The sequence below is a fragment of the Natator depressus genome, chromosome 5, assembly GCF_965152275.1.
Source record: "Natator depressus isolate rNatDep1 chromosome 5, rNatDep2.hap1, whole genome shotgun sequence".
Classification (NCBI taxonomy): domain Eukaryota; kingdom Metazoa; phylum Chordata; order Testudines; family Cheloniidae; genus Natator; species Natator depressus.
Window position 1 is genome coordinate 92,434,082 of NC_134238.1, and position 144,179 is coordinate 92,578,260.

The following is a 144,179-nucleotide window of genomic DNA, read 5'->3' on the forward strand; positions in this document are numbered from 1 at the left end:
AAGAAGAGCTGTCTGGCCTTAGGATTGTGGAAGACATGAAGATGGCCTAAAGCCATTTTCACCCCTTCACCTATAGTTTTTCTTTTTTTGCTAAATGAAGCTCAGCTAGACCAAATGATCTTCATCCCTGATCACAAAAGGTGGTAGAACTCCATATTTTTCCTTCCTTTGTGGCTCGGTGACCCACCTCAGAACCAATGGGCTAGGACCAATTGTGCCCCACCTACAGGCCAGGTGCATAAACTTACAGATACCCCTTATATTCTCTAAGACATTACAATTTACTAGTAGCTGAAAGCCTGTACTATCACATGGGTGTAGTTCATGGAGTAGGGAAATGGTTTGGGGGTAAGTATGAGTGAGGATGGGCAAGTATGTGTGTCGTGCTATGTCACAGTGCGTGACTCACCCCTGCGGTGCCTCCTGCTGGTCTCTCAGGGAATTAGCTCTTCCAGCCTCCAGAGCGCCCTCTGAAGGCTGGTGTCCCCCTTGCCGCTGGCCCCCGTATCCCCCCTGGACCCTGGTGCCCCTTTTACCCAGGGTGTTGCCCCCTGGCAGTACTCCCCCCAGTCTCTGGGACCCCTCTCCCCGGGGAACCCCCACTCACTATTCCCACCTGGCCTCAGTCTTTGGTACTGCCAGTCACCATTGAGCCCCCACACACTAGAGCGGACTGCAGCATATAAGCCAATCTTTACAGGCAAGGAGGGTTTGGACCTGCTGCCTCTGCCTACCCAATTGGGCCCTGATTGGGGCATGGCCACAGATGAGCCCACTTCCCCCAATCAGCCTGGGAACTGCTTGTTCCCAGCCACAGCCCTCTCCTGGGCTGTTTTAAGCCCTTTAAGGCCAGAGCAGGTGACCACCCTGCTACACCGCCCCCCAAAAATCCCCACCCCTGGGGATTGGGGGGGGGGCTCCCCAAAAAGTTAGCCCTCAAGGGTCAGTCCTCCAGGCTTGCACACTTCCTCTCGGCAGCCTCCCAGCTTTGGGCCACCTCCCGTAACTGGGCATCTGCCTTCCGATGGGCCAGTTCCACGGCCTCCAGCCGCACCCGTAGGTCAGCATCTTCTGGACCCCCACCTTGCAGGGTCTGGGTCCACTTGGTGGCCTGTTCCTGGACCACCTGGGCCCCAGCCTCTTGCTAGCCCCACCCAGTCTAGGTTTTCCCTTCAGCAACAGGCTTAACAATGGTCTGGGTCCCAGCCTCCTGCTGCATCCCCGCCGTCCCAGTCACAACTGCCTTCTCCAGTTCCGGCCCTCCCAGGCCTACAGGCACTTCCTCTGACCACTGCTCAGGGGTGAGTCTCACACCATGACATCATGGTGGAGAATGCGGGCATAGGTAGTCTGCCCCGATACAAGGAGCAGGGCAAGGATGGCAGACTATTGCCCGGACTTGAAAGGAAAAGTCTCTGGGTCTCCCCTCCCTGGGGAAACCCCACCCACTATTCCCACCTTGCTTCAGTCTTTGGCTACTGCCAGTCACCATTGAGCCCCCACATACTAGGGCGGACTGCAGCATATAAGCCAATCATTACAGACAAGGGGGGTTTGGACCTGCTGCCCCTGCCTACCCATGGGCTGCCCTGTTGCAATCCCAGTACCCTGTCTTAGGCCATCTGCCAGGCCTGCTGCCTGGGACTTTTCCAGTCTGGAGTCTCCCAGCACCTCTAGCCTTCCCCAGCCCTGCTTCATCTCAGGTACCCTGGTATACTCCCCAGCAGCCAGGTCCATCTCCCTCCACAGCTAGAGAAGACTCTCTGCTCCTGGCCCACTGCCCTCTTTTAAGGGCCAGCTGATCCCTGATTGGGGCATGGCCACAGCTGAACCTGCTTCCTCCAATCAGCATGGGAACTGCTTGCTCCCAGCCACAGCCCTCTCCTAGGCTGTTTTAAGCCCTTTAAAGCCAGAGCAGGTGACCACCCCACTACATGCTAGTAGATTTTTGTTGATTTGTGTGTGGCAGATTGGATGCGTGTTGTGGTGAGGGGCTATGTTTACTTATTGTATTGATTTGTGTGGGTGGCAAATGAGGGGCATGTGTTTTAGTGTAGTATGTTTGGGGTGATTGTGAATGCTGGTTGTGTCTGGGGAGATGGTGCTGGGAGGCTAATGTTGTGTCTACAGATTGGTGCAGGGAGATTTTGTGTGTAAGCTGTAGTTGGGGACTTTGAGTTATTTGGGTGGGTGGCAAAAGAGGAGTGTATGCTGGGAGTGGCTAATAGCTGTGTGTGCTTGGCATTCTTGTATATGCTTGTTGTTTTGCTTTGTGTTTATGGGACTGTGTTCTGTGTTATTCTGTATTTAGTTGTTTGGGTTGCATTGGGGAGTCTGTGTTGAATTGTGCATGTTGCAAATCAACCTTTGAAGAACTATGGCAGTTGGGCCACCTAATTCCCTGAAAAAGGTTGAGCTCACCTATTTGAGCATCCCCACGGGACAGTCCTGCCATTCTCTTCAGCACCCAGCACTAGCTGTAGGCTATCCACCTGCTTCTATGAGTCTTCTGGAGCTCAGCCTTTTGGCCAGGTCACACAGTCCAAACCTCTTTCAGGGTACAACTTAAACAGAAGCAGTTCCTTACCCTTCAGGGCAAATTATAAAGAAGACTGTTTCTTACCTATTTGGGCTAAGTTCTCTCTTGGAATCAAATCTGCAAGGCTCCTTCCAAACTCCTGCTATTGACTGAGGCCAGTACCAGCCCCTACCCTAGCCTAATTTCTTTGGCTGTGGTCTAGGGAGCAACCCTCCTTGCTCTGTTAGCTCTAGCCAGGAACTGCCCTAGCTAGCAGCAGACAACTCCTTTTATTTCAGCTTGCTGGGCCTTGATTGGCTTTTGCATGTCTCCAGCCCTTCTCACTGTTGGAAGACCAGATCTCAGAGGTTCCCCCAAAATGGCTGCTCCTGGAATGGCTCTCCTGAAGGTCTACATTAATATTTGGTGCTCTTTTCCCTTCAGAGAGCAGTTTCCTGGGGCAGAGTGTAGCAAAGTAAGGGGGCCTAGAAGCAGTGGTCCACAAAGGCCTGGTACATTCATGATCTGTGCAGTCTCACTCATATCCCTGATTCATACAATCAGTGGAATTATTGTGTGCAAGTCACACATAGAGTAAAGGTAGAGACTGGTTGAGTTACCTTTGATTTCATAATCTAGGACTCTTAGCCTGGCATAGACAAACCCCATATGTCGTACAGGTATAATTCGTAAAGTCAAAATGGCTGTGAGCTTAAAAATTGGATGGTAGCAGACCACGAATCTCAGGGATGATTGAACCTGGTGATGTTCTAAACAAAAATAGTTCTTAGCCCTGCTTATAGCTGTTTCCATTGCTTCACATTGACTGTACAGACATTGTAGGCTTCAGAGTGACAATCCTGGAATCTTATATAGATAAGTACAGGAAATCATGGACCAACAGATAAAGATAAGCAACATTTTATTCCCGGAACAAATAAGGGAAAATTAAAAGAATGGAAAGGCAACAGACTAAGGGATTCAAGGAAATGAGTAACCAACCAATCCCCCTGCAACAAATACTATATGCCCCCACACTAAGCAAAAGTAACAAGAATACCCCACAAAGCTCACCATTGGCCAAACCTGATTTAGTGGAGTAGGAGCTCAATGAAAAAGGCTAGAGGTATCCATTGCTAGGAAGCTGGCAGCTCTCCCCTTCAGCTAGAGTTGATCCCTGGTTACCTCAGTCCCTAGGCATCCCCTTGTGCATGGGAGATCTAGTGGGCACACCTAGCAGTGGGGTGCTTAGTGTCTCCTTTGCAGAGCTGGGGGATCTGGGTCAGCCTTAGGCCTTCTGGCTGAGAGAGACAAAATGGTGTCTCCCTTTCTAATTCAGGGAGCAACTCTGGGGCTGCTTCATCCTCCATTTGCTGTTACCTGACTCCCTATGGCAAGCTCTCTCCCATAAACACTGCCTGGGTGCAGCACATGTATCTGGGCAAGGCCTACCCAGGCTCTCTGGGGCCTGCAGTTGGCTGCCCTGTCATGCCAGAATCTGGTCTGGTAACCCCTCCACCCTCTTCCTCCTAAACGATACAACATATCTGGGCTGTCCCTCACCATGTGCAGGCTATCCAGGACCTGCAGCTGGTTGCCTGACTTGTCCATCAGGCTTGAGACAGCTCCAGCAAGTGGTTTGTAGCTCTCAAGTATTAAGCAAGCAGTCTCAGGCTATGTCTATGCTACAGCAGCATACTACAGTGCTGCAGATGTGCTGCTATAGTGTAGACACTTCCTACATCGACAGAAGGGGTGATTCCATCCATGTAGGTAATCCACCTCTCCAAGAGGCAGTAGTTAGGTCAACAGAAGAATTCTTCCTGGGTCTACAATGGGGGTTAGGTCAAGCTACCTACATCACACGGGGATAAATTTTTCACTGTCCTGAGCGATGTAGCAAGGCCGATCTAATATTTCAGCGTAGACCAGGCCTCAATTTCAATTCCCCCAGCCTCTGTGCTGATGGCTGTGGGAGTTGCTTTTCTCAAGCAAGAGGGCTACATATATATATGAAATGGGCATTCACCAATCATTACAGAGGCTGCGGAGCACCATTTAAAGTAGCAGGGCCATGTGGACAGGGCAAGCCATGTCCTGCCCTGGAGGGTGGGGGATGAGAGGTCACAGGGGGCGGAGGGAAATCAGGTCTAGAAGGGTGGGAGACTCTGGGGTGCAGAGGCAGCTTGGACAGCAAGCCTGCCCTGCACTCAACCCACAGTGGCTCCCATCCCTCAGGGCAGACCCACCTCCCTACTCCAGCCTCTTGGCTCTCACTACAACATGCAGGTGGGACCTGCACCCCAACCTGACCCCCTCCCTTCCTGGCTCTGGCATTACAGGCTTGCCTGCCCTGAGATGGCATGTGGGGGGCCAAAAAGTAGTCAGGCCACAGCCTGGGGGGCCCTTCCCCCAGTTCCAGAGCCAATCATTATACATAGTTACATTATACATATACATAACTGTAAGCCCCTCACCTTATACATAGTATTGTTCAGGTATTTTGATTTTTAATTGAATTGGAAATAAATTAATATATAATCTTACTTCTGACTTACAGTCTCCCACTGGTGGTGGTGGAGTCATTTTAATTTACATTAACATAAGGACAAAACTAAACAGAAGACCAAGAGAGAGTGAGACTTACTAAAAATAAGAGAATAAATACGAAAGCCTCGCACTAGCACGATAGTCCAAAAGAAAACAGGCAGAATGCAGAGAAATACCTTTGACCAGTCATTAAAAAAATTGGTTTTGATTACATATAGTTGAAAAATAAAAACCTATTGTGGCAAAAATTTCACAATTTTGATGTTATTCAAAACTTGACATTTTTCTCTTTTAAAAAATGTTTCACAATGTTTAATCAACTTTTTAAATTTACACCAGTAAACAAAAAAAAATAACCATTTTACTTTCATTTTAAAAAAAATTCAAAAAGCATGCAGTTAAAAACATGGAAAAACTTCATTTATTGGACAAAATATTTCATTTAAAAAAAAAGTCAACTTGAGACACCATATCCTGCAAACTGGGGCAACCACAGTTTCTTGCAAGAGAAATAAATTTGAAAGAGAAGTGGTTGAGAAATCAGGAACAAAAATTAAAGTCCTGGGAGAGCCTTCTAGAGAAAGAGAGATTGAGACTGTCTAGTTTAGAGAACAGATGAATAAGAGGAGAATGATATACAGATGGTAAATCATTGACTCCTATTTATCCTTTCAAATAATATGAAAACAAGAGGACATCCAAACCAACACATTTCAAGCTGACAAAAGAAAGTACTTTTGTGCATAATTAACTTGTGGAACTCATTACCACAATATCTTATTGAGGTCAAGAGCTTAACAGGATCCAGAAAATGATTAGACATTTATAGTGAGAATATCCACAAATTACATTAGATAGGATGTAAAAATAGTTTTTATAAAGGGATATAAAACAACCACTAACTGGTTGGATTAGGAAGAAAATTTTCTTATAGACAGGTTATTTAATAATTTTCCAATACAGGGTTTGTGGCAAATTTCTTAAAATATCTGGCCGCTGTAAAAAAAGGTAATAGACTAGATGGACCAGTGGTTTGATCCCATATGGTAATTCCTATCCTGATTCCGGGCCTCTGTGGAAGCCTTGTACCAGAGTCATAGTAAATTTTATTACTTCATCCAAATTAGCTTTTATAAGAGCCAAATGACTGTATTAATCCTGGATCACATTGGGAGTATAAAAGATCTGAACAACATATTTGTTGGCTAATGAGACTGTGCCAGTGTAAAACAACTACAGTGGCCACCATTAAAAAGTCATCAGGAACCAAGGGGACAATTACCAGATTTTTTACTCTATTCTGGGTGTAAGGGCAAACTATGCACTCTCACTCTCCACTGTGTGGTGACTGTCTGATGAACAGCAATCCCTGAACAATGAGAATGGGAGGGTTCATAACTGACAGAAATGGAAAAGTGATCCTTCAAAGTTTTACAGCTTCTTTAGAAAGTATTTTAAATATACCAAGGAATCCAAAACATTTTGGGCTTGATTTTCTGAGTTGCGGAGCCACCGCCACTCCCTCTAATGATGAGAGCTGAGGGCTCTCAGTGTATGTGAAAAATCAGGCCCTTTGGCTTGGTTTATCCTTTATGCAAAGGAGCAGAAGAGACATTCAAATCTCTCTGGTTTTATCCTTTTTTGGCTTTGGACACACTTCAAAGGAGAGTTGTAGGGTTGGCCTCATTTCCAAAAGGATGCCTCTCCTTCCCCCTCCCCACATCCAGTGATGATTTTGAAGTCAATTAAGAGAAAGCGGTTGCTAATTTTGAAGTCCTATCCATTTCTCTTCATGTAGCGAAGGCTGTTTACAGCTGACATGGCTGTACACACAACTGCTGGCTGAGGCACGCTGTTGTTGTCTTTGCTGTGCTGCTGCCGTGAGGGAGAGGGCAGTAATCTCCTCTGACTGGCCCTGTACCCTTTCCCTCCCGCTCATTCTCACTAAGCCTCCAGCAGACTGTCTTTTGTCATTCCTGCCACTGGCGTTTTCAAAGGCAAGAGTCTAATTTCCATTGGCTACTCTGCGAGCATGTCCAGTTTATTTGATGTTTGGACACCAAACAAATGCTTGTGCTCACAATGCAGAAATAATCCCAGACAAAAGAAGATGGTGGCTGTGCTGAGAATATCAAGAGGCAAAAGACAGTCTGAGCATTACTTAAAAACAAAACCCAGGAGTCCATTCAAAAAAATAAAATGCTCTAGCTGGGGCATTCGGTCATACAAAACACAGCAGGCTTTTCCGCTCTTACTTGATTTTCCCTTCCTTTTGAGCTGTACCAGGAAGAGGGGAGGGAAGCAGTTTCTGATTTTCTAGAAAGTTGTCAGCACTCCCATCACATAAACACACAGACAAAACCACCCAAGATGGTCTCTTAAAGTGCACTAATTTAACAGCAACAGTATTTACCATAAACCTAAATGTAAAGGCAAAAAACACAAACAAGCAGACCTAATTACAGTTTTTTAATATGGAAAGACAGTAAGGATCAGGTCACACAATGCCTGGAGGATTACAGCTCACTTATTCAGTGGCAGTCTTTTCCCTGGTTTATGCTTTCTTTATTAGTATTATTTTAACAACAGATGGGAACAGCAGCTTAAAAGAATCAGCCTTTCTCCTTTATTTTGTTGCTTGAGGCCCAATCTGACAGCTGAAAAATGGCATGGCAAGAGTTAAGGGTAAAATCAAAAGCAAAGGAGGAACAGAGGGGAGGATAGGCAGACCACACAAATCAAAAGGAACTTGTATCAGCAAAGAACTATTTGCAGGACCCAGCCATGCTCACAATAGTCTTCATTCAAGTTCACCTTGTGTGAGAGAGAAAAGAGGTGCCTGATGGCCCCAGAGGAAGGGGCGGGGAGAGGGGGGCGAGTGCAAATCCGAATGTCGATTTGTAGACATAGTGAGGAGAGCCTGCTGGCTGACAGGCTGATTTATTGGATTCTTCCAGTTAATCACTGCCGGCCTGTGGCCAAACGGATCTCCAGCAAAGCTGAAAGGCAGCCGAGGGAAACAGGCTTATAAGCATAAAGCCGCATAATGGTGTTCAATGAAGTGTGAGACTTTTAGTTCAGTCTCACTGAGCCGGCCGCACCGCCGGAATGTCAAAGAGGGATTGTGGGTGGAAAAATTATGGATTTAAACTGCTAGCTGTAAATGAGGTCAATATGTCTGGTTCATAAACAGTCCGAGCCTATTCCAAGAATGCAGTGAGGGGGAAAATTAGCGTGAAGCCAACACTGTAGACAAACCTCATTGAGATATAATTGCAGCTATAAATACAAGCGAAAAGCTTACCGAGTGCAATAAAATACAGACACGCTTTTTTATCTCTCCCCCCCACATATTTCCTTCTTTGAATCTATGCATTTGTTAAGTGTTGTGCATCTATAATGTCTCCCCCTTCCTCCCTCTCCTTCTTCTTGTGACACCCAGTGTTGAAATTAATTGAGTGTTCTTGATCTCCCATTCCATTTTATTCAGGCAAGATTGGAAAAAATCAAAAGAGCACATCTAAAGCATTTTCTTCCCTTTTGCTTTTCTATTTGAATCAGGTTGAAATGTGTTAAAAAAAGGCATTGCATCTTTTTTATATATTAAAAAAAAAGCCTACAGTAAAAAGCCTTTTTAAACTAATACATCTGTTAGATCATTTGAATCTCAATTTAATGAGGTGACATCAAAGGAAAGTATTGGGTTCTATGGAGAGACCCTTTTGTGAGATACCTGGTCTTTGCTCACAAAACCTTGATTTTAAATTAACATAATGGTTCCTTCCCCCCCCCCACCTTTCTCAAACCACTGGATTTTGAGGTGGGAGCTCAAAAGTTCAGAGGGACAGATGCTAAGTAACGCGCTTCACCCAGTTTAAAATGTGATACAATAATAAATTGAAGTCTAATAGCTATGGTCAGGCTGTCTTTCCTCCTAAGACAATTGATTTAAATAGCAGTAATTTGGCTAGTGAGGCTAGTCCTGTTTAAATTAAACCCATTAATATAATAGCACCAGTCTTGAATGAAATCCATCTGAGACAGAGCCTCCACTGGTCAGTGGTTTAATAACTGGCCAGGGATATCCTGAAAACACCCACATTCATACAAACAGGAATTACTGATTATAGTCAGGATCCCCAAGCCCTCCTGCCCCAGTGAGGGGAAGAGGGAAAAAGAGATACTGTCAGACAAAGATGGAAATTAACATTTTTCTTTCCAGGAGGATAGGCCTGTAAATCACTAATGGAAGTAGAAGGCTGTTATAAAGAAATATAATGAATGGGGAAAAAAGTCACAGAACTTTTATCCTTGTCCAAAAGGCGCCATATACGACTTCCTTCTCCCACCTCCAACCGCACCCTTACACCCCCTGACACTCTCCACTCCACACATACACATCCCTTATACTTTCCTGGCCTGGTAATTTTCATTTAAGTATCATTGGCAAGACAAGCTATACAAATGCTGGCAAGTGTCAAAAATACAGAGACCTAAGGTCTCTGTCAGATAAATCTATATCAAGCACCTGCCCGTGTGTGTCTAGGGGGTTAATATTCAAAACATGAAACATCTGCACAGCACAGGGCTTCACAATATGCTTAGCGTTAATTCCATGTGTCCATTCACCATTGGTGTTCATTCCAGATATGCTGTTAGCCCAGGTTGCTATTATTATGATGCCCTCTCTTTCGCTTCTCCTAGGGTTATGCATGGTTTTTCTTCACAGCTTTTTAATGGGCAGCTCTGATTATGAGAATTAGAGGAGACACATCTTGCACTTTGGACATCAAAGTAAGTGTCTCTCTCTCTGTTTCAGTCTCTGCTTTGTCAGATTAGCTGCACGTTGTAGTGACTTAGAAGGTAATTTTACTTCACTATACAGCATCAGTGAGATTGATACTAGAATATGGTGTCCAGTTCTGGTGTCCACATTTTAAAAGGGATATTGAAATATTGGAGAGGGGGTAACAAAGAGCCGCAAAACTGATCTAAGGAACTGGAAAAAAATCCCATATAGTGAGAGAATTAAAGAGCTCACTCTGTTTATCTTATCAAAAAGACAATTGAGAGGTGGCTTGATTACAGTGTCTGAGTGCCTTATAGGGAAAAAATATCAGGCATAACAAGAATCAATGGGTGGAAGCAAATTCAAATAGGAAATTAGGCACACATTTTTAAGTGAGGGTGATTAACCACTGGAAGAACACTATGAAGGGAAATGGTGGATTCTCATCCTTTGATGACTTTCAATCAAAACTGGATGCCTTTCTGGAAGATATGCTTTAGTCAAACACAAGTTATGGGGCTCAATACATGGTACTTGGGTGACCTTTAATAGCCTGTGATATACAGAAGGTTAGACTAGAAGATGATCTAATGGTCCCTCTGACCTTGAACTCTAAAGACTTTTTATAAGGTTGATTAACATTCTTGTTGTTAATAGGAGTAAAAAATAGAGATCATATTGAGTTAGTATTTTTGGTTTAGCATTCTTTAGCAATGTATATACACATTAGTATTGTATCCCCTAACATATATGAATCAAAACCTTACTTTACTTACGTGTAGAATGGAAAAATAACCCTTGTGTTTTCTGCCAAATTTACTCCCTCTGCAAAAGATCAAAAGAGGACAGTCTCACTGGCACAAACCCATATCCAAAGCCCAATTGTCAAACCATTATTACCCCCACATTAAATAGTTAAGAAATCATGCAGGATCATAGTCTGCCAAATAATTTGTGTGGTAAAGAATGGCGAGGTTGGAGCTATTTCCCTGTTCCAGGTCAATTTTACTCTTTCAGAGCATACTTTATGCACTTTTACTAGCTTAGTGTCCAATTCTGCAAAAAGACTTGGGCCCTATTTCAGCAAAGCATTTAAGTACATGCTTAAGACCTTTGACAAATGTTTTACTGAATAAGGGTGGCCTTAAACATATGGTTAAAATTAAGTACATGCTTAAGAGCTTTGTTGAACTAGGGCCTCAATTCCTGCAACTTTTTTTTACAGGTAGTCCCATTGAAGCCAATGGGATTACTCACATGAGTAAATTTATTCATGCACAGAATCAAGCTTTTAAATAGTACTGTGTCTTTAAGGCCTTTTCTACACTATGGGGGCGGGAAGTGTACGGGGGGGAGACCGATCTAATTTATAGAACTTCAGCTACGTGAATAACATAGCTGAAGTCGATGTACTTAGATCTACTTACCACAGGGTCCACACTATGCTATGTTGATGGGAGACGCTCTCCCGTTGACTCCCCTTACACTGCTCGTTCAGGTGGAGTAGAGGAGTCGACGCGAGAGCGATCGGCGGTCAATTGCCGATGCATTGATCACCGCTCGGCAATCCCCCGGTAAGTGTAGACAAGCCCTAAATGTCATTCAGAGGCATGTAGATTAGGCTGCTGTTTTAAAGAAAGAATCTAGATAAATTAGAGAAAAATTGTTAAATATAATATGCGAGTAACATAATCTTATCCTACAGCTGACTGCATTTCACACACACTTTACAAATACCTTACAAATACCCACCAGCTTCACAAATCCCAACATTGGGTTCTCCATTCAGTTCTGAAGTTTATTGTACCTTGTGAGTCAAGAGGGTGCACATAAATTATCTAGAGAAATGGCTAAGTGTGACTCTCTTTTCAACTGTGTTTCAAACAAGAAGTCAATGTAAGAAAGAAGGTTTCTTGCAGGGTCCTTTCAGAAAGGAGTGTATGTACATGTATGAGAGAGAAAGGTACAAACTGGAAACAATCATAGCAGATTAGTGGGAAGGATCTTCTACACTTTATCACTGGAACCTCTCATAACAACAGCTCTAAAGTGCTAAGAGCCAGATCCTCAACTTGTGGAAATTGTGATAGCTTAGTTGAAGGCTATGGAGTTATGACAATTCATACCAGCTAAGGATCTGGATGTAGGTCTCATTTCATAGGGCAATTTGTGGGATTCTGCAAAGTTGTGCACAGTTTTTGCTGGATTTCTGGTGAAGGTACCTAAAGGTCTTCAGATCTTTCCTGCAAAGTCACACAGATCATCCATGATGTTGCTGTTAATAAGGCAGTTGTAACTACAGGGGAGGGATAGCTCAGTGGTTTCAGCATTGGCCTGCTAAACCCCGGGTTGTGAGTTCAATCCTTGAGGGGGCCATTTGGGGCAAAAATTGGGGACTGGTCCTGTTTTAAGCAGGGGGTTGGACTAGATGACCTCCTGAGGTCCCTTCCAACCCTGATATTCTATGATGCAGCTCCATCTGTAACTTTAAGGTTTTCTATATGTTCTATTTACATAGAATATATAGGGATATATTCTTAGCTGATATAAGTTGTCTTAGCTCCACTATGGAGCTGACATGCCTCATCTCATGGCAGAGTTTTTATCTTGGAAGTTTTTTTGCTGGGGAGGGAGGGGAAAATCAGAAAAAAATAGTTGTAAAAGTTATGCTGTTTAAGAAATGTCATTCTCATTGACATTTTGAAAAAAATCCTAACTTTTTCTAGCTAAACAGAGTTCCAAAATGGCTTGGTCCACAAAACTCCAAACAAGTTTTGTCAGCCTTTCTGAATAGAAGTGCCTTTGGGTTTCTCAGGGTATGTCTATACTATATGCCAGATTGACAGGCAGCAATCGATCCAGTAGGGGTCGATTTATCGCATCTAGTCTAGACACGATAAATCGACCCCCGAGCGCTCTCCTATTGACTCCTGTACTCCACCGCCGCGAGAGGCACAAGCGGAGTCGACAGGGGAGCAGCAGCAGGCGACTCACCGCAGTTAAGACACCGCGGTGAGTAGGTCTAAGTATGTTGACTTTAGCTACGTTATTCACGTAGATGAAGTTGCGCAACTTAGATCGATCCTCTCCCTAGTGTAGACCAGGCCTTAGAGGGCTAATGTGGGAATACAAAGGTAAATGACATAAAGAGCTTGTGATATGGTGATCATACTCCAAACTAAAGAAGACACGGAAGGAATTAACTAGAGGCTCACTAGGAGCATGGATATGAAGAGAAACCAGACTCTGTCTTCCTCTTCACCTATTCCCTCCTCCCACTTTCCCTGATCAGAGACCCAAGCAGCAAGGAGGAATGGGAAATGTTTGTCTTACTGTACTGTTTACAAGAGACCTTGCAAGTTAAGAAGTATTTTCCCCTTCAGTTGAAGCAAGCCATCCTTTATTTACCATTTTTTTTCAAACAGGCTGTTTCAAGCCCTTTTGTCTACACTGCAATTAAATAGTCCCTTAGCCTGAGCCCTGTGAACCCAAGTCAGCTGGCATTAGGTTGAAGTTATTCTGGAAGATTTTTTTCCACGCATGACAATGTCATTTTCTTAAAATATCCTATTAAAATCTCCTGGTTTGCTTTCAGTAGTCACTGGGAGATGGATGCTGATTCTGGGAGATTCCAGGCCAATCCTGGAGGGTTGACAACCCTACCTGGCATGGGCTAGATGCAGGTTTTTAATTGCAGTGTAGACATACATTTAATCTCTTTAGGGAAGGCACCATGGGTAATTCCCAAGAACTTATTTCTTTGAGGTGAATTTAGTGCATGTGAAAGGTACCAGACTAGTATCGAATAATTGTATGTTTGTTTTAAAAAATTGTGTTTGGACTTAGAAAACCTCCTGTTTCATGGTGTATTAATTCACAAGCAATTACAAAGGGGGGAAGTTTATTGCATTTTTGCAAATGTTTGCCAAGAGATATTTTTTAAAATTGCAAAGGAACTGATGCTTGCATTGCCAGTGTATTTTTGCCTTCTGAATTTGTCAGAGATTGTATCTTGAAATGATAAAACAAGTGATAACTTATTTGTTATTATGACTTTGTGCGTCATTTACATTATGCAACATTCAGAACTTTTCATTTCTTCTGGTTAGAACATACATTGGCAAATACCTCCTGGCTAAGTCTGTAATAAAAACACCTCTTTTGGCATGTCTCCAATTAAAATTACTTTTTTGTTCACAATTCAGTAACCACTTTTACCTCAGTATCTGTGTGTTCTTATACATGCTTTCAGGTATATCAGTGGATGTGCAGTAGAACTTGCATGTATCTTTGCATATGTAAACTAATACTATATGCATTAATATATTCTTCACTGTGTGAGTTCATAAATATAGGCTTTGTGATGGTGGGAAGGATAGCATACTTTATTTTCATGAGTTAGGAATGACTTCATAACTCACAAGTGGCAGAGCAAAGCTAGGCCACTAATGGATTGTGTACAGTCATCCCTACTGGATGAAAATAAAAATCCATTATACTGCCCACCATCACCTATTATAGTTCTACCATACCAGAGGGGTATGTCTTCAGAGTAACTAAATTTTTTATTATACCTCGCTGAAAAAATTAATATCATTGAAGAAATAAAAAGATGTATTGTTGTTTTTTTATTTCCCACTGGCCAGGTCTAAATCTGTATTTCATGCAGTAAACACACATACACACACATTAATAAAGTGGTGTTTTTCTGAGCCCTTTTCTGAGAACCACCTAGAATGAATTCATCTATCCCGTGGATATGATGGAATTTTGGTTTCTGAGATTTATAAGTCAGTGTTTTTGTAATCCTTCCATTCCTCAGACTCAATTCTGGTCTCACTCCAGTAAAGGCAACATGTAAAATCAGTTTAAATGAGATCAGAATTGGATCTTTATCCCTAAATTCAGCAATAAAGTCTCTCTCTCTCTCTCTCTCTCTCTCTCTCTGATGGTTCTTGTTGTATGTTTGGTTACTGCCCTTTACTAATGGAAAGTATTTTTTCCACATGTGGGATGCTAACAGGGAGTAACAGTAATTAAGCTGTACCGTAGATGAGTTAACTGGAGTCATATATATGTCAGTATGACAAGGTAATTAGGACAATACAGTGACAGACAGTTGGCAAAAATCATCTGCGAAGCATACATTTGAATCAGGCAAGCAGCTTGCAAAAAGGGATATTTAAAATAAATTATGCTACGCCACTCACTGCGAAAATGATTTTTCAAGTCATTGTTTGTGGTTTCCTTTTTGATTTGACTCCCTTACTCATTACAGTTGTACTACAGTGCAGAAATTCCCTACCCCTTTCTAAGTGTCTACAACACATACCTGCCTGTGTTGTGACAACCCAGAGTGGTTTTCTCAGATTAGACATAGTGCTTAATTTTCCTTTTGAGCTAGTAACCATTTCATACATGCCAGAAAGTGAGATTAGTTTGACTAAGTAGATTTTCTGTTAGAGGACCAAGCTTTCAGATCAGTTTTACATTGGTAAAGGAGCATGGTGATAGGAAATCAGGTGGGACAAAAACACCGGGGGGAAATGGCTTTCTGAGATTCAATTCGTCTGCTATATCTTATAAAGGATTTTTTCCAACTTAAGGTATTATATTAGAGACACCAAAGAGCAAATCCAGCCCTAGAACCAATCACTATTATGGTGGGATGATAGTGGGAAACAAGCCAAGCAACCAGGATATGAGAGATCCTGCCAGCACAGGCCATCTCACAATGACCAGCACAACATGTGACATGAAGTAACATGCTCCTTTAATGGTTGCCTGCTTGCATTAGCTGTGTATTTCTAGCTGGTTGAGGAGCTGTACAGGCCCCTCTTTGTGCAGATCAACTGGGAACAGATTTTGATTCCCCTCACATGGCGCATTTCCCTTAATGGTACTGACTTCAGTGAAATTACTCTGTATTTACATCATTGTAAAAGAGACTTGCTCAGGGTTGCGTGACCCACTGCAGCAGATATGCGTGGTTCCCAGAAAACTGCTGGGCAACAGGGATGAATCCTCCTTTCACACTTGCACACAGAGGAAAGAGGCTGTTTTCACCCTGTTTGCTACTTTGTGCACCAGAACAATACATGACAGGATTTAGCCCGAATGGTGGCATCTTCTCTTTAACTTTCTTGAGTCAAGGAGTCAGTCTAGGGGGGGAAAACGGTTACCTACCTTTCGTAACTGTTGTTCTTCAAGATGCGTTGCACATGTCCATTCTGATTTAGGTGTTTGAGCGCCCTGAGTACAGCTGTCAGAGATTCCCGCCCCCCCCCGCCCCCACCCCCAGTGGTATCCGTAGGCTTGCCCCCATGGTGTTGCGTGCTTCTAGCGCCAGTATAAGGGACTCCCGCTGAGCCCAGGCTCCTCAGTTTCTTCTTGCCGGCCTCTCCGAGAGAGGGGCCGGTGGGCGGGTCTTGGAATGGACATGTGCAACACATCTCGAAGAACAACAGTTATGAAAGGTAGGTAACCGTTTTTTCTTCTTTGAGTGATTGCACATGTCCATGCTGATTTAGGTGACTAGTGAGCAGTAGATCTGGAGGTGGGCTTGGAGATTAAGTACAAGCTGACTGTAGGACCACTCGTCCAAAGAAGGCATCATCTCTCACCAGCTGCATGATGGCATACTGTGTTGTAAAGGTATGCACCGAGGACCATGTCGCTGATCTGCAGGTTCCAATCCAGGACATATGCGCTCAGCAGGCTGCTGAAAAGGCTTGGGACCTCGTCAAGTGGGCCGTTAAGTTCGATGGAGGGGGAGCGCCTGTGAGGTCGTAGCATGTTCATATACAGGATGTGATCCAAGATGAGATCCTCTGGAAGGAGACCGGAAGCACTTTCATTCTGTCAGCCATAGCCACAAAGAGCTGGGGCGACCTGCAAAACAATTTGGTTCTTTTTCAATATAAAAAGCCAGAGCACGTCTAAAGTCCAGGGAGTTCAGTTGTTGCTCTTGCCTGTTCACCTAAGGCTTAGGGTATAAGACCAGTAGAAAGATAGGCTGGTTGTAGTGGAATTGGGACACGACTTTTGGGAGGAATTTCAGGTGTGGCCACAGCTGTACTTTATCTTTAAAAGAAAATTGTGTACGGTGGCTCTGCTGTGAGGGCTCAGATCTCCGAAATGCCTCCTTGCTGAAGTAATCGCCACCAGGAAGGCCGTCTTGCATGAAAGGTGAAGAAAAGAGCATGTTGCCAGCAGTTCAAAGGGTGGTTCCGTCAACTTTGAGAGTACCAGATTCAAGTCCCATGGAGGGGAGGCTCTCTTATCTGTGGAAATGTTCTCTCCAGACCTGTGAGGAAGTGAATTACCATCTCATGAGAAAGAAATGACTTATTGTCAATCTTTGGGTGGAATACTGAAATGGCTGCCAGGTGGACTGTCAGCAAGGCAAGGGCTAGGCCTTGCTCCTTTAATGACAAGAGATAGTCCAAAATAAGATGGATTGAAACTTGCATGGGCATAACTCCCTTAGATGCAGACCAGAGAGAGAATTGCTTCCACTTTGCACAGTATATCAACCTCGTGGAGGGCTTTCTGCTGTGCAAGAGAATCCTACTGACCTGCTCTGAACAAGCCTGCTCATCAGGGTTCAGCCACGCAGATTCCAGGCCGTTAAATGCAGGGTGCTGAGGTTCGGGTGCAGAAGCTGACTGTGGTCTTGTGAGATCTGGTCCGGGCACAGAAGAAGCTTGATCAGAGCCACGAGGGAGAGCTGAACAAGGGTGGTGTACCACTGTTGCCTGGGCCATGCTGGAGCTATCAGGATGACCCGAGCCCGGTCATGTTTGATTTTTGTGGATTAACAGAACGGGCGGAAAGGCATAGAACAGGTGATGTGAACATTTGAGTAGGAAAGCATCTGTCATGCAGCCTGGGCTGTTACCCCTCAGGAAGCAGAACTGATGGCACTTCCTTTAGGACCATGTAGCGAACAGGTCTATGAGGGGAAAGCCTCACCGGAGGAAGATGCTCATTGTGATATCTCGGCGCAGACTCCACTCATGATACATTGAAAAACATTTGCTGAGCCTGTCCGCAAGCTGGTTCTATACCCCAGCAGGTAAAAAGCCTCAATCTCGATCAAGTGAATAATGCAGAACTCCCATAGATGGACTGCTTCTCGATACAGGGAAGAAGAGCGAGCACCTCCTTGCCTGTTGATGTAATATATGGTTGATGAATTGTCCATGAGGATCGAGACTGTTCTGTTCGTGATGTGCGGTCAGAATGCCTGGCACACCAGAAGGACTCCCCTGAGCTCCCTGACCTTGATATGGAGTAGTAGGTCCTCCACTGACCAACGACCCTGGGTCTTGAGCGACCCTAGGTGGGTTCCCCAGCCCAGATACAAGGCATCGGGGACTAGGAATACTTATGGCTGAGGCTTTGTGAAGGGAATCCCCTCGCAGACTACTCAGCAATCCAACACAATAGGAAGCCAAGGATGTGAGCGGGCACAGTGACCGCCCTGTCCAGGTGGTGTCCTGCAGAATGTCCAGGAACCCATCGGAAGGTTCTTTGACGACCTCCTTGCGGTCCAAGATTACAGGCCACTCTCTTTAACAAGTTTTGGTGGGCCCTTAAGTCATCCCGTGGTGGGGAAGACCTTTTGAGCATGAGCTCGTCCTCTAGAGACGATGAGGAAGAGGCATGCTCTGTCATCGCATCCCCTGACGCCTCTTCCCTAGGTCCACTGACTTGGGTACTGGTATTGATTCCAGTACCGGTCTCGGTACCAGGGAGTGTCCCTGCTTCGGCGCCGGCAACAGTGCTGAGATCTGCTCTGGCACCCGTCCCGGTACCGGGGATCGGCTCTGGGGTATCTGTGTGTGCCCCCTGGTGCTGCTATAGTCTCCGAGCGCACTGAGTAGGAGTAGCATGAGCCAGTCCCTTGGCCTGGGGGAAGCCCCCACGGGTTCCAAAAAGGCCATTGCAGGGGCGCTGGACAGCATGGGCCCCTAGGCCAGGTCCCTTGGGTCATTCCTGATCCCAGCATTGGTGTCTCTGCCAGCTGTTGTTGCGGTGCCGGGGAGGGAGAGCAGCCTGGCATGAGTCTCGCTCTGTCCCGCTGTGCTCGCTTGTCTGCCTTTGGTGCCGGCCAGCGAGTCTTCTCCCAGTGGCCCCAGTGCTTCTTCTTCGGCACCGGTGAGGAGGACCCGTGACAAGAGTCCCTAGCTGCTGGTGGCACACGTTGCACTGACGCTGAAGTACTTGGGGCCAAGTCCAATCTCGGCTCCGAGGCAGGTCTCAGTGCCACCTCCCCATAAGTAGGACTTTCAGCCTCGCTGCTCTGTCCTTCTGTGCATGGGGCTTAAATTCCCAACAGATGCTGCAGCACTGTTTTCTATAATCCTCTCCCAAACACTTGAGACAACTCAATTAAGGGTCACTGGTAGGCACAGGCTTGCCACACGAAGAGCACTGTTTAAATCCTGGCGCCCAAGGCATGCCCTGGTACCGGGGAAGGGACAGACCACCTCTCTGAGTATGGAGAGGAGTCACAGTCCTAACCTATAACTCACTAAACTAAATTACTAGAACTACTACCCTATGAAACTAACTATTTACACTGAAGGAACAGTGGAGACCACTAAATGCACTTTGCTCAAGGCAAAGGGGGAAAGTTCCAACAGCCGCATGGGCAGTAAGAAGGAACCGAGGAGCATGGGCTCGGCAGAAGCCTCTTATACCGGCGCTACGAGAGCACAGTACCGGGGGGCGCCGGCGCCAAGCCTGCGGATACCACTGGGGGGAAATTTCCAACAGCTGTGCTCGGGGTGCTCGCACACCTAAATCAGAATGGACACGTGCAATCACGTGAAGAAGAATATAGCCATTCATCCTACCAGAGTGCCACACACCCTTTTTTTTTTTTTTACTTGCTCGCTTCAAACTAATGTATGGCATTACAAGAGAGGGGGGAAAATTGTCAAATGGAAGGTCTGTGCACCAGCACCTCCCACACAGAGCCTCCAGCTCAAATGTGCTGGGATCCCATAGTAGAGCTGTTAGTGGTCAAGATCCCACAGGGGTTGGAGAAAAATATGCAGGGTAACAATGCAGCTCAAAAAGTTCTAGTGTCAGCATTTGCCTGGGTCCTGCACGGATGCAATGAGGTGGAAAAATTGGTTCCCTAAAACTTTCTCCTCCCCTAGCAAATCCATAAAGAACAAGAGAGATGATCAGCTTGGACACTTAAGAAAATTAGTGAAAAGAAATAAAATTTGGAACTATAGAAATAAAATCTGATCATTGGTATAATTTCTGCATCAGCCTCTTCCCACCTCCTTTTCTTTTTGTCAAGAAACTATCTGGTTTGCAGAAATAGGCTGGTTTAATAACATTGGCCTTCTTCCTTCTACTAAAAGTTTACCTGTGAGAGCCCCAAACATAATAAAATCAGATTATGGAAGCAATCATATTTACTTGTAATAAATCAAATCTTGCAGACATCAGTTAAGTCTCCCTTACTGCACTGGGACAATATCACACGTGCATACATCAATACTTGATGTGTCAGAAATATATTTCATAAGTTCAGAAAAATTGCACATACACTTGCAGCACCATTATGAGCAGTGAATTTGTAATGTGAACATTATGATGTATAAAGTGGCTTTGTTCCTACATTTAATAAGCACCACATGTCAAGCCCATGAACGTAATGGAATTTGCTGGTGATTTCTTACCATTAAATGTAGGTTATTGTTTTTTTCTGGAAGAGAACTTCTCCATGCTTTATCAACAGTATCCAGTTTTCAGCAGCCATCCTCTTCCTCCCCTCCAAGGGCGACAGCTTTTTCAAATTTATTAAAAAAACAAAAAGACAATAGTTATTGGAACACTTAGTTTCTAGATAGATAGATAGATATAGTCCCAAGTCAAGTAAAGTGTTTGAGCTGTTACCGTAGACTATTTTTATTATTTGTATTCTGGTAGTGCCTAGGTTACCATAACATTTTTGTGAATAAGAGTATATGCATGGACTAGACAGGGTATTTTGAGATCTTATTAGACGTGATTTTACAGTCCATACTTAGAGAACACTCCCATCCAGTCAGTGGAAGTTCTGTATAGTAAGAACTGTAGGATCAGATGCACAAAGTTATTTTAAGTTATCTTATCCCACAGTGAGGTTCACTGTCACCTTCCAGGTATTTGTCTTCTTGTGGATAAACAAACACACAAAGCCTCAAAGGACAGCTTTATTTCTTTTCATCAAATAAATGGACAAAAGGAGAAATTGTAGCCTCAGAGCTATATTCACCGTGGGTCTACAAGCCATCAACCCTGGTTGAGGTCCTTAATGGTAGAACTACTGAGGCTCAGTTGTGGGAGGGAGACTTTAAGGGTACCACAGCAGCCGTTGCTGGAAAGGGGTGGAAGTGGCTAGTGTACCTCGATAGTCCACTGACTCAGCTGCTACCTGAAGAATCTCCTGTCAACAGACCTTCTACGGAATTGTAGCAGGGACCCCTCAGAGGGCTGCAATAGAGAAGCTACCTGCTGTCCATATGAGCAAATTTTCCCTGATGTGCAGAAGCATCACTAGCTTGAGAAGATGTCTCTAGAGCAGCTTTGTTGAATATGCCACATTCCTGTAACAAAAAGGAAAGTGCCATATGAGAACATTGGTACCGGTCAGTTGTCACTGGATGCACGTTTACTGAAATGTTGCCCCAATATTATTTTCCCCTGAAATAAATACAATAAAATCCAGATTGGAAACTCATTTGAAGACAATACTCTTGGTTTGTATTTCTCTCTGACATCATGAAGAAAGTGTAAACTTTTTAGAGCAAGAATTCTCTGGCTGTATTTATGCTAAATACAGCATAATTGGTCTCCACACAAAACAGGTCCACAGATTTCTGTGACAGAGGCTTCTAGGCATTGCAATTGAACAAATAGTAAACTAAAGGAATTGGGAATGACTTATAGAGAGAGACTGTCAAATCTTATATTTCACAATGGTTTTATTTTTCTTCATCTATGTCATACTTTTCACCTGAGGATCTCAAAGTGCTTAATAAACTACTATTGTTTATTAAGCCTTGCTACACCTGTAAATTCAGTAAGAAGAACTTTTATAACAATTTTCCAGGTGGGTAAACTGAGGCACAGGGTGACTTTCCTATTGTCATATAAGGAGTCAGCTGCAGAACCAGGAATAGAGGGCTGGAGTTCAGGCTACAAGGCACATGTTCTGACTACTAGACAACATTTCTATTAGACCCTGAAAGCTATACTCCTTTCAACTTAGTATTTTTATTTTAAATATCTTGCAGTCTTGAATAATTAAAAAAAATCAACCAAACAAAGCACTTATTATGGTAAGTCCTTCTATATATAAATAAATCTAGGACTTCAAACCTGAGTCTCTATTGCCCCATGCCTTGTGTAGTCAGTTATACCTGGGAAAAATGTAAAATGCCACTCTGGTTGGATAGTATTTTGCAGCCACTTTGTGCTCACTTTACACAAGAGAATAGGCTTACGCAAGGTTCAGGGCAATGGAGAACCAGGGCCCTAGAGTTGCAGTGATTCAGTGCTAAAAACAGAAGCATGGCTGTGGCAGTAGAAGTGGTGGGGCGGCTAGCCATTACACGTACAATCCTACTCGGGATCCTAGTACTTACTCAGATGGCTAGCCATGACCACACTTGAATTTTTAGCACACTAGCTTGACTGCAGCTAGCGTACATCTCCCTGAGCTGGAAATTACACCTCCATATTGAAATGTAGAGGTATCCTTGGAGAATAATCCCACACTCCTTACACAGGCAAAATTTTCATTGGCTTCAATTGGAACTGAGATTGGATGACTAAGAGAAGCAGAGAGAAAAAGAACACTATGATCCAAAAGTGTCATCCTTGTTTTAAGAGTTCCAACACATTCCACAGAAATTAGCTTGTCACACCTTACAAACAGAATTAATTGCTTTCTAATGCAGTTTAGATCCGGGAAAGGTCCTATTACACTGGAAAATTATGAACTCACATGTGGTGCATGAAATAAACATTCCCTGAAATGAGTTCCTTTTCTTAATTATAGGTAATATGGAGCCATTTATCTCATATTGGAGAAGAATAATTATCTCTTAATGGTACACTTCAATGCACTGTCAAACTGTGTTTTACTGTGCGGAGAAGATACCTTGTAATGCCTGAATATTGAGTTGATGGTCAATGTGAATATTAAATTGATGGTCAGCAGCTTCCTTGAACTATAAGGTATAAGGACTTTCATCTAAATTGCTTTAAATACTCATTTAAGTTCTGAACCTAGAAGGTGCCAAGCATTTTCAACTGCTATGAATGTCAACTGAAATTGAAGGCACTCAGCACTTCAAGATCAGGCCCTCCATTCCCACTGGTTTTATAACAGGACTTGATAGAGCAAGATGTATTCATTCATTCATGTATACATTCATATTCTCTACATCAAGGCATCGGTTTTATTGTAAACTTTGCTCAGCAGTCCTACTTATCCCCGAGTAAGTTTGTGTTCTAATGTGCTTGTGTTTCCCAGCAGAGCTTATAAGGTCAAATTTAATCAACAGAGGTTCACTTTGTCCATGGACTTCTTAGTTTTCCTTTTGTTTCTCTTCACCATATGAAATTGCCTGTGAGCATTGTGGCTCTATTCTGTTTCTATTTTTCAGTGACATTAAGCTAGTCAAGTTTTTTTTTTAATCTCTGTAAACTTTATTTCTAGTAAGGCCTTGTTGCATCCCTTTAACTAAAATCAGTTTAAATTAAATTTACTGATGTAAGCTACAGTCACATATGCTAGGGTGAGATATGATTAAGATTGTTCACACAAGAATTTATATTGATTTAGCTCAATTGATTTAAACATATATTTTTTAAATCAGTTGAGTTGTGTTAGACCAGGTCTATGTGGTATCCATTTTAACTGATTTATGGTATAGGTCCTCATAAGGAAAAACTAATAAGGAAAAGACAACATCTGCTAAAACAAACGATCCACAGGGAGTTCTATTTTATGCACAGAGAAGTTGAAATACTTGGTATTTAAAGAGATGAAAATGTACATACAAAATGAAAATTAAAGCTTAACAGCAACGTACATAGAAGGGTGGGGAGTAGGGAATATCCTAACTCTAAACTAATAATGTGCATTAAAAGAAACACATTGGGCCCAATCCATCCAAGTACTCCAATTCCAATGTGACTCAGCATTTGTGGGTTGGACGCTAAATTCTGCCCCTTAATTACACCCTTGTATTAGAAAACAGCAGTTATGTAAATCCTAGGGTGAATGGTCCTTTTACTTCTGGAGACCCGACTTCAAATCATGAATTAAGTTACTAATGAAAACGAGATTGGCAGTCTGATCTGAATTTCACATTTGTCCACAACACAAGATCATCCCTGCTCAAGAGAGACTTAGGACTGAATTAGGAGAGGTGTTCTACTAGTCAGATGGTTTACATATCAGAATTGAGGTTCATTAGCAGAGCTGTGTGAAGATGGTTGAGCACTGCTTTTCATGTAGTGCCTGAGAATTCTGTTACTGTATCTTTTTTATGAGCACTAAATCCACTCTAATGTATAAAAAAAACAGTAGGACCATTAAAAACAAATAATTAAGTGAAAACGATATGAAGTGAACTAAAATTCAGTTTCCTTTCTTTTTCATGTGCACCTTGATTTCAAGAAACTGTAGGAAAAAATAGCTTTTCCCCCCTGATCCTATGAATAAATAGACACCTAGTTGAGAACCATGTATTGAAGACTTATAGTCTCCTTAAGCTTTGGGGCATTTCATGATACTACTATTATTAAAAAGTTACATCCAAAAGAACTACATTAAAAGAAGGTTAAGGTTACAAACTCAAAATATAGAAACTGCCAGAATTAAAGTTGTCCTTAATTCACAACCCCTGTACATATGCATCGTGAGAGAGTCATGAATTACATGATCATATACTATTATTTACATGCTACTCCTGCTTCATTCAGTGTGCAGGACAGATGGTGCTCACTGTATGGGTAGCTATTTCATATTAATTTTTATCCTCGCCATTCAGTGTGTGGCCCCATAAAACCAAACCCTACACTGAATACAGAATTATTAATTTTCTCATGGCCTTTTCCGTGTTGCCCACCACGTAATATCTGAGGTCCAGATTTTTAAAGGTATTCAAACACCTCAAGATGCAGATAGGTGCCTAGTGGGATTTTCAAAAGTACCTAACTCCCACTGAGCATTTTAGTCTTGTGGACAGAGAATAGTACTGAGCCAAGAGATGTTATAAAGCAAGAAGCAGTGATTTGATCTTCATTTTGCTTTCAGACTTTGCATTAATTCAAACCCTAAAATATACTAAGAGTAGGTGTAAAATGTATTGTGGTTCAGCTCAGGTTTTAATAATGTTCAAACCATTCTCGTCACACTCACCTGTTAGGTAAGCAGCACACAGTTACTATATACATAAACAAAACCCAGAGGAAAATACATGTATTTAGCCTGGGAATAAAATGGGAACAGGGCATGCTTCTTTTTAGCTATAAAGAATTCTCCTTTGCAGTTTTTCCCCTGAAGAGGCCTTTGTCATTCTGAGAAGAAGCCATCCCTCTGCTCTGATAAGTAAAGAGTATCACCCATCCTGATTCAGTAAGGAACTCAGGCCTAGATCCAAAAAGGTACTTAAATACCTAAATCCCAGACGAAGGCAGCACTGCAATCCACAAATTCTATAAGTGCCTAGACTCACTCAGTGCCTAAGTTTTTGCAGGAAAAAGTTCTCTAGGTGCCTAAGTTTCTATCTTTGGGCATGCACATTGCTGCCTCACTCTAGGCATCCAGACAGCTACTCACTGGATGGTGGGATATTCTGATCTGGGCCTCCCTCAATCTCTCTTATTGAAGTTGTTCCACATTAATTAAATAAGAGAATAAATAAAAATTAGTTGGGGCAGAGAAAGTGGGAATTACTCTTGAGTCCAGTGAAGAGGGCACTCATCTGAGAGGTGGGAGACCCTGTTCAAATCCCTTCTCCTCATCAGGCAGAGGGAGGCTTGAATCAGTGGTCTCCCCCATTCCAAGTGAGTATCCTAAATACTGGGCTAAAGATTATAATGGAGGTCTTCCCCCTCCCCTGGCTGCTTTGTGTAGACATGCATAGCCTCAGCAGATCTACCAGATCAGGCCCTGCATAAGAGTTAGGCAGAGGAACGCCTATCTTCCCACAGTTCATGGATCGCTAGTTAGAGGTAGGCATTGCCCTGCAGCCTGGACTTAAGTGCTTATCTCTGTGAGAAGGATGGCACTTACCCTCCTCTCATCACATTCTGATGTGCCTCTCTCTCCCCGTTCATTGTATACAGAGCCTGGGTGCCTACTGCAGGCTTCGTGGATTGCAGATTCACAGTGTTTTTCCTGTGATTTTCTAGGTACCAAAAAGTTAGGCCTCTTTGTGGATCCAGGCCACAGCTGCTCTTCTTCATCTTCAGAGAACTGAGGGAGGCAGCCTGTCCAGCTCACTCTTTCAGAAGCTCCACTTCCATGTCAGATGAAGTTCTGAAGTGTGGAAATGTAATCCTCAATTCCATGGCTTCCCTGAGGGTACTAGTTGGTTCCTCACTTCACCTTTTGTGACCTGAACTTGTCTCTGTGCCCTCCACCTGTTTCTCCCAATGGAAAAATTCGGACATAAGAACGATGCCCCACAGGCATAATGTGAACTTCTGTTACAGCACAGAGCATAGCCTGAATTGTTTTGACATAAAATGTTTCAAAGCTACTGTAATATTAAATTTACCTGAAACCTTTTCAATTGTTTTCATAGCCATTGAAAATACTTTGGCTATACAGTGAACTGTGTTTTGCTCCCTTTCATGCTTACTTTCAGTTCTGCCTCTTGATAATTATTGATGGGGCAGACAAGGGAGGTGGAAGAAAGGGACTGAACTCTTGGCAGTCAAACAACCAGGGCTTTAGGTCTGGAAAATAAAAGCAGAGAGAAAAAAAATATTACTGAGAATCAAACTAAGATTCTTAACTGTGAGTATTATTTTTTGGAGTCTCTGTGTTTAGCAAATGTGCATGATTCAATTTTGGTTTTTACATCGAGGTTAGTGATAACTGTACTTTCATTTAGCCTACAGATTAAGTTGTTTGAGAATCAGTCTGTCTTGTACTTTACCTCAGCTTCTACAGAACAAAATAGCCTCAGTATTCTCATTACCTAATTTGCTTTGACCTTTCTCTTGCATCACACCCACACAACTTGGTCACTGCAATAAGGAACACCATTTAGCCAGCCCACTCTTATAGACTATTTCAGAAGTCAAGAACAAAAACACAAAGCTACTGAAGAACTGGAAATCACTAAAGTGAACAATAAGTCACAGTCAAATAGCCAAGCAAAGGTGACACTGGATATGTCTACACTGCAATAAAAGACCCTTGGCATGGCTGTAGCTGGCCCAGGTCTGCTGACTCACCCTCACAGGGCTCTGGAGGCGGAGCTAATAATTGTATAGATGTTTGGGCTCAAGCTGAAGCCCAGACTCGGAAACCCTGCAAAGATGGGGTGGGTCTCAGAGCCATCACTCCAGTCCAAGCCCAAACATCTACACTGCAATTATTAGCTGTGTGGCCTGAGCCCTGAAATCCTGAGTCAGTTGATATGGGCTGAGACTTGGTCCCCATAGGCACACAACAGCTTCATTAATGCTGCAAAGCCATGTGGTATTCAGCATGTCCACATGGCAATATTTGTCTACTCAACCACAGTAGATAGTCCACCTCAAGCTTCACAAATCATGCCTATAGCTGTGCATTCAAGGAATACTGGTCTGCTATCCCACAGTACCTAAGCTATTGCTGTTAGAAGAATGCTCAAATGCCCTGCACCCACATGATTTCTACCAATCAAGAAGATTTTATGATGGTCTAATTCTGTGTATGCTACAGGACCTTGTGGGTTTTTCCAATTCAAAAACTTGGTTAGCAGTCCATAGTGTTGTGTTTTATCTTTGTATATGAACTGCTTGATTGCTCTGAGAATCAAGAACAGAGAAGCTCTTGTAAAATGGAGTAATATGCAAAGACTCCTACCCTGGAGGCAGATCATGTTGGAGAATTTCCTCTTTATCTGCTAGGGCTGGTTGAAAATTTTTCATTACAATTGTTTTTCATGGAAAATTGGTTTTCGGCTAAACAATTTTTCAAAAAAAAAATCTGCTTTCCATGGAAATTGATTTTTTTATTAAAGAACTAAAAACCCCAAAACAAAGTTTCAGCCAAAATCCAAACAATTTTGGTTTGGAATACATGCCTCCACGCTCCTCTGAGAGTCAAGCTCTGCCGTTGGACTACATCTCCCTTGATGCATGATGGCCAGTAACTCCCATGATGCACTGTAGCAGCCTAGCAAGAGGGGAGCCCTGGTGCATCATGGAAGATGTAGTGTTGTCTCAGAGCCTGGCCCATACAGGAGAACTGGGGGCGTGAGGTACCCTAACTATAAGACCACAGTGTCTTTTCGAAATTAAAGTTTTCATCTGAAAGTTTCTGATTTTTCATCAAAAAGTTGATAAGATTTTTTTTTCCAATCCAGTTCTCGTGTCTACATTTCTAATTGTAACATTAGGAGGTGTATAGCAGAACCAAGATCTAGTCCATCCACTGCTTGAAGTGAGGTTGGGAGATGCTTGGACTGACGTTGAATGGCTGAATAACTTCCAGATGACCAAGGCTATTTTCAACTTTCCCTGTGCAGGATTTGGACTGATGTTACAGTAGCAGTTTATGTATATACAAGCTGCATACATAAGAAACAAGCATAGCTTTATGGTTGCTAGCTACCATTGTGTGTGCAGTCAGCAGGATCAGGGACTCATTGTATTAGGTGCCTTACCAACATATAGGCAGACAAAGTCACTGCCCCCTAAAGTTTACAGTCTAATCTGAAATGTGCAACAAGTGAATGTAACAAACAAGAGTTTGGGGGTAGAGGAGGGACAATAGGGAAGAGAATTGCTCCCTAGGATATTTATTGGGTACACATGAGTCTGAAGCTTATTTGTTCTGAAACTGTGCGTAGCAATAAACAAGATACCATATGTGGTTGCCATTAACAATATCTTTGTGGTAATGGATAATCTAAATATGAGTGGGGCCTTTCACCCCTACTGAGTAGGGAGAGAGTGACAAAATACTGTATGCTTTATCGTTATTTGTGCGTCTTTTAGTGTGTTACAGTCAAATGTTTTTCTCTGAGGTTGCACAGATCCTAACAAATCATCATCATTGTTTCACCTGGAAAAGAGACAGCAAAACTAGAAATTTTAAGAATTCCACTGTGTACTCTTGGGACAGAACGAGACACTTCCCACCTCACATCAGAGAAGTTAATGTGGTTGCAGTTTCTGCTGTGAACCATTGGTACCCTGGGTAATCAAACCATGCAGTGATTACTCCAACAGGAATGAGCAAGGCTTCATCTATTGTCTCAGCAAAAGCTGGATGGGGGTGGAATGTACTTTTGGAAGACTGAAAGGGAGGTGGAGATGTCATTATTGTTGTCCTTCAATAGACATTAAATACACTGGAAACGAATGTAACTACATTTCAGCCGCCTGGCATTCTTGCTGTGAGGATGCAGGCATCCGTGGCAGAAAATACTAAAAGAGCACCCCAACAGTACTTTGCCACTTCTGTGACAAGAGGAAAGGAAAACCTATACTGAAAATACCAATAAATGGAGTTACCATTTCCCTAACAACTTTTGCTATTGAGAGACAATAGAATAGCAAATGAATTTCAAATAATTCTCAATGATCTTACACTAATAATAAACTACATCTGATTTGTCAGTACTGTTGTCTTTAACTTAGCTGACATGAAACATCCATAGGATTAACTTCCCAATTAATTTTTAATAATTTTGTTTATTTTATATTTGTGTTACTATAAAATATCAAAGTTATGGCCTAGAGCCACCACTAATAAGCTCATAGTTTCACTGTGGAATTATTAATAGGGTATTTATAGTCCATGCCCTTAACAATTTTTCCTGTTGTGCTGGTGAATTCTATTATATAATGTCATTTCCCTGTAAGTGCAACAAATGTGCAAAACAGTTTCTTCCTGCTGACGTGGAGGAATTTTAAAGAGTCAAAACTATGAGCATAAGGAACCAAGTTTTTATTTAGCAAAGCACATACCTTTATCTATTAATATAATTAACATAGTCCAGAGCTGCAATATATAAAGTTGTGAGAAAAAGTGGTCCGAATCATTACAGCAACCTGGGTAAAAACATTGCATGGAAAGAGCGTTAGCTTCATACTCAGAGCTTTATCTTGATGGTATGTACAATGGCCTTGTGCCAAGGGGTGGGGTGAGATATGGGACAAGTTGGTGTAAATGGTACTATGAAATGACTCACTAGACTCGAGTGAGGGAGGGATAGTGCCCAACTCACTGTCAGAACTATACCTGGCAATATAAACCAAATCACTGCTTAAGCTTGGCAGCATTGCCCTGGGAGATGGCAGGCAGAGGAGTGGCATTGTGTGCTGTGAGGATCTAGATCAGTGGTTCTCAAACTTTTGTACTGGTGACTCCTTTCATATCGCAAGCTTCTGAGTGTGAGCCCCCCTTATAAATTAAAAACATTTTTTATATATTTAACACCATTATAAATCCTGGAGGACAAGCGGGGTTTGGGGTGGAGGCTGACAGCTTGCGACCCCCCATGTAATAACCTCTTAACCTCCTGAGGGGTCCCAACCCCCAGTTTGAGAACCCCTGATCTAGATACAGAGCACTTTGCGTGACAAATTCTGTGATATACTATGGGATTACTGCTCGTTATCAGAGCTGGGAGTTAGGAGGACTGGCTCACCTATGTACACTAAGGCCTCAATGCCCCTTCAAGTCAAGGACAAAGCTCCCACTGAATTCAATGGTGCAGGAGCAGGACCTTATATGGTTCTGTTTTCCCAACCACATGCTGGAAAATCCACACTAGATTCTGGTTATAGTCCATCAACTCTGTAAAACCTGTATTCTTGTCACTGTTGCAATATGGTTGCCACACAGTGTTTCAGGGATTGGAACTGTCCACTTCTGTGGTCACTAACACAACTAAATGCTGCTGAGTAGATAGGGATTAGATATTGACCCAAATCTCACCCATTCTCATGCTGAAACCATTCTTCTGAACAAATTTTATTCCATGATTAAGTGTCTTTTACCTACAGGACAGAAATTTGCTATCTGCAATAATCCATTAACACAAAACTTCACTCCCACAAGTATTCAATAATTTTAAAAGGGTGCAAACACCATCAAAGCAAAATTCTATTTAAAAGTTGCTGAAATTCTTTTGATTATTTGTCCAGCTTTAATAAAAGATGCCACTATTAATAGCCTTCTCTGTGTCCAATAGATGACTAAGTTCTCTGTTCTAAAACCTTGGACACATTTGTCTTGTCATACTGAAATACGTACCCTCCCCCCCCGCCCCCCACATACTTTACAGAGTTCAGCTTGTTGAACCTGGCCTTTGCTAAATCTGAACAAGAGAAAAAACTTTCTGCCACAGTTGGACAGGCAAAGTCTATGGATGGAGATTTGTATTCAGCCATTCTACTGTAAAGTTCCTCAGGGAACATATACAAAATCTGGTCCTGTTCCAGTGAAACTATTTGAAGTTTTGCCATTGACTTTAACAGAACCACGAACAGACTTGTTGTCTTTTATTTGAATGTGAAGTGATCATGCACATTCATGGTGCTTACTGAACATTGTCCACTAATTTCTTTATCTTTTGACCTGTTCCAGCTTAGTATCTCATGTATAAGTTGTCTTCAGAAGTGTGTTAATAGATTTTTTTCCTTGAACTCGGAAGATTGCAATTTTGGCCCTGTACCATCCTACCTGCTCATTTATTTTATTTCCATGGGTTAGATTTCAAAGGTCTCCTTCCTACTAAACAGGGTTGCTACTGGATTTTTGGTTTGTTTGTTTTTCCTTTCACCTCTCCCCTCTCTGAATCATCTTCCTTATTCTTTCATGCACATTTGGCATTAAAATCTGCTTCCCTGTTGCTCCTTATCATGGTTGCTAGAGTTACACCATCTCTATACATAAGAATCACGATTACCATAGATTAATGGAGTTTGATAGTTTGTTGTCTTGTGTTGCTGAAACAATTTTCTTAATCAGAAGTTATCAGAAGCCAAGTCTTACTGTTCTGTCTTGTTTCCACACACACATAGGATATACACTGTATATCATGCTTTAAAACACAAGTAATAAAAATGACAATTTTGGAGCACGTATTGCTTCTGAAGTATTCACATCAGACCATTATGAATGGATGAGGAGAATGAGAGGAATAAAGAAGTAGCTAAACATACTATGCAAAGGAGTGCAGTAAAAATGAGCAGTTAAAAATCCTACCTGTATTATAAACTCTCTAATGGACACGCCACTTAATCCATAAAATGAGCAAATACTGCAAGTGAGTGAGCAAGCAACACATGTTGTGCCACACAAGAAGTTGATTTGATATATATTAGCCACTAGTGTCCAATTTTTTTTTTGAAGTAGGAGCAGGGGTGAAACGACTGAAAGTTGCTGTCTATTATGAGAGAGACTAGTGCTAAAATCCGCACCCTGCAAGGTAATTCCTTGAGAAGCATAAGAGAAGAAATGATAGCTCAGTATACTCACCCTTAAAAAGCTATGACAAAATGGAGCTGCAGAGAAACACAGAATAACTGAGATGCAACGTCTTGATGCTGGTCTGCTGTATTTGGCTGGGAAGTTTCAATGGGATGACTCAGCAGCTTCCTACATTGATAAATTACAACAGAAATATGGTAAAACCATGCCAGGAAGTTACGTCAAGAAGTTACATTGCCTCTTTTTCTCCCTGCTGGTGTTCTCTTCTCTCCCAGCTGAGTGTGCACTGAGAGATGCATCTCCTTTCTATTACTATTTCTGTTCCCCCTTTACTGGCTGGGTGGAAGGGTTTTTGCACTACCATTGGAGGTTTGTAAGGAAGAACAGTCTGTTGGAACAGGGAGAGAAGTAGTTCCCAGCAGAATGTTAGTGGGAACTGATTAGCTGTGACCCCTAGCTGATGTGACAAGCCTTTGCTTTCTTGAGGAGCACAAAAACCCTTTGTTTGCTCCTTCCACGCAGTATTATAGAAACTCTTCCAGTTATTATTAGACACTGACATAACACTGTAAATGTACACAGCCGATGACACAACATAGAATAAGATTCTGCCCCTGACCCCAAAGGACTTGCAGTATTAGGGGCAGATCATGGCAGTGAGCATAAGGGCAAGTGAGACACCTCTCCCTACTATGCACAAATGTGGTCCCCCGTATCTTCTCAGTGCACACAGAAGAGAGCAGGGACTGTGTGCATGGTACTTCCTTCCTCCCTCTAGGGAGTAAACAGAAAAGGATGGGAAATGAGTAGACGCTTAGGTCTCCAATGCACTGGACAGAGCCTCACCTCTGGCATATGGGAGAGGGATTATTAATTTGCTACTGGTTAAGATCAGTAACAGACTGTACTTCCTTCCCAGGAGCAGACCATTCTCTCCCTGAGCTTCTTGTTGGGTGATGCAACTACGTGCTACTCCTCACACAGGGCTGCAAGTAAAAGGACAATGTAGCCCTTAGTTTAGAAAGAAGCTGTGATCTGTCTCTCACTTTTCCCTTGCTAAACCCAAGTCAGCCCTATATTATCAGTATCACAGCCAATCTCTTTATGCTCTCTATTTCATGTTCATGATAGATGCAAGTGGGCCAACAAAGAATGGGTCCTCTGAAGGGTGCCTGAGAGCCAAAGCATCTAGTCAGCTCTACTGAAATAATATGAATGATTTCTTTTACGTACTGTGTGCATTTGTATTTATCTAGTTGGCTTTTGAGCAGCAGGGACAGCTCAAGAAATACCAACTACAATTAGACCAGCCAGACACCCTTTTTACCTTCTAAAATGGTCAATTATGTATCAACTTCCCCCCCAAATCCCTCTTCTTTTCCAATATCTCAAACAACTTGCTTCCCCCTTCCACCTTTCTGCACATGGCCATCTGCTGCCTTATCACCAGGTAAATAAACAATGGACCATGCACTGAAATTTTTTTTTAATCTGAAAGATTCAGGAAGGCAAGGTCCCTTGTAGAATAGAGCAATTTCCTGCAGGAAATCAGGTAATTATTCACATGAAATTGGATTAAAAAAATCCCTTTCTGGCACTTCTGATATTTAAAATTTCTTGTTATGAGGTTGTCTGCTTGAAAAGATATGTCTGAATTCAATTGTGAATTATCTGAGATTGTCTATTAAACTAAACAATCTGGGTGATTTAGCCCCATCTTTTATGTGCAATTTATTTAGCAGCACAGAAATAACTATTTTAAATCACTTAAGATCTACATGGCTCTTCCTCTGCTGTTTATCCCTAGCTATGTTCACTGAATGTAAACACATACTGAACTTCACCCACACTGTTTCAACCAAATGTAGAAATGCAAAGAGTTATTCTGGTTTGCAAGAGGGTTTGCTAGAAAATCTGTTTCCTGCACTGAAAAGAAGCCAAAAAGGCAATTCCAGCTGCAAACACAGAATTGTTCAGCCAGCCTGGATCAGTGATATTTTAAAGAGACGAAATATAATTTTTTAAAAATGATTTCATATGAATCAGTTTCTATAAAGAAGCTTCTTTAAAAATTCAGCTTGCAGTACTGCTTTTTAGTGTTTCTGAGACACAGAAGATTTAGCAGCTGGAGTGACGTTTTTATTTCCACTGTTGCTCATAGGGATGGCATAGTACAATCCTGTTCTCATGAGAGATGAGCAGAAAATGGAACATGAGCTTTGAACAACCCTCTCTTCCTTCATCACCCCCCTCCCCCCCCAAATCTTCTGACTCTAGAGACATCAGGATCTGGAGCCAAAGCCAAATCTGAACTTCATATCTTCAGTCGAACAAAGACTCAAACAGAATCCCCTAATCCAATCATCCCCAATTTTTAGGGGGGAGAGGTGGCAGTTCAGTTTCATTCTAGATCCTCCCCCTACTGCTTTGCAAATATTTCAGAATGTTTATTCTGCTAGCTGGAGATGGCTGAATTATTCCCTGCAATTAGTAATCATTGCAAATTTAGCTCCTGTTTTCTGTTTTGTTTGATCATTCATGAATGGATGGTGGGAGTTCAGCCCCTCATCCGTGAGCTCAGGTATCTTGGAACAATATCAGCCCGCTAAGACTGGCCTTCTAGTTCAACTCCAGCAATCCTCAAATCCCTATGTCATATTCCTCCCCAGACCTAGTAGCAGGACCCTAGGGAGTCTAATTCTCCTCTAGCTTGCAGTGTATAGCAAAAGGGGTACCCACTTAGGCCCTTCACTTCTTCCCCCAACAGTCCTTAGTGGCTTCTGATACTGATCCTTAGCCAGCTTCTGTCAATCTACAGCAGCCACCCACAGCTGCCTGGGTTGCAGCTTCTTATCCCAGCTGTTGCTGGTCAATTAATTACCTGCAGCTAGTCAGGTAGCTACTCTGTACCTAACCCCTGAGAGACTGTGGGAGAATGGGGTTTACCTACCCCATCATAGAATACCAATTTCTCAGAATGTATTTTTAACTATTTGTTAATAGTCTGGATAAATATTAACCTTATGAGTTGTTCTCAGTCCATTCAATTCAATATTTACTATTTATTATTTGCTAGTGTGTATAATAGCTCACTTATTTCACGTGGCATTTTTTTCTTGTTCCTGGTTAGCGGACATACTTTGTCCTGAATACTAGCAAATAGTGAATGTCTTGAGCACATGTGAATAGGAGTGGTGGTACTAAAATCAGCCAGATATCTATGCAGGAAAACAATTTGTTCACACAAACATTTGTGAATAGCAAATAATGAGGCACCAACCATAGTCTAACTGAACAGCAGTTCAGAACTTTCACAAATGTTTGCAAGCACTCTTTTCCAGTATCCTAGGACTAGACTAGATTCTGAGTTGTGCCTCTCACAGGGGAAAAAAAGGCATCAAGGAGGAAGGTAGCACAGGTGATCCCTGGTGTAAGCTAAAGGAGCCCTGGGGAGGTTGGTCTAACTTATGGCTACAGTAAATGAGCACCTGATGGAGTCCTCTACAAACTGCAGCCCAGAATTTCAGGTGCACAGAGCACTCTAGCCACTATCCCTTCTGTCCCCAGTATGCCCCTATTCTGGGGCTGTAAGGGCAGGTGAGGCCACGTACACTGGTCCTATTCCACTCCTGCACTAAGGGAACTTCCCCAGTGGCCATTTTATACTCTTGCTGGCTCCTATGCGCTCCCTGGGTGGTGGAAAGATGTTATAACTGGGGCTGGAATCTGGCCCTTTATGTTTAAACTTGCCATTGCTGTAGAATGCTTTCGGATTTCCATGGCATAATAATATCCTTAAGCAATATCATAGATCCCTATCTTCATTTCAAGTAAGGCCCTTTTCACAGCTATTTTTCATCATTTTGTTGAGAATAATGAATTAAAGGGCAGGGAAGGGTTAGAAAAAATGAACTGACCCCCCCAGGCCTTAAATAAAATACTAGGGTTGGTAAATTAGACCAACCTCTATTTTGATTTGATGACAAATACACAGGGCGAACTGTCTTTGACCATGAAAGAATGATGGAGATAGTGTAGACAGTTAGACCAGATTTTCAAAAAGGCACTTAAATATGAACCAGATTTTCAAATAATCAGCACCAAGCACTCCCATTGTGACACCTATGGTCAAATTTTCAAAAGAACACATTATCAAGCACTTCTGAAAATCTGGCCACTTGTCTTAATACCTACACAGGAATTGTATTCTTTGGAAAGCTGAGCCCTTCTAAAAAACTCCATCCATAACGACAAGTATGAAAACACTCTTAATCCGTTTGAATGGATGGCTATTGCATATGAGAGATGGTAAAGTTTTTTGGTAGTATTTTCTGACTATCACAACATTCTGTACTTTGTATACAGTGGACAAGAAAATCCTGGAATTCTTTTCTGGCCTAAATCAGACAAACATATTCCAAATAAAAATGAGAAACTTTTGAAAACAAATAAGTAAAGAAATACATATTGTTTCTAAACTGCTTGGAGTACTCCCCGCAGAGAAACCAGTATGGGAACTCAAACCCTTGTCAATACAGTACAGAACACTTTCTGATGTGAAATGAAATGAAGTCAATTCTATTAAAGAGCTGTCAGTGTTCCTACTCATTTCTTCTCAATGTGGGGATGTTTAACTAATATTTATTGCCCATCTGTAGGGTCTCAGGAATCTGACAATGTTTTCACCTCCGCTGGGATAAATTATTAGGCTTTTCCTAAATCAAATTTTCACCTGTTTGGACCAGCACTGTGAAAGAATGGCATGTCCTGACCTAAAATGAACAGCAGACAGAGTGACTAGAAAGTGGTCTGTTTAGAGGGCCAGTGCTTGCAGTAGACAGCTGGAACTTTAGGGACCTTTATAATGACCGAGTTATCATTACTGGGTAATGTGTGCGATGGAGATTACTAGTTTATGGAATATAGAGATATATGTAAATGCATTTATCTCTTCTTTTAGGACTTCAGCAAAATGGTTCGTGGTCAATAAGAGGTTGATGAGTTTGCCTTCCTGAAATTCACAGCGAGGTTAGCTATGCAGCTGTAATATTTTCTCTGGTTTTGGTGAAAGAAATCTGAGTATAAATGCCTTTGGGGAGTTAATTCCTTCAGAATGACTTGGACATGGCTGAAGCAATTGAAATGATGGTCAAGTAAATGGGGGCAATGAGTTGTCATCTCCCCTACCTTCAGCACATTTTTAAACTGGATTTTTAAACTAAACACAATCATAAATTCCTTGCCAATACGTTACCTACTTTTATAGGTGACATAAAAAACGTGGTTCTGTATGTCTTAAAGGACTTCTCATATTATGTTCCACTCACCTGTCTTCAGCTCTATGAAAGCCTGAGTCCTGGATATTAAAAGCCCAAACATGTCACACAGTTTAGGCTCATGTTAACCTATCATAATGCATTACAGATTTGCAAATGGGTTTTCCTTCTTCCAAAATCACTGCAGGTTGAAATGGTCCTTCTTAAACTGAAGACAAAAAACCTTTCTCTTAGAAACTAGAGATGAAAATGACCTAATAGATCATACCATCCAGCTCCCTGGAAAGCATATTTTCCTTCTACAATGTGGCCAAGTTTCCCAAAAGTTTGAGAACCAGCAGCCCCCATTGAGACACATATAGCAAAGGTTTCCAAACAGATCAACACCCAACATGCATCCAATCTGCTGAGCTCTGGCCACTTAATTTGGTGCTTAAATGGTGCCATTTTGAAAATTTGTCACTAGTCGTGGCTGGTGACAGTTCTGACCTATACTCTCCAAGGCTCTGGCTCAAGCAGTGCAGATTCCATGACTACCGTTATTCGTTACTAGTCTTACACGTGCACCTCCCTTGTAGGGCTATTCCAGTCTACTAGACATCACTATTAGTTCTGGCTTCATCACTTCAGAATGTCTTTTTGCATCTGGAGAACATACAGAGTCACGCATCCCTCAGCAACTGGATGGGAAATATACTCCTTTAAGAAGAGTTACAGAACTGAATGACAAACATCAGCAAGTTGAGGTGGCATACAGTCCATTACTCAACTTTCCATGCACAATACTTTCTGCCTTACTCTGCGAGATAAAAAGGCTTCCTGAGAAAAATTTAAAAAAAAAATAAGAAAAAGAATTTTACAAATAAAAGTGAAGCTTGGTGCAGCAACAGCTGCTGCCTCAGAGGCTGCTATCAGTTGTTGTACAAACACCATATGGCGCTATATGTGTGTGTGTGTGTGTGTTTTATATTACATATATATTTTTAATCTTTCAATAAGTTCTCTGCCAAATCCCTTGACACTGTAATATGCTGGGAAATAAGTTTTTAAAATGTTTAACTTCCAAAATTACCTTCCTCTCTGAAATCTTCTTTAGGAAAAGCTACACTGATGCAATGAAACAACTTCATACATAGATAAGTATTTGCCCCTAAAAAAAATCCCTTTCTTACTCCAAAGAGGACAGAAGAAACTCCCTGTAATTTCTACATCTCAGTGCTTCTACATATTCTAATGAAACCCTCATGGTGCTGTCATGTACAATCAATTATTTGAATCCAACCTTTATATTAAAAAACCCCCCAAGAGATTATAAAATGGAATTTGACTGATTTCTGTGTAAGAAACCCTATGTCATAAAAATGTCCTTTCTCTAATCAAAATATCACCTGAATAAAGTCATCATGTTTAGCCTGATTGCATTTTTTCTCCATATATGTGCAGCTGCATTTGCCTCTCCATAAATGTCATTTGATTATGAAAAAATAAACAGGAAGGGACTCAAAGGGAATCAGTACAGGGCCTGCTTGTTTACCTGCTGCAGCTTTCTTAGCTGAAGAACAAATGTCATGCAAATGGTGCACCAGCAATGAGCTGCCAATCACAGAGGCTTGGCATTCATGATGATTTGCTAAATCATTTAAAGAGACATGCTTTACTAAATGAAAAAATATCAGCGGCAAGGGCCTGTGTTTAAACACAGGGCTGAGTTATTATCCCAGTAGGCTGGAATGAAATGAAGACATCTTCCAATTAAAGCTTGCAGATGAACCCAGACAAACCCCCCTTTTTTCATAAAGACAGCCAGATTATGATTGGGAGAGAACAGCGACAGAGGCTTTCATTACAAGCTGATTATGGTGATATAATTCCCAGCGCTGTGTGTCTGCAGGCCCAACTTCACATTTGAAGGTTTTTAATATAATTTCCTTAGGGTGAAATGCTGAAGATTTATTAAACTTTATGAAGGGCTTACAGATCCAATTTAAGAGGACATATCATAGGGCAAAACTGACAGACGATAAAATACATTCCAAGTTTAAAAAAAAAAAAAGGAAAGAAAGTTTAGAGTTTGAAACTGTTTTATAAAGGCTTTTATTTTATTTAGTTATTTGTTTATTTTTGATTTAAACACAATAAATCATTTCCCATAATTATACCAGATTAAGTTATGCTAGAGTTTGCTGTGTGCTAATTAAAAAAGTAAGTATTGGGGCCCAGAACAAATTTATTAAAAGGGGAGGGGGGTGGAAACAGTTTTAAAAAATCCCATAAAGCCATTGATTTCCCTTGTATATATCATGAAAAGCAGCTATATTTCTGGCTTTAGAAACTCTTCAGTGCTCTGCCTCTCTATAGCATATCATTAAGTTGTTGTACTGAGACGGATACAGGTAGGTACAATTACATAGACCTAAAACTAAAACTGGGCAAATAACAGATTTTTCCATTTACTGGCAGTTCCGAAAAACTGAGCAAATATTTTGTTAGAACCAAAAGCAATTTTTTTTCAAAATTTTGTCACATTCAAAAGTTGAAGAAAAAAATTGCTTCAGGTCAAATGATTGTGAAAATTTACATTTTTAATATTTGAATTAAAAAATTCAAAACAAAAAGTCATTTTGAATAAAATTTTAAAACCAACACAATTAGGTGAAACCAACATGAATTCACAAAATGTTTTGATGTTGCTGAGTCAGTATTTTCACTGAAAAATATGTCGGTCAAACCTTTTGCCCCGCTCTATAAACACACAGCCAGTCACCTAATAAACTCATGATAAAAACATAGCCCTGGGTCTGACTGTGCTGTATGTGTTGCTGTTTAAACAAATAAGAACACATTAAATAATAAATTGATGCAGTGACACCATGAAGATTGGAAGTAAAAAAATTTAACTAACACATTTCTGTTTAATACCAGGTTGCAAACTCCTGGACCTTTTTTGTGCTGTGGGTAGGTTGTTTATTTAATTTCAAAAACTAACTCTTGCATTTGTTGTAAGGGAATAACCCTCTTCCCCACAAAAAATAATGAATGTCAGCAGCCCAGCACTCCTGATAATCTTCAAAATAGCAAGCAAGCACTGCAATGGGGTAAAAGCGTATCAGCAAAAGAACCTGGTTTCTGAGGGTTTGAAACAGCTTTTTTGTTGAGAGGTTTTTTTCCTTTTACATTTTTTAGAGAGAAGTTTAGTGTTCACAAAAGGGAACAGCTATGATAATGGCTCTGACCTGAGCCAAGGATAGTGGAGGCTGCTGGTTTGTAAGCTTTCCTGAGCTGCCCTGCCAATGCAAATCAGGAAGGACCTACAAGACCCTTGCTATTCTAGTCCTGTCCTCTCTTCTTGAACAATGAGTGTCACTCATAGCACACAAATAGTGGTCTGATCCTGCAAGGTGCTGAGTGCTATTAGTGAAGTGTTCAGTGCTCTCAATTCTGGTTGATTTTGTTAGAAACAGAGGCTGCTCAGTAAATCACAGGAAGTGATAAGCACTTGAATGCTCTCAGTTCACATTGAAGTCACCTGACAGGATCAGACTCCAAGTTTGCCGACAAACTCACTTTAATTTCTGAGCTAAGCCAGTATTTTATCTCAGGTCTGCAGGGGTGACCTATAAGTATAATAAACACTATTCTGTCCTGTAATATATTATACATATTTCACTATTCCCTTCACAATTTAGTTTCCTACTTCCGAAGGGTTACTATAAAGACATGTAAGTAAAAACATACTTTAAAAATGAGAGACACATTCAGTAAAACTTCACTTTGACTCTTGTTCAGTGGAAGCCAAATGGCTGCAGAAAGAAAATCAGGCTTTTCTTACCCAGCCTCATGCTGTCTTCTATCTCAACGTATTTTGGATTGACTCTAGTTCACATAATTTGATAGGCATACATTCTTATTCCCAATAATCAATTAAACTCTTTCAAAAAAAGTTAGCGGCTTTATAGATTAAACCGAGCTGGTCACTGCCCAATTTTTTTAAAAAAGTCTTTTTAGATTTTAACTTCCTCATTTAAAACTTCCTTATTTATGTCTGTAGAATGCCTAGCAGCCCAATCTCAGTTGGGTCCACAGGCACTACAGAGACAACAATTAATAATAATGTGTTTGTCTAAAGCCTGGCACAATGAGGCCCCAACCACGGCTGGGACTTTTAGGTGCTCTTTGAATAAACACCAATACAGTCATGCACTTAATGTAATACGAGTCATATAAATATTAACATTGCCTCTCTGTGCTTCAGTTTCCGCCTCTGTAAAATTTAGATTATGAAACAAACTCCTTTTTAAAGTGCTTTGAAATCTATGGAAAAAAGTCCTGCTAAGTACTTTGATGATGATGATGCAGACAAAGAATAAGGGACTGAGCTCAAGTTTCATTCTAAGTCCCTGGAATGATAAGCCCCATTTTGATAGCTACCACAGGCCAGCCTTGGAGTTTCTGAAAAAAAAATATTTAAAATGGTCTTGCCTGGATATTGCATTGCACAGTTCCATGCTTGGATGAATAAGAACACAGGCAGCACTTCTCATCCTTGATTATCATGTGGAGGTGCTGACAACTCTTCCAGGATCCCACCGGCCAATTTGTCTGACATATGATAAGATTAACCCAAGGTCATACCACTGAAAGACATTTCACAAAAAATGTCAATAGGTAGTTAAAGCATACATATAGCATACCGGTAGATCCATATACTGATATATACTCACCATCACAGTACAGTAAACATTAGGCAACCCACTGCTCAGTTTTGTCAGGTCACCTTCTGTGCTTCAGCCACAGATGATATGGGTCTGTCATAATTTATAGCTGCAGAACCTAGAGACTAAAGTTTTTACTTTGATAGGTCCCCAATTCAATCCCTGGTGTTGACCAATATGGAGGTCACCACAATTGCACATGGACAAACTTTTATAATATTTTCTGAGAGTCTTCCCCCACCCTTCACAAATTCTAATAGCTTTATTTTGTAAAGTAGCAGGGGGTAGCCATCTTAGTCTGTATCCACAAAAACAACAAGGAGTCTGGTGGCACCTTAAAGACTAACAGATTTATTTGGGCACAAGCTTTCATGGGTAAAAAACCACTTCTTCAGATGCATGGAGTGAAAATTACAGATGCAGGCATTATATAATGACACATGAAGAGAAGGGAGTTACCTCACAAGTGGAGAACCAGTGTTCACAGGGCCAATTAGATCAGGGTGGATGTAGTCCACTCCCAATAATTGATGAGGAGGTGTCAATCCCAGGAGAGGCAAAGCTGCTTTTGTAATGAGCCAGCTACTCCCAGTCCCTATTCAGGCCCAAATTAATTATGTTAAATTTGCAAATGAATTTTAGTTCTGCAGTTTCTCTTTAAAGTCTGGTTCTGAAGGTTTTTTGTTCAAGTATAGCCACTTTTAAATCTGTTATAGAATGTCCAGGAATATTGAAATGTTCTCCTACTGGCTTTTGTATGTTACCGTTCCAGATGTCTGACTTGTGTCCATTTATTCTTTTATGTAGGGACTGTCCGGTTTGGCCAATGTATACGGCAGAAGGGCATTGCTGGCACATGATGGCATATATAACATTAGTAGATGTGCAGGTGAATGAGCCCTTGATGGTATGGCTGATGTGGTTGGGTCCTCTGATGGTGTCGCTAGAGTAGATACGAGGACAGAGTAGGCAACGAGGTTTGCTACAGGGATTGGTTCCTGGGTTAGTGTTTCTGTGGTGTGGTGTGTAGTTGCTGGTGAGTATTTGCTTCAGGTTGGGGGGCTGCCTGTAAGCGAGGGCTGGCCTACCTCCCAAGGTCTGTGAGAGTGAGGGATCGTTTTCCAGGATAGGTTGTAGATTGTTGATGATGTGCTGGAGAGGTTTTAGCTAGGGGCTGTACATGATGGCCAGTGGTGTTCTGTTATTTTTCTTGTTGAGCCTGTCATCTGTAGTAGGTGATTTCTGGATACCCATCTCACTCTGTCAATCTGTTTCCTCACTTCCCCAGGTGGGTATTGTAGTTTTAAGAATGCTTGATAAAGATCTTGTAGGTGTTTGTCTCTGTCTGAGGGATTGGATCAAATTCGGTTGTATCTTAGGGCTTGGCTGTAGACAATGGATCATGTGATGTGTCCTGGATGGAAGCTGGAGGCATGTAGGTAACTATAGCGGTCAGTTGGTTTCCGGTATAGGGTGGTGTTTATGTAACAATCACTTATTTGTACTGTAGTGTTCAGGAAGTGGATCTCTTGTGTGGACTGGTCCAAGCTGAGGTTGATGGTGGGGTGAAAATTGTTGAAATCCGGGGGGAATTCTTTGAAGGCCTCCTTCCCATGGGTCCATATGATGAAGATGTCATCAATGTAGCAAGTAGAGGAGGGGCGCTAGGGGACGAGAGCTGAGGAAGCGTTGTTCTAAGTCAGTCATAAAAATGTTAGCATACTGTGCGGCCATGCGGGTACCCATAGCAGTGCCACAGACTTGAAGGTATAAGTCGTTGCCATATCTGAAATGGTTGTGGGTGAGGACAAAGTCACAAAGCTCAGCCACCAGGTGTGCCGTGGCCTCATCAGGGATACTGTTCTTGATACAGCCTCATGTGGAATATTGGTGTAAAGAGCTTCTACATCCATGGTGGCCAGGATGGTGTTTTCAGGAAGATCACCAATGCATTGTAGTGTCCTCAGGAAGTCAGTGGTGTCTGGAAGATAGCTAGGAGTGCTGGTAGAGTAGCGTCTGAGGAGAGAGTCCAAATAGCCAGATAATCCTGCTGTAAGAATGCCGATGCCTGAGATGATGGGGCGTCCAGGGTTTCCAGGTTTATAGATCTTGGGTAACAGATAGAATACCCCTGGTCAGGGCTCTGGGGGTATGTCCGTGTAGATTTGTTCCCGTGCTGTAGCAAGGAGTTTCTTGAGCAGATGGTATAGTTTATTTTGGTACTCCTCAGTGGGATCAGAGGATAGTGGCTTGTAGAATGTGGTGTTGGAGAGTTGCCTGGCAGCTTCTTGTTCATAATCTGACCTGTTCATTATGACTACAGCACCTCCTTTGTCAGCCTCTTTGATTATAGTGTCAGAGTTGTTTCTGAGGCTGTGATATGGCTTTGCGTTCTGTATGGCTGAGGTTATGGGGCAAGTGATGCTGTTTGTTCACAATTTCAGCCTGTGCATGTCCGCAGAAGCACTCTATGTAGAAGTCCAGTCTGTCATTTCGACCGTCAGGAGGAGTCCATGCAGAATTCTTCTTTTTGTAGTGTGGTAGGAGGGTTCCTGTCGGTCAGTGCACTGTTCAGTGATGTGTTGAAAATATTCCTTAAGTCGGAGATGACGAAAGTAGACTTCCAGATCACCGCAGAACTGTATCATGTTTGTGGAGATGGTGGGGCAGAAAGAGAGTCCCCGAGATAGGACAGACTCTTCCACCAGGCTAAGTGTGTGGTTGGATAGATTAACAATATTGTTAGGTGAGTTGAGGGTACCACTATTGTAGCCCCCTGTGGCATATAGGAGTGTAGATAGTTTACTGTCCTTTTTCCTCCATAGAGAAGTGAAGTGTGCATTGTAAATGTCTTGTCTTGTTTTTGTAAAGTCCAGCCACGTGGACGTTTGTGTGGAAGGATGGTTTTGTATGGCAGTCTCCAGTTTTGAGAGCTCATTCTTGATCTTCTCCTGTCTGCTGTACAGGATGCTGATCAGGTGGTTCCTCAGTTTCTTTGAGAGTCTGTGGCACAGTCTATAGTCTGTGACTCACTATAGTCAGTGTAGTATGTCGATTGCAATTGATTTTTTACCTTCAGTCTGTTTGGTGTAATGTCCATCTGTTTGCACTTGAAGAGGAAGATGATGTCTGTCTGTATCTTTGAGAGTTTTTTGTTGAGGTTGATGGATTTCCACTCCATATGGCTAAATTTGGTGCCAAGTATCAGGGGGTAGCCGTATTAGTCTGTATCCATAAAAACACAAAAGCTACTTTTAAATCTATTATAGAATGTCCAGGAAGATTGAAGTGTTCTCCTACTGGCTTTTGTATGTTACATTCCTGATGTCTGATTTGTATCCATTTATTCTTTTAAGTAGGGACTGTCCTGTTTGGCCAATGTACATGGCAGAGAGGCATTGCTGGCATATATAACATTAGTCAACTTGCAGGTGAATGAGCCCTTGATGATGTGGCTGATGTGGTTGGGCCCTTTGATGTAGATATGAGTAGATATGCTAGAGTAGATATGTAGATATGTATATGTAGATATGCTAGAGTAGATATGGGGACAGAGTAGGCAACGAGGTTTGCTACAGGGATTGGTTCCTGGGTTAGTGTTTCTGTGGTGTGGTGTGTAGTTGCTGGTGAGTATTTGCTTCAGGTTGGGGGGCTGTCTGTAAGTGAGGACTGGCCTGCCTCCCAAGGTCTGTGAGAGTGAGGGATCGTTTTCCAGGATAGGTTGTAGATTGTTGATAATGTGCTGGAGAGGTTTTAGCTGGGGCTGTATGTGATGGCCAGTGGTGTTCTGTTATTTTCCTTGTTGGGCCTGTCCTGTAGCAGGTGATTTCTGGGTACCCGTCTAGGTAACCGTCTCTACAACAGATTTAAAAGTAGATATACTTGAACAAAAAACCTTCAGAAACAGACTTAAAAGAGAAACTGCAGAACTAAAATTCATTTGCACATTTAACATAATTAATTTGGGCTTGAACAGGGACTGGGAGTGGCTGGCTCATTACAAAAGCAGCTTTGCCTCTCCTGGAATTGACACCCCCTCATCAATTATTGGGAGTGTACTACATCCACCCTGATCGAATTGGCCCTGTAAACACTGGTTCTCCACTTGTGAGGTAACTTCCTTCTCTTCATGTGTCATTATATAATGCCTGCATCTGTAATTTTCACTCCATGCATCTGAAGAAGTGGTTTTTTACCCATGAAAGCTTATGCCCAAATAAATCTGTTGGTCTTTAAGGTGCCACCGGACTCCTTGTTGTTTTTATTTTGTAATGCACTCTCATCCCACAGAGTTTTCCTTGCTTTTAAGCCTGACTTTGTTAAGGAAATATTGGATTGTCTCTGCTTGTTGAGCAGTTTAGCTCTGAGAAGGTCAAACTATTCTTGTTGGAGCTGGCTGAACAAATTTTGAACCCTAAATTGATTTTAGCCCTAAAATGAAATCCTTGAGGGCTGCAAGTTTGGTTCAGCTAACATACGAGTACTTGCTTTCAGGATGTGATGTTTTTACCATGGAGTTACATCATCATGCAAATGTAACATGCTATAAGAGGAGCACTGAATTACCTTTGGCTAACCCAGAAATGGTTTTACTCTGAGACCCCTTGCCTGGACTGCACATAGGAGAATATCAGGGCTACACGGTTTGATGTTCAACCATCACACATAAACTAAATGTTCAGATTCATACGCCTCTATCATTTAAGTCATGTCTACTGTTATTCATTGGCAAAATCTGCCATCAATCCATCTGTGCAGACAGGTTCTTACACAAGCAACACTCTCTCTAGTATCTGAGTGCCTCCCTGTGTAAAAACATATCTATTTATCTGCTCACTTTTTAAAATGCTGTTTCCTTCATACTCTTACAAACATGAAGATGGTTCAAATAACAGCAGTTTCTCTCTCCCGCATTGTCCTTTTCTGTAATTACACTTATTCAGCTTCTCCCACTAGTCTGCTTGTACAGTGCAGATTTAACCCTCAGCCCTTACAATAGAAGACTAAACCAGAGTTTGAATGTACAATACAGGGTTGTTGGGTTTTTTTAAAAAGATTCATTTAGGTTCATTCCCTGTGGGTTTGCAAAACTGATATACAAAACACTTAAAAGTGCCTTGGAAAGAATTATTAGTATGCAACACAAGGATTAAACAGAATTGATTTTCCCAGGATATAAATACATAGAGCTACAGCGAGCTGTTCACCAAAGATTCAGGCTCTGGTGAATGATCATGATTGTAATCTCACTACAGTTCATCCACTAGGCTTGTCAAGATAAAAAGCAAATCAGAAATACCACCACTAATCTTCCAGAAATTTGCCAGCAGCTCTGCCTGCACATACTATAATAGAAATATTTTTACCAGACATGTTATTGAGCTGTGGAACTCATTCACTCATTAATATTTGTAAAGTACTAAATAATTAAAAATTGTTATTGTTAATAGGATATTATTGGAGCAAATAGCTTAGCACATTTCTGAAAATGTTTAGAAATTCACATAAATAAGAACAGCATCTGTGTTTACATTGGCTAAGATAAAATCATATGAGCTAACATTCTTCATGCTTCAGGCCATAAACTGATCACCAGCTGGGATCAGGAAGAAATTTCTCCCCATAGAAAATGTTGCACAGTTAGGAGCAACATACTTTTTTAATGCATTTCTCTGAGGGCTATTGTCAGAGCTATGATAGTGGACAGAGTGATTTGTCTGTTCTAGTAAAGTAGCTCCTATGGTATGATCTTCCCTAGTAAAATCATAAGACTGGCCATTTGCACCTGATCACCTAGAATACGTGCACAAGTGATAGAGCTGAATGCATAAGATATCAGACAATAATTGCTATGTATTTGAGACTGTCTGTCAGAGTACTATGAAGTAATTTTCTTTCAGCATTAAGGACACTGTGACAGAGAGACAGAAATCACAACAACTTGTTCCCAGTCTCTCTCAGCTCTGTTAGGTACAACAACTCGTTAGTTGTCTTTCCCATAATCTTTGGGAAAGGTAGGAAAGACAGTACGTATATATATATATATATATGCTTTAATAAGTACTGTCTGCTCCCAAAGTCATGAATTTAAGAGCTATAGTACTAAGTTCACTCCATAAATAGCTTTGGTTTAAGGCTAAGCCTGTGATATGATGATTCTGAGTCATCTGTAAAACTAAATTATTAAGGGTTTGCTTTATGCTCTGGGCAAAGATACCAGAACTGAATAAAACAATATGTGCATCTCATGCCAAAAGTATTGTAAGGCCCTTGTACTGTATCAAGGTCTATTTCGCAAAGAAGGAACAAGAAGAAGAATTGTTGATGTCAGCAATAAATAAGTAAGACTTAGAATTTGTTTAATAATTTTACAAATGAATGGAAAGTCTATTTCATTGCCAAGATTTGAAATCAGAAAACATTTCTCCTGAAAGAGTTATGCTCACCAGCCCCTAAAATAGAAGAATCCCTCTATATAGGGACTGAACTTTCCAGGACCTATGGGAGAGCTTACACAGTAGAATGCCCTTGTCTTTAGAATTAGCTCCCTTTTATGTTCTGCCAGGACCCAGATTTGGCAGTCTTCTGAGCATGACGTAAGGCACACTTATTTGCTCAGTGTCTGGATGGTTTGCTTTCTTCTTTTCCCATCTTTTGACCTATCAAAATGAAGGCAACAGGGCAGTGGAGAATATTGTGGTGTCAGTAGGATCCAGACACACCTGTACTTCAAGATTTCAAATCTTTAAGCACCAGACTTAGCATATCACCCCTATAGTATCTTTCCAATCAAATCTCTAGAACTTTGGGGAGTTAGAGAACTGGATCCAAAGCCAAATTTTGTGGCCTGAATCCATGTCTAGCAGTGATCATATAAACCACTTACTTTTTGTTTTCCCTTTTTCACAGTAAGTTCTCTGGAAGTTCCCTGTGTCCAGCTGTAACAGTACAGGAAGCGAGTATTTAACTGGTCCTGACCTATGTTGATCGCACATCATCAGTCCTTGGTAAAAAAAGTAATACAGCACAAGAATTAACCACTTTTCACGCCGCTTTTTATTATTGCCCCTGGAGCTGGCATAACGTGACAGAATTATTGTAGGCTGCTGGAACTGAACAGTGAGCACAGTCTTATGGTTCAGATCTCTTTAGGTTAGGAGGAGTGGGCAGAATCTGAACCAAAATGAATTTTAAACATGCCATTCCCACATTAAGTAAATGTTTCAGCCCCCTCCAATTTTAGCCATGGAGTGGACTATAGTCGTGAAAAAGTGCTCAAAGGTCTGTCAGAAGGAAGAAATTAAGTAACAGCATCACCACTTCCAGACCCTTTTTGTGGGAGGGTGTACACAGCTAAACAGAGAACAGGAGCAGCTAGGAGAGCGCTAGACAGCATTCCAATACGTGGTGGTGAAATCCACGGAAAATCATGCTGACTCTGTCATCCATAATGCACATAGGGTCTCTCCCTATACCATCAAACACCATCGGGGAAGGGTATGTTCACCCAGGTATGGAAAAGAGACTGTGGCAAATTGGCTAAATCTAGGGGGACTGGGAAGAAAAGTGAGGAACAGAGAGTGTTTGTTAGATGCCTCCATAAATACCCTTGGAGCATGGGATTTCCCTCTGGAACTTGGCGCATCCATGAAAATGGAGGGCCATGTCCACATTGTGGAGAAGTAAACTTGTGCCATGAACCCACATTGACTCCGTGAAACCTCACAAACTTCAAAAGTGGAAACTCATAGCAGTTTTCTAGGTCTATTTAATCTTCCTATCGGTCTCACCATAGATGGGCATGATCTGGCTCTAACAGCAGCAGCAGGCTATGCTCACCAAGATAAGAGGAATGGAAGAAGGGCCATGAACAGGCCTCTAATAAAATGCTCACCAATAAAGAAATAGCAACACCAATGAAACTAACAATCTTTTCTGTTTAAAACAAAAACAAAACTTTTAGTTCACCTGGAATTTTTTTTTTCTGATTTCAACAAAAATAAAATAAGTTAAATGTAGTTAAAATAGTTAAATGTAAATTGAATGTCTGGACCAATTGTTGCTCTGTCTACATGTGTGCGTACAGGTGTGTGTATGTGCATAATATAAAAAGCAATAGAACTGTAATGGGTCTGGTACAGAAGGCAGCAGGCTACAGAGAAGACATGCAGGAGGAATCTCTGACACCCTACATATAAGGAAGCCAGTCTCTGTTGCGGACTCCTCTCTGACTCCATTATGGGGTTTGGCGGTGTGGGTCTGTAGGGGGAAATGACCAATGGCTCTAGCACTACATAAATCTACAGGTTGTGATTGCTGCATGGCAGGCAGGCACTGTGGAAGTGGCTGCAGAGACGCTGCACAGCTGTCCCCCCTCAAGCTGCCAGAGTGGATGGAGGGGGAATTCGTATCTCCCTGACAGTATACAAAGCTCATTTACTTGGACTGTGTGTGCAGGAGGGGGGCAGGGCACAACCAAATTGTTCATAATCAAACTCCTTGTGACATTCCACTAATCTTTCTACCCTTAACCAAATCAGCTCACAAGCCAGGGCTTAATCCAGTCAAGTAGCTCACCCCCATAATATATTTTATGATTATCTTATGGATTAGGCTTCTGTATGGTATTGTATCAAAAGCTTTTTCTAAAATCCAGGTAAAATATGTCCATGGCTTTTCCTCTGTCAAGGCTTTTAGATACTTACTCAAACATTCTTTCAGATATGTTAAGCATGACCACATTGTGTGAATTCATGCTGATTTATGTATAATTCAGTCAAATATTTCATGGTGTGCCCTTAGTGTAGCTTTTCCAGTTAATTTTTTATTTTCAAATCATTATTTAAAAAATCATTTTACTTAATATTTTGCAAAATAAGAAAAAATGAAATATCAACAGCATCTCAGAGGAGGATCATCTCAGTTCTGAGTCAGAAAGATGATGGCATTTCTAAATTGGTACACCTTTTGCACTTTATTCTCAGGTATCCTGGGGTACACTATATCTATGTTAAAAATCTTTTCTAACTAAATAATCTGTAGTGCATTTGCAATACTATGAGTAGAGGTTGAATCGAAATATTTTTGGATGTTCTGGGACAGATCTTCCTGTGTAAATTGGCATACTTACATTGACTTTGATGGAGCTATGAAGATTTATACCAGCTGAGGATCTGACCCTCTGACTTCTCTCAGAGCTCTTGTTTACAAATGGAAAGACAGGGGTCAAACTACTTGCTAATCCTCAGTGGAAGGCTTACTTTTGTCAGGTAGTTGCTCCATTAACAAAATATCTCAGCTCCTGATACAGAATTCTGAGATAGATGGAGTGTCTTAATATTTCGAACTGGATGCTATCTGATTGAGCTTGAGGTTAAAAGGGGGTAGGTAGTTCTTTTTGTGTTTGCCCTTTGTCTGTGGCCTAATAGATCTGGAAGTAGCATGTTTTCATAGGTTTCTTTCCACTGCTGAAGTCACTCTTAGAGATCTGCAACATGATATGTAATTTCATGACGCTTTCCTACATGTCTTCTTGCATATATTGATGCTGTTGGGTTAGCTACAGTCCAGCGTAGTCCCATTTTTCTGCACCTGCTAAGTCCCATTGACTTTCACTTTTGAAAATGGGAATTAGGATCCTCACTCTCTTAGGTGTTACCCCTTAGCTTCTTGTACAATATAGTTTTCATTTTTCATACATTCCGCTGACTATTTTCTGCAATTTTTCCAGTTCTCTTCTGTATCTACTCATTTTACCTCAAATATAGCTTTCTTACCCAGGATTAATTTTTTGCATGAACTTGTTCATCCACATAGACCTTTTCAGTTAGCTCCAGTTAATTTATCTCTTGCTAAAATGGCATCTTAACTCTTGTTTTCCTGTTACATCTCTGTACTTCCTCTCAGAGATTTGCACAGTTGAAATTGAAATTGTCTTTATTTTTTCTGTGTATGGGGCAGGCATGATCTTACCTCAGTTATTACGGACCTGACTGGATTGTAATTGTTTTGGGGAGATCCTGCCTCTCTCTCTCTCTCTCTCTCCAATAGGTCTCCTTCATACTCTCATGCGTTATTCAGAACGAAGAAAATAATCAATTTCTATTTAAATAGCCAAATCCTGCTTTTCTCCTTCATGCAAGTATCCCATAGGATGAATGGGGAGATCAGGATTTGGCCTTAATACTTTCTTTATTGTTTAAAGGATCAGATAAGTGCAGTGTCTATAAAACTGCTTGATTTATGTGTTCCACTTAGTATGCCCTCATTTATGTCTGCAATCTCCCATTGCTACTAGTTCATAGTTTTTACCACTCTTCGCAGTTTCTGTTACCATCTCATTTTGTTCCTTTTTCTGAACAAGTTACCGCTACATAACTAATTCCTTTATTATATTTAATTTCAGGCCATTATTACTTTGTTGGTCATAGTGTACCAGAATTACTCCAAGGTTGGTAATAGTATTCTGCAGTCATAAAAATCTCTTTTGCAGTTTGTTGGATAGCATGTTCTCTTTTACTTCCTGTCTCAAACTGTTGTGTAGTATTGTTGTGAATCTGTAAAGAGCTGCTGTATGCTGCTCCATTCCTCTCTGCATTTAAGTAGTGTGTATTGACACATACACAAATATATATGCATATGCATGTTCATGCGCGCACACACACACACAAAACTTTCTCTGGCATCTTTAGGGATGCAGAATGCTATATAAATAGAAGCTCTCCAGTTCCTTGTTTTAGTTCTTCACATATTTAGAATATTCATCTCCTTTCTCTGTGCATATTCTTCTAGCTCTGTTATTTTCTTGGCCATGCTTCCTGAATCTGAATACAGACAACTTAGAATTTCCGCCCTTACATTAATTTCTTATTATTTGCTCAGGTTTTAGCTTTATCTGCCAATTCTTTTTTCTTAACAATTTTTCTTTCTGTTCCTAGGCCTTATGGTTTCAGTTTCACATCCTGGTAACATTCCACCCCCTGCCCCTCTATGTCTGCTCCTTTGTCTGCATTAGCTGTTTCTTTCTTCTCCTCCTCCACTGGCCTCCAACTCCTGTAAACCCCAGCCATACGTTTGGCTCTGCCCCCACCTACTAGCTTCAACACAGCATCACCTATCTTATCACCCATTATATCCATGGCCCTTCTGTTTGGATGAAGGCTATCGCAATCCCATAACACAATATAACACAATAGACACTCAAAAAAGTGTCTTCATATATTCTGCAGAGCTTGAAGCTTTCCTGTCTGTGCCACTTTCTGCAGCCATACATTCAGGTTTCAGATCTATCACATTTTATTTGTGTCTCACTATGGCATGGTTACTATTTTGATTTCATGTTTGAGATTGCATTTACCAATGACTAAAACAGAAATGGGAACTAGTGTCGTTTTCTCATTTTTCACCATTCATATGGAATCTTCCACCTGATGTGATTTGAATACCAACTCTTTCATCAAATATCTTTGAAGTGACATGCTGGAATTTATTGGGTACACCATATTTTTTTCTTTTAAATATAAACTGATGCTACTATCTCTCTCCTTAGTCTCTGCCAAACTCTCTCCTACACTAATTCCTGTGAGACAAGAAGGTCCAGATTTGCAATAACATGCACTCATTTTAGGGTGCCCCTTTAGAGGGTCACCTATGGCATGATTTCTAGAGGAGCTGAGCATGCACAGTTGGACCAACAGGAGCTCAGCACCTCTGAAGATCAGGCCCTAGGATCTCTCCGGCCGGGCAGTCACAAACAGAACTGCACAAAATTAGAGGACACTTTTGAAAAGTTTAGCTGTAAACTCCTATCTGTTAACCTTCCAAGGGTTCAATGTGGGATGCTCTGATCTGACTAATTGCTATCTGTGGTATCTCAGTGATCACCTGAGGCATGTGATGTTGTTTCTGCGCCCCTTCTGGGCTCAGCAGGAAACTAGCGAATAGCAAATAATGAATACTCTCATTTATACACAAATACTCTCATTCAAAAAAAGAAGATTCCAAAACATTTATATGAACACAAACCCATTCACAAAAGTTTCTGAATATCAAATAAACAGGGGACATGAGCAGGGCTGAATTAGAAGGACTAGTAAAACTAAGGCTCCAAGTCAGGAAAGCACAGAACACCTGCTTAATTTTCAGCAATCACTTCAATATTTTTTTGAATTGCGGCTTATATAGCTAATCAGTAAAATAGCAGATGTAGACATTTGCAAGATAATGTACATGGGAAGGAACAAACTGAATTACTCAATAATGTCAATGAAGTCTAAGTTAATTGTAATCACTCAGCAAAACACCTAGACATAAGTTTGGACAGCTCAATGAAAACGTCTCAATGAGCTCCAATGGTCAAAAAGCCAACAAAATATTAGGCTGCATTAAGAAAAGTCTAAAAGAGTAAAGCTGATAAATATTATAATGCCATTATATAAACTATGATACATCCTCATTTTGAATATAATGTTCCCTCTGGTAGCCTCACCTCAAATAGAAAATATCAGAAATAGAAAAGGTGCAGATAAGTACAACAAAAATGACTGGAGTCACAGAAAGATAAGAGATTAAAGAGATAAATTAATGTGCAGTGTTGCTATAAGTTGATAAACAGCTCCCACATTCCTGAGCTCAAAGGTGACTGCATTTCAATGATGGGTGATGTGATTCCTATGTAAAGTTTGTAAAGTGAGCTGAAGTGAAAGGTATTAAGATAAATGTGTGATATTATTTGTATTAGTGCTAAGATATTAGATTCCTTGATGTAGTGGTTCTGCTGCCTTTTCAGGGGAGTAACTTAACAGTCCACTCCTCTCTCATCGTAGGATTTTTTCTTCAGAAGCTATTTGGCTTTAAGGAATGGGTAAATACTGGGGTCATTCCTCAATTTAACAAAAGTGATGTCGCTTGTATCTAACACAATGCATAGCAGACATCAGACAAACTTCCCTTCACAGGTCAGTAAATGAAACTTGGTCCTGACTGTCAGTGTACACTATCACTCTAGTCTTGGAACTTTACTAAGTAGAGAACTCTAATCAGCCATATGATGTGGTGCTTTTGTGACGGACTGGGCAAAAACTCCACTGGGATCATAAAAAATATATTTCCCTTGTGACATAATTTTGATTTTAATGCAGAGCTGAAAGATAAGTGTATTAAACCACTCTTGTACCCTTGCACACCATGGTGGCATTACTGCAGAGCAGAATTCCTGTGTTGCAATACAAATACACTGTGTTTTGTACTCCGCTAATTTATGTATCGTTATGGCTTTAGAAAAAAAAAGTATCACATTCCTTGGGGATAGTCAGTTTTCAAAGACATACTTTTAGCTCATTAGAGATTCAATCAACACTGGCATGAATTCAGATCAGGTGTTGATTCAGCATATATTTTTTTCAGTTACACTAATAATTATTTTGTAATCTTACTGAAAAAAGAAGTTGTTCAGGTTTTTTCCCCATTTGACAGTGTTATTAGACGTCAAGGGAATTAGGTTTCTGTGTTTCAAATTTCATTTAACAATGGAGATTAGGTTGTAAAACGATAGCTCTTGAAAGAGCTGTGGTTAGGGCTTCTGCATGATGCTAGATAAACTGTTAATTCTTTCCCTGTTACACAGAACAGGCGCAATAAGGGAATTTTTAGGTTGCCCCCAGACAACCAAAAATGTCTTGTTGATGGTAGATTCAAGACAACATGGTGAAAATCACCAATTAGTCACAAGAAAACATTTTAATTGATGCTCTCCTGTTCACAATTTCTAATGGGAAAACTGGGTAAGAAAGACAACAGAGAGTGGGCAGAGTCAAAGATGAAATACAAAGATATGAGATATACATAGTGTAGTTATTTTTTCATTCAAATATTTATCTATCATCTTTATTGCCCAGACACACAGCTTTGCAAGGAGGGAAGCATCTGTCCCTAATACATAGAGGCAATTTGCCTTTTGCTTAAAAATGTTTTTAAACTAACTTTCCTTGGAAGATCCCAGACTTAATCTACATTTTTCCCCAACAGAGCCAAAAATAGTCCTTTGGGTTCACAAAATCCTGAACTGTACAAGGTTTACTGATTTCTAGTAGCTGGTGTGATATAAGTGAGATCTTTTTAAATCTGAAAGCAGTGCCATAGATTAGACCATTTCTGTAATAGTGGAGTTATATTCTTTTGTCCTTCCTCTCACATATCTTCCAACAGAACCATTTAAGTCAGAGTTTTTAAAGGTCAATGGGCTACGTCAGTGGAATCTCTTGAATTGTACATTCTTAGCTGGCTATTTTTTTGTCCAGGACAAATGTTGTCAACATTAGGGTTTTCTGCATAACTACCACATCTGTAGTCTTGAGTGAAGCTTTAGGAGCTTATAAACATGGCCACTACTGTATCATTGTTCTGTGAAGGAGACAAGAGACACCTGAGCTATGTGTCCTCCTGTTTCTCACTGAAAGAAGGGGAAGGCTACAGCTAGGTGCTCTCCTGATAGCAATTTCATCATCTATCCTGTATCCTTCAAGTGAGGAGCAGTAGGGGACAGAGTTGGGTACGATTCTACTTTCTGCTACGTAGAATAGATTTACTCCCTTCCTATGGCTTCATGGAGGTCAGGATGAAAAAGGAAGAGAAAGCAAGAATGGTTTTGTGGTTATAGCAATGAACTGGAAGTGAGGAGGCTGTCTAGATAGTTATGCCATGCTCATCACTGTGGTATCAGAGTCAGACCAAGATCACATAAAATCAACAAATAAAGATAGCTAAGCCTTTGCTTTCTTCCCCTTTCCTCAGTATCCGTAGCTATAAGTTTTCATGTGTTTAATTTTTTTCTATGCTCTTATAAATTAGTCTTAAGTTCTTACACATTTGCTACTAAGTTGTTACTTAATTGCCTTTTAAGTGAGGTTGCTGTTAATAATGCAAGTATAGGAAGAGATGGATCTTATATTTCAACTTGTAAGATCTGTGCTGATTCTGATCTCATTCATGCTGAGAGAGCTATGGGTCTTACACCCACATGTCTCACCTTGGTTGCTGACATTTCCATCATTCCTGATTACTATAGTTACGGTGGTAGGTATTGATCACTGAGGGACAATGGCAGACCCTGAGGTATCTTGGACATAACCCATTGAAGGCTTTGAAGAGCAAAATAAGGCCCTGGAATTTGATAGCATAAGCCGAAAGGCAGTGCAATATTTGGAACAGCATACTCAATTTTATTAATGCATGGATTTCATGGCCAGATGCACATCCTCCAGGATGGGGCATAGTTTTCCAGCAAGCTTTAGATGGAAAAAGGCATTTTTAGCAGCTGGTGCTCTATGAGTATTCATTTGCAGGGAGAATATGGAAAGACCTCAAAATATCTTGCTACCAGCAGTCAGGAAGTAGATCCCCTAGACCAGTGGTTCCCAAACTTGTTCTGCCGCTTGTGCAGGGAAAGCTCCTGGCGGGCCGGGCTGGTTTCTTTACCTGCTGCGTCCGCAGGTTTGGCCGATCGTGGCTCCCAGTGGCCGCAGTTCGCTGCTCCAGGCCAATGGGAGCTGCTGAAAGCGGCGTGGGCCAAGGGACATAACTGGCCGTCACTTCCAGCAGCTCCCATTGGTCTGGAGCAGCGAACCGGCGAAGCCGCTGCCTGCTTCTCAGCCCCCCCGCCCCAGCTTGGGTGCCCCAGCCCCGGAGCCGCCACGGAGACGGTGCCTAAGGCGCCACTTTTGGCCTGTTGTTAAATTTAGAAGCCCTTTTAGAACCGGTTGTCCTGCGAACCGGTTCCAGTGAACCGGCTACAGCTCACCACTGGCCATAGTTCAGAGTCAGAAGACAGTAAGCGAAACAGGCTGGCTTACAGCTTCAGGCAACTGTCGATCTCTGGCCAGCTGGAAGCTCTTAATCAGAAACAGTAAAGGCAAAAGCCAGGCAAACATCAAAAGGCCCCATTTGGGGAAATGAAGGCCAAATTGTATGGGTGTAACCAGATCAGTGCTCTATAACAAAACCAACCAAATAGAATATACATTGATAAACGCATTTAGATTTTTTTCTTGTTCCATTTAGAGCAAGGGGGTAACGTATAAAAATGGAAGAAAAAGAAATCAATTTAATGGGTGTAGCCATAGTTCATTGAGTTTCTTCTTTTTTAAGGAGAGCCAAAAAAATAAGTGTTGCCTTGTGAACCTAAGACTCATGTGTAGAAGCCTATATGATATATATAAAAAAGCCCAGATCAGCTATAGAGGGTTGGCATGATTACAGTATACAAACCGCTCAAGATGAAGCTAGCCTTGCAGCTGCAGAAGTCCTGATTACACATAACACCAGCAATGTTATGAGCCTCTGATTGCATAGGCTACTGCTAGTTAGCTAGTTAAAACACAGTGTAACTGGGGCAACTTGGCTTCCTTTAAGCTTTATCATGAATATTTCAGGTGTGGGTCCAGTGTGTCTACATACATACTGGCAATTGTTTTAATAGTGGCCACTAAAAGCTGCATCAGGACTTTTACATGCCAGTTTCAGCAGCTCATGACTTGCTGAGATTTTCTCTATTGCCAGCAAAGGATTGTTTTCTTCCAAAGCTTGACCAAATCTGCAACTGATTTTGAACTAAAGTAGAATGTGAGGAGTTTCTCTATCTCCCCCTCCACCCTACCCTTTCCTCCTTTTCAACACCTTTTAATCTTCTCTTCTGCTCACACACCTCAAAAATGTTTGAAATCAACACTTTTAAGTTTTCAGAATGGCCAGTCCTCACTGAAGACTAGCTGCTTTACAAGTCATTTTTTGGCAGACAATGAAACCAGTTAAAAGCCTTTTAACACTCAGTTTCATGTGTGCATAGCAGTAATGTTTGATAATATTGGAAGTTGAGATGCTATGTGATAGCTAGTGTCTAGAGAGAAAATTCTCTCTGTGGAAAGAATTCAGTGCCAAATGCTTAGCTTGACATCCAGTTGAAAGGTTTAAAAAGAAGTTTGCAAAAACTCACATCATTCACAGAAATGACTATATGGAAGTGTGTAAGATATAGGCAGGAAAGCATCCTTTAGACTAGACGTTTTTTACTTTTGAGCCCTGGATTTGTGGGGTGAATTCAAGAGCCAACATTTAAATTAGCTAGATGAACCTCAGAGGGAGTGTTTGATAAATAGCAGAACTGAGCCAAATTTTGAACAATTTTGGATTTTAAGTAAATTGGTAATTTGAGAGTCTGATAAGCCCTTGTGAAGTTAACAAACAAAACAAAACTGATCATCTGGCTGTGTAACTGTGACATTGCACTCCATATGATTTTATGAAAATATGGGAATAAGTTGAATACAATGTAACTGGAATATACTTCATGCTAAAGGTCTCTTGGAAAGTATCGTTACAAAGCTCTTATAATCTACTGAGTGTGGTCATCCTATTTGTATAAATGTATCACTCTTGTATCTGAAACTAGAAATATGAAATAGAACTCTGAGGTCCTATTGTAATTATGCAAAGTGTGGGCCATTAATGGTGGTTTGGAATCCTGATGGTTCCCATTAACCAGGACAATTGACTGTAGATGGTTCTGTTTATGTGCAAGACTTCCTGTGAGTCAGGCCAGGAAGAATGACTGCTTGGGGTCTCACAGGACATGTCACCTGGTATTGGAATCCATCTTAAACCTGGGGCTTTTCCATTTAGAAGGAGGGGTGGGGACCCAAAGAGACAAAAGATTCCCCCCTTGTGCCAAAGCTATAGAAGGGGGTGGAACAGAATAAAGGGGGCTGTAGTCATGAGAAAGCCTCTAGCTACCACCTGAGCTGGAACAAGGACTGTACCAGGAGAAAGGATTGGGCCCAGACTAGGAAGGCATCCAGTCTGTGAAATAAGTTTATTGAAACATCCCTGAGGGTGAGATTTTATCTGTATTCAGCTTCTTATTGTATTAGGCTTAGACTTGCATGTTTTGTTTTATTTTTCTTGGTAATTTACTTTGTTCTGTCTGTTATTACTTGGAACCACTTAAATCCTACTTTTTGTATTTAATAAAATCACTTTACCTATTAATTAACCCAGAGTAAGTATTAATACCTGGGGGGAGGAGCAAACAGCTGGCATCTCTCTCAATCAGTGTTATAGAGGGCAAACAATTTATGAGTTTAACCTCATGAGGGTAAAGCGGATTTATTTGGGGTTTGAACCCCATTGGGAGCTGGGTATCTGAGTCCTGGAGATAGGAGCACTTCTTAAGCTGTTTTCAGTTAAGTCTGCAGCTTGTAGGGGACGTGGTTCAGACTTGGATCTGTGTTTGCAGCAGGCAAGCGTGTCTGGCTCAAACAAGGCAAGGTACTGAAGTCCCAAGCTGGCAGGGAAAACAGGCTCAGAGGTAGTCCCAGCACATCAGGTGGCAGTCCCAAGGGGGTTTCTGTTACCCAACCTGTCACACTAACTTCCACAAGTGTGTTTATTAAAGACATTGTGGCCCAAATTCTCTACCTCTTCTCACGAGTCTGCTATTGCAGAGGACATAAACACTATGCGCATGGTCACCTGATGATTCCTCTATGGTGGCTTTTGTGAAGGACATAGGAGCTGCCTATAATATTTTATGTTCCATCTGTTTGATTGTTATAGTGTTTGCTTTTTGATTACCAGGGTTAATTCAGACAGAGTGTACATACACAGGAAAATGGACAAACAATTCTGATAGCCTCATTCACCAACACATAAAGGACAATGCAGGTGTCATTCTTTTTAAGTTCTACCTCTGATCATATGGAGTTCAACAGTTTATCTTAGCACAAAGGATCGAGAGGCAGGAACTTCTGGGGAGTGGGGTACAGTCTGCTTCCCTGAAGTGAGGGTATTTGGAGTGAGCAGGGCCGGCTTCCACTTTTTTGCTGCCCCAAGCAACAAAAACAAAAAAAAAAAACCCAAACAAAAAAAACCCACCCGGACTGCCAAAGCAAAAAAAAAAAAAATAAAAAAATTAAATGGCGGCCAGAGAGCCACCGAAGCGCCGGCCCAATATTGGCCGAAATGCCGCCCCTTCACAGAGGCTGCCCTAGGCACGTGCTTCCTTAGCTGGTGCCTGGAGCCAGCCCTGGGAGTGAGCTAGGTCTACCTGAGCTTTAGGTCAGTAGTTCTCAGTCTTTCTAGACTACTGTATCCCTTTCAAGAGTATGATTTTCTTGCATACCCCAAGTTCTTATGTTCTTAAGTTTCATCTCACTTAAAAATTACTTGCTTACAAAAGCAGACATAAAAATACAAGTATCACCGCACACTATTACTAAAAAATTGCTGATTTTCTCATTTTACCATATAATTATAAAATAGATTGGAATATAAATATGTACGTACATTTCAGTGTGATACTTGAACCTGTTTTTCACTTATGAGTCTTGTCCAAAGCCAAAGCCCCACTGCCTGGGGCTGAAGCATGTAACTTAGCCTTGTGGGACTGCCTGTGGTGTGGGACCCAGGCAATTGCCATGCTTGCTACCCCTTAATGCCAGCCCTGCAACTGCAATTCCCCTAAACCCATCCCATTACACTCCCCCCCTCCTCTAGGGGCTGCAACCCCCAGGTTGAGAAACATTGATCTAGAGGAGTTGAGTACCCACTGGAAGACCGCTGAGTACCCCCAGAGTACATATACTCCTAGTTGAGAACCACTGTTTTCGGTAACAGAGATATGGATGTAGGCTGTTTGTGGTATTAAAAACCCCTCTTTTGTTATGCTTCGTTCCTTCTATTGAGAACAGATAATATATGGTTTGAAAAGGCTGTTTTAGGTCACTGTAGTCATTGCTGGCTACAGCTCCTGAAGGGAAGACTCGCAGGTTTTGAACCCAGTTGGCTCTGCTGAGTAATCACACTTGGTACACAGGGGGCTTCAGCCTCGCTATTCTGAGTAGGGGAGACTCATGGGATAACATCCCAGGACAAGTGAAGGAAGAGGCCTAACACCAGGGAACAGGTGTGTACTCAGAAACAAGGGTGCAACTGGCTCCAAACCCTGACAGTTTTTATGCTACTAACTCACAGACTCAGATTCCAAGGCCACAAGGGACCATCATGATCATCTTGATTTCTTCCACATTGCACACCACAGAACCTCACCCACACACTCCTGTAGTAGCTCCTTCTGGCCTCTGCTGTTCTTGGGGAGTGGGGGCAATTCCTATGTCAATGTGCGGTGTAGCAGCTGATGCATGAGGCACATCTTGCAAACTCTGGGTGTCAGATATCCTGTTGGGGCTATGGACAGGCTAGTGCAACACAGAGCAGCCTTTGTATTACTCTAACTCTATGACAGGAAGCCAAACAAGGAATCGGGGCTACTTTTCTCCCTAACCCTCATCCTACACCAGATGCTGCTCAGATGGACCATAGAACCTAGCCCATAATTTGGGTATAGTCAAAATACAGGTAAACCTGACATCAAGCAGGTGTGATTTGGAGAAGATGGAAGCAATTGAATGGAAGAGTTATAAAATGTGAAACTGTATCTGAAATAAGAACTAGGAGTACTTGTGGCACCTTAGAGGCAAACAAATTTATTTGGGCATAAACTTTTGTGGGCTAAAAGACACTTCATAGGATGCATGCAGTGGAAAATACAGTAGGAAGATATTTATACACAGAAAACATGAAAAAAATGGGTGTTGCAATACCAACTATAACAAAACTAATCAATTAAGGTGGGCTATTATCAGCAGGAGAAGAAGAAGAAAAAAAAAACACTTTGTAGCGATAATCAGGATGGCCCATTTCCAACAGTTGACAAGAAGGTGTGAGTAACAGTAGGGGAAAAATTAGCATGGGGAAATAGTTTTTACTTTGTGTAATGATCCACTCCCAGTCTTTATTCAAGCCTAAGTTAATGGTGTCCATTTTGCAAATTAATTCCAATTCTGTAGTTTCTCGTTGGAGTCTGTTTTTGAAGTTTTTTTGTTGGAATATTGCAACTTTTAGGTCTGTAATTGAGTGACCAGGGAGGCTGAAGTGTTCTCCAACTGGTTTTTGAATGTTATAATTCTTGACGTCTGATTTGTGTCCATTTATTCTTTTGCGTAGAGACAGTCCGGTTTGGCCAATGTATATGGCAGTGGGGCATTGCTGGCACATGATGTCATAGCACATTAGTAGATGTGCAAGTGAATGAGCCTCTGATGGTGTGGCTGATGTGATTAGGTCCTATGATGGTGTCCCTTGAATAGATATGTGGACACAGTTGGCAATGGGCTTTGTTGCAAGGATAGGTTCCTGGGTTAGTGTTTTTGTTGTGCGGTGTGTGGTTGTGGGGGAATATTTGCTTCAGGTTTGGGGGCTGTCTGTAAGCAAGGACTGGCCTGTCTCCCAAGATCTGTGAGAGTGAGGGATCGTCCTTCAGGATAGGTTGTAGATCCTTGATGCGCTGGAGAGGTTTTAGTTGGGGGCTGAAGGTGATGGCTAGTGGCATTCTGTTACTTTCTTTGTTGGGCCTGTCCTGGAGTAGATGACTTCTGGGTGGTCTTCTGGCTCTGTCAATCTGTTTCTTCACTTTAGCAGGTGGGTATTGTAGTTTTAAGAATGCTTGATAGAGATCTTGTAGGTTTTGGACACTACAGTACTAATAAGCGATGGTCACATAACCACCACCCTATACCAGAAACCTACTGACCGCTATTCCTACCTACATGCCTCCAGCTTTCATCCAGACCACATCACATAATCCATTGTCTACAGCCAAGCTCTAAGATACAACCGCATTTGCTCCAATCCCTCACACAGAGAAAAAATGTTAGTCTCTAAGGTGCCACAAGTACTCCTCTTTCTTTTTGCTGATACAGACTAACACGGCTACCACTCTGAAACCTGTATCTGAAAGGAAATTCTGCTCCTTTCTTATCTCTAAAAAAAACAAAAAAACAGAAGAATCAATTAGATTGGGTTATTTGTACCATTAAAATAGGGTCTATTTTCCTAATTAAAGTGTCTAAGAAAGTATCTAGGAAACAGCTAGGAGATTTCAGGCTGTTTTAAAACACCAGTAGATCAGTGAAAGGTTTAATTGACCTGAAGCTTAGTTGTTTCTTACCATTCTGTAGATTTATGCTAATCAGCATGCTGAAGGAAAGCAGGCTAAAGAGAGCTGATGGACAAAGTGGATATTAAGTGGGCTTTTACTTAGTATCAGTACATCCAACTGTTTTCAGGTGTTTGGCTTCACAATTTGAGGATGTTTTAATAACAGAAATGTTGCCTCTAGGCAGTCTAATATCTTGTGCAGCCTTTAAGATTTTAGCATAGTTTTACAGAGAGTGGTAACTGAAGTGTCTAGTGTTCAATCTAATATATATTCCTTATGGGCCCAATGCACTGAGATTACTTGTGTGAGTAAGACAAATAGGACTTGACCCGTAGCTACTTCTGTTCATAAGGCAGGTAAAAGGGAAGTAACTTATCTGTACTGAGATTTTTCAAGTGATAGGTAGACACTGTTATCCCATTAGCCCCTAAGAGGACTGAACTTTGCGGCTACAGCTTTCCCACTCTTGGTCACTAAACTAGATGCAAAGGCCCAGACACTCCTTTGTGCTATAGCTGCTCTGTGCCATGCCAAAGTGACCCTAAAGCCAGAACAAGCCCAGGAATTTCACTCCAGCGTAAGTGGGGGTTAATTTCCAGTAGTGGTGTACAGAAAGCATAACAGTTCCCATACCAGCTACTCTCTGTGTGACAGCATAGGAGATTATACATATGGTTGGGGAAAAGAGGGAATGGACAGGTATTTCCCCAGTTGGTATCCCTGGTTACTGTAATCAGGAACACTATGACAACCAGCATAGTTTAGAACAGTCTGAAGAGTGCTGTGAGTGAGTTACATCAGAGTACCAAACCAATATAAAACCAGCCAAAGATTAGGGCAGGGTTAAACTGGATTAAATCATATTTGAATCCCAGTCTCCATCTTGAGTTGTGCTGTGAGCGCTTTAGCTTCAGCCCAGAATTTGGGCCTGAGCCTTGGCTACTAGGAATACCAAATAAATAAAGTTGACAAAAATGTTTGTGCATAGGGCAAGAACAGGAAAGAAAGTAGCTCCAAAAGCTTTACCATAAGGGCTAGCCCAGTGGGCTGGGCTTTATTGTCAATGGTTAACAGCAACCTGTGAGGTTAAAACAGCTCATCATTTTATCTGGATTATTGAGGGTATGACTGAAGACTTAATAGTCTGGTAGTGTTTTGTCACAATTTAATGGTATATTGATTTTGCAGAGTGAACAATCATGACCTTCAACAGCTTACAGATGCTTTTGAGGGGAAAGGCTTAAGGAGCTTATTTCAGAGGAACGGGGTATGCTGAGCCATGAGCAGAGGAGTGGGGTGCAGGCAGGCCATCCTAAGAACATGAGAATTTGGGACCTGCATCCCACTGCAATGACAGTTACACTGAGAGCGATCACAAAAACATTAATGAAAGGCCGCTGTTAATATGGGCAATCAATAAAGCAATTATGAACGTCATTAGAAGACAGATTCCCTTCAAGTACTTAGGCTGTTTAGGTGCCTCATTCAGGATGCACCATCAGGACTTAATTTCTAATTAAACAGCCAATGCTGAATAATCCAGTGATGTCAGTTTAGATACCAGCTGAGTCAGGGAACGACAGAAGTGACTGTCCATCAAATGTGACACAAAACCTTTTGGAGTCGATGCTGACACACTGGTTCACAAACTATTTTTTAGCAACTTTGTCATTTGGATGGTTATTGTTTTGAATATTGGTTAAAAAGTGATGGAGTTCAAGAGGATCAGGTAAATACCGAAAGGCTCAGATATTTATTCAAACCTCCTAACGTGGAGAAATCTCACCCATCCATCAGACTTGCTCAACTCCATGCAACAGCCCTCCACACCTAGCCAACATGACCTTTCCCCATCCTTTGCTTTACCTGATAACTGGTATTCCAGCCTCCTGGTCTTCAGCTTTACTCCTCTGTTAAGAAGGTTTGCAAGACATCTGCTTCTGTGCAAGGCCTTGCAGCCTTCATGCTGAATTTACCTTTGAAAAAACAAAACAAAAAAAGTGGTTTAAGTGTTACCTAATTTTTTTTTTTTTTTAAGTCTTGTGAACCCCAAATCAGTATGTTCTCCCCTGGCTAATGTAGACTAAACTGCCCTCTCAACCCTAGAACATAACTGGTGGGACAGGGTTGGAAACCTTGCTGAGCTGCTGCCTATGCTGTGTTTGTTCTGTGAAAAGACAGAGGAATTTATTAACCAGAGCTATCAATCTTACAAACGTTACAAGCACTAAATTTACTCAGGCAAAAATAATCATGTTTTTGAAACTGTGTAGCCTACTCCAGTAGCAAACACTTACTACCAGCACTTCCCACCATGAGCACTCCCATCAACTTCAGTGAACACTAGTGACATTTGTAAGCATTTTAAGAACTGGACTAGAAATATTATTTTATACACACACCATAATAGCATGACTTAATGGTACGATATAAAGACAAATTAAGTTGTCATATTGCAATACCTCCTAACTACTGTAATTGACATTTGTGTTGGCCTTGAATGGAAAAGCCATCTTCTAGCCAGAATTGGAATCTATGAGATTTTATTTTTGCATAGTTCAGTATATTTCTGGCTATAACCATTTTTCTACTAAAGCAGAAAGATCATGTTTTACCTGTTTGCCTCCCAATAAATTTTGGTAAATGTATCATATATCACTCATTACATTGCCTAACATTTGCAGTATCTACCATTTTGGGTGACAGGCCTTCCTGAAAGGCACTATCCTTGTCTGTTTTGACAAAGACACAAGGTAGTAGACATTTAAATCTGTTAAAAAAAAATTCCACACAAAAACCCCAGCACTGAATATTTAATTGATATACTTAGACTCTACACGCCTAACTTAGTTCTAATACAGTTGACGTGATTTTTACCATCAGCTTTGCCTTGAGTGAAAATTAGCTCAAATGAGCAAGGAACCGTAATGACCTTTTAAAAACCCTATATACTTTATTGAATAAAATGCAGAGAAACCTGTGCAGCGCACGGGAGGCGGGGAAGGGAAGATTTGTCTGAAATCCAGTAAATAGCCACTAAAAATTCACCTTGCCTGTATATTGTCCTAGGAGAGACAAGCTCATTTACATTTATTAGAAGTAATGATATAGTGTCCTACAGATAATTAACACAATAAAATGTTGCTAATTTCACAGTGTCATTATAAAATTTGCCAGTTTAAATTAGAAAGTGATTAACCCTCTGAGTGAGGCAATGACATTTCAATTCCCACTCTGTGAATTAAATTTGCTAGATTTCTCCCCCCCACCCCGCATTTTCCTAGTTCAGCTTTATCTCCACTGACATTGTCCTTTAGTTTTACAGCCTCTCCCTGTCCAGTCAGGAAATATCTTAGCAAAAAGTAACTGAATCCGTGACTATTTTTCACCATTAAGCCAAGCTCATACAATAGACATGGCCATGTTGGCGAGTAGAGGATCAAGTCTTGCTTAAAATGAAAAAAAAAAGAAATCATAATCCCAGATAAGCAGAGGGTCATTGAGTAATGAACTTCTTGTTGGTGCATATAAGAACGGAAGATTTTCCATTAATGAGGTGCCTCCAGAATGAGTTTCATTTTGTATAATGAGAGCAAATCCTTAACCTTTTGCCTGGACACTACTTTATCCATTTACTGTATCTCTCTCTTCCACAACCAATTTTAATTAATATTTTTTAAAAGGAATAAACTCATTAAAAGAATAGATTTATTGCACTAGAATTTAACTATTCTGACTCAAGTGAAATCCTCTTACAGAATGCTTAATGAGGGAATGATACCAAAAATGAATGAAAAAACTTGAGTTAATGATAGAATTGTCCAACCCTTTAAAACAATTATTAATTGAATAATTCAAATGCATGAATTTATAATACCACTAAAAATATGATTGGTTTCCCCCACATCCACAATGAATTCAGGATAAAGGATTAAGTTAGCTGTGCACACAGGTTACACTTGTAAAATGAAGGAAATACATTTCCAAACTACAGGAGAAATCCTGTTAACTAATGGGTTTTAGGTTCAAAATTCCCATAGATTGAATTCAAAGTAAACTCCTAAACAGTAACCCATATGTTCATGATGGCTTTGTATAGTCTCTTTGTTGGCTGGTATGAATCCTTCCACATAAGTTGAACATATCACAATATTGTATGTAAGTCTTGTACAGATCCAAAAACACTGTCAGTGCTTAACATAATTACAATGTACGAATCTTGATATTGCAATTTATTTCTGCACAATGGGCACCTGATACCCATACTGAATTTCACTGGACTCACTTGGACGCCAAATGACCCATTCAGAACAGCAGAGATAAAAGGCTCAGATTCTCACATGGTGTAAATTGACACAGAACTGTTTACTTCAGTGTAGCTACAATAATTTATGCCAGCTGGGAATCTGGCCCAAGAATGTAGTAATAGGAAGTGGAATACAACTTTATCCTCACCTTATAGGGAAGTAAGGGCTCTATAATTCATGCAGAGCAAAGAAGGTGATTTTTTTTATTGTGAGTATGGATTTGCACCCATAAAATAGTTTATACACAACAGTGCATATATATGTTTTGGTACAAATATAAAAGAGTTATTATATTCATACCAACAATAGAGTAGACTCATGCTATCAGCCAAACATGACTGTCTCACATTTCACCAAATCACAGCATCCTACTGGATCAAAGTAGTATAAAGTAGTAATAACTACTGCAACACCCCCAGATAGAGTGGCTGCAGGACCAGGCCCGTACAAATGAACAATGCTACTCATGTCAGTGCCCCCATTAAAGTCAATGATCCAGACTGTGCTCCCAAAATCAGTGGCAGAGAGGAGCCTCCATGCTCAGGTCCCATTCCTTACATGTGGAAGAAGGGTATTGAGCCACCTGCATTCTTTGGAGTCACGCTCCTCAATGACATAGGGCAGGAGCTGTGAAGGCAGAGAGCAGCTGGCCTTGTGCTAGGTAGGATGGAAGCAGAGAGACCACCAGTCCTACAGAGATCCCTTGTTTTTCTATCCCTAAATCACCTTTCCTCTGAAGCCACTTCCAGGCTGAGGATTTTAAGAGGAGTCCCTGGAATTGCCAAGGCCATTTGAGCCATGCTGCTTGGAAGGAGGGATCTGCCAGGATCAAACAACTGGTTCAGAGTCACAGAGCCTTCATGAATGGCTCTGGCCTCCCATGGATCCAAAGGGTCCACAGGATTGGTAGCTAAGCCATTTCACAGGGGACAATGCCCTGTGCCCTTGATGGAATGGTCAAGGAGAAACCCCTGAAAGGTTCATCATGGAATTCCCACCCCCATGTCCCTCACATGGGGTTTACCATGGGAAAGGCCGGTCCAGACTAACAGCACTCATAAGCGTAGGTGTTTGCAAGTTCAGGCACATAGAAAGACACCTCATACTTCCCACCATGTAGAGGAACTTCTGGCTGTTATGAACTTTCAAAACAACCTTTTCTGATTTTGAAATGGAGAAATAACTCCACTAGCTTGAACATAACTGCAAATAAAAGAAGAAATGGTGGTGGGAGAGGAAGACCAAACCCGTGGAAACAGACCTGTCATATAACAACCTGTCATCTGCATGAAGAAGAGCTGTTAAAGCAGAGAACAGACAGCAGCTGGTGAGGTAAACAAGAATGAGCATTCAAGAGCACTACAAATCTGAGTAACAAACGTTTTCTTCACAAACATTACTTCTATTAATCTTCTTTCCAAGTAGCCTGTGATATTTCTCTCTCTCTCTCTCTATATATATATATAGCAGTGTTTTTGTATTATTACAGTGGAGTCTGGGCAGCACCTGCTATATTTAAAGTTGCAAAACAGTTTGCATTATAATCCCTCGTTGTTACACACACACACACCTACCTCTCTGGAACATTCGTTTTTGGGGCTGTAATTTTTTATTTTTGATCTCTGCCTGAAAGTGAATATTTCTGAAAATTCCTTCAGCTAGTTTAGTTCAGTGAGGATGAAAAAAAATGATGTTCCCAATTAAAAACATGGTAACTACTCTATTTTTTTAAAAAAGTGGGGCAAAACCAAAAAGTGTTTGACCTCTGAAATTTGTAACTTGCCCTGGACATATTCTTCAATTTGGAGTGGTGTCTTCGGTGTTAAACAAATAAAATATTTAAATTAAAATCTATGTTCCAAATTTGTTTGCTGAATGTAAATACTCATAACTTTAATTGGTTTTCTTCAAATATGGTGTGATTTAAAAATAAAAATCTCATCATGATTTGAATCAAGCCTCATTTGAAGAAAACCTGTTCAGTTTTTTTTATTTTTAAAAAGATATTGAAAATCAGCAAGTTGAAAGTGTTTCCTCTCGTAGTTTAGATAGATTCAAAGCTAATGTTGATGGAAAATGAGGGACAAGGTGGGTGAGGTAATATATTTTATTGGACCAACTTCTGTTGGTGAGTTTGAAAATTTGTCTCTCTCTCCAACAGAACTTGGCCCAATTAAAGATATTACCTCTTCCCAGGGCCGTCCCTAGGGGGATGCGGGTCCTGGAGTGGAAGTGACAAATCAGTCACTTCCAGGACCGACCCGTTGCTTCTGGGACTGACTGCACCCAGCACCAGCCAATCACACCAGTGGCCCGCGGGGCCCCCCAAAGCGCGGGGCCCGGAGCGGTCACCCCAATTTGCCGTACCCAAGGAACAGCTCTGCCTCCTCCACTTTGTGCCATAATGGAAAATGAAGCAGACTAAACTAGTCAGTTTAAGCTGAATTATAGCTGTCCCAAGACTTTCCGAGTTTCATAATACTATATGACAGTAAAGTCTAGGTTGAAATAAATTTATTTGATAATTTTAAAATTGGCAAAAGTAATCTGAACTGGATGATTTCAACTGAGACCATCCTGAACTCAATATATCCTTACCCATTTGACATACGCCTTTTAACTTGCATCCTCCCATTCCCTGGAAAGGTTTTCAAGTCCCCAGTGGTCACAACAAATCTGTGTCTTGTTTATTTGAATGATTTCTTTTAAGCCTAAAAGCTGGTTAAGTAGCAGAAGTCAGTCAGATTGTAGATCACTTTGAGGTGTTTAAGGTGATTTAATAACTTAGGGTAAAATTTTCAGAACTGGGTGCTCCTAAGTTCCTATTTAGGCACCTAAATAACTGGCTTCATTGTTAAAAGTGCTGAGTAACCAGCAGGTCCCAGTGAAGTCAGTGGAAGAGTGGATGGCAGAAGGCTTTTTGTTGGGTAGGTTTTATTTATTGGCATTGTCATATGGCTCTATGAGCAGCTATGGTGCAAATTTTTTTGTATATTTTAACTCTTTATAAAGGGATTTAAAGCCTAGTTACAATGCAATTGGAAAAATAATAATAAAGACATTTTCATAGAAACCATTTAAAACTCAAATTATTATATGCAATACATAAAGTGGCAGAATTTCAGCCAGGCCTCTGTTCATGTACTCTAACTGAATTTCGACATCCAGATTCCTTTTCTGTGTTTAAATGATGGATCTTCCATCTGAAAATTGAAGATGCAAAAATGGACTCAAGCTTAAGGTCTTTCACATTGTGGTGTAGAAGGCATGTTGAAGTTTGGGCCAGGAGTGAGAGGGAGCATGCTGGGGGCAGGGCCACAGCACGCAGCACTGTGGAGATTCTGGGCAGCACTACTGCCCACAGGCTGTGATAATTTAGACAGCCCCTGAGGGGTTGTCTGAATTACACTCAGGGCTACTTCATCCCCCAGAGTAGCCCAGAATCAGGGGAACAGAAGGCACATCAGCTTGTGCCCCTTCAGGCCGCAAGTTCTGTGCTTTGCCATTAAAAGGTGCATCACAAAGTCTCACCCTGCTTTCCCAAGTTAGACACTGAGGGCCTGATTTTGAGATGTGTTGAGCACCCATTGTCTTCGGATGGTGTTATAAGCTCCTAGTCCTTGTAAAAGAGTCAGACAATAGGTGTCTAAAAACTGGGCAGCCATTAAAGTGCATTAACCAATCTAACTCAGCTTCCCTATCTGTAACATGAGAATAGGAGTATCTTACCACACAGGACTGTTGTGAGGCTTAATTTAGTATTGCTTGTAAAGTACTTTCAGACCGTTACATGAAAGGCACTATAGAATGAAAAGCTATATTATTTATGTACACGTCCCTGAGCAAGTGAATAGGTCTAACCTAGTTCCTCATGGACTATCACAAACACCCAACAACAAAAATCAGGATTAGGGACTAAACTATCCTCAACTTGACAAAAGATCCTGGATCCTCAGTAGAGTAAATAGGTGGCAAACTAGGTGAGTTTGAGCAGAATGTGAGGTCCCTCTCCTGTATGCTTCCCACCTGGAGTCTGCCCTATCACCCTGTCAGACCTTGAGATACACTCCAGTGCATTAACTTCCAATAAGTGTAAGGCCAGACCTATGAAAAAGTGGGGATAAGGAGGAAAGGGACCAGAAAAACAAGGGGACCTGGACTAAACTGGATGTTTTCATCATGTGCCACTGTAAGCACAGAAATGTGGCCCAAGATATGTGCAGAGCCTTCAGTATAATTGTGCATGCTGGCCCTTTATGCAGGCAGAGTTCACCAAACACACAAACCGGTGTGTCACAGTGTGGCTGGCCCCTGTGATTGTGCAGTTGGGCCAGTGAAGTGGGTGGGACTGCACCTGTCACTCTGAGGGGAGAGAGGGAGTTCCAGTGAGTCAGAAGGGAACAGGGCTGGCTATGAGAAGAAACTGGCTGGGGAAGGGAGGAAGAGCAAGCGAGCACTGCTGAGTCCCCTTAGAGGGGAGGCAGGGAAAGCCTGAGATACAAAGGGTGAACCGAGAAACTATTTGTGTTTAAATTCTGGAATAAAACAGCATAAAAAAAAAGACTGTGGATGTAGCAGTGAATCCTTGGTAAGCTGGGGAGAAGTCCAGCCTTGTGACAACCTCTATTCTAAAGCTCATCCATGAAAGTCCTGAGTAGGAAAGTTTGAGGTAGCTTATCCACAGACTTAGGAGGGGCTAAATTACCCCTTAAAGTGTGGAGCACTCACAGTCTCTCCATTGCTGCTATTCTAGTCCCTACTTTCCATCGACCTAGCTCACAGACTTAATGGCCATGCATAGCTCTCACTGCTGACCCAGAAACCCCCCTGCCATGCAACCATGGAAAGAACTGTTGCAAAAAACCTGCTCCATGGTGCAGAGGCTGCCCTACTCAGCCTCTCCATGGCCTGCCCCTTGGATAGTAGAACCATTGGCATTTAGCTGACTTGTGTACCTGGAGCATATGGGGAATGGAGAAGAAGGATTTTCTCCCAAATGAACACAATGTTGATGCAAATTCTGCTCTCTTTGTCACATCCTTGGCTCCATCTTTAATGGTTTAATCTTAAACTGCCTCCAGTAAAGATATTTTGTGATTAGATACCACACAGGAGTCTCTTTGATTCTCTGGTTTGTGTGAACTTTGGAAAAAACACCTCTCTCTAACAAAGCTAACTCTCTGTAGCTGTTTGTGAGAATCTCACACATTTCTAGCTTTGTTCATTTAAGTACTTCCTTCTGATCCTCACTTTGTAATGAGCATAATGATACTTGGCAAGCATCCATGGAAAGTGTTAGAGGTAACTTTTTTCATATCCTGTTTCTTAACACAAATGAAAATATCAGTCACCTATCTTGTGAACAGTACTTTAAATTAGTCACAAAGATCTTGGCAACGATTGCTGAAATGGGCAAACCCAGAGTGAAAACCTGCAGCTTGTTAATTGCTTTGCATTGTCCATTATAGGTGAAAAATTCAATGCTTACACATAACTAAGTAAATACTGCATGCCAATCCCTTCATTAGTGATTTGTGAAGGCTTTGTTCATTCTTTTATTCCTTCCTTTCTGCATTTACTAATAAAGGTGTTAAACTTATACTTTGAAACATTATAACGGTTATTTTCCTGCCATTGGAAGTGAGCTTTTCTTTTCATGTTAGAATGATAGAAAACTAAGGACTAATCCTGTGAGAGAACTAGTACCACTGAAAAGGTGCTGAGCATTCTCAACTCCCATTACTCTCAACAGGAGGTGAGGTTTCTCAGTAGCATCTTGGAAGGCGTTCAGAAGCTTGTGCAATCAAATCCTAAACAACAGAGCATATAGAATAGGCTAATTTAAAACACTATTTTCCCATTTGTTTTAAAGCTAAATTTTGTTCCCTAGTTTTACCTGCCCTTCTTTACAATGTGTCATTTTTTCAGGTAGTGTCATAACTAGCATCTGTTTAGTCTGATTAATTCAGGGCCCTACAACTATAACACCATAGTTACTTATCATTCTATGGTTAGTCATTTCTTCATTCTTTCTCTACTAGTTATAACTGTAATTAGGCACAGTTTCTGGGGGCAGATGGACAAGTCAATGGCTATTCAAGCATACTGCTGCTACTTTATGGATTGGTTGGCATGGATGGCTTACCCATGATGTCTCACCACTACCCTATGACTTTTGTCACCCCTGCAAAAGAGACCATCATTGCCTTTTCCAAACTCATTCCATTCATTTCTTGCCTTGAATGGCTAGGATTTTTTAATATAATTATGGTATAAAAATGAATTTAACTTCAAGGGACTATATTGTTAGGGAAGCTATTTAAAAATCAGGTTGTTGCAATGGCTGAAGCAGATTCGCTAATGAGAAAGCTAATGAATATGTAGGTATAGTACTCACAAACACCTAATATCTGATTTATTGTTATTATTTGTACAGTGACAGTCTGCTAGACACTGTAGCTGTAGGAAGATAAGAGCTTGCTTCAAAGAGTTTATCATCTAAATAAACAATGCACAGATGAAGGATGAGATACAATGAAAAGGGTAATTGACCAGTGAAGTTGAATACCCATTTTTAGTTCCCCTATTTTTGAGTCAATTTATTATTACATTATACTTTGATCTTCTCTGGGGAGGACTGGAGCTAAGTATTTATTATTATTAGTTGAAGAGCAATGTTTAAAAGAAGGTCTTTATAGTTAACTCTGCTTCAAAGCCCTGATTTTATAAAGCACTTAAGCACATGCTTACTGTTAAGCACACACTTATTCTTCAGCATGTGAGTAGACCAATGGACAGTCACATAATTTAGTAAATACTACAAAACCGAGCACTATTCACATGCTCAACTGTAAGCATGTGTTTCAGAACTTTGCTGAATCAGGACTTAAGTAAATAAGGATCCAATTATACTGTCTACCTAACATTTCTCAAAAGTCAAATAGTCATATTGGCATTTACAGAATGTCAGCATTTTACGTAGGATGTACTAGACCCTGCAGTGACAAGAATACATTATGGCACCCACCTAGATATTATGGTGATGGACATTAAGATATACTGCAGTGCCAAATTAGCTGGTGAATGATACCTCCAGGAAAAGCTATTTCAGAGAGAATCCTTCGAGGAGATCCAGTAGCAATTCACTTAATTATTTGGAGGAGGGGGGAGAAGAGGAGAGTTAGGGGGGAGGTTAAAGAGATTGGTTGTTTCTGTCTTAGAATAGGGGGAAAAATCAACTGCATTATGTACATCTTTACAGGGGTTGCTTTTGGCTTCCTAAGTGAACTTTAATTACTAAAAGAACATCTTACTTTATTTCATTTACACTAGCAGTAACAAGAGAAATTAGATGTACTGAGCACAAATAGAAAAAAACAAAACATTTGAATAATGCATGTACCACTCTCAATGGAAGACAGCAGAATGACTCTTCACCTCAAATTCAAAGACATGGATACCTCAGCCTGGGACCACTGGAATTCCATTCTGGCTTCTTCTCATCTCTCACATTCATACTAAACTTGTCTCTCAGACCCTGTCACAACTGACCATTATTAAAGGCAGGATGCTGCACTGTTGAAGCCAATTTTTGCTATAGACTACAATGAACACAGAATCAAGACCTAAAGTGGTAGCAAGTTTGCAATTTTATTTATTTTTTTATTGCAGGACAGAGCATTTTAAATACTTAAATATTGTTGAGCCACTGTATACTACTGGGACCATGAACACAGCACCTCCAAAAATGTCCATCTCTAAAGACATGCAGAAGTCTAACACTGTCAATGCAATAGAAGTCAGCACTGATAATCAAAGTGCAGGTTATTGTCTTTCAACCACCCCCTTTTCAGGTGTACAGTGTAGAAGAAATTCACCTTCCCAACAGAAGCAAAGGCATAATAGCAACCAAGCATTTCCTTTACTTACGAGGAGCCAGAGTGATGGTGAGAGAAAAATGAACAGATGAAAAGCAGTCATAGAAACCCCTCCACACTTGTAAAACAGAAAATCCTCCAAATGTAACTAATCACAATTTAGCAGCTGAGTGGCCAGAAGCAGGAAGAAAAAGACAGGAAAATGTGCAGAACTGTAAAAGTCAACACATGAACATGACTGGCAGACACAGATTTACAACAGAGCTAAGAAAAAGCAGTGTTCACTTCCAACCCTGGGAAAGAAAACACTGAACACACGAAGGTGTTAGTAATGAGGGCATTTACATATTTTCTAACAGCAATTCATGAATTTCAGAGATTTTTTTATGCAACCAGTGATTGGCTCAAGAGCCAGATGAAAATTAAGAGGCTCTGTTTATCTAGCAATGAATTGTGAACCTATTATTGCTGCATCTGGTTCTCTTACCATCAGATGAGGTACTGCAGGCTGGGTGCTACCTTCCTAGGGGAGGTATTACATTAATCAAACTCCTTTAAAAGATATGTTTGTGTTGCTGTGTCTACTGCTAATGGTCCCTCTCTTCCATTAGAACTCTCACCATTTCAACATCAGTGTACACTAGTGCCTTAAATCAGAAGGAATGAGTTTTTTGAAGGCTCATTCTATATGGAAAATGTATTTCCCCAATATACATTTCAAATAAATAGATTTGATGATATAACATTTACTGCAAAGCTCCAGTTGTCATGAAATTTACAATATGCATGTTGACAATATAATTAGTTATATTTAGAATTTACAGGATATGATCAATGCATTGTGACTTCAGTGGAAGCAGGATTGTGGCCCATATGTGAAGTCATATTACAGTGATAATTTAAAAAAAAAAAAAATAGATAATTTAAATAAAATAAATAGATAATTTAAATTAAAAAAAAATAGATAATTTAAAAAAAAAAAATAGTTTTTCTCTGCAGCATCCTCAAAGTTTACATGGCAAGCAGAGGATGGAACTGGTCTGTTATCTCTTACACCGGTTTCCCACAATACCAGCACTACAGATGATATCACTTTAACAAAATAGTCAACAATATTGCTTGAAAATGCTGACAAAACCTCCTTGACTTCAGCGGGATGAAAGAATCGTCACTACTGGTGACATTCATTGCTATGCAGAAGGCCAGCACTAGGCTATTGGTCCACTTACATCTAATCTTATTTTGAGATCTTAAGCGGGAATCGATGCTGCCAGTTCTTGCATGTTATCATAAATCCCATGATATTTGATGTTTTCTTAAAATTTCAGCTCCAGGAATCATGAAATTATGCAAGAATAGCAGCTTTGATTATTTTTTTTTTTAAGTTTCAATCCTTGTGGTAGTGGACAAAAAGCCTGAAACTGTGATTCCTAGAGACTCAAAGTCTCAGATGTGACTTTTTTTTTTTTTCCAGTATTATGACAAATGGCCAGTTCTGTAACTGCTGCAATGGAAATGTTGTCTGAGTAAGAATTTCAAGACCAGGCTTGTATAACATGTATATGAAAAAATATAGTTTTAAGATAGGGACTTTAACAAGGAAACACCATTGTTTTTCAAAACATCAGAAAGAATTGGGATTTTCTACCATTTTCAAATTGAAAAAGCAAATTTGTCAGTCAATTGGCAACATCAGAAACATTAAAACTATATTGTCCTTCCAAAATTAAGGGGGGGATCCAAAACCCAGTGTAGACTCATACAGGACTCTACCAAGCACTCAGAAATATAGGTAAACATGAAAAAATATAAACTAATATCTACAAGTAATTAAAAAGAAGATATCAATGGGGAGAAAAATCCATTAGAACCAAAAAGATAAATACATATCCTGACCTCTGTTACCATTGAATCAAAAAAGCTGTTAATTACAACAGGATGAACACCCCCTGGAGATAACAGCAAACACAGGCAGTCAATAGGATGTGATAACATCCAATACAATCAAGAAACATTTGAGTTGAGCACAGGATTATACATGAGTATTGGAGGATTATGAGACAAGACATTTCTGAATCTAGTAAACAGAAACCCCAGCATGCCAGCTGAGGTAAGTATGGTGCAAGAAATACAGTTGTGTTGAATTAATCCCCGTGAAAACAGTGAGATAGAAGTCCTCAGTATCTTGGATTGACTTTCAGCCCATCTTCAGGGAAGGGACTGTACCCTGCTGCTTATACAATATGTAACACTGGAGAACTGTAATCTCAGTGTTCTCATAACAATGAATACACCAGAACAACATCTCCCACACCATACTTGCCTTTAAATATGTTAGCACAAATCAGGTGCTGAGAGGGGCATGTATGCAGATTCACCTCAGCCATTTTGAAAATTTAGCACACAAATCAGACCAGTAGCTCCCAATCTTTTTAATCCAACACACCCCCGGGATGGGTTAGCAAATAAGCACTCCCACCATGTCTTACCATGATATGTGTAGCACAGTTGCCAACATCTTTCTGTCCTTCCCCCTGCCTTCAACCTTTGATGGTCTCTCCCACCTGCCTTTGGATGTTTATCTGAAAACATCTGAGGTCCAGATCCTCAAAGGTATTTAGGTATCTAAATCCATTATCTAGGTGCCACTGGTATTTCCAAAACTGTAGCTCAATTGCTGCCTAACTCTGTAAGGGCCTCAATCTCTCAGGTACTTAAGTTTCCTGGAATTCGTAAAGCCAATTAAGCCTTGTCATCCCCCACTGCCCAGCTAACAAGTAGCTAGAAGCCCAGAAGTCTCAATGCATGATTATCAAACCAGGCAGGAGAACACCCATCTCATCAGCAGGACCTGATCCTGTAGGCATGCTCTAAGCACATCTAAGACCTGATACCTGCCTGCAGCAGGAGGACCAGCTCAAGGCAACCTATATGTGGGTGACATCAAGCACCCACCCAAGACAGCTAGGAGCACAAGAGAAAGAGAGACACACACATGCATTTGGGCTGTTAGAGTATGAGCTACCTTAGCAGCTGAGCTGGCTTAGGTGCCTAACTCCAGGAGAGTGTTTGCAGCTGTGAATCCCGAACTGAGAGAGGCACATCTCTTTGGCCCATCAGTTAGGTGAGCCACTTAGGTATCTAAGCTGCTCTTCTCAGCATTTCATTCCTTGTTAGCATAGGTGGCTTCCTGCTCAGCTTGCTGACTTCTGAGACTTCCTTTCTCAGGTACCTAGCTCTCCCTGTGGCTTGTATAGAGAGCCTGGGCACCTAACTTAGGTCTGAGAGTGCCACTAAGTGGCAGGCTTTCTAGGGGTTAGGCATTGCAATCCTGAGCAAAGTAATACCTAAGTACATTTGAGGATTTGGCCCTTGAACCTCTTACATCTGTAAAACTGAGGTGTGACTCCAGTCATAATAGGATCCTTGCAGGATTTCCACTGAGCTGCAAGTATTGTATAAATTTCTCCCTGGCATTTCAGTACTTCTGCCTCTGGCATGATCAGAAACTGGAATTGCAGAGGTGCCCCTCAAGCCTCCTGAGACATTTCAGCTTTCTGAATACTTAGGGGGAATATTCAGATTCAGTGCTCTGATGGAGGGTTGGGGGGGAAAAAGAACCTTATGGTATTTTCCTTTCTGACCTCCCATTCCCACCACAGCCTCCACTGAGAATCTATGATCAGGTATTAATTCTCACTTATTTTATTTAGCTAGGGACAAAAGGGAAGGGAAGAGAGTGTGGAAGCCCATCATGATTAAGCTTATCAGCTTAATTACCCAGGTACATGTTTGCCAATGATAAATTTATTTTTAATTGTGCTTGTGCAGGTTAAGAGATTTCAGGCAATATGGCATAGTGAAGTTTTCTTTTTAAGTGCAGTGACCAGAAAAAAAAACCAGAACAGTTAGGTTGCCATACAACTCCTCATACTGCCACATCAACATAATCATCTACTCCCCGAATGGAAAAGACCCACTTCACCATCGCCAACCACTCAACTGAGCTACAAAATTGCTCAATCCTAGGTCTCTCCTGAGAAGTCACTAACAGTTGTATTACATTATGCGACTTTATCCAGTGTGGTTTTGTTTGAACCCTTGCTTACTGGATGCCGATTGGAAAGCATCAAATTGTTCTTGGGATGCTAAATCTGGATTTTGCTATCATCTTTTCTCAGAGCTAAAAGATGAGCAGGTAGTTCACTAAACACCCTATATATTTCTACACTTTCCTTAGCACACTTCATTTTTAAAATACTTTTGATAAGTGTTCTTTTTGAACCTGCACAGTACAGTGTGAGGTCAAGTCAATGAGCAGCTCATGTCTCTCCCCTTCCCTCCCCCCCCCACAAGTTAGTGGCTCTGATTGTTTGTGAAAGGTTTGGCTTAGATAGCAAAAATAGAGGTAGTACTCATCTAGGCTTTTTCTGTCAAAGCAGCTTGATACTGAATTCACTGTGTGCGGGTGAGACCACCATCTCCTGGGTAATAAGCCAATCCTATCTTTCTGCTCATTGAGTCCATAGACCTCCTTTGCTGCATTAATTCCACTTGAACTCTAATAACCTCCTCACTGATGGCTGCAACTGATAAATCACAGAGAAATGGACAAAGTGACATCAGAAGTAGATGAGCAAGTGTGAACACTAGGAGCATTTCATAGGGAAATATGATTGATTGCTAAGATCCTCAGAAAAAGTGGAGCATTTCTTTTGGTTTAGATTTTGGTCAGATGAGGACATTTTAAAAGGCAGAGTATTGGAGATGAATGTCCGCTACTAATTTTCCTCAGGCAGAATTTTTCAATCAACTGTTAATTAAATATGAAACAATCCAAATCACATTACCCACTCCCTGCTTTCACCCTAATTTACAAACATCAACACAACACTTTAGTCCTCACTATTTATCTGTCTAGGTTTTTATGCTTATCCATCTCTATAGTGTCCAACTACCTACTCTAGAGGGATACCTGCACTAAGCTGATGTATGATAATAACTACGCAAGTGGCCTGTTAGAGAGTCATCAATGATCTCATTCATTTCAGGGGGAAGTTGAAACCACAAATTAAGCATGTAGTTAGTCTACATAACCATGTATTTCCTATTACTGTAACTTCATCATCCCCTCATTCTACCTCCTCCCTTGCTTGCTACACTTACTTGTTACATATTATCCTTAATTAGGCCCCAATCCTGCAAAGTTAAGCACCTGTGTACATTTTTATGTATTGTGAGTAATCTAACAGAAGTCAATAGGACTATTTTCAGTACATAAAGCTAAGCACGTGCATATGTCTTTATAGGATCAGGGCCTTAGACTGTATTTCCCATCAGGCCAGGGACTGTCTTTTGCTACATGTTCATACAATTCCTAGTATCATGATACCCTGAACGTGACTGGGCAACCTGGTTGCTAATATTATTAGAGTTGGTTGAAAAGTGGTAAATGTTTTTGCAAAACGTGTCCCTTTTTTGTCAATTTCAGTGAAATTTTTTGGTAAATTGAAATTTGGAAAATTTCAACCAGCTTTAATTAGTACTAGCACACGTATCTGAAAAATGAATTTTCCATTCACTAGCGTTTGTCAAATGGCCTTTGTCTAAAAATAAAGTTTTGCAGAAAAGTTTTTTTTTTTTCCAAATGGAAAAAACTGAAAACCAAAAGTATTTCAGTGTTCAGTAACATTTTTGGTTTTGGACACCACAGTTGTTATGGTTTTTTCAGTCTTTGTTTTTCATCAAAAACAGCAACCACCCCTCCCCCCCCGGCCAAAAAAAAAAAACCATGTAAATTTCCATTGTGTGTGGGTCTTTGGTTTCTTTTTATTTTTTTTAAGAAAATTTTGTTTTTGAACATTTTCATGTAAAGAATTTACTAATTCCTATCCAGATACATTAGCTGCCACTCACCTTGGGAAGGAGTTGATTGATTTAATAAATAAAATACAAAACAATCTTGCTTTTTGCTTTGAATATGGTATTCTTGATGCTCTCTGCATCAGCTCCCCGTCTGTAAAAGGTGATACTAATACCACCCTGCCTCACACAGGTGTTTAAATAACGAGGTGCTCATCTGCTCTAGTAATGGGGGTCACATGAGTACCTAAGATAGCCTTTCCGTAACCTTAATCATGGTGACCCAGAGTACTGCCTAATGTGTTAAGAGCTTGTCTTCACTACTGGGAGATAGACACTGCTGCAATCCATGCAGTGGGAGTCAATTTAGTGGGTCTAGAGAAGACCCGCTAAATCAAAGGCTGAGCACCCTCCGGTCGACCCCGCTACTCCACCTCACAGAGAAGAGTAAGGGAAGTCGACGCAGCGCAGAGAAGACACCAGGATAAGTCGACCTAAGCTAAGTTACTCACTGATGGTGACTTACCCCAGTAGTGAAGACAAGCCCTTAGAGATAAAACTGCATCACATCAGACAATAAGGGTCACATTACAGGGACACACTCAGACCACATTGAAATGAGGTGACATGGCATGCAAAAATTTTGTGCTGCGTGACCCCTGGAAATTGGAAAGAAAATGTGCTGTTATTGAGAAATCGATGACACTGAATAAAAGCTGAAAAAAGAACGAGGAATGCTTTCACTCAACTAGAAAGATAGGAACTACTTAACATGTTGGTGGGCACCCCTAGAATGGATTTTTAATCAACAACAGTTCTCATTTACTGGAAGAGTGAGCCTACGAATAGACTAATACTACTGACTGATATTATGGCCCATTCATCTGCTTAAGATGACTGAAAATTTCAGACACCACTGAAGGATTATTATTGATTTTCAGGCTGTCTTCATTAAATACCTGATATACTGTACCACTCTCATTCCCCTCTCCCTCTATTGTCTCGGATATTAAAATGAAACCCACCTATTATCAAATCAATCATAGCTGATAAAACTACTCAGAGAATGGTGGTGTGCATCGTATTTACCCACTGAGACTGAAACACGGCGGGGATTTCAATAATTTAGAAAACTCACTTTATGTGATTGTGTTGACAAATGGCTTTGCCTTTAAGGGCCAAATCTTCAGCCAGCTTCCATTTAATGAATTATAAAGAGGAAAGATTGTTGTGTCTCTGTGTCAGAAGGTGTGCGTGCTCTCTTCTGGACAAGCATGGCTCAGGGGCACTCAGCTTCAGTTTCCCTTCTTGGGCTCCTGTAGACCTGCAAACAGGCTTTTCTCTTCACCCTGCTTTATTATCAAACTGTTCTAATACAATAGAATCCAAATTTTATCCTTCCCGGACCTATCGAGCTAGACTCTTCTCTCTATTCCAGCCTTTAGTTGTTCTCCTCCTCGGAGTCAGAATTGTAAATTAAGGAGAAGGGCACAAAGATTGTTTAAGATAGAGAAGACCCTCATTGTCTCCGCTGCTTTGATCTGGAATTAGGCCAGCTGTAGACTCTCCTTCAGCTGGTCCTTCCTGCCACACCCCTCTCCGCATCACTCCTTTCACCCTCAGGCTGGGAGGGTTCAGTAGATAAGCCTTCCCTTGCTGGTGTCTCAAGCAATTCTCACCTGCCCCCTGCATCTCATGCCCTTATTTAAAATCACTTGGGGTCAGCTGACAGGTGGACTGGGCTCTTCCCTCTTAAAGGGCCAACATCCCCCTGAAACATACTGCTTGCTCTAATTCATACTTATTAGTAATTCTCCCTCTGCCTACTCAACAAGTTCAATATTATTAGGCCTCCTTTATATCATCCTTTTATGTCAGTTTGGCCATCACCACTTCCAGAATATTGTAATAAAGAGCTAATTCAGCTTCTGCTGACATTTGTACTTATACCTCACCCTGTTCTTGGTTCAGCTACGGCAATTACACCGTTCTAAATTATTATGTTCTAAATTATTGCTCATTAGATTTTATGGGCCACATTCACTTAGGTTTTGCATCTCTTTCCATTCCTCACTAGCAAAGCCAGTGCTGATTCAATGTATCTTAGGCAATTGCTTTTGGGGTCTTCTATGGAGAATTGTGGAGCATGTAGCCCCTACCTAGTAGAACTCAAATGGTTTTACCACTGAATGCTGTCTCTCTTCCCTTGTGGCTCAATAGGTTAGAGTAGTCCAGTGTGCTCCTCTTTAGACCAATGGAATTTAGCTTCAGTTATCAAGACCACTGTATCTAGAGACTTCCATATGCAGAAAGTGAGACCACATCAGTCAAGTAGGCAGCTTCCACACAGACTGGCTTGCTACCTGTCTCCAAATACAATTCAGACTTGGTCTCCTGGTTTTTAGATCTCTCTACCTTTCCTTTTTGACCTCACATCCTCTTTACCTCCTCCCAACTCAATTCCTCCAATCTTGGTCCTCTCTTCTCACTCTTCAAATTATGGATGGGAGGGATGCACATGTGTTGCTCCATCGATTTCTTTCTCCATTCATCTGAGCCACCAAATCATTCCTTTGAAAACCTCTAACCAACAAAGAGTGACAGACCCATTCAGCTTTTCCTTCCCTGTTACTACATCTTTTTATTCTTCTCTCACCATAACTAGTTTTTAAAAGAACAGTTATTACATATGTACTGCTGTCAAGGTTCCTTCCCCACTCTGAACTCTAGGGTACAGATGTGGGGACCTGCATGAAAACCTCCTAAGCTTACTTTTACCAGCTTAGGTTAAAACTTCCCCAAGGTACAAACTATTTTACCTTTTGCCCTTGGACTTTCGCTGCCACCACCAAACGTCTAACCTGTTTTATTTTATTAGGAAAGAGCCCGTTTGGAAACATCTTTCTGCCCCAAAATCCTCACCAAAACCTTGCACCCCCCCTTCCTGGGGAAGGTTTGATAAAAATCCTCACCAATTTGCATAGGTGACCACAGACCCAAACCCTTGGATCTTTAGAACAATGAAAAAGCATTCAGTTTCTGAAAAGAAGAATTTTAATAGAAGAAAAAAGAATCACCTCTGTAAAATCAGGATGGTAAATACCTTACAGGGTAATTAGATTCAAAACATAGAGAATCCCTCTAGGCAAAACCTTAAGTTACAAAAAGACACAAAGACAGGAATATCCATTCCATTCAGCACAGCTTATTTTCTCAGCCATTTAAACAAACAGAATCTAAGGCATATCTAGCTAGATTACTTACTAAGTTCTAAGACTCCATTCCTGTTCTGTCCCCAGCAAAAGCATCACACAGACAGACACAGACCCTTTGTTTTCCCCCCCCCTCCAGCTTTGAAAGTATCGTGTCTCCTCATTGGTCATTGTGGTCAGGTGCCAGTGAGGTTATCCTAGCTTCTTAACCCTTTACAGGTGAAAGGGTTTTTCCTCTGGCCAGGAGGGATTTTAAAGGTGTTTACCTTTCCCTTTATATTTATGACAACTGCTTTTCAAAGGAATCTTGCACTTTTCCTTTACTCCATATACATACTTTATTTCCCTTATATGACTGCTTATATGTCTGCCCATTTTAAAGCACTGGCTCTCCATTCTGTCTCATTATACTGTTCTTGGTGATGCTCACTCTGAAGGATGAAATATAAAAATGAATCAAATTCCATTGACACCACAAGAAGGTAAAGTCATTGCCTGAGCTCTCCTTTCCACACCACTCTATCTTTTGCTACCCAACATGGCCATAAACAAAATCCTGGTCTAGTAAAGTCAGTAGGAGTTTTGCCACTGACTTCAATGAGGCCAAGATTTATCCCACGTCTCCTATGAGCAACCAAGTTCTACATCATCTCCTAGTCTGGTTAATGGCACTGTTTTATTTATTGCTATAATAAATGCTTTTCATTAAATATAACACAACCTCAAAAAGCAAAGAAGCCTGCACATCTGCAAGTCTCTCTTTCTAGGCTTTCTGCCTGGGGAATACTGAACACTGAACAGAAAAGAGCTACCACTCTCACCTACCCTTGCTGACAAAGTAAAATTAAAAAATATTTCATTTAATAGCTATGTTCACACATGTAATTGATTTGCTCAGTCTGCTTCTCATGTTCTTGGTGTTGAAATCTTCAGTGTTTGCATCCATTGTTTGAATAAACTGTAGACACCCCTGCTAAGGGCAGGTGTTCTGCACTCTACCTGATGTTTAATAATCTAGGATACCTACAAATTAAAAACATTTTCCTTTTATATACCCCCATTCAAATATAAATAGGGCCAGATTTTCAGTGGGTGTAAAAAGTGTCACTGTAATTGCAGTGGAACTGTGTTGATTTACACCAGATGAGGATCTGACTGTATAATTTTGTTGGTAATAGTCTGATGGAAAGACCACTGGTTTTAAACAGTATGTTTTTCCTTAGTAGACATGTCAACTGGGGTTTGGTAATCTTTTCTAATAGAAAAGATTTCAGAAAATATCCATATTTGTAAAAGCAAACTTTAGTGATGTAAGGAAAAAAGTGATTCCATAAATGTCAGAGACAAGGGTTGGGGGGTAAGAACATTTTATTAGACCAACTTCTGTTGGTGAGAAAGAGAATCTTTCAAACTACGTAAATAAGCTGAAGAAGAGCTCTGTGTGGCTCAAAAGCTTGTCTCTCTCACCAACAGAAGTTGGTCCGGTAAAAGCTATTACCTCACCCACCTTGTCTCTGTAATATCCTGAGACTGACAGGGCTACAACTACACTCCTTAAATGTGGGCAGTTCAGAAGAGATGCTAGGTTTACCTTGAAATATTAATCTATAATTTTTAAAATAATCTCTTCAGTGGCCTTTTAAATAGTGTAAATTCTCTGAGTCACCCTGAATTCTGTGATTAAAACTGGCAAGTAATATTTTATCAGCAATAGTCCTCAAATACATTATGGTTCCACTTTCTGCCATGGTTACTAGCTCAGTGGCTTCAGCTACTTTTCTCCATTAGCTAACTTACAAAGTCTAACAGCGCAAGTAGTGATTATAAAAAAATACATCAACTTTCCTTTTATGGCCTCTTTTCCCCTTCTGGAACACTTTTGAAATCTTAGAAGGAGAGGTCTGCTGAATGTAACTTTTTGCATTTGGCTACCCCTCTTTTTGCCCATGTTTTTAACCCATGTTTCTAACTAAGCTGAAACTAACATAGCGTTTGAATTGACTTGTTCCTTGCCTGTCAGAAGAACGATTTTTGCTACAATAATTGTGAAGAAAACATCTCAGCTATTTAGGGGGTGTGAGCAGACGCCGCTCAGCTATTCATGAGGTGTTATTGATTCACATATAGTAGCATGTTCCAATTAGATATTTGTGAATTAGGGAGGCCACAAAGCACCTTACACAATAACCCCTCATCCCGCACTTCAGTCAACGTTCTGCACACCAATCCATGGACAAAAAGTGACTGGTGCCTGCATGGGGCAGGAAAAGGGGTGTAATGCTGCATGAAGTAAGAGCCTGTTGTGCATCCTTTATGTAAAGAAGCTAAGACCAACAGTTTAAATAGCTCAATTAACTACTTATTTGTCACATCTACTCTGTGTAGTCAAGTATTATTATCATTCCATTTCACGGATGTGGAAGCTGCAGCAGAGAGAGGTTAAGGCAAATGTTTTCAAATTTAGGTGTATAAGCTAAGCACCTAAATCCACCTGTAGGCTTCTAAACAAGTAGCTGTATTTTCAGACATGGTGGACATTTACAGCTCCCATTGATTCACACTGAAAATGAAGAGACTTATTTAGATTTCTAAAGATAGATTTAGATCCCTAATTTTGGCCTATTATTTTCTACTTCAACAATCCAAGACCTGTTTAAAAGTTAAAACAGAAATCCATGCCCCATTTAACAAAGACATTGCTTTAACTGTTCCCACTGCTGGTTCTCCATCTTATCTTCACAGCTGCATTGGTGAGTAAAAGGTAACTTTAAAGCATTCCATTGGAATCCTCACTGGATGTACCTGGCACATTAGGAAACAGGGAAGTGGTAGAATGATAACTTTAGCTTCTTTCATGTCCATGAGACATTAACCTCATTATTCCTCACTATGGCACAGACTTCAGCTGTGACCTTAGATGGGTTAAGCGCCTTGCTTGTGTTTCAGTTTTCCATCTGTAAAATGGAGATAACAATACTTCCATATTTTACAGGGGTGCTATGAGGATAAATTCATTATGATTCCGGGGCTTTGAGATGCTCCACTGGTGGGCACCATATAAATGCCTAAATAGATTGATCCTGAGTTGAATAAACTCTGAGGCCAAAGGTCAAGGTGTTTATAGGAAGTAAACTGTGAGATTGAGGCCAAGGAGTTTGTTATCCTACAATATGGTTATTGACAAGTTACCAGAAAGCAACGTCCAGTTATACTGACCTTTCTTTTCCTTTTTGACATTCCTCCCCACTTTCTTTCCCTGTAAACTTCACAGGTTTGGCGGGGGGGGGGGGGGGGGAATTGAGGGGTTAGGTTTTTTTGCTTCAGCTGAAGTGCATGTAAAACTAAGGTGGCATTGTTGCTGCTAGCAAACAGCTTGAAAATTCTGAGTATTGGAGGGGAGGAGGTGACCTAAAGGAGACTTTCAGTGTAGAGAAACGTGCATTTGGATTTAAGGTTCTGGTTTTGGTCCATCTCCATACTGCAACATGGTTGTTCAAGCTAATTGGCCCTGGGAGCATTATGGAGATAGTGGTGGGGGTGGAGTAATTGCATAGGAAGTTTAGGGAGGCAGGGTTGTTTTTAAAAAACTATCATGTTGATTGCTAGAGTACGGGCGGAGATGAGGTTTGGATTATTTGATGGGAATGGAAATTCACAGGTAGTTTAGAATTTTACAAACCCCATTTACTGCACTAAATTGACAATCTAGACCTGGCCTCTAAGAGACAAGGGCCCTTTTATTTTAAGAGCCAGGCAAAGTGATTGAAAAAAAATCCCTCACATTTGGATGCCTATGTCTCTTCTTCTGCAAAACACTGATACAATATCCAGCAGTTGAGAGTTTAGTGAGAGAAATTGCTGGGTGCTTAATAATACCTTTTCTTTTAACACAGAAGTTCTACATTATTATAATTATCAAACTGTCTGTACCAGCATTTCTTTTGGAGCATGAGACACTATCTATAACAACAACAACAACAACCACCAATGTTTCCATAATGCTCAAATCCAATTATATTTGTATCATAGAACTGTAACTAAGAAGTCTTAGTCCAACATTGCTCATTGCTAGTTAGGTCAAATATTTCAGTTTAACACCCTTTTTAAAAAAGGTTAAATTCTGGACCATGAAAGAAGACAAGATAACACCTCTATGTTTTTCATATTGTTGAAGTGGTTTGTATGGGCAGGATGGCCCCAGTGATGGAATCAGAGGTTTGTGGCTAGTAAAGGTTGAGGCAGAGCTGGTGGGGGAGTCATATTGAACCAGAGGTGGTGCTGCTGATGGGCAAGAAGGGCAACTACAGGCTTGGTGAATAATAGGGGAAATTCCTGGACATGTTAAAGCAGCTCTTTGTCATTTGTCAGATGCCCTATGCAGGCATCTCTGTCTCTCAGGTATCTAAATTGGAGGCAGTGTGGATCTAGCTAATACACACAGAGTGCACCAGGAGACCCCAGTTCTGTTCTGAAATTTGCCATTAACTGGTTGTGTGAGTTGGGGCAATTTCCTTAACCTGTTTGTCCCTCACCTGACCCATTGGCGAGTACTGATAACAAAATACTTACCCACCCTCAAAAAGTGCTTTCTAAATAATATACATGAAGTGGTATGGAACTGCTAAGAAGCAGTATTATCCAGCTAGTCCTTCCTTAGAGCACTATTACAGGCGTAGATCCAGATTCTCAACTGGTGTAAATCAGCATAGCTCCATTGACTTCTCTGGAACTATAGTAACTTACAGCAGCTGAGAATCTGGTGCAAACTGTTCATAAAATTAGGGCCATAAAAACAATGCCAGAACTTGGCTTTGGTCACAACGAACACAAATATGAAGTGCCCCTCTAGTGAAACCAGGAGGAGCTGTACCTAAGATCTCTCAGCTGGAAATAGTTCTGCCATACAGTACATCTCAGTCACACGAAGTACTAGCTATAAGGGGGGCCAGGTGTCTCTGTGTGCCCCTTTAGGAAGAGATCTGCTCTATTTTAAGCCTAAATAACAGATAAAAGCCTTGACTTTAATCTTAAAAAGTAGCCTTCCATGATATGTTTCTATATTGGCCTTTTGGGTTGGATACATCTCTTGAAAGAGTGGAGAAAAGTTAACAGAGGTGTTAATTAAATCAGTAGAGACAGTAGCAGCAATTCTTAATGTTATCAAGCCATAATATATAAAACACAACACTACCCCTTCCATCTCCATGTTGAAAGTTGCATTTCTCAAAAATGACAGGTTGAGAAGTACTCAGCTATTCTTTAAGTCCGTTGTAGAAACCAGCAGGATAAGACATTAACAAGCTTAAAAGGTATTACCTGTCTAGCCCTACCAGGAGGTTCATGCTGACTGTAGGGGTTTCACATATCTCTTGTACTTTCATGAGGGAATTAGTTAAAATTGCCATCGTGGAAAGTATTTGATTTAGATTAATCTCGCTTTGCCAACCAGTGGAGACTCATTACTCTGATTGGCTGTTCCACCCACATTGCCCTTAATGCTCTAACTATATACTCAGGGAAAATGCCATCAGTTCAAAGCTCTTGATGGATAAACAAAATGGTTTATTATTTTTTCAAGAAACCCTTAAAGGGCCTAGTAGAATAAATATATATATAACTGAGAGCTGTACTTCTAGATTCCATCTGGGCATGTGTCAGATTTTACTTTTGCAGATCACTGAATTTCTCCTACCAGACAGTGGGAGATTAAATGCTGTTCTTTTAACTAAGTAGTTTGTTCTGCTATCCTCCTTCAGATGAAGTGTTTCTTCTATGTACCTAGTCTGACTGCACAAGACTGGGTGGCTTGTCCATAGAATGCACTGTTAATCAAAGCAGCATGCATTTGCACATCTAACATAATTTTTAAACTATAAAGGAATCAGACGAAAATGGCAAATATTTCCCTGCACAGATTCTCACGGACATCAATGGGAAAGTTTGTTCTTACTGGAAAATCAAAATATTTGAAGTCATGAACCGCTGTGTAGTTGTGGGGATAGAACTGTGCTCTCAGTTGTGGTTGGAAACACGTGCCAATCAGCAAAGCTTAATGAAAATCATGTGTGTGTTTATTTTAATGGCCCCTAGCTCTTCAGTTATGCAACAAGCTAAATTTTGGGCCTACAATAAAAAAAAATCTACCTTTTATTCTCTGGATTCTGAGTAGGACCCTGTTCCCTATAATCTTAGGTGAACAGGCATATTTGGGGAATAGGCATATCACAGTACTAGAGACTGAAGTGAGCAAAGGTACCTAATGTCCTCCTTTTTTCCCCCCTGATTTAATCACTTTCATATAGAAAAGTCAGCAGACATCTGAGTGAACTCAGTGAGATGATTTTTAGCAACTATGGCAGGATTAAAAAAAGATCAGTGCAACTGTGACATTACAAACCAATAATTCTCCCCAACTATATGTTTGAGAACCCTGGTGCTAATTTTTTAATACCAGAATAACCTACAATCCAGTGATTCAGACGCAGATGATTTGATGGAGAAAGCCACATTTTAAAAACTGCTATCAGAAATATCATGTGGAGTCTTGACCTGACTCAATTAGAGCTCTGCCCTTTTGTTACTCAGGGACATATTATTCAGCATTTATAAAGACAGTGGCTTGGATAAATGAAAGGGGGCGGGGGGCGGGAAGCACTATTGTTTACTCAGCAGGAAGCAGGCTGTGCAAATGGTTAGATAACTCTTTCATACACACACGCTTGACAAACTCTACTGGTGGTGCTGTACCTAACCATAATTACATAGTTTAAATACAAGAAATGAAGTTGCGTGTTCTTGAATTCTTGTGCAACAACAGAGCCCATTTTTAGTGGTTTATACACATGTACTTAGCAGTTTAATTTCCTCTGTGGCTAAGTGATTTTGGCCCGATGATTTTGTTTAATAACAAGCAAGATTTTACTGACATCAGTTAGGTTCCAGCATCAGTTTTAGCTCTGTACTGCCCTCTGCTGTTTTAGGAATAGCTCACTCAGTTCATTTCAACATCAAAGCACCAGAACTGCACATTGTAATCTGGCTGTATGGAAGTTGTCTGAGAGAAGGCAGTGGGCGGAAGTAACTCCTTTAAAGTCATATTTATGGAGGATTTCCCTGTTTTTAATTCCCAAAGCACCCAAAATGAAATATATTCTTATGCTGTTTTTTCCCCTAGAACTCCCAGATACTACTCATTACTGTATCAGCCTAGTAACAGGCACTTTATTTCAATTATACATTACATGGTGTCCCTACATACAATCCATAAAGATGAAGAAAATAATGTTGTGTAAAGCAGCATCCATCATGCCCAAAGCAATATGATTACTCATGACGTTCTTCATTCGTGTGAAATCTAATTTAGGAGTTATATTATATGTTACTTAAAGATATCATTTAACAGGGGAAACAAATCCATCAGTTGCAAGTGAGTTACAATTTCTCTTAGAACATAACATTCTGACCACCACGTCTTGCCTGGGAGGCTAATTCACTGACAAGATACTGGCCTATTCTCTGATTTCAAAGGTTCATTCTTCTGGGTGGCTCACAGATCAACCTCCAGAAGTGTCCTTGTATCAGCTGACATTTATATGTCACTTTTAATCCAAAGTAATCCAGAGTGCTGGGCAGACTTTACAAACAGGTTTTTTGTGAAAGGGTGAAATCCTGGCCCTGTGGAAGTCAATGGCATAACTCCTTTTGCCTTCCATGGAGCCAGGATTTCACCCCAAATACTGACTTCATCAATCACTGAAATGCAGCCACTTCTGGAATGAAAGGCAACACACAGTGCACAGCTTCACATCAGTTCAGTACAGGATGAAAAGACAAATATCCAGCTGAACTTGCAGGATGAATTTTAAACAGGCAGAATGGAATGAGCCAATTGGATTTTAGTCATGAATATTAGACCCTAGAACCTATGAAATTACAACTGGCATCACATTGACCAATAGGCCTGTAAACCTGACAGGAAATGAAAGAGATTAACTTGAATCATCGTATTCTGACTAGGGCCAGACTGTGTGTCCCTCAGATCTACTCAAAGAGAGGGCCCTATGAATATGGATCTCACTTCTCCCATGTGCAAGCAGACCAGCTATTCCAGTGATACCATACCCCCAACTTCCTAGGATCCCATGGAGGATTCTCCACAGCATTGGGAGAGATAGAGATTGGGTGAGAGCAGGTTTGGTGGAGGAGGGTGACACACATTGTCCACACCACTACCCGACCCAGCCCTGTAGAGAAAGGCAGTATAGCCCAGAGTAGTATTCCCTTCCCTGTAGGGCCCCTGCATGGCATCTACACTGGCAGCAAGCAATATGGAAGAGATGCATCAAGGTGCAGTGTGGAGGCATGGGGCCTCTATAGAATGCCCTTGGCCTATTGGATATCCACGAGATATGGGGCAGACCCATGGCCTGTTCCACAGGGCCACAAACACTGCCCTCATGAGTAGGGACAGCAGGTTTGTGTAATTTTTGTTGGTGCTGTACATACACACACACACACACACACACACACACACACACCTGCCTAAGGCTCTGGGAGGGAGTTTGGGTGTGGGAGGGGTGCGGGCTCTGGGAGGGAGTTTGGGTGCGGGCTCTGGGTTGGGGATTGGGGTGCAGGCTCTGGGCTGGGGCAGGGAGTTGAGGTGCAGGAGGAGGTGTGGGGGACAGGCTCTGGGAGGGAGTTTGGGTGCGGGCTCTGGGCTGGGGCAAGGGGTTGGAGTGTGGGGGAGGGTACAGGAGAGGGGTGCGGCACTTACCTTGGGTGGCTCCTGAAAGCGACCCACACACCCCTCTGGCAGCGGCTCCTAGGCAGGAGAGTCGGGGGGGTCTCTGTGCATCACTGCCATCAGGCACCGCCCGTGCAGCTCCCATTGGCCGCAGTTCCCGGCCAATGGGAGCTGCGGAGTCGGCGTTTGGGCAGCGAGTGGAGACACATACCCCGGGGGCCACAGGGACGTGCTGGCCATTTCCAGGAGTGTCACGGAGCAAGGGCGGGCAGGAAGCCACCTTAGCCCTGCTACACTGCCAGTTGTGGTGGTGGTGGCAGCCATTGGCCCCGAGGCCCTTTTAAATCACCTGGGGGTGGCAGGCGTGGCTGGGAGATGCTCCAGAGAAGGCACGCAGGGGCGGCAGGCGGGGCCAGGGGGGAGACCCAGCCCCAAACATTGATGGAGCTGGATGCCCGGGTCCTGAATATTCCTGGAGCACAGGCACCATGGGCCCATATAACTCACCACCCCTGCTCGTGAGGGAATGATGGGGTGGGGATGGGGGGTGAGGGAGAAGAGAACTCTTCAGACTTCTCCTCACCCTTGACCCGCTGTCATGGTAAGGGGTGAGCTGGCCTTCATTAAGGGGCAAAATCATTCTCTCCCACTGAAATGAATGATTCAGTTCTCATCTGGCAAAAATGTTCAAAGTTATGCAGCAAAACTGACATATTTTCTTATAGCACAGAATAAAAACATTACCAATGAGATTGTATGTTGCTGCGGGTATCAGATTTTTCATAGAGAGAGTCTAAACGCTAAATACATTCTCATAAGACTAATACCTATTTTAAGCAAAACCAGCATACAGGGAATTAGCATATATCTGGTCTTCAGCTATGAGGTTGTCAATTCTAATGCCTGCAGCCTGGGCAAGAGCTGGCATCTGGCCTGCCAGCATCACACTCACTTCCTCAGTTCTCTGTCTAGGAAATTGATTCATGGTTCAGCTCACCTACATATGAGTTGAACATCCCAAGGTACAACAGTCTCAGGTATCCTTACACGACTAATGAAATCATGGCAGAGCAATGGGGAGAGGTCAAGGTCCAGAACAGGTTTCTGCCCACTTCTCTTCAACACTTATGTTGACTCAGTATCTAAGGAAGCGACATGCAGAGAGACCAGCACAGATGGGGAGGTTTTGGAAGTCCTGTTCCTCTATTGCAAGGGACAGCAGATGGTAGAAACACAACAATATGGTAAAATCAGCAATGAGGATCTGCCTTGTATGTGGCAGAGCCATTGAAGAAAGACCATGGAAATAAAATGTCATCTACTTCCAGTCGCTGCACCACCATGGGAGCAGAATGAGAAGGTGGAGTTATTAGAAGAATATTGAAGTGTGTTGCAAGGAACTGTGAACAGAAAGGTAAACAAGATGGCCATGACTGAAGGAGACCAACCAACACAAAATCTGCTCTGAGAGCTCTCCCATGGGTTAGTTTTGTGCCTATGGGAAAAGTGCTATGCAAGGCATGATTTCATTAGCAAAACAAAACCCAAGGGCCTCTTTAATGTGATTACGGAAATGCACAGGGCACAACCCTTGCACTCATATGCCTAGCACTGAATCCTTTTTCAGCCACTGGTTGTAATCATGAGAGAAGTGAGAACTCCACTGCAGAGCACCTTTGAAAGTGATCTACACGGGAAACGTATTGACCTTGCTCAAGGGGGTGGCAAATCCACACCCCATGGAGACAGTGTTATGTGGATGGGGGGGCTTGTCCCGTTGACGTAGCTACTACCCTGGGGAGGTGGATTATCTAATGCTACTGTGAGAAACTCTCCCGTCAGCATCAATAGCATCTTTAATAAGTGCTGCCGTTACAGTGCTGTGTAGACAAGTGTAGACAAGCCCCATATGACCTGACTGGGAAAGCAGGTCATTCAGTCACTACTGTAAAGTTATTTGTAGGTCTATCTAGCTGTAAACTCCTTTTCTGCCCACTTTCCTTTCAGGATCTATTCTAAGCTGGCATAGCTGTTTCTCTTGCTGCCAAATGTCCATGTAGCAGCACTTAGCTAGTTTAACATACCTAGCCAATCTGATTTTTTTTTAAAGGCACAAAATCCAAATATAAAATGTTTTAAACAGACCATGATGATAAAAAGCCATTTACTCAGCTGTGCTAATTTACAGTGGCACATTCTCAACCAAGATTTCAGATGTGTGACTCCTATTGACTTCAGCTGGAGTCACTCAAAACCTTCTTGGAAAAACTGTAAAGTGTGTTACAAGTATCTTAGAACTAGTGGTTACCAACATTTTCAGGCAATTATAACACTTTATCAAGCAGCGCCTCACCCTTTCTTTAATTTGTGCACTGTCTGACTTATATGGATTTGAGGCTGTTCCCAGTTCCCAGACTCAAACTCCCTATCCAGTCTCAGAGTTTGGAGCAGCCCAAGATCCCTTGTGGGTCATGGCACAAACAGTTGAATGGGAGGTTGCAGTAGCATTACACTGCAGTCCATCACAGAGACTCGGAGCTGGGAGGAACCTAGAGAACTTATTACCAGCCAAAAGCACTGGCAGCAGGGAACAGCTAGGGTAAGGACTATTCCTTCCGATACATTTTCCTTTCTTCTTCATTGACTGGATTTGAAAGGGAACACAGGATCCTGATTCAGCTAAGCCTCAAAGTGGAGTAAGCTGAGAGGAGTGAGTCTGGGTGCTGTGGCAGGAAACACCTCTCACATGCTCAGGTCTGGAAATCTGACAGCTGGATCTCTCTTCACAAAGAGAGCCACACCAAGCTTTTTTGTGTTTGTAATCATATTGGAAGTCAACTAATCCTAGTGACAGGTGGTAACCTTTAAATGAGCCTAACACATTATTTCTCTCCCCCTTATTCTCATCCCCCCCCCCCCCAACCTCACCTATGACTTCTGGTCAGTAACAGCACTAAATTCAAGGAAACTGTGTACTGTAATCAGAGTGGTACTTCTGCTCCCCACATAAGCAGCTTTTCTGATTCCCCTCTAGATTTCTACCAGGTTATGTCATATCAAGCCATGTCTGACAAGACATGCTATAATTCAACCCAATCAATATCCAAAACAAAAAATCCTTGTAGATCTATCTATGACACTGGGAATTTGGGTAGTAAATAGCAATTACCCAACATACATTTATTGCTGGTAACAATATACAGTATCAGGCACTTCTTGATTTTTCCCACAGAATGTGGTATCTTTTATCCTTCCCGCCCCATGATGGATCCAAAAAAGCAAATTGTTCCAGGCACAACTTTACTGCAAATTCTTATTGTTCGGTTGTATTTGAGCTTCCATTGTCTGCGTCACATGGTATCTTACATTTGCAACAGCCACTGCATAGCTCTGAAAGAGACCACCATTACCAATAATGGTCTGTGACTTCAGATATGGGTGAGGAATGGAATGTCATTATAACCGCATTCAAAGATATTTCAATCAACACTGATTGCTGCCTCTTTCTAAAGGAAGAATCATTTACTGAGTATATTGGGTAGTGCTGGGAATCACACCCAATGTAATTTCCCACTTCTCACCACCACCACCCACCCCCACCCCACCATGAAAACAGTGCGCATGCTATCCTTGTTGTATTCTGGCTTTGCCATTCCTTAGCCTAAAGTATCTGGAAAATTGGATTTTATTTTTACTCTAAAATAGTGAACTGAATACACAGTGGTTTTTTGTTTGTTTGTTTTTTAAAAACCTCATTAAAACAATTTAAATGGGATTAGGGTTTGTGGAAGTACCAGAATAACAGATCGACCAACTTCTAATCACAGAACAGGTACAAAATAATCATCTGCCATGCAAGCTTCCCCAGCCCTGACCTACCACTCATTATAATGACATGTTTATTATCCAGACCCTCTGCTTCTACTTCTGTACCCTCCTTGCACTTGGGGGCCAACTGAGATGATGGTTTTGGGAATGCAGATAATGCCACCAGGAACTGGACTGAAATCACCAGAGAGTCATGAGATGACAAGGTCCTTCAGTCCTTTCCAAAATGAGACTGGTAATTACAAAACGAAAGGGCCCATATTCCATTGTCAGTCATCATCACAGCCACACAGTCATATTTACACAGCAAAAATAGGTTTGTAGTAAATGTACTCCAGATTCATCTATTCAACATGAAATGGCACCAAAAATGAAATTTTCAGTACCAGTCAGCAACTGAGATCCACCAAGTCTGAGAAATCCTTAATTTTGATCATTGGTTTTCTGGATAATATATCTAAAAGAGAGAAAATAAGAGTGATTTTTTTCATATATATGTCTGTCAAGTGATTAAAAAATTAATTGTGATTAATTGCACTGTTAAACAATAATAGAATACCATTTATTTAAATATTTCTGGATGTTTTCTACTTTTTCAAATTTATAGATTTCAATTACAGCTCAGAATACAAAGAGAACAGTGCTCACTTTATATTTATTTTTGATTACAAGTATTTGCACTGTAAAAAAAGAAATTGTTTTTCAATTCACCCAATACAAGTACTGTAGTGCAGTCTCTTTATCATGAAAGTTGAACTTATGAATGTAGAATTATGTACAAAAAAACTGCATTCAAAAATAAAACAATGTAAAATTTTAGAGCCTGCTAGTCCACTCAGTCCTACTTCTTGTTCAGCCAATCGCTCAGACAAACAAGTTTATTTACATTTGCAGGAGATAATGCTGCCCTCTTCTTGTTTACAATATCACCTGAAAGTGAGACCAGGCATTGTCATGGCACTCCTGTAGCCGGCGTCACAAGATGTTTATGTGCCAGAGGCACTAAAGATTCATATGTCCCTTGATGCTTCAACCACCATTCCAGGGGACATGCATCCATGCTGATGATGGGTTCTGCTCGATAACAGTCCAAAGCAGTGCAAACCGATACATGTTCATTTTCATTATCTGAATCAGATGCCACCAGCAGAAGGTTGATTTTCTTTTTTTTTATTTTTGGTGGTTCAGGTTCTGTAGTTTCCAGAGTGTTGCTCTTTTAAGACTTCTGAAAGCATACTCCACACCTCATCCCTCTCAGATTTTGGAAGGCACTTCAGATACTTAAACCTTGGGTGAAATGCTGTAGCTATCTTTAGAAATCTCATATTGGTACCTTCTTTGCGTTTTGTCAAATCTGCAGTGAAAGTGTTCTTAAAATGGACAACGTGCTGGGTCATCATCCAAGACAGCTATAACATGAAATATATGGCAGAATGCGGGTAAAACAGAGCTGGGGACAGGCATTTCTCCCGCAAGGAGTTCAGTCACAAATTTAATGAATACATTTTTTTAACGAGTGTCATCAGCATGGAAGCATGTGTTCTGGAATGGTGGCTGAAACATGAAGGGGCATATGAATGTTTAGTATATCTGGCATGTATAAACCTTGCAATGCCAGCTACGAAAGTGCCATGCAAATGCCCATTCTCGCTTTCTGGTGACATTGTAAATAAGAAGTGGGCAACATTATCTCCTCTAAATGTAAACAAACTTGTTTGTCTTAGTGATTGGTTGAACAAGAAGTAGGACTGAGTGGACTTGTAGGCTCTAAAATTTTACATTGTTTTATTTTTGAATGCAGTGATGTAACAAACAAAAAATATATACATTTGTAAGTTGCACTTTCATGATAAAGAGATTTCACTACAGTACTTGTATGAGGTGAATTGAAAAATACTATTTCTTTTGTTTATCATTTTTACAGTACGAATATTTGTAATAAAAAATTACACACTGATTTCAATTACAACACAGAATACAATATATATGCAAATATAGAAAAACATCCAAAATATTTAATATATTTCAATTGGTATTCTAATGTTTACAATTAATTTTTTTGAGTTAATCATGTGAGTTAACTGCGATCAATCGACAGCCCTAATATATATATATATATATATAAAAATAAGCTTTTGGCCCAATCCTGCATTCCTTGTGCTCTCAAATTTTCCATGAAACAAAAGTGAGATCTGGCTTGGTCTATTTATAACACTTCTGGGAAAAAGAGAAGAGAATGAGAAGCATTATAACTTAACTGGGTGTAGGTTGGCAGACCTGATCACCAACCTGAGAGAAAATTGGCCATGCCTAGTTCACTCTGTAACCCTTTTATCTCTCACACAAAAGAAACTGAAACATTAACAAAAAGCAACAGTCTTGCTCTTCATCTAGGATTGTGAGGCCCTCCCTCCAACAGATTAATGTGAGGAATCTCTCTACAGAGGGTCCTCAATGCACTCCTGCTCTCTCACAGTCTTCTGCTATCTAACGAGTCCTCTCTGACTCCTAGCTTCTCTTGTGGCTACTGGGGCCTTACTTTATATCCCCTGCATGGGACACATCAGCCCCAATCACCAGCTGGGTCAGATGATTCCCAGCACCTGCTTGCTAGGCTCCTTTCAAGAACAGGGCTACCTGGTCCCCGTCCCAACTGGCCCTTAAAGGCACAGACCACCTTGTTATACTGGGTAATTTACTTTTAAATATCTGAAAGCAGAGTTGAGGCAGCTCAGATCAGAGCATATGTCTCCAGCTCTTGCCAGGTTCCAGAAGTTTTTAGTACTCCTTCTCTGATATTTTGAAATTTTAAATGTATTTAGTTTTCATTTTATTAAAAAATAAAGAAGTTTTGTTTTAAAGTGTAAGTAGCTTTATAAGCACTTAAAATATTTTAACTGTTTAAAAAGATGGTCTGTTTTAGTTTTCCTACCATTGTGATAAAGGGCCAGAGGTTGTATTTCTTGAACACTCAAATCTGCCATTAGTGTCATTATTAGTGCCTTTCCCTTCCTGCTCTGCAAACTCTGTCCTCACACTATGAAAAGTCCAAACTCAACCTTCTCCTAGGATTTGACAAGGAGAGACCATGAAAGCCAGCTCAAACCTTCTCACCACATTTGGCTGCTCCTCAGATTCCTCCCTCAGGACAGGTCAGCCCATACCCTATATCCTCTGTCCTCAAAAAGCCATTCCCAGCTTCCTTATGAGTGTGCGTGTGGGGGAGCGGCTGGTAAATGAATGAGACACATGCCTTAATGAGTCACTAAAACTAATACAACCCTTTCCCAGAAAAATCAATATATGTCAACTAAGTGCGGTGTTTCAAGAAAACACTGCAAGTAGTTTCAGTCTTTTAATTTAAAATGAAAGCTTAACATAACTAAAAGATCAAAATACTAGCAGCCAGAGAGAGCCATAGTCCTAGAATCTTCTGGAACCTGACAAGGTCTGGAGATATATGCCCTGATCTAGGCTGCCTCTGAAACATCAACCCTGCCTTCAGAGACTTAAAAAGAAATTACCCAATTAAAATGTAATGACTCTCCAACCTTCCCAGGCTGTAAATGAGAGCAGACATATTTACAATCAGAGACTATAATAAAATTTTATCCAGTTATATCAAATCAGCAGGGCTAAATTAGCCAGCAACTTCCTGATTAGGTGCTGCATGTGTGTGTGTTGGATGATTTATGATAAGATCAGTTAGAACTGTCAAGGGAGATTTTAAGATGCCCTTCCAGAGAGGAAAAGGGTGGAGAAGAGTGATATTGAGGTTTCAGGAAGACAGTTGCTGGTCTTACAGTAAAAGATTGGAGTGAACAAAAGTAAAGAAAGAATAAATTTATCAAGGAGTTGATATGATGTATACAGGCACACGTAGAGCCATAAACACTTAGAAAGGAGGAAAAGTTCATTTTGCAATGAGTAGTTTTGTTGTGCTAGGGTTTGTAGTCACCATTTAATTATCCTCACACAGGGATTTCCCTTTTAAAAGGAATGTTATTAATGCTCATGAAGGCTGAAGGACTGTGTGAGCACTGCAAAGTGGAGTCCTCTATTCATCCAAAGGTCAAAATGAGGGTAGGCAGGTGGTCCAATTACTCCAGGAAAAAACAAAAACCCCTCTCCCACACTGTCTTGCCAACTACTTCAGGAAAAATGGTAAATGGACATTTAACTTAGAGCTTGTATAAAAGAAGTTTTAAGCCTTTTGTTTCTGAAGAGAGCAGGATTACGATTTGGAATGAATACAGTATGGTCTCCAATCCAAAACACAAATCACTGCTTTCAGGATACTGCTCAAAGGGGATGGAGGACTCTTCACTCAGCCAAGAGAGCAACAGCATCTCAAAGGAAAAGGAGATCTGACCAGGGTTTTCTTTGTCACAGAGCCACAGTAAGGATCATGGGCCCTAGGGCAGAATTTCAACTGGAAGAAGACCTTTCATAGGCTTCTTGTACATATTTTTTACTTCCTTGTGGAATGGGTGCAGTCCTCCACCCATGGGTATCTCTGTTCTTTTGTATTTATTCCAGAAGTCACAGCTCTTTCTGTTCCTCCAGCCACTCACTCTTTTACCCCCCCCCCCGCCATGTGTGTTCTAGCTCCCATACCAGCGTGAAACTTCTCAGTTGACTGTTTGAACCCATGGGGTGAGACACGTTCCGGAAAAGGCTTTCCATGGTTGTTAATGCCTCCTTGTGCTGTAATCCTGCAAAGGAAGTATTTTTACAGGGCAATAATGCATGGCAGTCTTCATCTTCCCTAAAATATGGATGAGGAATGGTTTCCAGTGATTGAGTACAAATGAAAAAGCTCTTACACTGTCTCCCCCAAAGAGAGAGGATTGTCCTCTCAGGCCATCATTACACATAGTAAACAAACAAACAAACAATCACTCTTCACCAAATACAGCTTATGAAGAAAACTGCATATACTATGGAGAGACCATTCATTATCTAGACACTTTGCAGTTGCTGTACCTTTTTTCTTTAAAGGAACTCATTATTATGTTAAGCAAAGGGGCATCCCCACCTTTCCTTCACTTGGGATCCCTTGTACATCTGAGACGCTACTAAATCTACAAGACAAATGCATATTGCCAAGCAACAAATTTATAGCCTGCATGCACTAACAGCAGGGCTGATTTCTAGCCCAGCCAAGATAACTGGTTTACCTACATGAGGTGGTGATTGACTACCCTTGACTTATGATCCATGTGGAGGAAATATAGTAATTATGGTCTGTGACTAGAATTAAATATTGGAAACTGAGTCCTTGTCTAGCTTGAGCTTTCCCAGGTGATTTTTTTTAACTAAAAGGTATTGAGATATATCAAAAAGTGCACTGTTTTGGCTGATGCTGGCATATGCTCCTCAATTTGAATCGAGGTGTAACAAAGGCACTGAAACAGTACAGAGATCAGAAAAATTTTAAAATAAATGAGAGCCAGATAGTCAGCCCAGGCTTCATGCTACTTCTGTTGTGCAAGGGGGACTTAAAGCTACCATAAAGGCACATCTGGAGAATTTCCCTCTCCTAGGGGAATCCCGTAGTGATGCAAGATGTCATAGTAAACTCTACATCAGGGACTTCTAAGGGACCATTTCAGGCAGCCTGATGTAGAGCAGATCTGTGGCTGCTATAACTTGCACTGGAGTCCAAACCAATCCTCTGCCACCACGATGAGGGAATGAAGAAGCAATGAGATGCTTACCTACACTTCCCAGTGCATAAAACAGAGCTCTGCTGCACCTGGAGATCCAGCCCCAAATGGCTCACAAGTTTAGTACTATGATGTTATTGACATGAACTGTGACCATATAGATCATTGTTGCAAGCAAGGTCCTATAGTTGCACCAAATCTTGTACAAAGAAGTTTAAGTAAGGTGTCTATGGAAAGGTTGTAATTTGCTGGTTATGATTATGCTGTGTGTATCATTTTTGTATTTGAAGTTATGAATATTGGCTAGGTACTTGTATCTCAATGTGTTTGATTCTAAGTAGGATCAGTGAAGCATTTGGTCAGCTTCTTGAGAAAAGACTCTTCTGAGTAAGTGCCCAATCAAGAAACACTTAATTGACAATGGACTTTGGGAGGTGCCAATCCACATCTGAGCTTTCCTGGGAACATTCAAACTAACAAATAAACAATGTCGTCGGCCTGCAAAAAGCTGAATCATTCATGGACATGTGACTTGCCCAGGCGGCTAAAAACTCCATCTTGTTGCTGTGATTTTGCCCAGAAAAACAAAGGGGTTTCCGCCCACAAGAGAGAGAATATAAAAGGCCCTGGAAGCCCCTCCATTTGGTCTTCAGCTGGCTCAAGAGATGGCCTCTCCACCCCCAAAGAAATGCCTGAAAGACACTGGAACAAAGGACTATAAATACAGGCGTGTGAGTGATTACTGGACCCAGGCCATAAACCACAACGTTGGTCTGAAAAAGATTGGGCCCAGACTAGGAAGGAGTCTAGTCTGTGAAAGAAGCTTATTGGAACATCTCTGAGGGTGAGATTTATCTGTATTCAGTTTCCTACTGTATTAGGCTTAGACGTGCGTGTTTTGTTTTATTTGCTTGGTAACTTACTTTGTTCTGTCTGTTCTTACCTGGAACCACTTAAATCCTACTTTTTATACTTAATAAAATCACTTTTGCCTATTAATTAACCCAGAGTCAGTAATTAATACATGGGGGAGCAAACAGCTGTGCATATCTCTCTATCAGTGTTATAGAGGGTGGGCAATTTATGAGTTTACCCTGTATACGTTTTATACAGAGTAAAGTGGATTCATTTGGGGTTTAGGATCACAGAAAGACTGAATACTGGGTACTGGGAAAGTCCTTGTTAACTGAGAAGCCCCTGGGCCAAGTGAATCTTAGTTTCTGTGAACTGCAGGGGGGCATGGCCCAACCTCTTGGTCTGTGCTATAGCCGACTGGTGTGTCTAGCTCAGCAAGACGGGAGTGAAGGGAAGCCTTCTCTGGCAGAGGGGGTTTGTTCTGAGTGGTATCCCAGAACATCTAGTGACAGTCTTGAGGGAGTTTCTGTGACCAAACCTGTCACAACAGGTACAACAGGGAGTATGAATGGCAGTAACCAAAGAATATTTAGCGTGAGCATGTGCATAATCACAGAGGCCAGGGCATATTAATTAATTGTTTAAAAAAGGTCAAATGTTTTACAAAAGCAATAATACCCTTCTAGGATGGCTAGAGACCATGGACCAGCTCACCTGAAGTAAAGTATATGAGTATCCAATGTAGCAGTGCCTTCCCTTTCTGATGTGTTTTTACTTAAGTATCCAGTGTTGTTGTAGCTGAGTTGGTTCCAGGATATTACAGAGACAAGGTGGGTTAAGTAATAACTTTTATTGGTCCAGCTTCTGTTGGTGATGAAGACGAGCTTTCAAGCATATACAGAGCTGAAGAAGATCTCTGTGTCAGCTCAAAAGCTCATGTCTCTCTCACCAACAGACGTTGGTCCAGTAAAAGATCTTACCTCACCCACCCTGTGTCTAATTACTTAAGTATAGCACTCTTAAATATCCAAAAGAAACAATGGAAGTACTGAAAAAACTCTTTAAAAAACCCCACTGATAACTTTCAAGAAGTTACCCAGCATTTTTCTATGAGAAACAGTAGGGGCCCTTTCTGTAAGGTGCTGGGTGTTCTAAAATTCCACTAACACCATTGGCAGTTTGTCTGGCAATAGCTCAAAAGACTCGGCTCTGGATGATTTAAATAGATTTGACTGCCTCTTCCACAGTATAACAGGTATCTTTTACACATTCATCTCTCTCTCTCTGTCTCTCTCTGTCTTTTTGTGGTTAGTAATTCTAAGTACATAATTACTTTCAGAAATGACATATTCCATGTGAAACTAGTCAAAAAACGGAATTACTTGCATCAGTTTCAGCAAATTTTTGTCTTAAGAAAATGTCTTAATTTACAGAAAAAATTGGAATCAAGGAATTCTTTACTAGACACATTTTAGACTTCAAGACTCTTAATGATGCTGTAAAATGTAAGCTTATGCACCTATCTGCATTTTTATTCTTTATTGAGGACTGAAATATTGTATGTAGTTTAACTGAAACAATAAAAAAAGAGTGTGATATTATTATGTTTGTATCCTAGATGCACATGCCTTCATTGTTTATATATTCATCTCTATTAGGTATTTTTCGTAACAATCACCATAGTATCTAGGAGGCATTCTAAATCCTGCATATTAATATTGTTTTGGTACGTTAGATGTATACACATGTATATCCTGAATACCTATGTGAGTATATTGTGTTTGGTTCTTCACTGCACAGAGATGCCTATTTTGAATAACAGTGGAGTAATCTGATATTTGGTTCCCAGATGCACCTGTATTCATAGCCAAAATAGCAAGTACTCATATAATAATTCTGCCTTTGGTTCTCTAACAGGACAGGCATGTCTATCCCAAATACTTGTTATCTACCTGCCCACACTTGCATGCTCTCTGCACAATTTTCCTACATGCCCTTATCTGCCCTGCTCAGTTAAAAGTTGGAAAGAATGCAGCTGTATAAAGCAATGGCTAGCACATTTTTTTATGGATAAAATTTATGGAGTAAGGTATCTACTTTTAGCATGACTATTGTTAAACCTGGAGATCAAGCAAAGTGACACTGAGTATATTGCTTTATCAATTGGATTCGTTCGAGTGAAAAATGCTGATCATGCCATGTCTATCCCTTGGGTGCAGAAACACTACTTCACTACTTGAACGGTCGATACATAAAAGTCAAATTCATTATAATTTGTAGCTTTTTTCTTGAAGAAGAACGCAGTTCTCAGTACATCAATATCAACTCTTAAATCCACATTGGATGGAGAGGGTACAGCACAGTAATTCAATCTCTTTACACTTAATATGTTCAGGAAGGGAGAATGAAAACAGCCTCTTGTAAAATGATGGGAAAAACAGGATGCAATCATTCTGATGGAGCTGTGCAAAGGAGTCATTTTACACCATTCGTTACCATGGCAACAAAATATAGTGAGCCCCATACATCTAGCAGGTGACATTTTAGCTAAGAAATTGCTTCTTTGGTATTTTTTCTGTCTATGAAAAACAATGTTACCAGCATTTTCACTTGTCATCTACTATAGGGCAACATATTCCTGCTGACAGGCCCATAATGGAAAAATAGAGCAGTTAAATAGTATTAGTCTAACTTTTAGGATACATGCTAATCTGCTCTTTAAAGAGATTTCAGACATTTTCAAACACCCCGAAGGCTTGAATGACTGGAAATTTCTGCATGCGTTCGTATAGATGAGCAGGCAGATATGTTTAATGGAAACGTAAAAAAAAAAAAAATTCAGTCTTTTTGATTTAGCTAAAACCAGGACGTTTCTTTTGCAGATAAACACACCACCTTATTCCTATATGGCCACACACAAATAGCCATGTATAAGACAAATCAAACAGAGTGCTGTATGTATTTTTGATAAAGTGAACCTGTCAGATATTTTTGGCACCTATGCATTAGGTCAAATTCTGCCTTCGTATTCATATATATGGTTCTTCTTGAACTCAGATGTAAAGAGATAGAATTACCATGCTGCATTTTGTCTGAAGAAGTTTAAGAGTTTATATTGAATTCAATGGGATCTATGCCTGAGCCTCTTTTAAAACCTGGTCTTTTAAAATTGGAGTGGACTTTAAACCATTTTGAGGTTAAATCTTCAAGAAGTGACATAATATATTATGGAATTATATATCTAATGGGAGAGTGGCTGAATATTCCAATATGAAATCTAGATGAAGTGCTAGATGTTTTATTCAAATCTGGGTGTAGCAGAGTTGCCATTTACTGAGCACTCATATCCCCGCTCCCAACCAGGAATCGCTTTGCAGGAACCCTGTCGCTGGTAGCCGCCTCTTGCAAGGCCCTTAAGAACTCATAGAATCTCTCTTATGGCTCGTAGCAACCCCACCGAGGGCTGGATTAATATCAGAAATGGTTCAAACAATCCTCAGGGTCCCAAATTAAACTCCATAACCATAACACAAGAGTTCATACTCAGTGCAGGTTCTCCTGTCACACATGGATCTCTTCCTCTGTCCCAGTCTGCTCCACCCAAAGCCACCAGTCCCACGATGACTAGATCTGAGCCCTGTGGCCTGGCTACCTTCTCCTGTCAGTCACATCCTACTCCTACGTCTGTTTTGACAGGCTACTCCCCAAACCGACCTGGTTGGTGTCTCAAGGCTTAGGCTCCTAACCACCACTAGTATCGGTTCTTCCCTGCATGACACTTTCTTACTTCATACAGTTTCCCCAAGCTTCCTATTTCAGTGCACCCACCTTTACAGGGAATTACCTGATCCAACTCAGGTGTGCCTCTTTAGTAATCAGGGTTGGCTGGCACCAGGGCCACTAGGCCTTAAGGTCCAAGGCACACAGTTACAGTTACACTGGAGTTTGGCACATTTCTCTTCCTGGAATGTTTTAAAAGCAACCAACAAAGGAAAAGCTGTGTGTGTTCAGATTTGCATCATATCTGTGCAGATTTGCTGTTCAACACTGCAGAGATCATAGACCAGATCTTTCAGCAGGTGTAATTTTTGCATTGTTCTATCGATTTCAATGGGACCATGCTGATTTAAACCAGCTGGGAATCTGGCCCTATGTCCCATCTCCTGTGAATAGAGTCTATGAAATGTGTGTGGAGGGAGAGGAGAGATGGGATGAAATGGAATGGTAACATCCAGTGGTAGATCAGAAGGATGAAGAGATGCACGATGACAGATAAAGTAAGGTGATAAAAACAAGCCGAGGATAAAGTAAACACTCATTTAAGAGGTAAGGAAAACATGCAAGTGACACACTGGAGAATGAAGTGAAATCTAGGGAAAATAAATAAGGCAGGAATTGAAAAAGAATGTTTGGCTACAATGGTAGTAACGAGAATAGGGAAAGCAAGATCTATGATAGAAAATCACCATTATTAGTTACTGAACACAACCTGACTAGTGGAGTCTTGGTTATGATATGGAGGATTAGAGAAAGGTCAGCACAATACATAGCACACAGAGAGAAGGAGCCATCCACTTCAGCAGCAAAACAAAGAAGTGGAATTATACAGAAGTACAGGGAAAAGCAGGTCCAAGGTTAAATATGGATACAGTAGCGAGAAGGATGAAGAATGACACACCAGTAGGAAATAAGGTCATATGTTCATGCAGTAGGAAACTAAAGTAGCAGATCTTCACAAGTTTTGAAGAGATTAAGATAATAGGAGATATTATAATGGATTGGCTTGCACACTACTTGCCTGTACTGAATGGACTCAAACCTTGAGTGTTTATCAGTGTGAGATTATTTCAGCCCCCTTTGGCTAGGCCAACTCTATAACACACACTACCTCTAAGGCATCTGAAAGTCTAGTGCTTTTGGAGCCGATACTTAGTTTTTTTCCCTCTGTCATGTCTGTGCAGTTTAGCTGATGACCATATGTACTGTATATGTCAACACATTGCTACAGACTAATAACTAACAGTCAGACTTAGCTCCACTGAAACTCTAACATCCTACATGTAATTTAAGGGAAGTAGGTCATGCATTGACTTCTGTCTATGTGTAACACTGATTTTCACTGAATAGATTCAGAATTCCTCAAGAGTTTATCAGGTTATGATAATCTTCCCCCATCTCTAATAGATAGAATAAGTACACTTTGGATTAGATAGCCTCTTTCATCCAAGGATCTCAAATAACTATACTAAGACTGGTAGCATTATTGTTATCATTTTACAGATTTTGGTAAAATGAGCAGCAAAGAGGCTAATGACTTGCCAAAAGACAATGTAAATCAAGTTTTTCAGTGTTGTAGCTGTGTTCGTCTCAAGATATGAATTGACAAGGCAGGTGTGGTAATATATTTTATTGGACCAACTTCTGTTGATGGAAGGGACAAGCTTTTAAGCTACACAGAGCTCTTCCTCAAGTCTGGAGAAGGTAACCACAGTGTTTGAGCTAAACACAAATTAGGACAGATTGTTAAGCATAAGGGGTTCACACATGCTGTAGGAGACCAGTTAAAATAAAGTGAGCAATTAAGGATTAGCAGGCAGTAATGAGCCATAAAGCCAGTGTCTCTGTTAAGTCTATTGCTTTTAGTATCCAGCAGAGTTATGAATTTACCAGGGCTCATCTTTTGAAGGCATTATGCAGGTTTCCTTTGAGGACAAGGACTGAGAGGTCAGCTATGGAGTAATTGCTTTGTGAAAAGTGTTGGCCCCGTGGATGATATGGTGGTTTTGTCTTTTAAAATTCTTAATGCAAGGGCGTAGTGACTGTAGGACACTTTGTCTCTTTGTCTCCAGCTCTAACCTCTAGACTATATACCTTATATGGTCTCTACAATGTATATAATATAAGAAAAAATGCTGCAAAAATTTTAATCTTTTCCTTGAAATATAAAGAACACAGTACAACAGATATTGCAACCAGATGCAATAACTTTGTGGAGCCAAATTGTATTAAGTTTATGTATCACTGTGGGCCAAGGGATGTATGCAACTCCAGGGGGTAGGGTTACAACTCCTCTAACAACCAAGAACAGTGTGGTGGTGATTAAGGTGAATCAGTTGTAAACACCTCCAGGAAGGGACCACCCACTGGGGAAGTTTGCATATGCTGGTACAAACCAATAGACTAACAGACAATGAAAGGGCTTTTAATATAAAAAGTTTGGGTTTTAACTGATTAAGGCCCTTTATTCTGATTCAGCAAATGGCCAGAACCTTCTGTACAAAAGGGGTCCCAAACTTTGTGAAAGGATTGGAAAGACCTTGGCCTGCTAGGGCCCCATAAGACTGATGGGAGACTCCTGATATGTTTAGCGTGTGTTTTTGTTTTATGATGTTTTCTGTGTGATTCTTTCACCCAAACAACAAATGTGCTGTCTTAGAAAGAGCTGTGGGGTAACTTGTAACTGCTGGCAATACACTGTTCATAGCCCTCGGAGAGAAGGTGATGCATAGGTGCTGGTTATTAGATAGACTGGCTTGCAGGGGGTGTCACAGTCTAAGTCAGGAAGCTGTGCAGCCTTTAAAAACCCCAATCAGAAAGGAGTAGGACAAGGGTCCCTGCCCAGAGACTGGTGATGGCTGGATACCTGAGACCGTACTGTGCATTCCTGGAGTGGACTGCAGAGAAGGGGGCTACAGGTTCAATTACCCTGAAACTGTGATGGTATGGTGGCAGAGTGGGACCTATGGCAGTGGGGAATTGCCAGTAAAGTGCCAGTGGGAGTGAAAGCAAGTACTTAGAAAGGAAAAGCACAGAGAAAAGTCTCGTGGTCTTTTTGGAAAAGAAATAGAGAAAAGAGAGACAGGAACAAATGAGTTTTGAACAACTAGGAAAAAAGAGGCAGCTGATTGAGACATGCAGCGAAAGGCAGCTCAACACTGAGAAGCGGACAAAGGCACAGCTAGTCAACCCACTATGCTGTGAGGACCAGAAACGTAATGATAGTGCAGGACCGCAGGAAACATCCAGCCCACTGGTAGAGTGTCCAGCAGGTGGGGAAAATCATGGACATACCTTCTGGGAGGGAAGCCGGGAAGAGGCTGACAGAGACAGCAACTGTGTTCTACCCAGATTTCAGCAGAGATCCTGGACAGATCTGGAGGCAGACCAATCCCAGGGCTAGAAATTTTAGAACTGTAGCAGCAGCTTTGCTCACTATTGACATTGCATAACTGTGTTCTGCCTGACTCTCCAAGTCCCCCTTTCAGCCCCTCACGGGGATGATGGAATGTTGGCTTTGCAAAGATGTATTTTTGAAACACTTATGCTTCTCTGGGCAGGAGAGGGCTTATCTGTGTCCTGTAAAGCCTTATACTTCTGTCCCCCCCTCTTCTCTCTCTTATTTGCCTCTTTACAAACTAGCTAAACATTTATCCCTATGGTTCAGGTTACTTGCTTGCTTCATAAATGTATGTGTGTGCACATGCTGTCCTAGGCTAAGCTCTCCCAAGGGCAAATCCTAACACCCAGGTGGGAGAGGACTGCACACTAGTTGCAGTTCAGCTTATTGCTATGTGTGAATATTATGATTACTCAGTTATTTTGTATGGCCAAGCTGCTCTGAAACTAAGTGGGATGTACTTATTTACACACATCCCAGAGCTCTCATAGTTGGGGCATTCAAATTTGGCACACATCTCCTCCACCTAGATCAATTTGCACTGGTGCACAGGAGTTTTTATCAATGCGTACAGCATGCAACAGTTTGAAAGCCTAGACAACGTGCACTAAGGAATGTCAAATAGTGATAAACAAACAACTCAAAGGAGGCACAATTCAAAGAAAATATAGCCTCAGATGTACGTATACCATATTCTGTGCTGCTATCCCCAGCTCCAAGCTTAAGAGGGAGGCTGGCACCACAATGTCCCCACTTCTATTTTTAGCATACTAGCATAAGCCCTGCTAGCACAAGTCTGTCTATCCAAGCTGGGAGACTCACTGCAAGGTGCAGTGTAGATATACCCTATGGCATCCTCAGTTTGAACTTGAGCTGCTAAGCAGCATTAAACGCCAAGTAGCTCTGTTTTACTGCTATTCTAACCCTAGTTAGCTAATTTGAATTAAGAACACAGGTTTTTTGGCAGTGAAGACACACCCGTAGCCTTTGTTTTCTTCGTTGTGCAAATTGTTTCTGTTGTATTCATTGTAATTGCTTTAAAATAAGATTCTATGATATGTATATCTTTAAATATTTGGAAATAAGTAAAATAAAGCCCACACATATATACATTACTGGTTCCCACTTATTGAAAGACTCCTGCACTAACCTGCCTGGGGTAAAGGTAGAACAAACTTACATGGGAACTTTTTCATATAGAATAAAGACATTTCATATAGAATAAAGACAGATTGCCGATATGTTTGACTGCTTAGAACCTAAATCTTATCTACATATTGAGGCAGGAGTAAAAAAAGGAAAAGATGCAGGTTCTTTCTGGTATAGACAATTACTATTTAATAGGATCCATTTTAGAGGATTCTCTGCTGTGCCCTTAGTCATTTGAGATAATGATGTGTTGCTGATACATGATAACTAATATCCTAAATGTGAGAACACCACATGATCTCACATTTGTGGTGTCAAGTGCCTGTTATATTTACACACTGAGGGTAAGATTTACTGTGCACTTTGTGTAACATCAGCCATTTATTTTTATATTACAAACCTATTCCATAAGAACAACAGAGTCAGCCTAGTGAGTCATGCTGCAGCAATAAAAAAGCATCCACATTTTACTATCTATATAGAACCAAACTTGATGATGGTTCCGAAATATTACCCTAAGAACATCCCAGCATTCAAACATTTTTTTAATTTTATTTATGTATTTTTGTACATGCATAACAGTGACTTTCCAGTAGTTCAGCCTTTGAGTTCAATTCAGCACCCAAACTTCTGAAGCTAATCTTGCATCCTTCCCTCCACCATACCCCAACAGGCCTGGGTTTCCTCCCTACCTTATGTTTTTTTTCCAGGAGCTGGCTGGGTATCCCACTCCCCACAGCTGGATTTCACAAGGATGTTCAGGAAACCCACTCCTCCCCTTTATCTTTTTTGCACAGCTGACCAATAGGACAGGTCTGCCTCCATGGACCAGTCCTTTCTGTATCACCCATGGGTGTGTGGGTGGCCTCCCTGCTGTGGAGCGGCAGCACACCAAAACACTGTGCTGAGCCCTGTTGCTCCTAATTCTTTACAAACTAAAACACTCGAGGACTTCATCTCACTGGAATATTCTGGAATTCCTGCAACATTACTAGGATAGGGGGTAGCAGTGCAGGACAGGGTTGAAATCTGGGCACAGGGCTGGTTTGGGCTTATCATTGGGATATAGGTAGTTTTCAGCAGCCCTACCTGCCTATTGGGTATGCAGAGACAAGGTGGATGAGGTAATATCTTTTATAAGACTAACTTCTGATGGTGAGAGAGACACGCTTTTATGCCGCACAGAGCTTTTGCAAACATCCTTCCAACTTTTAACCTCAATTTGTAACCTACTTGGACTGGTCTAAATGGCTTTCTTTCACTTGAAAACTTTCTGTCTAACCTACTTCCCCCAGATCCTCTTGGCACTGAGGACTAATGAAGAATTAATGATCTTCCAGAACCATAGAAAATAGCATGCTAGACAGTAAGTTTTCAAGTGAAAGGAGCTCTTCTACTGGATGTGAGTGCAGGTCAGATCCAACCAGCATTTGAAGTTAGGTGCCAGAAGAATGGAAGATTAAAGATATTTGATGTCAGTAGCAGCAGGACTGTGCAGGCTGCTTAGAAATTACTTATTGCACAAAGCTTGATGTGACCATAAAAGCTGATGTTCAGTGTAAGCAGCCAGAGAGACAGTTAGGAATGAGGGCAGGAAAATGTCCAGTAAATTGGATATATTTTTTTAAAATGTGGCTTATCCAATAATACAAGCCAAAGAGAAAATGTATTTGGTTTGGGGAACCATAAACAATTTCAAATGAGGGATAATCTTCAGTTGATATTTTCAACATCATGCTGCAGAGTGGAAGCTGATAAGTGAGCATGGGGAGGAAATGGGACATCAGGGGAACAGAGAAAACAATTTCAGGAGGGAAAGAAACTGAGTGGGGGAAAAAATCAAATCAAAGATTATTCTTACTGAGACTTTTAACACTAGTAATCCAGCTAAGGCCTAAACTGTCAACTGTTAGTGCCTGAAGTGAGGCACCTACGCCAATATTTAGGCATCTACATAAGCGGTCCAAATTTCAGAGGTGCTGAGCACCCTGAACTGCAGTTGACTTCAGCAAGAAAAGAGGGTGCTAAATACCTTTGAATATCAGGCATGTTTAGATGCCTGAATATGTTCTGTGACACTTTCTTGGGGTGTTCAGGACTGTGTCACCATGTTACTCCTATGCCTGAGTAAGATGGAGTCTGTCTTGTGATAGCTGGGTGTCAGCTCCCTGAAACTGCCAGCCCTTCAGCCACTCAAGCACTCTCCTCTGAGGTCTGCCAGCCCCTACTTTGCCTTGAAGGTTAATATTTGGTTTATCCCAATCCCTAATTCAGAATTGTCACTGGACACTCACAGTAATTACCAGGTTCTCTGTTCCCTTGTGAATAGTGCACACAAGCTTGTTTGATTCATCTATCAGCTCCAATATAATGACACAGCACTGTCATCTATTTATAGTGACATCAAATATCAGTTTATGAACAAAGGGTAAGAGTTAAGAGCTAGTGAGAAAGGATAAAGAACAGAAATAACCACACATATAAAACAAAATATAAAATGCAATCCTAGATCTACACTGACTAATGGCTACCTTTCCTATATAATCAAGTAGATTTTCTCCCAAGGATTTAGTCTTTGACAGAGCTGCTGGTTTTCAGTTAATAACCCAAGTTTTCATGAATACCCCCATATCCTTCAAGGGGTTTCCTCAGTAAATGGATTACATGCATGTCGAGTGGGGCCACCCTCATTGGCCCAGTGTGTGGGTGGTACACCCCATCACACATCAGTTGGGACTCGCTGTTGGATCAGGGCATTTCAATTAGAGGGATTCTGGGCCCCTGGAGTGACTCAGCAACCACGCAGTCTATGCCTCCTGAGCCTGCTAAACAATAGCAGCTGGGGGGCTCTGGGCAGGGCAAACTGTAAATCTGTAGCCCCTGGGTGTGGCAGAGCAAACAAGCAATCTATGGCAGCAGCCCCCAGAAGCCACACCTAATGGCAAGTATGTGTGTGGGGGGGGGACCTGGGTCCACCCTACACCAATGAAGCCAGGATATTCCCAGTTAAGGGTTTAAGCATTGGCTTCTACTACATGTCCTGAGTCACTTACTACCCCAAGGCTCATCTCGGGCATCTCCTCAGCTGGCAGTGGCTCAGTGTCAGTCAATCTCCACAGTCGACTGGTTGTCTGTGCATAGTCTGGATCCATGGTTCCCACTTCTTGGAGAGTCGCAGGGAGCCTGCAACATAAATCCTTCCTCCTTCTCAGCCAGCCCAGACTTAGCTGGGCAGCCTCCTTTTATCTGTCCCTTCCTCCTGGAGCATGTGCAGCAGGGGCGAGGGGATATGATCTCCTGGACCCACAGTGACTGGTCCAACCCCTCTGGCCCAGTGTGAGGTTGGTACACCCCCATCACACAATTGTCTTTTTGTTTCTCCTTATATTTCCCAAACTCATTGTTTTCACCCCCAAAGACAGGCTGACCCTTTGGTTCCTTTCCTGGTGTACTGGCACCAAGGTGTGCTCCTGTACCCCTGTGGGTTTCACATCCCCGTTGACCTATTTTTCCTGGTGACTTTCACATGTAAATAGGGTTTCCATTGTTTTTGCTTTACAATGCTTAATTTGCATTTGGCAGAGAGATACGTCTCATCCCTTGTCTAGAAGAAACCTGTTTGTCAGCTCTGCCTGGTTATAGACTTTAAAACATAATTCCTGTAAGTACACAGAATTTTTAAAATAGCATCAGTATTTACATTTCTCAATGATATTAATGACCAGCATGATACCAGGTTTCATTTGATCCCTTACAAGACACTCTTTATGGATAAATACTATGGAAGCTATGTGTTGTGTGTAGTGAGTTTGTCAGGCCTGTTAGTAGTAGTTGTTTCAGAACAGTGAGCCCTTTTCCAGTTGGCACTGAGGGGTTCTGAGGGTCACATGGACGTAGGTATCTAATATCAAGCCTCCACGGTTTGTCTAAATGCCTGTATAATTCATTGTTTGACATCTATTATAACTGGTGATCAAACTGTTAAAAAAACAAATGAGGTTAGTTGTTCATATGACATTTTTGCAGGTCATTGTGATCTTAAAAATGCCATTTTATGATAAACCTTTCTTTGATATTTTTTCTGTATAGCTGTGGTCTTCAAGATGTCAAATGAAGAATAACTCTTCACTGGAAGTTATTAAAGTTTGCTATAAATTGTAAAACATATGGGGCAGGATTCTCCCTGTTGCTACTTTATGCCATTTGCAGCTGAAGGTGGCCATTGGAGAATTTCCCTCTAATGGTGGAAAGCAGCTTCCCCTCTACCATTGGCCTATAGGAAGGGAGGATGTGTGTTAGGGATATAGCAGGGTGTAGCCCCATTGCAACCTGAGTAGCTAGTCAAATTTTGAAGCCTGGGTGATCTATAAATCTTCCTTGAAAAGTGTGTTAAGTGAGAGATAAGGTGAGGTGAGAGAATAACAGAACCTGGATGGTTTTTTAGCATAAGGAAAGTTCTCAGACACTACAGTAATGAGCATGGAATACAATTAAAATAAATTAAATCAAATATTACTCGTAGGTTGGTTTAAATAGATTAACATTAAGTTTGATCATTTTAGATTAGACAGATACCATACAGTAGGGTTGGTTGTATGCTGAAAGCCCTAAATATAAAGGTAAATGGGACAGTTAGCACATACCAGTAACTGATTGAAAAATTACCACTTCTGTTTTATGGGGTGAACATAAAACTAATCTACCTAGGGGTCCTTCCTTTAGGCAGAAAAGATCCTCCAGAGGTAGCTTGGCACCAGTGGAATAGCTTGTCTCAAAGACAAGCTAAGTTCCCATGGCATTTTTCGTGTACTCTAGGGGAAAACCCTAAAACCTGGCCATTTTATTAAACAGCTTCTGTTGTTTATGGCTCTTTATAAGTTATGGTTGACTGCCTAATGGGTGTCCCATTTGCCTAAATGCCCACTGAATTATTATTTCTTAACTTGGTGTGTTATAAAGTGTTTTAAAATACAGTATCAAGAGTCTAAAAGGCACTAGATGTGCAGTAACAGAGATGTGCAGTAACTGAGGCACGTTAAAGTAAATGACTTCTGTTCCTTTCAAACTGAGCCTGAGCTTCTTTGCAGAGACTTTGGCCACTTAATACTGCAAACGCTGGCATGTAGGTACTGAAGGGCATTATCTCATAGGCAATTTTAATGGCCTTAGAGCTGACAGAAACTCCATGTGTTCAGAGACACTCAAATATTTGCTATTATATCAGCACTACCTTTGTTACAAAAGACAGAGGGCCAAGCTCTTTGCTGGTGTGGAATTACACCAAGTCAATGAAAATCGTAAGTAAACAAAAATGCCTTAGAAAATTCCGTATCCTGACTGAGCAGTAGGCCACTGTTAGTGGCAAGCATTGATTTTTTTTATTTTTTGCATGATGTGGTTCAGTAAACAAAATTAGATCAAGCCCAACGGGCTATTCTAGGATATTGACATTGCTACTGACCAGTCAGAATGCAGCAATTCCTAGTTCTATTTTATAACAAAGATAATTTCATTCCATTTATTGATTCATTTAAGCAAATAAGCACTATGACTCCTAGCCTATGCTATTGTTCTCCTGTTTTTGAGGGGTGGGAAATGCAACTTGTTTAAGATTGTATTGCTTAGATAAAAGCTATGTATAAATTGTCTGACAACTGAATACAATGTTGCTTTCACCATTTACCCTGAAAAGTATTTCTTATTGACTTCAATGGAGCTATACCACTTCACACCAGCTGAGAATCTGGTCTTATACCTACAGGTGCAAAATTATCCTTTTGCCTTTTTTTTTAAACTAAGTTTTTTAAACTTAGTTTTTAAACTAAGGGCTGGGGGAAAGCCAAAAGGTATGGAGGAGCATGTGGTTCAGACAACCCTTAGGGGAGGATCTATAAATGGAGATTCCCTGTGTCCTAGTAAGGAAGAGAGGATGGAAGATGATAAAACACAGGTAGGATCTGATGAGAAACAGTCAAAAGAAAAAAAGTCCCATTCAGTTACATCATGTAATGGCAGACAGCTAAAAAGTGAAAAGTTTTTAAAGTGCTTATATACCAATGCTAGAAGTCTAAATAGTAAGATGGGTGAACTAGAGTGCCTCATATTAAATGAGGATATTGTTATAATATGCATCAGAGAAACTTGGTGGAATGAGGATAATCAATGGGACACAGTAATATCAGGGTACAAAATATATCGGAAGGACAGAACAGGTTGTGCTGGTGGGGGAGTGGCACTATATGTGAAAGAAACAGTAGAATCAAATGAAGTAAAAATCTTAAATGAGCCAAACTGTACCATAGAATACTGAGTGTGAGATCCTCAGGGAGATCAGAGAGGCTATTAAAATAAAAAACTCAATAATAATGGGGGATTTCAACTATCCCCACATTGACTGAGTACATATCACCTCAGAAAGGGATGCAGAGCTAAAGTTTCTTGACACCTTACATGACTGCTTCTTGGAGCAGCTAGTCCTGGAATCAACAAGAGGAGAGGCAATTCTTGATTTAGTCCTGAGTGGAGCACAGGGTCAGGTTGAAGAGGTGAATATAGCTGGACCACTTGGTAATAATGACCATAATATAATTAAATTTAACATCCCTGTGGCGGTGAAAACACCACAGCAGCCCAACACTATAGCATTTAATTTCAAAAAGGGGAACTACTCAAAAATGAGGAGGTTAGTTAAACAAAAATTAAAAGGTACAGCACCAAAAGTAAAATCCCTGCAAGCTGCATGGAAACTTTTTTAAGACACCATAACAGAGGCTCAACTTAAATGTATACCCAAATTTAAAAACACAGTAAGAGAACTAAAACAGAGCCACCGTGGCTAAACAACAAAATAAAAGAAGCAGTGAGAGGCAAAAAAGGCATCCTTTGAAAAGTGGAAGTTAAATCCTAGTGAGGAAAATAGAAAGAAGCATAAACTCTGGCAAATGAAGTGTAAAAATATAATTAGGAAGGCCAAAAAAGAATTTGAAGAACAGCTAGCCAAAGACTCAAAAAGTAATAGCAAAAAAAATTTTAAGTACATCAGAAGCAAGAAGCCTGCTTAACAACCAGTGGGGCCACTGGACAATCGAGATGCTAAAGGAGCACTCAAGGATGATAAGGCCATTGCGAAGAAACTAAATGAATTCTTTGCATCGATCTTCATGGTTGAGGATGTGAGGGAGATTCCCAAACCTGAGCCATTCTTTTTAGGTGATAAATCTGAGGAACTGTCCCAGATTGAGGTGTCATTAGAGGAGGTTTTGGAACAAATTGATAAACTAAACAGTAATGAGTCACCAGGACCAGATGGTATTCACCCAAGAGTTCTGAAGGAACTCAAATGTGAAATTGCAGGGCTACTGTCATCTGTAACCTATCATTTAAATCAGTTTCTGTACCGAATGACTGGAGGATAGCTAATGTAGTGCCAATTTTTAAAAAGGGCTCCAGAGGTGACCCCAGCAATTACAAAATTGTCAGACATGTAGATGAACATAATTTGTTGGGGAATAGTCAACATGGTTTTTGTAAAGAGAAATCATGCCTCATCAATCTACTAGAATTCTTTGAGAGGGGTCAACAAGCAAGTGGACAAAGGAGATCCAGTGGACATATTGTATTTAGATGTTCAGAAAGCCTTTGACAAGGTTCCTCACCAAAGGCTCTTAAGCAAAGGATACTGGGCTAGATGGACTTCTGGTCTGACCCAGGATGGCCGTTCTGATGTTCTTTGTACATTGAATGCCTCTTGACAGATGCACTGATGAAGGGGGAAATAATTTCTTGGATGTGTTCTCATAGTTAGCTAGATGATTATATCCTGAAGGAATTTATGTCAGGTTATCTTTTAACAGGCCTTTGTCCTTCCTACAATTTATAAATGGCATAATGAATTATTATTATTAGGAAGTCAAGCATTTTGTGTTCTATCATGGTGGAAACTCAAGCTTGGGAAGCTCAGGTATAGGTTTATAAGTAACCTTTAGAAAGAGAATCTTGTGAAACTAGTATGCAGGAAAAGGCATTGATTCGCCCACCCTGACCAACATCCTCTCTTACTTATGCTCTGAAGTGCATTGGCAGTGTTGTCAGTTTATGCAATTATTTGCTGCAATGGTTCTAAGCATGTGCGTGCTTGTGAACTGTGAATTGGATACATAACTGTTTCTGTTGGAGCAATGCTGGTTATTGGAAAGATGTATCAGCAGTATCATTTTGGATACTTGGATATTTTTATTTATTTTTGATAGATCTGGTATAGTGGAATCAGCTTCTTCATGAATAGTCCAGAAAACACATGATCATAATTATAATGATTAAATTGAGCAAATATCTGTCAGGGAATAATTTACTCAGTAAGCTTATCCTCTATTTTTGCTCACAGAGTGCAATTTCCCAAATTTGTCATTATACTGTATTTGATTTTTGGCAAGCTTTTTTATTGTCTCCGAATTGTTTCCTAACAGTTTGCTTGATATTCAAAATCTGAGCTGTGGTGATTACTTATCACTGGTCAGATAGTATTGTTTCATTTCCCTGACTAAATGAGAATAATCTTTACAATTAAGAGGAGGACATGAAAAAGTCATTGGGCTTTGAACCGCTGATAGGGAGAGGTCACCGACAAATAGGAATAAAGGATTTTATAAAATATAAAACCCTTTTCCTTTCTAGGCTTCATAAGCCTGGCCTGAGGCATCGTTACTAGACAATTAGGGTATTCTGAGATTTATGAGGTAGATGCAGAGTTTACATTTAATTTTCTTATCACATTCACGCAAAGCTATTGCTTGGCTTGGTGGGTTCATAGATTATAAGGCCAGAAAGGAGCATTGTGAACCTCTAGCCTGACCTCCTGCATAACACAGGCCAGAGGACTTCCCTGAATTAATCCTAATTGAACTAGAACATGTCTTTTAGAAAAACATCCAGTCTTAATTTAAAAATATCCAGTGATGGAGAATCCCTCACAATCTGGGGTAAGTTGCTCCCTTGGTTAATTACCCCCCTCACTAGTAAAAATGTGCACCTTATTTCCAGCCTGACTTTGTTTAGCTTTAACTTCCAGCCATTGGATTGCTTTCATAACTATGCAGCCTACCTCACTACAATATGGAGGACCCCCCTCCTGATTTAAGACAGTCTCATGCTGATTTGCTTGACATTTCTTTATGTGTTGCCAGCATCCTTCACCTCCCTGAGTATGGTTGTGTGTGCATATAGGGGCAGTTGGGTGGCAGTCAGTCCTCTACATCCTTGTCCTGAGGATCCTCCCATTATTGATCCATTTAACCTACCCAACCACTATCAGTCCATGCTTCACAGATGCCAGATGTACTCCAGTTTTGTGGAGCAAAGCAATCTCTATCTCAAGAGACTGAACTCACTGCCTCACTAGAAATCCCTGCCCTTATAGCCCAGGGTGTGAGATAGTTTTTGGGTTTCCTTTCCATTCAGTATGAAATCACAGTGTCCTATTCTACTTGTATTTGCATCTTAAATGTTTTCTGACGACAGCACCTTATGCAACTAGCTTGGTTGTATATATACTTATCAGGGAAATTTATATATGACAAATGCTCCCCGTCCCCCCACCAAAAAAGTGAATCAACAGCACTGGAAACTCATCTCTATAGATCAGATTCCCTTACATTGTTCCACCAATGTGTCTCAACCTCAGCCTTGAAAGATCACCTCTAGGTGAGAGGAGGTCATTCAGTTACCACATAGTCAATCCTTGACTTCTCTTCTGAGGCTGCCAAAGAAAGCTTGTGCCAAGGACATTTGTTCTCTGGGAATCAGACTGAGGCCATGAAATCATTTCATATGGCCATGAAAGAGCAATCAGAATATAATAATTTTCAACCACCACCACTTGAGCTCATATTCACGCACCGGCCTAGGGTTGAAAGTCTCCATAATTTTGTTACTAAGCCCCTGTTCCATCCATCATTCCATCCTGAACTATTAAAATTCACTCCAGGCTGAAACTGTGCCTACAATATGTACACAACATTTGTACTGATAAAATCCCCCTTCCCCTCCCCCCAGTAAGTAAGCATTCAGAAATATCAAGGGAGAATAATTAGTAAAACACAAAAAAGCCCACCTCAAATAAGATTAAAAAAAAGGCTGAACTAATAGGAATTGCAGACTAGAAAAGAAAAGGCCAACTTAGTTTATTAGGCAGAGAAGGGAGGGCTGAGGGGAAAATCCTTGTACAGGTGCTAAGTGCACCATGTATTCTAAAATACTTGGGCAATGTCAACAGACAGTTTCAGATCTTGTTCCCATCATGTTGCCATCAAATATACAAAGCGCTTCTGTGTACTGTCATAAGTCAGCTAAAACATGTGTAAACATATGCCATGTCAGTCATTAAGAAGAAGGGTATAATTACACTTTTAAATATGGCAAAGCATTCTGAAAGTAGCGTATAATTTTCCAGAGCAGGAACCTTTATGAAACATATCTTTCGCTGAGTGTTTATACAGCCTGACATCTTCAGGTTTGTTCAGATCAAGAGCCCCACTGTGAACAAGCAGGCTTCAGACAAAGGAGGCAATTTGTTCTTTAGGTGCTATTTCAACAAGAGAGAGAAAAAAGGAGAGAGACAGAGAGAAGACAGAAGGGCACGCTATGTTACTGTGTGCAACTATGAAATTTGCAGGATCCAGTATAATGTTTAGCCATCACTTTGTGTCAAGCTACTGCTTTCAGTGCTGGCAAATGACACACCTGTGGTTGTGCCCGGAAAAGGGTCACTGGAAGGTATGTTTTTTAAACTTTTAATTCCATTAAATAGGCTCACTGCTATCTTGGGGGAAGTGGAATCATGTGGGTTTACCATGAGGGGGCAAAGGGGAAATGCTGAGAAGGGGCCTTTTAAACAGTAACTCCTGCAGATGACTCCAAGACTATCAGAGTAGGATTTGCAACAGCCATGTAGGGAGATGGTGGTGGTGGTCAACCTGGATAGCAAGGCACTCTCAGCAGGATACTGCAGTTTTGCCTTCTACATTAAACAGATGAGATATATGGCAGATGGTCTAGTGAACAGGGCACTGGACTGAGACTCAGTAAACCTGGGCTCAATGCACATTTCAGGTAGAGCTTTTCTGTGAGACCTTGGGCAAATCACTTAATATATCCTGTGTCTCAGTTCCCCATCTCTGACATAAGGATAATACTTCCCAACCTCATGGGGGTGTTGTGAGGATAAAATCTATTAATGGCTGCTCAGATACTAAAGTGAGAACAGCCATGTAGGGAGATGGTGATGGTGGTCAACTTGGAAAAAACAACTATGAAAGCAAACCATTGCCAATGTGACAGTCACCATTTCACAAGAGTGTGCCTCGTGGCTGGACTGATCTTTGATCATGTTGCCATTACAGTGGCACCACCAACCTGACATGTTTACACTCTTCATACTCAATTCAACAAATGAGAGATTAACTAACTTGTTGAGATCACTGTTCATTTGCAGGAATTTCTGCAGCTCAAAAACATGTTTCACCTGTTATTGGAAACTAATTGAGAGAGTAGAGAAAATAATGAGTAATAAGTAGTGGGCTACATGGATGAGAGGACCACAGATGTGACCAACTACCACTTCAGCCAGTTCAAAGAGTTTGTTTGATTGGTTTGATGTAAATGAGAGTGGGCAGATGGGCCTGCCAAAAAGAGGCAGGATCCACAAACCTCCATGATTTTTTCTCCTGAATGCAGCCTGTGAAAAAAAGAAGCTTGTGTTTAAAAAGCTAGTGAGAGAGGTTTTATATTAAGCTATCTTGGAAACTGAAGAAAATCAGAAGTGCTGCATAAGGTGGTATAATTCATACATTTATAGACTCCCTTAGATCTACTTAGTCCTGCTCAACGGATGTGTAAGGGAGTCTTGGAGGTGTGACTTACAGCACATGCTGAGAAGCTAGCTGCCTCAAATCAGAGGACCTTCTTTCCGCTCCTCAATGTGTGAGTTATACCTTCTTAGACTCCCTTACACATCAACAGAACAGGTCTGCAGGAGTCTACACCACCACCTGCATCATGTCTGAATGTGAGCCTCTGACTCTGAATCATGGCAACTAAGAGCATAGCCTGAATATCACAAACCAGTGCCAATCTCACTGAGACCATAGATCTGAGCAAAATTCCTGATTTTTCACTGTCTTTTTAAAAAAAATGTCAGCAGAACTGGAAAATGTTTTAAATGTTCTTGAAATTTTTGCAGGGTACTCTGTGAGAATGTTCTCAGTTGTCAGGTTTCTCATTTGTTTGTTTGTTTTTTAAAGATTTTGTCCTAATTTTGCACAAATCTTCCCAAGAAACCCATTTGTGTAAATTGGGGTAATATGTATTCACAGTCATAAATTGTTTTACTTTTCTGGCCAATAATTTGGCCGTGATCCATTTAGTTCAGGATGGATTTGTGCAGCTGCTGTCTACGTGTTTAGACAACTTTTAGCTTTAGAGATATGTTAAGGGGTGAACACTGCAAATGAGGGCCTGCACTCTTTAACAAATGCAGCGCACATGCAACATACATTATTAGCCAACCAGCTGCCTCAGTCAGAGGATCTTTTATTCTGCTATGCTTTAGAAAAGTCTTGTCTTGACTAGAAAAGTTGTTTGTGTTAAAACACAACCTTGAGGAGTCATGTTAATAAACATAATGTTAAACATGACATAGCAATCAGTGTAAACAGAGACCATTATGTTTAATTGGGTGTCAGCTGGTCATACATAAACCCTACTAGAACTATAAACGTAACTGTGGTCAGCTGACAGGCTGTTAAACAAGACTTGTCCCTGTCTCCGCAGACTGCAAAATTATGTTTAGCATTGTGTTCGTTACCATAACTCCTCAAGATGGTGTTCTAACGTGACCTAATTCTCTAGTGATGGTGTGGAGAATGACGGATCAATCTATTATTTTTTTATGAATATTATATTTACCTCAATTTATCTTCTGGATATTATTCAGCCTGTCTACATGGGGTTAAATAAAAAGGGGCTGTTAAGAAAAGCAAACAGAATATGAAACAATGGCTAGAGATACATCTCTGGGGAAAATACCAAAGGTTCTTAAGAGAACAATGGTGGGCTATTAATCAGGAAATGCCTACATCCCTGGCTCCAGCCAAGTTAACAAATTTATTTTTCCAGGGCTGGGGCTTAAGACCAAAGGACACTGAACCATTAAAAATCTCACCTAAAGAGGAAGCGGGAGGAGAGTGAGTAGGCAGCTGCTGCTCAAGGGGAGATGCTATGGGGGACACAGAGAGGCAGAAAATGCAGGACACCAGTCTATCCCTACCAGCCCAGAAAAGGGATTCTCTGGGTTATGCAGAACCATCCTAAACTTGTAAGAAAAGTATAAAGTTCAGGTAAGACCAAGTGCATATAGGCTTTTGTTATTTTAACCCTTTTCTCTGCTTGCTATATACCCTTGGATGAATGACTAATACGCTAAAACGCTGAGTGAGTCACTTTAATAGCTGTTGGTCACAGTCCCCCAAGAAGGAAGTTTCATGCATGAGCCAAATACAGCTGGCTTTGTCATTTTCATGCAATTGGGAAACAAAGGCTACAAACCAAAGATCGGGTCTAAGTGAAGTTACACTGTGGCGTTCCACCCAAGCCTGTCTCCTGAGGGGTGCAGTTGAGAGGGGCTGCCAAGAGGTCTAAAGCACAGCTCAACCTATAACCATGACAGATAATAAAGCCCCTAAAATGAATAAAAACCACATGTAATGGCATGTGCAAATTACTAACGAGCGGAACTTTGAAGGAATGGAGACCCATGTTATGATTCCTTTACACTGCTACAGCAGTGTGTAAAGAGACCTGAGTATATATAAGAATCAGTTTCCAAATGACCAGAATCAGTTTCAACATGCATGATAATACTTACAGACAAAGTAGCAATCTGTTACCTTAGATGAAAAAAACACATCTAAACAAGTCATCACATTACATTTCCTTTTAAATTCTATTTGAAGTTATAGTAGATGCGCACAATTTTGCAGTTTGTAGTATGGTATTTTCCCTTTCACTGGGGAATAGTGGGTGGTCGGTACGCTTTAAATTAAAGGTAAAGAAAAAGGGGTCATGTGTCTTGCAGACCCGCATCAAATTTACATGTATCATTCCAATCATTTTACACATGTTCTGGGAGGCTGATAAAAAAAATCTGCTAGAATTGAACAAACGTTCATCCTCTTCCATCTGAGTCTTGGAATCAAGTAAACGAGAGAAAAATAGTGGTATGACTGTTTTTTCTCATAGAGTTGTTGGAAAAGGTCCATTGAGGGGGTGGAGGGGGCAAATAGATAGATGTTGAAGAAGAGGGAAACATTTTCATTTAGAGGCTTGTAGCATCCAGTAAAAAAGATTAAGTATAGTTTTCGACATGTGCCAAATTTGATATTTGCTTTCCCTGACCTTTTATTATTTCATACACAGAAAAAATAAATGATATTTATTTTGTTCAGTCTGTATTTCACATATCAATTCCCATAATTTTGTGTCTCTAGATTTGATAGATTGGGAGATAGGAGACTGCTTAAAGATCTCCCAGAAAATTGGGAGGAAAGAACTCTCTGGGGTTGGCATTTAAACTCACAACTAGATTGAAGGGGGGAAATGTAACAAATGTATTTCTTTTCTTGAACAAGTGATGTTATTAACACTATTCTATACAGATTTACCCCCCCACCACCACCACCATAGTAACTAAGGATCTTCCAGTAGTGCATTAGGTGCTGTGACCAACATATAACATGTGTAGTTCATTCTCTCTCTCTCTCATCCTCTCCCCAGGGGTAGAATTTTATGTGAAGTGTACGGTTTCTTTTATTTTTTTATGTTTAAACTATTGTGCTGCAAGAGCTTATACACTGACCGGGAAAAGTTTACAAAGTGTTCAGTCTTTGCTTCCTATCACACAATTATTGAGCTGTAACTTGTTCTTACATCCCTGCAAGGGCTATCTGGTCTTGGAGCCAGAAGCACAGAAATAAGCATGCACTGTGCACCTGGTATTTCCTGCCACCAGAGCAGGTTGGGAGGAAAGGGGGAATGGGCAGAGGCTTATGCTCAACTGAGGGGGTAGCTGCAATTTGCTACTAAACTAGGCCAGCATCAGATGACTACATTCTCACCTTCCCTGGAGCAAGGAGGAAGCATGGAGGGTATTGTGCTTCTGAGAGGCAATTATATCCCTGTTACTTTCCTGGAAGGTGCAGTTACATGCTGCCCTGTTGTCACTTGCTCGCCTGAGCCAATGCGGGATCTCATGAAGTGAGCTCACCTAGTTTTCAATAGTCCAACTAATGTTTAACTCAGGTTGGTCAGCCGGGTCTTATGCTCACACAAAGTAAATAAAAAAGGTCTCTCGATGTCTTAAACGCAAAGTGGGGTCAGGAATAGGCCCTGACCTGTTCTGGCTTGTTGGGTTACGGTAAAGGGAACATCAATAGATTGATCAATTCTTCCTCTCTTCCTCAGTTTTACCCAAGAACTGCCATTTAATAGAGGCAGCCACCCTTTTTTTATTTGGACTGCTGAGCCCTGACTGGCTGCTGCCTGTTCCTAGCTCTTCTCGCTACTAGAGGACCAAGTCTCACTGGTTCCATCAGTGGCTGACCCAGGGAGGCCTTCTGAGGCAACCATAGAGGTCCAAAACTCATTGCCCTTCTCTCCTTCAAGGGCTGCTTCCTGGGGTGGGGTGCACCAAGGCAGTAGGGTCTTTGGTGGGGGACAGTGAATTCCTGGTACACACTGGTAAACCTATACATGGTGCTTGTGGCAAAGCCACATTCTAGCTTTATCAGTGTATCCAAGTACTGACCAAGGTCAGTTCTACAATTATCTCATGAAAGTTGACAAGATTACAGCCTACATTTTACCCTATGACCGCAGGCTATTGATGCAAACTGCTGCACACCCACATATTATTTACAGTGTGTATCTTTGTGAATATGTTTCAGTGTCTGATTATTTCTTTCCCTTATTACATTAACTGCACTGCCGTATAGTATATTCTTTTCTGGTGCTGTTGTGCATGACTGTGGGACATTTTTTCTGGAAATATCTTTTATGCTATTTCGTAGCAGAGGACAACTTATCAAATACTTGCCACTTCTGTTAGTTTGAAAGTTGTTCAGCACAGAAAACCAAACTTGATCTATGTGACCAAGATCCACCAAAGCAAAGAAAAACATTGAGTTAAGGCAGAGTGCCTTGTATTCTTCAAGTAGTGGACATTCTAGATGAAATGTTAGCCTGGATTCTCAAGCTTTGCTTGATTTCCCAAGCTTTTATGGGTGATGTTAGACCATTAAATTTCAACCCAGTTTGCTTTGTAGCCTTTTATTCTATTTAATGTTAATCATATCTCAGTGGGTTTGGCTCTGGCAGCTACAGTCTCAAGTTCAACAGAATCACCTGTGTTGGTTCTATAACACATAAGATTACAAGAGCATCTATCTTTTAGTAATTTTATTAAAGTTACCAACAAAGCTAAAAATGACACAGTATATACAATTCCTATAGATATGTATAATGAACTAGTTATAACCTACTGACATACTCACATCCTCCTAGATGGTGTTAGAGTCTGTTGGCCCTCTTATGGATTGACCATCAATACGGGAGTGGTTCCCACTGGAGTTTCCTATCAGAAGCCCAATTTTTCTACTCTGGGTACCACTTTTTATACTGTGAATCTGTCTATACCTATATTCTGCACATGTACATGAAAGTGTCAACCCTCTCTTTCTTATTGGTTTGTGTCCCCTGGAAACAGAAGAGACCCCAAATTCTATAGGCTGTGTAGGTCCTTGTCAACATTGACGTATCATCTTTCTCTGCGGTTAGGGCACATGTTAGAGAAAATATTTGTTGTTACAGCATTTTATGGTTTAATTTTAATCTTCCCAGCTATACTTTTGCAATGTTACCGATTAGTACCTCTTTCCCATCATCTTTCAGGTTATTTCTCGGTCATTGACTTGCGCCATCATTTCTTGTCTCCAAGGCGCAAAATACCTAAGCTAGAGTCTTACAGGCCTTGGCCTACTGGCTTTTGTATTTCAGCTTGTCTTACTATGTCTACTACATAGTTCCTCTAAATATTGATCCACATTATACGTTAATAATCCTACAAATGAACTCTAATTAACATACAATGAATATATGTAATATAACATTAATTAATCATAACGTCACATGATAAATGGATACTAAACTAAAATCATTGGCTCCAGCTTGGTTTCCGTGCTTGTCTTTTTAAAACTAAATTTTATAAAATACTTTAAATCATAAAAGAGAAACCAAAAAAAATGTCAGATCTGAGAGTTGGCATAAGCAATGTTCAAAGGGACAGATTTTCTCTCCTATTCCACACCCTCAGATAGTGCAAAATGGGCACCCACAAGTCTCCTGCTGGGGAGTTCCCAGCATCCGTAAAGTTGGTATAGCCATTTCCTATGTCTCCAACCTCACAGTAGGTAGTGGGAGTAGCTAGAACACACTGCACTCTAGCTATTCCCAGTTGGCATATGGTCCACAAAGAATCATAGCCAATTGACACCCCAGGCTGCTATAACTTGCTAGGGAAGGAGGGGCAGGAGTAACATCATGGGGCTGTAACATATCTCCTCCCAGCCCCACTTTCCTGCTACATTCAATGCTGGAAGCAGCAGACAGTCTGGCCCATAATGTCATATATATCTCTAGGAAGTACTCTGCTTCTTCTATAAATGCTTTAAAGTGCTTGTAAATCCAAAACGTTCAAGCTCGACTTTTGAAGGTGCTGGATATACCCATAGAATGGCTCTGAGATGACTGAACTAGTACTGTGGTGACAGTCATATAAGTTCTGAGAGATGAGTGAAAATCATAGAATCATAGGACTGGAAGGGACCTTGAGAGGTCATCTAGTCCAGTCCCCTGCACTCATGACAGGACTAAGTATTATCTAGACCAGCCCTAACAGGTGTTTGTCCAACCTGCTCTTAAAAATCTCCAATGATGGAGATTCCACAACCTCCCTAGGCAATTTATTCCAGTACTTAATCACCCTGACAGCTAGGAAATTTTTCCTAATGTCCAACCTAAACCTCCTTTGCTGCAATTTACTCCCATTGCTTCTTGTCCTATCCTCAGAGGCGAAGAAGAACAATTCTTCTCCATCCTCCTTGCAACAACCTTTTATGTACTTGAAAACTGTTGTGTCTCCTCTCAATCTTCTCTTTTCCAGACTAAACAAACCCAATTTTTTCAATCTTCCCTCATTGGTCATGTTTTCTAGACCTTTAATCATTTTTGTTGCTCTTCTCTGGACATCCTCCAATTTGTCCACATCTTTCCTAAAATGTGATGTCCAGAACTGGACACAATACTCCAGTTGAGGCCTAATCAGTGCAGAGTAGAGCAGAAGAATTTCTTCTCGTGTCCTGCTTACAACACTCCTGCTAATACATCCCAGAATGATGTTGGCTTTTTTTGCAACAGTGTTACACTGTTGACTCATATCTAGCCTATGGTCCATTATGACCCCCAGATCCCTTTCTGCAGTACTCCTTCCTAGGCCATCATTTTCCATTTTTTTGTGTGTGCAACTGATTGTTCCTTCCTAAGTGGAGTACTTTGCATTTGTCCTTATTGAATTTCATTCTCTTTACTTCAGACCATTTCTCCAGTTTGTCCAGATCATTTTGAATTTTAATCCTCTCTTCCAAAGCACTTGCAGCCCCTCCCAGCTTGGTATCATCTGCAAACTTTAAAAGTGTACTCTCTTTACCATTATCTCAATCATTGATTAAGATATTGAACAGAACTGGACCCAGAACGGATCCCTGCAGCACCCCTCTCATTATGTCCTTCCAGTATGACTGTGAACCACTGAAAACTACTCTCTGGGAATGGTTTTCCAACCAGTTAAGCACCCACCTTATAGTAGCTCCACCTAGGTTGCATTCTCCTAGTTTGTTTATGAGAAGATCATGCAAGACACTACCAAAAGCTTTACTAAAGTCAAGATATACCATGTCTACCACTTTCCCCCATCCACAAGGCTTGTTACCCTGTCAAAGAAAGCTGTCAGGTTGGTTTGACACAATTTGTCTTGACAAATCCATGCTGACTGTTACTTATTACTAAGGCTACATTTTAACCATGGGTATTTTTAGTAAAAGTCAGGGACAGGTCACGGGTATTAAACAAAAATTCATGGCCCATGACCTGTACATGACTTTTACTATATACCTCTGACTAAAACTTGGGGTGGGGGTGGGGGGCAGCTTGGGGCAGTGGCCCTGGCAACGCTGCAGTTATTGAGGGGGGCACTTGGGTGCTGGATGGATACAGCCTGGGGGGGCACTGCGGGTGCTTGTGGGGCACGGCCTGGGGCGGGCGTCGCGGGTGCGGGGGGGCATCGCAGGTGCTCAGTGGGGCAGGTGCTGTTGGGGCACCGCTGGTGCTCGGGGGCATGGCCTGGGGGGACACCGCAGTTGCCTGGGGGCGGGGGCGTTGGTGGGGTTGGGGCAGGTTCCTTACCCAGCTCCTGGGAAGCGGCGACTTCCACCTTCTAGCTCCACATGGTATTATTTACTTAGTAGCAGCACTGTTAGTCTATTATGTAAATATATATTGAGAGTGTTTTTAAAGTGCATGGTACTTACTATCCATAATTGTTGTTAATATGTGTTTCATTTAACCCTAAGGAGCTATTTTAATCTCTTGGGTGAATTTACATTTATGAATGTTTTTGTAAAATGTATATTAGTTACCCAGTACTGTGTCTCTGATCTGAAGGAGCCACAAGAGTGTAAATTCATGTTTCAGGATGTGATAAAGGGCTTCATTATGGGTCTGATTCTGCAACTTTTACTCACGCTGAGTAGTACCATACCCTGTGAGTAAAGGCAGCAGAATCAGGCCCCAAGTCAGCCATAGCTCACAATAGCAGCTGTAGGTTCCAATGTCCTGGGTGTTCTGGGATTGCCCTGGTTCTGAAGCACAGTTCCTGGATCCTTAATGTTTTTAGTGAACTTCCCATTTTCAACATAAACCTTGAGATGGCTGATCACTCCAGGGGCTCCTCAGCTTTCTCTTCCATCCCCGGTGTGCTGCGATGCAAGTGCTACATAGTAAGGTTTCACTCTGTCTGCTTCATAGATGATCAGCTCAGGAGTGGAAGAGTACATTTCCAGCTATAGACAAGACATGCAAACTGCAACAGGAGCTCAGCAGCAGCTGCTTTAGGCTTACAACTCAACTTTGTGTCTTGGCCCCAGAGAGAGGCAATAAAAGGGGGAGGACAGTCTTAGAAAGGTGCTACAGCTCTAAAGGTAAGACTTTAAGCAGTGGATAGAGGGTTTAAAATAAACAATAAATAGTGGGGATGAAAGAAAATAATGTAATTGAATGCCTAGAAAGTGTTGTAGACAGGTATTTATTGGTTGAGTGAAATCCACGCCTTCTCATCATGAACAGACTCTGTAAGGGAAACTGCAGCATTCACTTCCAATCCTTGGGAAAGCCATGAGGTAACAGGACAGCCCCTCAGCTAGAATATATTTACCTTCCTTCTAAACATGAGCTGTTGGATAAGCGTAGGTGCAAATCCTGTGCCTCTGAACTACCCCTAGTTCTCCCACAGCACACCAGCTATTTGGAGCCAACATGAGCACTCATACCCAGTACACACATAGTACATAAGCCCTTCCTTGGCCCACATTACCTTCCATGCAGAGCTGATGAGGTATGGAGAACCTTGCATTGATCCTCCATAATGAGATACATTTCAAAATTTGAGGTGACATAAAATCTGTTGAATGAAGAAGGGTTTGTGCCTGAAAGCGGTATGTCTCTCCAGGCCAGGATCTGTTGCTCTCAACTTCAGTGGAGTTACACAGGCTAAGAATCTGGCCAGAAAGAATTACTTTATATGGTGATTAGTCCCTCTGAAGTCAATGGGGTAAAGTGTAGTGGGAGGAAGGATGGCCTGAAGTGAGAAGCCCTGTAAAGCATAAGGGTAAGGTGCCCAGGTGTACCCCCATGGGGTAAGGTACTCTCTACACTAGGAGTTCACAACTGGTCAACTTTTTTTTAATTGTTAAAAAAAATATTTCCCAACTTGTGATCTTCCATGTTAGGTCACATATTTATGGCTAAGTTATGATCCCATGAAAATAGAAGTTTAGTGGATGCTAACAGACCTCTTAAATATCTACATGGTTGAAACTATCACTTCATGTATTATTTATTAATTTGTATTAAAATATAATAAATATTACTGAAAGTAGTGAGGATTTTTAGCAAAACACTATTTTGAAAGCTGTCTGTCATGTCAAACAAAATGCATTTAGCATTAGTTCTATATACATTTTATTGAATTCAAACTTTTAAATAAATCTTCCAATAGCTAATACATTTTATCAAAGCACAAAACCCCATTATCAGATTATAAGAACTCACTGTCTTCAAATTTAATGGACTTCTGATGCTTTTTTCCCCTGCCTAGACTGTTTTAAAGACATTTTACAGTATTTTATACCTTATAAATGGATTCCATTCTTGGCTTAGTAATTCACCTAATGGACAATGGATACAAAAAAGCTCTAACTCCAGCGACATTAAATTGGTTCTAACCTCTGAAAATTACAGCTTTTACAAAAAGAAGCAAATACTAAAAACATGTCTAATGCAACACTGCATCTAATTTTCCACTACCTTCAGATTATGTCTAAAAGCTCTTAAACTTCTTAATGACTCAATATGTTAAAATTGCATTTTTTTATGTTTAGACCTCTAAAACACCTTTTCCTTTTTGCAACACTAAGGTGGTTCACCAGTACAAGAAATACACACCAGTATTCACCAGAAATACATACTAGAGAAAGTAGGAAGTACTACACAGATTAATGGTTCATCTTCTGCAGTATTTTCTGTCTCTACCCGTGGCTAACGATAGGTACGTCAGAAGATGATGTAATACTCCTGTGTAAAGAATGAGACTTTACATCTTACTCTGAATGTGCAGAGCCACGTAGTTGCATTGCATCAGGAGTGGCCTAAGGAAGGAAATGTGACTCAGAAAGACTTTAAACTTTGAGTGACAATTCCTCCTTTGGCTCTCTCTGCCTCCAGAAGAGAAGTTATTGGCATATACTAGTAGCAGATTGCTTTCTTCTCCATGGCAGATCAGCTTCCACACTGGGATTGGAGCCAAAGGTCCGCGATTCCCTTCGCCTCTTTGCCCACTGGTTTAAGCACAGACTGGCTGGTGTAAGCACAGATTAGCAGTTTGGGGAGGTCACATGGAGGAGTTAGACGCAATGGTTCTCAACCTAATTACCATTATGGGCTGTATATGTGGCCCACAATGTGTTATGTGGGCCGCATCAAATACCACCTGAATAGCACTGAGGATGTCACACGGGCAGCAGCTGTGTGCTGATTGGGCCTCAAGCGGCCCACGGGTTGCGGGCTGAGAACCACTGAGTTAGAGGGAACATTATGACCCAATATTCCTCTTTCACAGTATTGCCCCATATGCCTGCCACACATACCATAGGGTGAAACATCTATCTGGCTCCAGCTAATAATCAGGTTTACTTGGTCCTGCCTCAGCACAGGCAGCTAAACTTGATGACTTCTTGAGGTCCCTTCCCTCCCTACATTTCTCTGATTCTATAACGTCCTGAAACAAGGATCTCTGGAATTTCACCTTAGGGCTTGTCTATACTACCCGCCGGATCGGCAGGCAGCGATCGCGTCTAGTCTAGATGCGATAAATAGACCACTGAGTGCTCTCCCGTCGACACCGGTACTCCACCGGAGCAAGAGGCACAGGCGGAGTCGACGGGGGAGTGTCAGTTGTCGACTCACTGCAGTGAAGATATTGCGGTGAGTAGAACTCAGTATGTCGACTTCAGCTACGTTATTCACGTAGCTGAAGTTGCATAACTTACATCGATCCCCTCCCCAGTGTAGACCAGGCCCTGGGGTATGGCATGCTATTCTTAGATACAGAAAGAATGAGTCCATTTCAATTTTTTTAATAAGCTATTCACCTCACTAATACTATGCAGCAGAGAGTTCCACAGGTTTATACATTGTGCCAAAATATTTCAAATATATTGTCTTTTAATCATCATTAATATACATGGAATATACCTTTTTACATAGTAAACTAAACTGTATTTTAGATTTTGTTACTCTTCTTAAAATTATATTTAACCTAGTAAACTAAATTCTATTTTAGATTTTGTTACTCTTGTTCTTGTATTATAACAAAGGGTTAATAGGAATAGCAATATGGCCTCCTTTTTTGGCCATTCATTACCACATATGTATCATTCATCCAGTACCCTTTGAAGTTTTTCCCTTTGGAGACTAAATATTTTTAGTACATTTAATCTCTCCTCATTTCAAAGCACCCCTCTGCCTCTCACCATTTCCACTGCCTACTTTTTGCTATTTCTCTACTATGTCTTTTTGAAATCAGGTGAGAAAAATTGACCATATTCCAGGTCAGAATAATTAAAACTGGGTAAATAGAAAAAGTAGTCTCAAAATTTTCAGCCAATTAGAAACAGGATTTACCATGTTTGTAACCCTTTCACTGTTCATGAATATTAGTGTAAGTAAAGGTTTATTTGCATGATGGTTTTCAAAAAACAAATTTCAGGCCACAGCCAAAAATTATGTCGTGACAGCAAAATTCATTTGGACAGAAATGGGAGTAGTTTATTGGGCCATCTACGATAAGGCTCAGAAACTAAATGATAAAACCATGTAATAGCAGCAGTAGAACCAGAGTCAACCTCTCCATCACAGCACAGATGCCATAGCCCCTTTCTTCCTAGTGCTGGTTCTTCCTTTTCAGCAGTCAAAAAGTTGCCTGCCCTGTTAAGCTACAGGAAGGTCAATATGCTGTCCTTTTCCACGGCAGAGTGGAAAGATTCAAAGAAGCAATGTACCAACTTTTCACTACAGTGTAGACATGCAGCAAAATATATTACAAAAGTATAAAAGTGATGAATAATGACAAACTGGAAAATAAGGCTACTCCCACATACCCACCCATTTTGCAGAACTTACATGTGTGTAATGGCATAAATAAATACACCAGGAGCTCAATCACCCCGAGAGATACATGCTAACAACTGCAGTTGAAGTGAATGGGAGTTGTGCATATGCATGTCGCTGAATGATCAAGCCTATCCTGCGTAATCTAATGAAGCTCCTCTCCCCCACAAAAAAGACATTTGAGAGAGGGAGAAAGGGGTGCAAAACAAGAGTTACATGTGAGGAGAACCATTGCACCTGGAGTTCTGCATGTCAGATCACACCCCTCTTCAATACTACAGATCCCTCCCCATACAGAAACACATGGGGCAAACCTGCAAGGAAAAGGAAGCTGCTGATGTTTTCAGGTAAGTTCTCTGCTTAGGAAGAGGAGCCTAAGTCAAGGGTTGTCTCTCCTCTTCTACCATAGGCCTCTGAATGAGCTATTCCAAATATATTCTTCCCAGCATTTGTTTGAGTATTTGTAGTTTCTGATTTTATTTATCTGTCCTTTTTCATTGTGCTCTTTTATTCTGATCTGTTATTTTATTAGAATCTGAAGAGTCGTTTATATTGACCTGTGTTACCTTAGGTGGATTTTTCTTTTTTGTTCCCTTCCCGTCCAAGCAATTAAAATTTCTGTCTCTGTCCTAATTATTGGATACATACATTAATTTAATTTGTACTGCTATTATTCTTAGCTGAATTGTCTTTTTTGTGCCTGTTTTCCCCAGCTCATAGTTTAAACCTTCTTAATATTCATTACCACCTGTCTGTTCCCTTTTGCTTATGAAGGAGACCATCCTTTATATTATAGGTTCTTCTTTCCTCAGAAGCCTCCCTAGTTCCTAATAAACTCAAATTTCTCTTCTCTGTGCAATCTTCTTAACCATAAATGAAACTCTTTAATTCACTCACTGTCCCTCAAGCTAGAGGCCAACAGCTCAAGTCATGGCTCAGAAACTCCTGAGAGAAAACAAGTTGCAGTGAATGGTCAGGTGCCCCCTTCAGCTGTGGTACAGGGGGAAGAGTTCCATCTTATCTGGCTGTTATATCAAGTGTCCTGAACCACAGCCAGCCAATCCAGGAGCCTGTTGCAGGCATCCAGATTACCCAGTGAGAACTTCCCTCTTAAAGTAGTTTCCCCATTGGCTGACTTGGAGTCACAGGGCAACCCAGAAGATGTGGCATGCCCTCCAATCCCATGCTGGGTGGAAAGGGTAGCTTGTTTCTTCAGGAATGTGTAGCAGAGGAAGCTACTGTATAAGACTGTCTTATGGTTTGTTTTTAGTCATTTTAATTTGACTTCCAGGACCTGTCTCCCATAATTCCCTAAATCACTAGTACAAACGTATCATAGCTATAGGCTTATCCCAGCTTTGCATTCTGTAAAAATTTCATTCAGAGATCCACTACATTTTGTAAAATTTCATTAAAATAAAATCTTTAAGGGTAACTGTACATTTTAAGAGTCACATTTCTGAAAACACTACTACACATATAGATGTTTATCTAATTAGATCTGGATGAAACATTTCAGATGAAAAATAGTTTTGATGAAAATGTCCTTTTTTTCTAAATCACAAATTTTCATGATTTTTTTTTCAAAATGGTATTTCTCAAGAAAACTGGAATATGTAAATGCCATTTTTTCAGGTCGGGGGTCTTCAGTTTTCTACCCTCCCCTTTCTCTCCCTCCCACACTCCTCATTTTTTGGTGGAAAAAATGGAAAAAGGCAATACATTTGGGAAGGGGGAAAAGAGAATGATGGAGAAGAAGGAAAAATGCACAAATGACGTTTTTTTAAAGCAATAAGAAAATCCGATGGAAATTTTTCACCAAAATTTTGAATAAAACAAAAATGGTTCCTCTTCACCATCTCTAGAATGAAAATGACTGAATATTTTTGAAAAAAAAAAGTTTTTCCAGTGTTTGATCATCTATAGCTCTTAGTTAATTTTGTGAACTGGGAATTGTGTATTCAGCACCATATTTTTAAGTATTTGAAAAAAAAATCCACAATAACGTATTAGTGAAACACACAATTGCACATGAATCTTGAAAACTATAACACTATGAAAACAAAAGTGTGGTATGGAACTAATCAAAGTGAAGATATAAGTCCAGCAATGTGCCAGAAAAAATATAAATAACTTTATACATTTGTGGTCCCTATGGTAATTTGTGCTTTTTCGTTGTATATTGCAGTCTTACTTGAAACGTCTCTTTCATTTTGAGAGCTGTTATAAGTCCCAATGGTATTCCCATTTCAAGTGTAGGGAATCTCTCTATAACCAACAGAGTATTTCAATACTGAAAACTTTTAAAGTGTAACCACGGTAGATTTCATTTTACTTGTTCAGTGTGCGGATTCAGAATAGGAAATCAATTCTCTTCACCCCTTTCAATCTCTCTATGACTCTGACTAAAGCTGTCATATGTGACAGGTTCCCCCCAGCGTGCCACCTGGAACTGGGGTACCACTGAACCCTCGATTCACCAGCCTGGGCTCCCTCTCACACTGTGATGCTGTGACAAGCTGCAGACCCGCTCCACCAGCATTCACACAGGCAGGGACACACCCAGCTGCAGTTACATGCAGGATCTCTGACCAGCTGCTGCATGAACCAACAATAGAGAGGTTACAGCCAAGATAACCCCCAGGCATGCACCCCCACACTGGAGTGGAAACCCAAAATTATACCGTCATGCGCTGCACAGGGAACTGTACAGCATAAGCTCATAAAGTTTGCCCCTCCCTCAATATGGAAAGGAAATGCAACAGCCCCTGCCCCTTGAGCTAAGATTTCCAAGCACTTCACTCCAAACTTACTGGTTTAGATTTAAACATAAAATAAGTTTATTAATTACAAAAAGATAGATTTTAAGTGATAGCAAACTGATCAAAGCAGATTACCGAGCAAATAACAAAAACACAAATTAAACTTAACATACTAGATAGAGGGGTTATGTATTAGCAGTTTATCACCCTGACTAATGATACAAGCAGGCTTGCAGATTCTCAAGGCATAAGCTGCACTTGCTTTACAGCTTGGGATCCCCACCCCCTTCCAAGACCTTTCCCTTAGGAGTTTCTCTTAGGTGTTCAGTTGTGGGGGAGTGAAGAACAACCAGTGATGTCACTCCCTGCCTTATATGGCTTTAGCACATGGCGGGAACTCTTTGTTCCAAACTCAGTTTGTGGAAAAACACTGATATCCAAGAAGGAGTTCCATGTCATGTGGCCTGGTCACATGCCCTTGCATACCTTGGAAGTGGCGCGGGCCACAGGGATGTGCTGGCTGCCGCTTCCTGCAACTCCCGTTGGCCGGGAGCGGCGAACCCCAGCCACTGGAATCTGTGGGAAGCCATGCCTGTGGACAGTCAATGTAAACAAACTGTCTCATGACCTGCCAGCGGATTACCTTGATGTGCTGCATGCGGCCTGCAGGCTACAAGCTGCCCACCACTGGTCTGGAACGTTCTTACTAGGTGGGGGATAAGCTTCTCCTAAGGCCTATTGTTTTTCCTAATGGCCCATTATCTTGAATAGGCCCTTCACAGCTGGCTATCTAGACTGGAAGCATTTTGCCTAGTGGGTGTCAGCCAGGTGTGACTACACGTGAAATACAGATAATAGTCAACATTCATAACTTCAGATACAAAAATGATACCTGCATACAAATAAGATAATTATATTCAGCAAATCATAACTTTTCCAATGTACCTTACATGACTTATCTTGTACAAAATGAATCATAATTATGCCATATTTTGGTATTATGGTATCATAATAATATTACTATGACGAATATGGGGTGTAGTGTCACAGTCATATTTTGGAAGATGCAGTGTTTAACATAAATAGGGTACTATCTAAAGATTAGACCAAGAAGTCAAACTGCACTTGCCAAGCCAGAACATTCTGGTGTTATACAATAGCCAAGTTGTTAATGCTTCCTCACAATACACATTTCAGCATATGCTAGTCTAGTTGATCTTCTGGGAGCCATTCAGCCTCACATTTACACCCCTTTGTTTCTCAGATTTTCCTGTAATTTGAACAGTTTAGGTGATCCCATGTCACTCTTGTTTTCTTGAAGAAATCTTTCTTCCTAGAGCCTGATGTACATCTCAGCAGCTTGCCAGGCCGCATGAGGTGTAGGCTGCAGAATACAAGAAAGGAAGTGCAGAGAAAATAGGAGGAAAGGAAGAATTGGCCCAAATTAGCCAACATAGTTAATGGTAATAGTAAAGGACTTAAAGTGAGGAGGCCTCCAAGGTTCTGTCCTGTTCTTCTATTGCAAGGGTGACCAACCTGAGCCTGAGAAGGAGCCAGAATTTACCAAGGTACATTGCGAAAGAGCAACAGTAATACGTCAGCAGCCCCCCCATAGGCCCCCCCCAACTCCCAGCGCCTCCCGCCCACCGGCAGCCCTGCTGATCAGCGCCTCCCTCTCCCTCCCCACACCTCCCGATCAGCTGTTTCATGGTGTGCAGGAGGCTCTGGGGGCGGGGGGGAGGAGAGGGGGAGCGAGGGCATGGCAGGCTCAGGGGAAGAGGTGGATTGGGGGCAGGGCCTGTGGCAGAGCCAGGGGTTGAGCAGTGAACACCCCCCGGCACATTGGAAAGTTGGCGCCTGTAGCTCCAGCCCCGGAGTCGGTGCCTATACAAGGAGCCGCATGTTAACTTCTGAAGAGCCGCATGTGGCTCCGAAGCCACAGGTTGGCCACCCCATTCTATTGATTTGCGGTGTTATCTTGGGAAAGTCTAAACATGGGCACATAAATCAAATTCACAGATTATGTGTAAGCTATTACATGTTTTCAAACAATAAGCAAATGATTGTATGCATCAGTATCACTTTGTAAGTGCCTTTCTGACTAAGCAAATGCAGGTGTTACGCCCATAGGAGGTATGCATGTATTTTTTGCTGGTACAACTTATGATTCAAATTTGAAAATGTCTCCTTGTTAAATGAGTTACCATAATAACACCTACCCTACCTAGTTCACAGTGATATCATAAGATTCAATTAATTGATATTTGTAAACCACATTGAGGTCTTCACATGAAAGCTAGCAATAGAAGAGCAAAGTATTTTTATTACACTCATTTGTATAAGGCTAAGACAAATATAGTATGAAATTTAAAGCAGGTATCTGATCTCTATAACTTATAAGTATTCAGCAAACCTAACCTGAGGCCCTAGTGTTCACAACACACCATTATAAAAGAGCTTTTCAGAAAGGGCTTGGCTATACTTACATTTTATAGTGCTCTAACTTGCTGGCTCAGGGGTGTGAAAAATCACCCCCCTGAGAGCAGCAAGTCAGAATGCTTTAAAGTGCTAGTGTAAACAGTCTTGTGGAGGTGGATTACCAGGAGCACTGGGCGAGCTCTCTCCCAGCGCTCGTACGCGACCACACTTGCACTTCAAAGCGCTGCCGCGGGAGTGCTTTGAAGTTTCCAGTGTAGTCATGCCCAAAGAGACTATATTGTACTGCCATTATCACCAGTGCATGAGGCATGAGCAGAGATTCTGTAAACACCCACAGTGTATGTCTTCTCTCTTCATTTTCACTTATTTTCTTTCTTCGGAAAATATATTGTTGACACTGGAAAGAAAATTCCATGTTTTGGGGGTGGGGGGTTACCTTTTCCAGTGGAGGATTCACACCTTCCAAGCCAGAAAGAACTGGTAATGCTCAGTGCTCTTCTTTCCGTTGTGTGAGAATGCACTGAGATTCATTATCCTCATCCTAACATTTGAAAGCCCAGCATGTGGTCCCTATTCCTGCCTTTTAAGAGTGTGCAGGGGCATTAGCATTAGAAAATCCAGAGACAGTAGGAGTTTCAGAATTTGGGAAGAGAAATCACAAGTGCTGCAGCAGCTGCATGAGCAGCCCCAAGAATTCAGCAGGCAGCTGGCCTGATGCTCATTTACACTAAGGCCCCCTTTCCTGACAGAGCAGTGTAAAGAGATGTAAGTGTAATGGGAATTAGGCCCCATGTTTTCGGGGGTATTTCTCCTGCCCATAAATTTGAAAGTAATGCTTGGAAAAGGGGCTGTAGCAAAACATTCTGCTAAAAAATAGATTCCCTACCATAAATTGCTGAACACTTCTCTTAAAGGACCTCTTTGGGTACTTGAGGCCATAACTCTGGCCCATCTGAAAATATTGCTATTGGTGTGGAATAGATTCAGTGAAATTTTACCACCAGTTGGAGGGCTAAACATCAGGAACCGGAACAAAAGACTACCCCTTTAATGGAAAAAGATGATAACTTTATTAGATGAATTATCTCCAGGCAAAGCCAAATTCCATTCTTGGTTCAAGATAATCATTGGAGACAGCTGCTGGAAAACTTGCAGAGTCATTGTAAATATTTAAATTTACATTTTGTCTGTGTCTTTATTGTTCACTCTGATGATTCTAGTATTACATCAATTAAAGTTATTTCAGGCTCATTAAAAGAAGTTTTTAGAACTTGATAAGGAATCAGACGCACCTATATGAAAAATTATTTTAATTCCTCCTCTTTGTCTACGCTAGAGACTTGAACTGTTTTTTACTTTGTTTTGTTTTGTCTATCTGGCCTCACAACACTTCTGTGAGATTGTAGCCGGTTTGCCAGCTGAGGCAGCTGGAATCTGATTAAGTGACTTACTCTTCTCCTATGCGGGGAGATCAGTTTTAATGCTGAGTGCCAGCACCCCTATCCACATTGGCATTCAAACAATGGAGGTAAGGATGATTAAGACACAATCATTTTTTAATCCTCCAAAGACATAGTCGCTTTGGAACTTTACTTAGCATGATTGGTAATG